The sequence below is a fragment of the Rhipicephalus microplus genome, chromosome 6, assembly GCF_043290135.1.
Source record: "Rhipicephalus microplus isolate Deutch F79 chromosome 6, USDA_Rmic, whole genome shotgun sequence".
In the NCBI taxonomy this organism is placed as follows: Eukaryota; Metazoa; Arthropoda; class Arachnida; order Ixodida; family Ixodidae; genus Rhipicephalus; species Rhipicephalus microplus.
In genome coordinates this window covers 139531978-139676156 of record NC_134705.1, presented here as the reverse complement: position 1 = coordinate 139676156, position 144179 = coordinate 139531978, and the positions used below count along the sequence as shown (strand labels likewise).

At 45.2% G+C, this 144179-nt stretch overlaps 4 protein-coding genes and 1 non-coding gene across 8 annotated transcripts in view; 1 reads left to right on the top strand and 4 right to left on the bottom strand.

The window, feature by feature from the left end:
* LOC119185858 (uncharacterized) overlaps window positions 1–32320 on the bottom strand; it is a 46253-nt gene extending 13933 nt beyond the window's left edge. Inside the window, exons 1-8 of one of the 2 annotated variants that reach the window (XM_075866729.1) lie at window positions 32073–32320; window positions 27852–27949; window positions 22704–22764; window positions 19999–20105; window positions 15290–15353; window positions 6840–6947; window positions 6364–6470; window positions 171–237 (exon numbers count right to left, since the gene is read on the bottom strand). In XM_075866729.1, the coding sequence (XP_075722844.1) occupies window positions 171–237; window positions 6364–6470; window positions 6840–6947; window positions 15290–15353; window positions 19999–20105; window positions 22704–22764; window positions 27852–27949; window positions 32073–32148 (688 nt within the window). In that variant the 5' untranslated portion in view covers window positions 32149–32320. Of the gene's footprint in view, window positions 1–170; window positions 238–6363; window positions 6471–6839; window positions 6948–15289; window positions 15354–19998; window positions 20109–22703; window positions 22765–27851; window positions 27950–32072 lie in introns of both variants that reach the window. The other variant, XM_075866728.1, reaches the window with a different exon arrangement.
* Window positions 32321–34798: 2478 nt separating this feature from the next.
* Window positions 34799–44250, bottom strand: LOC142764964 (uncharacterized). Of its 2 annotated transcripts, XR_012883989.1 has the most exons (3): window positions 42923–44250; window positions 41948–42238; window positions 34799–35454 (listed from the first exon to the last, which is right to left on the bottom strand). XR_012883989.1 is itself a non-coding variant. In XM_075865511.1 (2 exons), exons 1-2 carry the CDS (start codon window positions 43971–43973, stop codon window positions 42189–42191), a joined length of 1101 nt encoding a protein of 366 aa, XP_075721626.1. In that variant the 5' UTR covers window positions 43974–44250; the 3' UTR covers window positions 41795–42188. The 2 variants fall into 2 exon arrangements, 1 of the variants encoding a protein (XP_075721626.1); XM_075865511.1 differs by lacking the exon at window positions 34799–35454 and having other exon boundaries at window positions 41795–42238.
* Window positions 36364–36436, top strand: TRNAT-CGU (transfer RNA threonine (anticodon CGU)). Its single transcript has one exon. It is a non-coding gene; the product is annotated as a tRNA-Thr (tRNA).
* A 36421-nt stretch (window positions 44251–80671) lies between the features above and the next one.
* LOC142765561 (uncharacterized) lies at window positions 80672–125623 on the bottom strand. Of its 2 annotated transcripts, none has more exons than XM_075866732.1 (10): window positions 125395–125623; window positions 121050–121147; window positions 115663–115723; window positions 112921–113027; window positions 108360–108423; window positions 99833–99940; window positions 98826–98932; window positions 92428–92494; window positions 87706–87873; window positions 80672–81001 (listed from the first exon to the last, which is right to left on the bottom strand). In XM_075866732.1, exons 1-10 carry the CDS (start codon window positions 125468–125470, stop codon window positions 80928–80930), a joined length of 930 nt encoding a protein of 309 aa, XP_075722847.1. In that variant the 5' UTR covers window positions 125471–125623; the 3' UTR covers window positions 80672–80927. The 2 variants fall into 2 exon arrangements, with proteins under 2 accessions (XP_075722847.1, XP_075722846.1); XM_075866731.1 differs by having other exon boundaries at window positions 80677–81001; window positions 112921–113030.
* A 2959-nt stretch (window positions 125624–128582) lies between these two features.
* On the bottom strand, window positions 128583–140327 carry LOC142766036 (uncharacterized). The gene is made up of 3 exons (XM_075867848.1): window positions 139974–140327; window positions 139006–139296; window positions 128583–128757 (listed from the first exon to the last, which is right to left on the bottom strand). Exons 1-3 carry the CDS (start codon window positions 140325–140327, stop codon window positions 128623–128625), a joined length of 780 nt encoding a protein of 259 aa, XP_075723963.1. The 3' UTR covers window positions 128583–128622.
* Window positions 140328–144179: the final 3852 nt, after the last annotated feature.

Here is a 144179-nt window from a genome sequence, read left to right as displayed (position 1 = left end):
TGTGCATGATTAAAGTTGTTATCGCCTTCAACAAAGCACTTTGCCGACAGACTACTGTATCAAAGAGGTGACAGCTATAAATTTAGAGTTGCTGGTTGACCTACACAGCATTCAGCAACAAATGCATCGTTCTCACAAGCAAACTACAGAACAATGTGAAAAGCACTTGCCTTCGTCGTCGTACAAATGCATGGCTTCCATCTCCAAGTCTTCTTCATCTGAATCGGCCAGCCCATCCTGAAAAGGCAAGGGTGTGAGCGACCATCAAGTCAATGATGTCTCAAGCTAATACTTGTTAGATAGCTGCCTTCAGATATTAAGGAAAGGTATGACTTGCATTCACATATATAGCATGAAATGCAGAATAAAAACGTTAGACACTTGCAGAAACTCCATTTCAATAAGCTTGAGCTTCTCCCCCCTTTTCATCAGCATTTCCAATATGAAAGCTGAGAAATAAAAAAAAACTATGTTCAAATTACTAGCAACTATGGCTGCCGTACTCAACAATCTTCTCCTCACTTTTCGATTTATAAAAACTCATTTTCTGACAAATTTACGATCTTGCGGGAGATAATGCAGACAGAGTACTCTTAATGCTGACTATCTCAGTTCTGCGTCACCCGTTTTTTTTTTTATTCAGTTTGTTTGAAAACGAACTGCAAGCACCACAGCGGCGATAGATCACAAGGAATAATTGATCAACACACAAATTATGCAGGGGTGCAACAGCTCAATCAGCATTTGGAACAATTTTTAGAACAGCAAACTGTTGATTTTGAAGCATGAAAATCTAAATTTGGAGCAGGTTAGGAAAAAAAAAACCTGTTTTTTTTCAAAACCAAGATAGTCATTCACATTCTACAGTTAATGTGGAGCAATACGAGTCATAAAAACTTGATGGCATAAACTGTTTGTCTAAAACAAACTTCAGTCAAACCCCTTTATAACAATAGCATGCCTGACCACCTTGTCTTCGCTATGCAGGCTTTGTTCTCGATCATCCTCATATGGCCGTCCTACTTATCAAACTGGACACGGGAGCAGTGCTCACAACAGCATGTCTAACCACCTTGTCTTCGCTATGCAGGCTTTGTTCACGATCATCCTCGGATGGCCGTCCTGCTTATCAAGCATTCCTGCACCTTTCCAAGGGTTTCTACCAGCCACAAGCACATCTGCGCCGCTCAACTGCGCACCACCTATCGTGTTGGCACTTTCGCTGGATGCTTCTATCCGCCCTCCAGCCTCATCGACGCAGCCATCACCAGGAAACAAAGATTTAAGCAACATGCCAAGCGACCTGAACGTCAGTGGACACAGGAGCAGTGCTCACAACAGCATGCCTAACCACCTTGTCTTCGCTATGCAGGTGCGTACAGCCGCCCCTCTTCCCGCTAAAAAGACTGATGATCAGTGCTTGCTACTGTTCCCGTGTCCACGGGTGTTATTGGCTACCACATGCGATTGCTTTTCTGTTGCCCTTTTGTTGTTACAATCGGGTGATGTCAAGACTAACCCTGAACCTAACGCACGCTCCGAATCAATGCTTAATATAGATTCACTCCCCGCAGACCCTTCAGAACAAATGAATGTATTGTTCAAGCTGCTGAAGGATCTGCACACTCGATCCCTTGAAGACTACAAGGCGCAATCTGAGCTGGCTTCTGATGTCAAAGCTATAAAAAATGGCCAGAAGGTCATTGAGACAAAAATAAATGGTCTTCAACAACGCTTGGACTTGCTCGAAGAAAAATCATGCAAGGTCGATAAATTAACTAAAGGTATGGCATCCACACTGGCTCGGGTTGAAAAAACTGCTAGTTGTTTAGGTATGTTCAATTCACGTCTCGCTGAGCTTGAGATCGATGACGCCGTGATAATCTTATATCCCGGGGTATTCCCGACACAAAAGAATCGTGGCGACAAACCGAATCCAAGCTAATCACAGCAATAAGATCAGTTCCCGATTTATTTCCTGATGATGCAATAGAACGCGCACATGGTCTCGGTTCCTTCATTCCGAACAAGTGCCGCCCCATCATCGCAAAGTTTTCGCACTTCAAAACAAGGGAAAGCGTAATTGCTCTCCGAAACCAATTTAAACAACAAAATCTTTCAGTTGGCGAAGATTTTTCATTACCTGCCCGCACCCCCCACAGAAAAAACTGAATTCGGTACCGCCCAGCCTGGCTCTTCCAACTTCAAGCTTCGTTACAATAAATTATTTTTGAACAATAAATGCTACGTGTACGACGCTACTAATGATTCTGTCCATGAACCGATTCAGAATGCAAGAGGTGCTTGACTAAATCGTGCGAATGCACGGTTTCCGGCACAATAGCAAACATTGAGGGAAGTGGCCGATCACCTCATGCAGACACATTTTTCCTGCCCATTCTTTTTACAAATGCAAGAAGTGTTGTGAACAAATACTTTTCATTGTCATCACCAATCGACACGTGCAGCGCTGAAATTGTCGCCCTTACTGAATCCTGGCTTCCTGCACATGTGCTTGATTGTGATAAATTTCATGGCGCTTTTAATTTCACTGTCTACCGGCGTGACCGCACCGAGCGCCGAGGAGGGGGTGTTGTTCTCGCCATTTCTAAAGATGTTTCGTCGTTTCATATAGATATTAAAACCGAGCTTGAATGCACATGGGCCTGCCTAACACTCAGTCATACAAAGATAATCATTGGTGTATGCTATCGCTCGCCTTCATCATCTGCCACCTTCATTGACAATTTACATGATGCTATTAACCTTGCTTCATCTTGGTTTTCCTCATCACCCTTGTTTTTACTCGGTGACTTTAATTTTCCCAATCTGTTATGGAACACACAGCCACCTGGTATAACACCTTTTTCAACTCTGTTCAACTTTGTTCAGTGTTCAGTGTTTTTCTTGTCCCAACTCGTTACCCAGCCGACCACTTCCACCACTGCGAGCACGCTTGACTTAGTCTTAACTAATCGTCCAGATCTAGCTTCCCCTATAACTTTTCTGCCTAGTATTAGCGATCATTCTTTAATAAGTTTTGCTATTAACGGTAGCACTCCTAAAACAACTAAGGTTAAGAAAACTATTTGTGATTATAAGAAAGCTGTCGACAGTTATTTGATTAAGTTTGATACGTGTTCTGTCGAGATAAACTGGAGTATTTTTGCAGATCAGGTACGTCTGATGACAGAAAAATACATTCCTAATCGTACCATCACTTCCAACACACACGCCCCTTGGTATAACTACTACATCAAGCGCCTATCTAACAAAAAGAAACGCCTCTATCGTTCAGATAAATCATCTTCTAACCAAGCACGCTGGGAATCTTATGAAGCTGCTAATTGTACATATATATCTGCCCAAAAGGAAGCTAAAAATTATTACCTAACCCACACACTACCAGACATGATCAAAACAGATATTCGCAAGTTCTGGCGCGTCATTAACCCCCCTTGGGATAGCACTATCATTCTAAAAGACACAGAAGGCAACAAAATCCCAAGTAACGCTTGCGCGATCACTCTTAATGATGCATTTTGCAATAATTTCTCGGTTTCGAGCAACATTCACCTACCAGACGCCAGCGCTTGCAACTATCTTATCATGGATCCTGTAGCTGTACATTCATCTGGAATTGGTAAACTTATTGATAAATTACCCTTTAACTCAGCTCCAGGCTTTGACGGCATCAACAGCAAATTTTTAAAAAGCACTAGCGTCTTCAGCTCTATCATATTGACCAAAATCTTTCAACAATCCATAGACTTATCTACTCTTCCTTCGCATTGAAAAATAGAGAAGGTGGTTCCTCTGCACAAGTCCGGACGCAAAAACTCGCCCTTGAATTGCCGCCCAATCCCACTGACCAGCACCTGTTGCAAACTTCTTGAACACGTAATTTTCACCAACCTGGTTATCTTCCTCAACTCCAACTCTTTTCACCACAGCTCGACACGGTTTCCGTAAAACTTACTCATGCAAAAAACAACTAATATCATTTACTCATGGACTGAACTGTATTTTAGATCGCACCTCATCTGCTGACTGTGTGTATTTAGATTTTAGTAAAACATTTGACAAAGTTTTGCATCAACTACTTATTTTCAAACTAAGTCTTTTGAGCCTCGATAATAACATACTGAAATGGATTGAATATTTTCTTTGTAACCGCCATCAGTTTGTTACTGCTAATAATAACGACTCGCGTGTAACTGAAGTTTGTTCCGGCGTGCTTCAAGGATCAGTACTAGGACCACTTCTTTTTCTAATCTATATTAACGACTTCCCATCTACATTGACATCTTATGTTCACTTATTTGCTGATGAAAGCATAATATAGCATGAAATAATCAGTACTGACGATTCTAATGCTCTTCAATCAGATATAAACCTTATAAGTGATCGGCGTAATACCTGGCGAATGCAACTAAATATTAACAAATATAAAATTTTACATGTTCATAGAAATTTTACCACATTCTACCATATGAATAATATCCCCTTAGATCCTGTGAATTCCTATATATACTTAGGCATTCATATAACTTCAAACCTAACCTGGTCTTTTCAAATTGAATACATAACCAGTAGAGCTAACAGCATGCTAGGCTACTTACGTCACAAATTTTCTAACGCTCCGTCATCTTTGAAATTACTACTTTATCAGTCATTAGTGCGCCCGAAATTAGAATATGCCGCAGCTGTGTGGGACCCACACTACGAAAACCTCATATTCTCTCTAGAACTCATTCAAAACAATTCTGTTCGTTTCATTTATTCCAATTATAACCGCACTTTCAGCATATCTTAAATGAAAGCTAACCTATATCTTCCATCACTAGCATCACGGAGAAAAATAGCTCGCTTAACTCTGTTTCAGAAAATATACCATCACCCATTTCTTCATAATAACTTCATTGTAGACCATCGTGTAGACCTTCGTGTAGACCATCGCTTCAAAGTCGGAATTCCAGCAGGAAACACCAACACCTTTAGTCATTCATTTTTCCCTAGAACATCTCGACAATGGAACCACCTTCCCAATGACATAGTCACCATCATTAATAATAAACTTTTTCGAAAGGCTATAGCTAAATTTGTTTAACTTGGAGTTCATGGTACCTTATTATTGTTGTAAACTTACATAAACAGGAATTAATGTCATGTTACTTTGTTTTTTAATATTATTGCAAAGCATTTCCTTGCTACATTGTATGTACTGCTAGTTCTAGTCGTTTGTTTTATTGCACTGTTGTTCTTGTTCTGCTATTTACTACCCACACCCACGTTTGTACAAGTTTCCGTTCACCACTCCTCTCTGTAATGCCCTCGGGCGTTGAAGGTACAATAAATAAATAAATAAATAAATAAATAAATAAATAAATAAATAAATAAATAAATAAATAAATAAAATCGAGACTGATATAGGAGACAAATGGGTGTAAGAGACACCGTTTGCCTACACTAAAATACGGGTTGATGAGAAAATGCACATGAGATGCCCTTCCTATAAGAGACATCTCCTATAAAAAACAAGAATTGCTGCCTGGAGGATGCCTCTTATAAAGGGGGTTAACTGTATACAGTAGACTGAGTAAACAAATCTGTTACACGGAACTACTGCTTCAACGGAACTAATTCCTCTGCAATGTTGGGTTTCGGGCTTGTATTCTGCACTCATATTCACCTCTCAGTAACCTGCACACCTGTTGAATGGAACATATTTTCCTGGTCCCTTGAGGTTCCATTTACTGAGACACTACTGTACTTTGCCCGTTCTCAAGGCACAAAAGGAAAACTGCGCAATCTAATATAACGAAAAATACAGTAGACTCCTATTGATCAAAATGCAACAACTTCAACTAATATGTTTAGTTTCGTAGTTGAATATTGTACCCCTGTTGATCTCTCAGTAAACGAAACTCCTCTTAAAGAAAACCTATTTTCCTGGTCCCTTCCAATTTCATTAAAAGAAAGTTACTCTAATTACACATTTCAAATCAGCATAAAGTCTAAATATACATATATACAGCAAAAATTTCATTGCCCTAGGCTACAGGTTCATGCAACCTTTTCTTTCCGAATCGCATCTCCCCTTAACAGGTGCTGCGTATGCTATTGTTAACGACTAATCTAACAAACTAATCCACTGCTAGATTTGTTTAGGTACCCCTGACTGCTCTTACTTTGGTACCTCCGATTGTTCAATCACCATTAAAAAATGTATATATCACAATGCCGATGAACAAAACATGAAACTTCAAGTTCTTTTCAGATTCCGCAGCATACCAAACTACGCTCAAGAGTCCCACAGCACACTGATGGCGTCGTAACAGTATCTGTGCCTTGCTTGCTTACCACACTGAGTTCCACGGCTGGGACTGGCACATCAGGGACTGGTTCCAGCCATTCGGGTGCGTCACAGCGAAGCTTTACAAACTCAAGCTCGAGTTGGCTTGAAAGTTCTGGAAGAATGAAATGATGCACAGCACTCAAGCAAACTGTGCAGAATCTATTGCATGTTTAATTGTGCCTTGGTCTCCCTTCAAAGCTGCTCAAACAGGTACACCAGAATTCAAATATTTCGAATTTTACGCGACATATTTTACGCGACATTCATTGGTAACAATATTCGAATAAATATGACAGTATTATTATAAACCTCACCCCTTGTTCCCCATTGTGATGCTATCGTATTTGATCTTGCATTTACTTCCACGCCAATGCATTTTTAATCTAACAGATTTCAGCACAAAAAGGTCCTAATGTCAGGTCTAAGAATGGCATGATATAGAGATCTGAATTAAGCCAACATCAGAACCGCAAGGACGCACCTTCACCGATATGGTCCATGCCAGGCGCAGCGATTGAAGACAGCCAGCCGTCTTCCACAGCATCATCCGCCACAGCTAGAGGCTCCTCTGACAGCACACAAAGCTCATCTGCAGGCAGCCAAATGTGAAGGCGAGTGTTTAAGCAAAGTAAGGGGCATGTCGAAACGGACACGCGACATTCAAGCTTACCCTGCATCACGAAGGTTGCATGTTCGAATCGTTGAACTACGTCATCGTATCGTTTATTCAAACTACAGTAGACTGTCACTAAACGGAAATCTGTTAAAACAGAACTACTGTTAAACTGAACTATTGCCTCTGCAATACTTGGTTTTAGGCTTGTATTGTGCAGCCATGTTCCCCTTTCAGTAAACAGAACTCGTGTTAAATGGAACATATTGCCAGCATTGATGAACGAGCCGCTGTGGCTCATACCCGTTTTGGGCTACGAAGAAGAAGAGAACATTTTCCTTGCTCTGGTTTGGGTGAACTCATGGCTGCAGGTCTTGTTTTTGCGCGCGACATTATTGGTGGAGGTGCTTGGTACGTGTACTTCAACTGTGTCGGCCATCGTGGAGACAGCTACATCTCCCAGAGCAAGAAGCAGCCGCCGCCTGCGTGGGTTACCCCCTGAATTTGGTCCCTTGACATCGACACCCAGAAAGATGGCAACTCCGATGACAAGCCAGGCGGTCCAAACCAGCGATTCCCATGGTTCTCTTCTCGCCCATGTTTTTCATGCGCCACAGACACCAAAGCCGTTCCACGGAGAAATCTTCGAGGATGTTGATGACTGGCTCGACCACTTTGATCGGGTTGCCAGTATCAACGAATAGGACGATGTTCGTAAGCTGCGCCGAGTTTACTTCTACTTGGAGGATTCTGCGAAGACGTGGTACGAGAACCACAAGGGCTCCTTTGCAACCTGGCAAAAGTTTAGCCGTCAGCTCCGTGACGCCTTTCGGAACACCGAGAGAAAGGAGAGGGCTGAACAAGCCATATCTTGCAGAAACCAGCGGTCGAACGAACGAGTATTCATGTTTGTCGAGGACATGCTTCGGCTCTTCAAGCGCTCGGACCCTGCCATGCCCGAGGAAAAGAAGGTGCGGTAGTTGATGCACGGAGTAAAAGAACAGCTTTTCGCTGGGCTCGTGCGCAATCCACCAACGACAGTCGCCCAGTTCATTGAGGCGACCACTATGGAACGTACGCTGCAGCAGCGGTCATCACAATACGAACACGAGATCCCGGCCACCGTATGCTCTATCGGCTCTGACAGCGAGAGACAGGCCCTCGCAGACTTCATTCGAAGTATTGTTCGGGACGAACTGCGACAGCTTCAGGTTGTGGGATCCCATCAACCTGTGTCTGCCCTCGCGCCTGTAATCAGACAAGAAGTCCGGCAGGCCGTCACACCCCTGACCCCAATCACACCACCGATTCCCGAGGCGCCAGTCCTGACATACGCAGCGGCATTGCGATCCCCTGCGCCACCGGCTACAAATCCTGCTATGCGGCCCAGGTACCAGGCTATGCAGTCATTCCACGCCACTGTTTCGAGCCCGCCTCTCGGCTCAAGGTTCCCGAGCACACCCACCTATCTGCAGTCTACTTCAAGACAAAGTGGTAGCAAGGCAAGCATGTGGCGCACCTCGGATAACCATCCGCTCTGCTATCACTGCGGCGAAGCGGGTCACGTATACAGGAACTGTAAATACCGGCAACTAGGTCTGCGCGGCTTCCATCCTGATGCTCGATGCCCGCGCTACGATAAGCGCCCCCGCGAAATCGAAGCCTATCTCACGGGCCAGCGAACACCTTCGACTGTTCAGCAACACTAGTCGAGATCACCGTCGCCTCGCCAGTCTACGTCACCCAGTTTGCCCTCATCGTCTTCCGCTCCTTTCAGGAGCCGGTCACCAAGTCCCCGCAGAAGAAACTAGAAACGGCGACTTCTGGGGGTGAAGTCTCGGCCCGGCGAATTGTAAAAGACCCTCATTCGACGCAACGACCAGACGAGGACCATTCCGGTTTTGCAGTGTTCTCTGACAGCAGAAAGATCGTTTCTGCCGAAATCGCCGTCTTCGTCGACAATCATGCTGTCAACGACCTCGTCGAGACCGGCGCCGACTATTCCGTAATGAGCGCCGCACTGGCATCTGAACTGAGGAAGGTTACCACACCTTGGCAAGGACCCCAGTTGCGCACGGCAGGGGGCCATATGGTGATGCCTACCGGTATGTGCACGGCACGCATTCGTATACGTACGTCGACATTTGCGGGCTCTTTCCTCGTATTGCGCGTGTGCTCTCGGCCAGTCATTCTAGAAATGGACTTCCTTCATGAATAGGGTGCCATCATCGACCTCCGTGAATTACTTGTGTCGTTCGAGGATCCTTTTTGCGCTGCAACTGACAGTACACAATTCCGGAAAAGAGCGCTTCGTGTTACCGACGATTCTCTGACTCTCCCACCTCGAAGCAGCCTCTTTGTCGAAGTAGAATTGGGAGAGGACATGTCTAACGCGGTAATTGCAGAGGCCAATTTGTCTCTCCATATTTCACGACAGATCTGTGTTGCCCAAGGAATCATTCGGCCTAGCAATAGGCATGTTCACCTGCTGGTCACGAACTTTAGCGACGAATATCGCCACCTAACGAGACACACTGCCATTGCATATTGTGAAGAACTTGCCGATTCCGATGGTTCGCCCACGTTAGCTTTATTTTCATCGAATGGCCACCCTGACGAGGCCTTCGCAAGCACTCTTGACGTAAACGAGAGACTACCTTCGTCTCAACGAGAAAGCCTTTTGCGTTTACTGCTTTGCCACTACGTCAAAGGTCGAACAGACACCACTTGCTCAGCACCGTATCATCACGGAACCCACCGAGAGACCCATCTGACAACACACCCATAGGGTGTCGCAAAAAGAGCAAGACGCTATACGTGACCAAGTCAAGCAGATGCTTCAGGACAACGTCATCCAGCCATCAACCAGTCCCTGGGCTTCGCCAGTTGTGCTAGTAAAGAAGGACGGTACGTTGCGTTTTTGCGTTGATTACCGTAAACTGAACAAGGTCACCAAAAAGGACGTTTATCCTCTACCCCGGATAGACGACTTGTTGGACCGTATACGCAACACCAAAAATTTTTCTTCCATGGATTTACGTAGCGTCTACTGGCAAATCGCAGTGGATGAGTGCGACCGCGAAAACACGGCGTTTATTACCCCCGACGGCCTGTACGAGTTTAAAGTGTTGCCTTTCGGTCTATGCTCAGCGCCAGCTACTTTCCAAAGAATGATGGATACAGTTCCCAGAGGGCTCAAATGGCAATCATGTCTTGTTTACCTTGATGACGTCGTGGTCTTTGCAGACACATTTGAACGACACGTCCAACGCCTTCATGCAGTACTTCAGGCAATCAGAACAGTGGGGATTTTTCTCAAACCCGAGAAATGTCATTTTGAATAGAAAGAACTGAAGTTCCTTGGTCACGTTGTGAGCCATGCCGGCATCCGCCCAGATCCGGAGAAAACCCGTGCTGTTGCCGCTTTTCCCGTGCCCACAAATAAGCGCGATCTACGCCGATTTCTGGGGCTCTGTGCGTATTACAGGCGCTTTGTCAAAAACTTTTCGAAGATTGCTGAACCCCTCAACAAGCTTACAAAAGACGGTGTCTCGTTTGTTCGGGGTCCCGATCAGTGTCATGCGTTCGACACCCTCGAAAACCTCCTCCAGGCTCCGCCTGTACTGGGTCATTTTGACGAAAGCGCTGACACGGAATTACACACTGATGCCAGCAACGTTGGACTAGGACCGGTATTAGTTCAGTGGCATAATGGCGTAGAGCGCGTGATCGCTTATGCGAGCAGAACGTTATCCCCAGCGGAGAAAAACTATTCTGCAACCGAGAAGGAATGCCTCGCTGTTGTCTGGGCCATAACAAAGTTCTGCCCATACTTGTATGGCTGCCCATTCAGGGTAGTTAGCGACCACCATTCCCTTTGTTGGCTTGCAAATCTCAAAGATCCCTCAGGTCGTCTAGCACGATGGAGCCTTCGGCTACAAGATTTCGATGTCACTATCGTCCACAAATCTGGGCGGAAACACACCGACGCCGACTGTCTCTCACGTGCATCGGTCGAAAATGCCAACACTGACCTTGAAGACGACGACACTTTTCTTTCTGCCGTATCAGCAACCCGCTTGGCTGAGCAACAGCGTCACGACTCGGAGCTCATTCCGCTTATTGACTACCTGGAAGGACGCAATTCCCACCCTCCTCGAAGCTTTGCACGCTCGCTATCCTTCTTTTGTTTCCGCGATGGAGTGCTTTACAAAAAGAACTTTCATCCTACACAAGCTATGTATCTGCCTGTTGCGCCAACTACGCTTCGTGGTGACATTTTACGTTCGTGTCATGATGAGCCATCGTGCGGACACCTCGGCTATACTACACGCACGCTGCAACGGATTCAACGCTCCTACTACTGGCCGCATCTCGCAAAGACTGAAGCATTACATTCGCACATGTCGCGACTGTCAGCGACGTAAGGTTCCACCTTTACGACCAGCGGGACTACTACAACCAATAGGCCCACCAAAAGCGCACTTTCATCAGATTGGCATGGACTTGCTGGGATCATTCCCCACGTCTTCGTCTGGAAACCGGTGGATTGTGATCGCTACCGACTGCTTAACACGCTACTGTGAAACGAAGGCGCTTCCAAAAGCAACCGCAGCAGATGTCGCCCAATTTTTCGTGAACAGCATTCTCTTACGTCACGGTGTTCCAGCTGTCGTAATAACTGATCGTGAGACAGCTTTCACCGCAGAGATGCTGGAGGAAGTCTAGCGATTAAGTGGCACGGAAGATCGTAAAACAACGGCTTACCACCCGCAAGCAAACGGGCTGACTGAACGACTCAATAAGACAATTGCAGACATGCTGTCAATGTATGTGGACATCAATCACAAGAACTGGGACGCCATACTTCCCTACGTAACTTTTGCGTATAATACTGCTGTTCAAGAAAGTACCGGTTTCACACCTTTTCGCTTAGTCCACGGTCGAGAGGTCACGACGATGCTCGACGCCATGCTCCTGCCCGACAACTTAGGAATATACCGCACCGATGCCGCCAAATTCGTGCAGTGTGGAGAAGAGGCCCGTCGAATTGCTCGTCACCGTATTCAACATCACCAAACCGCAGACGCACATCGCTACAATCTTCGTCACCGAAAAGTTATTTTCAAGCCCGGTGATGAAGTCTGGGTGTGGACTTCTATCCGACAACGTGGCCGTTCAAAAAAGCTTCTTCGCCGCTAATTCGGCCCTTACAAGGTCGTACGACGTCTCAGCGACGTCACATACGAGGTTCTCCCAGAAGGCACCTCGAGACGTTCCCGTTTCACCCCGCGAACTGAAGTCGTTCACGTTTCACGGCTGAAACCATACTTTTCGCGCTGTGAATCGCCAGTGAGTGACTGACTTTATTCGTCTCTCCCTTACATTCTTTCCTATTTTTCTTATTTCTCATTTAACTCTTGGCTCCACAACCAACTATGTTATTCCGCCTTACGCCATTCATTTTGCTTGCATGGTAATTTTCATCTCATTTTCTTTTTTTTTTTTTTGCCTTCATGTACAGCATCGAGACGATGCTTCTTAGGAGAGGGGGTAATGCCACCATTGATGAAAGAGCCGCTGTGGCTCATACCCGTTTTGGGCTACGAAGAAGAAGAGAACATTTTCGTTGCTCTGGTTCGGGTGAACTCCTGGCTGCAGGTCTTGTTTTTGCTCGCGACAATATATTCCCCGTCCCTTCAGGTTCCATTTATTGAGTGTCTACTGTATGTCCGAAGGTTGCGGGTTTGAATCACGCAGGAGTCACCACTAGCGGGAAAACTCGAGACGTTGACTTCCCCACATGTTCTATCGATGCTTGTCTTGTGATGGAACAACCCAATGCCGTCCTTGCGGACGTCTTCTTATCTCAGGCTAGGCTTGAACGTTCAAAGCAGCTGAGGAGCAACTTTATCGTCCTCTCCTAGATGCTGACTGCTCGCTCCAGGGCCCCTTCTAGCGAGGTAGCCAGTGTACGAAGAAGCAATCCTTATTAGTACCTGGTGACTTCCGCTGCTGCGAAGCCTGTTTGAGCCTAGCACTAGAAGAAAAAGACGCTGCAGGAACAACAGTGTCTGTGGTTGCCATCAATAAAACATGTGGGAAAGCAAATGCCTCGCGCAATCCCACAAAACCCTACAGTGCATAAGCCATTTTTAAGAAGTTTATTTTGCAGAAAACATAACCAGAGCACTCCATACATGCAACGAATGAAGCACAATTTTTCGGTGCGACCAATGGAATCACAAAACGTGAAATGGGCCGATTTATCAGTGTGCAAGCCAAAGTAGCACAGACAACACATGATCCAAAGTTGATGTAAATCAAAATGTGCACATTACTTGGCCACAAACTAGCATGTTTATCAAATACATCAAAGTTGTAATGCGACTCGAACTGTAGAATTTCTACGACTGCGATGATAGAAAGCAGGTCTACAGATCGAGCCGAAAAGTGCCTATATTCATCTAAAATATGCCTGTAAGATCAAATCGCTCCGCTGAGCTGTTCAGAAGACTCGGCTAATTACTAAATAATAGCTACATAGTCCCCATGAGATCGTTAGCCTTGGCATACCATTGCTGACATTACCTTCACATGAATGAGCCATAGCTTTCAAGGTTTCACTAAATATAAGAACACAAGTATTGTCTGCTGGAACCTCTGTACACAATGTTCATGTTGAGCACAGAATTTTCACCCCATGCACATCTCATGCGATGAATTCTTTAAATGAAAAACGCATACAGCTTCCCATTTAGAGAACCCACCTAGCGAACGATTTCATTTTTCTTGCAACGGCCTTATGTGGACACCACATATTTGCAAGATGCTACCGAGGTAAAAAGCACATCAGCAGAAAAGAAGCTACGAGAAAAATGGTACAACATTTGCAAAAGCCCAAAATAAACGACAATTTGAATTTTTCTCACTGTAGGGAATATATTTATTCATAATCAAAAATTGTCACTGAAGTACGACAGACAGTTGAAAAAAGATTCCATTTTCTACAGTTAAAGTATGTGCAACTACGAATAAAAACACATATTTACCTTTTAACATTGCCTTCAAGATTCTCTCCATTTGTTTGAATGCGTGTTTGCCAGTGCATGGTTAACATTATTTGTCAATTCCCTCAACGTATATTTAACTTCAAGACTCAACTACATAAAGTGATCAAGCAAATTGCTACTGGTGATTGTGATGATCACCAAAATGACTACATATTTGCTGGGAAAATGCTCGTAAGCACGAAAAACGCAGCAGGTGGCCAAAAAATTGTACAACAGACTCTGCAACAAAAAAAAAAGAAGAAGCCCAAATCACCTTATTATAGATGAAACTGGCTCCCTTGATTAGGGCTTTTAACGAGCATTAGTGAACAATAGTACAGAGTATTTTAACTGTCTTGTTGTCAACTTATGCAAGCAATGTATGGCTGAAATGTTCGAGGCTACATCACATTGGTTCATCAAATCAGCTGGTGCCTCTACCTCGCTGAATAATCAGCTTCACACAAAAAACCAGACTTAACCCCTCTCTCTCTCTCCCCCCCTCGATGACTCTACAATAGACACTGGGTGCATATAATGGTTTGCCGACTCCATGAGACAAACTTACGGCCGTAAAGTCATGAGGTGAAAGCAGCCCAAAAAGTGCCCCGAAAAAAAAAAAAAAGCAACAGCATGCATTCAGCCACGGACGCCTTGCACAGCGAAAATGGACGTGCATGATTCTGAAGATTGATCAGGTAGCTTCTAGGTGGTCTTTATAGGCCTTAGCTATAAGCGATGCAGCTTGTAGGTTGCTTTTAAGTTGTTGCTAGGCTTTAGCTAGGTCATTTTTCCGTCGATTTTCAGCTCAAAGAAGTTCGATTTTAACCACAAACAGCGACAGACACGACAAGGGCACGTCATCATCGACATAGATCAACTGTCACTTTGGAGCCTTCTCGCAGCTGCCGATGTTTTTCCCAGTACCTAGTATTATCTCGTCCTTGGCTCACCGCCCTTGCTTCACAGCCATTTGTTATTTGGCTAAGTGTTGCCTTATGTTAGTGGACCAGTGATGAGTAGTTAGGATTTAAACTATTTCAGTGGCACACACCCGTTAAGATAGCTTTTTAGTTCATCAGACAAGGAACGATTTGCTGAACAGTTTCCCATTTGAAAAAAAAAAAAAGCCACAGGGACTACCTTAGCAGAAATTCGAAGACCTGACACGTGGACGCTTTTGTTTAGAGACCCCATCAATGTGGTCTGGATGTTTAATTTATTTGAAAGAAGTTGCACAAGGCCTTGCTACAGAAGTCAGCCTACCTGAGCAATCGAGCTTGTTGTGCATCACTTCCATGGAAAGGTCGCCAGCTTTCTCTTCAGGACTCTGCGGTAAGCAGCACAGAGGCAGTCTTGAAAACAGCAAAGTGAACTTCCAAACCAACAAACTAACTTCTACTCCAACACCACACAATAAAGACATACAAATTCTTGACTCGTGAATCCGAACTGCACATTACAAAAAAATGTCACGAGACATAATAAATTTCACTGTAACAAAACACTACAATAGCAAAATTAATTGCCAATTTAGGATTCAAACCCACTACTCTGGGCCAGCAGTCTAGCACCAAAACCACTACACCGTCGTAGTGGGAATGTTCACACACACACACACACACACACACACACACACACACACACACACACACACACACACACAAACAAACACACACACACAAACACACACACACACACACACACACACACACACACACACACACACACACACACACACACACACACACACACACACACACACACACACACACACACCGAATTAATTGATATGTCAGGTTTATAACTCAAAACCACCATATGATGAGACACGCCGTAGTGGAGGGCTCCGAAAATTTCGACCCCCTGGGGTTCCTTAACATGAACCCAAATCTGAGCACACGGGTCTACAGCATTTTCGCCTCCGTCGAAAATGCAGTCGGTGCAGTCGGGATTCGACACAGTCACCAGCAGGTCAGCAGTCGAGTACCTTAGCCACTAGACCACCACGGCGGGGCCTCACACACACAGTCATTTTGAATCCTCGTCCAATCCAATGATGAAAAGATATGGCGGTCTACGTTGATTTGGTTAATATGTGGGGTTAAACATCCCAGAAACCCCATACGATTATGAGAGACGCCGTAGTGGAGGGCTCATTCCAGCACGCATAATTTTCACCAAAGGAAGTCGTGGGTCTAGAAGTTGTAGCTAGTTCATTTAAGGGACTTCGCGAATAAAAGCGAGACCCATACTCTGCTGCCTGAATGATATCTGAATTTCATCAAGACCCTGGCAGTGAACTTCAGTATTGCCAAATATAATAATATCATCGAAGTAGCTGAAAACGACACTTCACGGATTACGAAGACGACCTTCCTGTCTGTGAAACCTTAAAACAATGTCACAGATCATGTAAGCGATGCATGGTTTTATGCACATCCCACATTTTCAGACATATGCACTCGCCGTGAAACAAAAGTACTTTCCAAGTAAAGAGACTTCTAAAGAAATACCCCAACCTTCATCATTGTCATACAACATTCAGTTTTTTACGCATTTTATAACCTGAGCATGCAGAAGGGAATATTACAGGTTTTAGGGGTGAAGCGCCTTAGGTTGTAGGTATGTCCTGGGGTTCTTTAACATGCACCCAAATCTGAGCACACGGGCCTGCAACATTTCCACCTTCATCGGAAATGAAGCCGCCGCAGCCGGGATTCGATCCGGCGGCCTCCGGGTCAGCAGCCGAGTACCTTAGCCACTAGATCACCGCCGCAGGACATGCCGGTCCGTATTGCTGCCACATTTGGCGTACAGAGGCGCTTCTTCACTATGCAAGTTTGAGGAAGCCTCGACAAGTGACCGTAGTTTTGTTATTTCATTCTCAACACAGCTGTGTCTAGAATGCATGTGCCACGCATGCATGGAGGATGAAATTTTCAATGCAATGCGCCAAACAGTGCCTGTGTCGCCAAAATTTAGGTGTCTGCGGAGTTGTCCGTAAACAAAATATCGTCAATTCCCTTTACCCGTGTAGTCGCCAATGTGTACACCGAGAAGGGATAATAATAAAGAAAACCGAGGAGAAATAAAGCATGGAGGGAAGGGTGTTTGAGCTCGACTAACACAAAACCTGGGGAGGGGTAAAGCATGCACCATTTTGAGAGATTGCTTTGACGAGGCACTAGTGGCACAAAGCCTGAAACTGGGCATGCAGGGAAGGGAGTTGCTGCTGCGCTAAAGTCATCGGCTATTTGTTGGGCTAACTGTTGCCTTCATTTTCGTCAGAACGGTCGCGAGTAGCGGAATTTAGCCAATTTTCGTGGCAAGCACCCTCTTTATGATGGACCGCGACTTGATACGCCACGACAACACTTGACGCCGACAAGAAAACACACGAAGGTGCTTGACAACCAGAAACATAAGCTGGAATTTTATGCCCCCAAAATTCAAGGACACTTTAGCTTCACCTTCAAGAGTAAGGCACAACAGTGTGGTTGGGCCTCACACCCATCTCCTCCTGAACTGTTAACCCGTTTCAATACTTGGTGCATGCCTTAGTAGTGTCGTAAAGCAATGAACAACTGTGCACATAACATTGGCAGTTTCAAGGCATCACTGAATGCCTTTTGTAAGTACACTACGTAATTAATATTTCTTTTTCAATCAGCGAAGGAGCCCCCACATGTCCATTGAGCAACACGCCACCGCTGTTCACCTTGTCTGATTCTGCTGCTGATGACGATTGAGTACATATGTCCGAGTGCTTTGCAATGAATGGGCCTTTAGAATACCCACTCTTTGCTCAATTCACATCTTCCAATGCCTCGCACAATTCCAACTTCTCCCACACAATATATGATGCGTTAAGGAATCTCTTTCCCCTATACAACATTCATAGTGCATTTTTCCAAAGCAGTTTCAACAAATCTTGTGGCTTTGTGGTAAAACACCTGCTTGCCACCCTCGTTTGATCCTCACCCAGAACCGGAAATTTGTATTACTTTATTTGCATCTTTTTTTCACTTTTTGGTCACGCACAAGATTTTTTGCTTGCCACCAACGACGCTCACACTGACGCCCGAATTTTCGCAAAATGTGCTCTTTAGCGCTATCATGTTTAAACCAGAGCAAGAATATGTGGGATGCCATAATGATGAACTCCGGAAATTTCGGCAAACATTGATTGATATGTGGGATTTAATGTCCCGAAACCATCATATGATTATGAGAGACGCCATAGTGGAGGGCTCCAGAAATTTCTGCCACCTGGGGTTCTTTAGAGTGCGCCCAAATTTGAGCACACGGGCCTACAGCATTTCCGCCTCCATTGGAAATGCAGCCGCCGCAGCCGGAATTCAATCCCGTGACCTGCGGGTCAGCAGCCGAGTACCTTAGCAACTAGACCACCGCGCCGGGGCAAATTTCGGCAAACAGGGCACCTAGTAAATGAAAGCACTTGGGCTTCAAGCGCTTTTGACTCCATCTAAAATACAGCCGCCACAGCCAGGATATGATCCCGCATCCCGGAAGTAGGCAGTCTGGCACCACGACCACTAGACCACTCGGAAATGAAGCATGGCTAGTGCACCGGCGGAAAATGTCAACGAGGCCTAGAATGCCATCTCGTTGCACTCAAACACAAAGCTTACGTATTTTGCAAGCTTTTTAACTCCAGTTAGCTACGGTTCATCAGTTTCACGGCTCAAATGAATGCTACAAGTGCATCCTAACATTTTCCTTGCACTGCCTGTCGAATCAAAAGAGAACCGAGCAATATGAGTTAGGGTAGCTCGAATGTGGCACCATGCTAGTTGACGTTTCAGTGTGAGGGAGTACAGTTTGTCTACAGAACAGACAGCAGTAAATTCTCCAGTCCCAAGAAGGAAATATTCGCTCTACTTATTTTAAACCTTTATTTTGCTCTTGACCACGCAAAAAATTGCTGAATGTTTACTTAGGATTCATAATATCGAAAAAACTGAAAAACTTATTGCCTCACTTTATTTAAATGGAGTTACAATATTTATTTCAAGCAGCTGCTAACTGCAATTTCAAACACAGATTATGTGTAAAAATTAATCACAACTTGGTTAGAGGCTCTTCAGTAGTGCTGTCACCAAGACTGAGTGAAAATAAACCATGAGAGCCTGAAGAAAGAGAATTACCAACTGTGATGACATAAAAGTTATGTCTGCTGGAAAACGGCATATTAAAACAGGTTATGCACCACAGGTGCCCAAAATGACGTTGAGCATAAAGTAATAATCTCTGCGCGAAAAATTCAGTTTGCAGATAAAAAAATATATATGTTTGTTCCACTATTAGATGTGCTCGCTTAAATCGATGACCCCAAATAGGGTCACACAGACTGAAGAAGTTAAAGTTTAAGTACCCCAAGAACTGTAGTAGGTGACCATATAAACATTTCTGGCTCGCCCTACACAGGCACGGAAGCATCCAGTGATCTCGGTGGCAGTACTTTTGATGCTAAATCCAGGACAGGAAACCTACATATTCGTAAATAATAATGAACGGATTAAGGGAACACAAGCTGAGCGGTTGTCCTAAAATAAAAGCCTTAGACACCTATTCAAACATGAAATTTGACTAGTGGCGGTGGCTGTTCTTCGGCATCTCTGACGAGTGATGCAAAAAGTATTATTATCACGTGATCACAACACCATGTGGCACAAATTCTAGCGCGACATCATTAGACGTAACGCCAGACGATGCCGCCGTAGCGCACTAGCAATTCTTTTGGCGGCAGACGATACCAGACATCGCGCAACCTCAAGCGAAGAAAATACAGAAGGCGCTTGGCAGTGGCCCATGAGGCCACAGCTCGTGCTCCCTGCCCCCTTATACATCAACCCAGCAGAAAAAAGGAGATGGCTTTCAGCAAGTCATCTTAAGTGAATACACTAAGAATCTTGCGAGTCTTTTTTAATTGCAGTAACGATACACCTCACCTGAGGAATGTCCTCTGGAACTGGCACAACAGGTTCGGGATTTGGCACAGTCAGGCATGTCCGTGCTGTGGCACTGTGAACTTCCACAGGGCGCAGCTTGGTCCCATCTGCTGCAATAGATCAACGATAAAATTTTTCTCAATGTTAGCCATGAAAAAAAAGGGCAGTTTCAATAAATGAGGAGAAAGATGCTGCAGAGATATCCCTTGTAGAGGTCAACGAACCCAGAATTTTAGTAACGACAACGACTCCTTGGCATGGCCAAGAAGAGTAGCAACTGCGGTGAACCAAATATGTTGGCTTGGGCAAATAGTGAATTTGGTCGAATAATTTCGAAGCTAATTTGAATAGTGTATATATCACATAGTATTGTAAAGAAAGAGGGGCACATTTGCCATGACCAAACTAACCTGCACGATATTTCTTAAAAATTAAACAAAGCCCGTGCAAATGCCATTTTTTTTGCATCAAAAGAAGTGGAAAGAACTTCGAATAGTAGCAGAATTTGACTTTCCATAGAATGCAAGTGATAGCCTGTAAAATATGTTAAGTTTTGAAATTTGCTAATACTTAGAGTCTGTAAGTCGGTATAACTAGCTTTTAAACTGAAAATAAAAAAAAAGGAATTGTTGTGAGGGTAATATCTTCATATAACCTCAAAGTGGGGCTTCGCGGCACTATGCATTTCTCCTGAATACGTGTTTTCACGCACCACTTCCCAACAGTGAAGCTACTTGCACAAGAAGTTACATGTGACATGGAGTTTCCCAAAATTAACTAGAGGGGACTCTGGCACTACGATCGATCAGAAACCATGGGAATGATGGGTAGTACACAGATTTGCCTAGTCTTCATACTTGTGGGCGGCGGATCGCACCTGTGGCTTCGTTTATTACTGTGTTTCGGTTTTGTTTTGCAGGACAAAACGAACGCTTTTGAGCTTTGGGATCAGATTTGAAATCTTAATCCTAAAATAATAAGGTGTTGAAGCGCAACTGCTGAACATTTGCAGATTTTTGTTTCATAGAAAAACAGCTTCAAGCCACGCAAACCTAAACAAAGCCTGATGTACGAAGATTAGACAAATCCATGTACTACCTATCATTCCAGTGCTCCCTGAAGAGCCGTGCATTACAGCTCGTATACACACTAGCGCCAGAGCTCCTTCTAGTGTATATTTAAGAAACTATACAAAAAGTGAACTAAGGTATACCTGGAAAGATGCTTTCACAGCTTTGCACCCCTCCACTGCCATGAAACCACTTCTACAAAATGTTACACGCCGATTAATATGCACCTTTTGTTTGTCTTGAATAATTTGAAATGTTCAATAATTTAGATTCAAAGTGAATTCAAATACTGCATTATTCCTTCGAATATTCAAAGCATTGAATATGCACCCAAGCCTAGAAATATGCTGAGGGTAACAATCTTGGGTTTTACATAACACTTTTTCGTAAATACAAGTGATGATGAGCAGTGATAGAATAAAAAACGTTGGGGTCTTGTCCGCTGCCTTGTTGAAGACGAAACGTTCAGTTCAGCAATGTTCCTCGTTCTATCATTGTTTATCGCTTCAAGCACACATATTCACTGCGAGCAATCTTGTTTTGGACTACCACCCATAGAGTTTCCTTAAGTTAACTAGAGAGGACTCTGGTGCAGCGCTCATTCAGCAACCATGGGGAATGATAGGTAGTACACATATTTGTCTAGCCTTCCTGCTTGCAGGTTTCAAACACATTCGTGGCTTTGTTTACAGTTGTGTTTGGTTTCCTTTTTACTATTAGAACAAAGCACTTTGAACTTTGCGACCCGATTTCTCGTGCCACTGCCAAGATCGAAACACAGGGCGCGTTTGAATCTGCTTGCCATTCTTCGAGTGACCTTCCAATTTGTTAATTTTTTGCTATCACATTCAATGCTTCGCCTTTGCGGCAAAGCTGTGACTTTTTTTGTTCTCCAATGATCAACCAACCCACTTGAATTATAGCATACTGTATTTTCACCCTTGTAACCCACATAAAATATACACTAAACTTGACGAAAGTAATCATTCACTGTTGGCAATTGCAACTCATCCTCTGGGCTTGTTCTGCGGTTTGTTGAACTCTTGGCAGGTTATGCTGTTAGCTATAAAAGAAATGATAATAAAGGTCTCCTTACTTATTTGCAGAGTCATTATCTTTGATCCGAGATGATTTTTACAGATACTGTTTACATGCATCAGGCATTCAAAACTTGACATGTTTTGAATACCCAATGACAAGCTTTAAATACCCTAAATGGCTTATTTGTGCATTTAAAAGTTTTTAGTGCATAACATGCGAAGTTGTGGCCATGAGTGCAAGCAATACTCTGTGGCTCAGTGATCACAGATATGTGTGGCTCCACTCATTCTTTAAACAATCATATGTGCGACGCTTTGCACATAAGATTGACAAATTTTTGCTGCAGAAGATTATAGAGCACAATGTAAATAAATAGTGGAGAAACATCAAATATCCTCCTTGGTTCTTTTTTTTATTATGCAACATGCTATTTTTCGGTCACAAAAACGTGAAGTGAAAAAAGCCTCCAGTTTCAACAGCAACATTATTGCAACCACAGTTTTAAGGAACTACTTATTCGGTCTACACCAATTAAATGTTTGTTTTCTCCTATTTTCTCAAACTTTCGATATCTGCTCAAAGAATTGAGCTCACCACTGGAGCAAATTGTAGGCGATGGCCCTTGGTCCACACTGCTCGTCTTTTCACTCAGGGCCTGCAGAGCAAGGTTGTCAAACACAGAATCGTTAGCCAAGAGGAGTTTCAAATCACACTGCCCTACTTAGAGAAATAACATTATGGTTGTAAATGCTTTGACGCACAGAAGTTTCCTAGGTCAATGAAGCCTGTATACTCATTGATGATTAATTGATATGTGGGGTTAATGTGCGGCCCCAAAACCACCATGTGATTATGAGAGAGGCCGTAGTGGAGGGCTCTGGATATTTCGGCCACCTGGTGTTCTTTAACGGGCACCCAAATCTGAACACACGGGCCTACAGCATTCCCGCCTCCATCGAAGATGCAGCCGCCCCAGCCAGGATTTCATCCCACCACCAGCAGGTCAGCAGCCAAGTTACCTTAGCCACAGATTACCTTAGCCACTAGATTACCGTGACGGGAGAAGCCTGTATACTCAAAATTGAAATTCTGTTGAGTTGCATCTAATAGTACAACTGACAGTTAAACATTTCTTGAGAGCTTCACAATACTCACAATCCCAATGCTTCTCCGACTTGCCAGTGGCTGCCCTGAGCTGTGATCATGTCAGCATGGGGGCGGTAGTTGAAGCCCTCAATCAAATTCCCAATTGCACTAGTTCAACAAAATCAAAATGTGTACCGTACACTGTACATCCCCCTGGCAGGTGCTCTGTCTGCAAGAGCTGCATGCGAGAAAAGCTCGGTGGATCTGAAGCACACCGCAGCGTGGAACAGAAGAGCTACTGAATCCATGTCCCAAACATTTGGTAGCATATTCAGCCTAGTTGACCAGGGAGAAGATGAGAATAGTGTTGGGAATGCATTGTGAAACAATCGCAAAAGGCAACAATTGCAAAAGTGTCACCTTTGGTGCAATTCACTATGGAGCAAAACTGAAAAAGTAAGGGTGCCATATGGCATATTTCTGTCAATCTGACTGTGTTCCACAGTGCTTTGACGTGTCTAGAATAAACAAACACCCCTTACAATCGTCGCTTGGTGGTGAAGTCTAGTATTTCAGTGACACAGACTATAGCTTCTAGGAGGCAATCCTTGGTAATTGTGCACAACAGCGAGCACTACCTTGGCGTGCATTCAAAAAATCGTTTTGCAAGAGTGTGATTTTTGTTATTTGAACATGCCAGCAGCATGAACCGGCCATTTCTTGCACGGTGCACTATCGACATGCCGAGACTACGTCATAGCTGTACTCTCCAAGTACGCCACGCTGAACTCAACAAAAATACATTTCACAGAAGGCTGCATTCTTTGAATATTATACTGTGCTTTAAACAATTACAGAAGAAACATTGAAAGCACTTTCAACTCATATTTCAAGTAGCCCAAACCGAGCCTGGCCACAGTGTGGAAGCCAGTACCTATATGCACGAAAACGCCTCGCTAGCAGTTGCCATGCGCTTGTACAGCACAGGCAAGTAGTTTACTTAATTATTGGAGACATCAGATTCGACTCGAAAAGCGACTCTCTCGCCTTCCATGGTAGTTTCAGAATACAAGCCCTTTAAGTTTCGAGATATCTGACAGCAGAGTTAAAACACGCTTGCTTGAAATACGAGCGCGTAACTTAACGAACTTGCCCAATCAGCCATTTCGACGAGTAATAAAACATCCTGTATTTAACGTAGAGCAAAGTCGAGCGAAAGAGTAGAGGAATGGTTGGCAATGACAACATCCAGCGCTCGACTACATCCCCTTCAGGTGTGAATTATGGCGAAATGGCTCAATCTGCGCAATTTGCACTAAATCCCACAGCACTTGATACCCTACAGGAAGAAAGAGAAAAGAGTACCTTGATGATTTGTACTGTTATCAGTAATCAGTCTTGATTAGGGTATAATTAGAGATGTATTTAGTCTCAAGTCAGTCGCGTTCTATTTCTGTGCAGCAATAATCAAATCTGGGCCCAAAATAGGATGACGATTTATTGCCAGTTAGTGTATTGATTTCGAGCAAACACAAGCCAGAAATGTAGCACTGATCCTGGAATGTGGCACCGCGAACATTGTGGTGACTTCAGCAAAAGCGATCCTCTGCTGCAATATGCAGCTGAATGGAGCAAAGTGAGTAAAATTTGTCCACTCAAAAATCATGCATAAATGCGCATGATGCATTTGAAGGCCAAATGATGTGTTCAACAGTGCACATAGCCAAGGCTGCGACGAGGCTGCACATGTATGCCGTCTGTTTACTTCTGGGTTAACGCCCAAAACACTTGCACGAGCCGTTCGTCCTGTCACTGTGTTTGTCACTTTGTGCGTATTCTAATTAGTGACTAAATTATGTCTTTATTTACCAACTAGGCCAGCAAACAGTCTTGCTATAAAAACAGTATAAAGTTGCCACTGAAAAGCATATGGTGGTGACTTAGAGCACAACGACTGCACTGGGGTGGCACCCCACGAAGCTTAGACAACCGATAGCTACTTTATAAAAGCATGAAAAAAATGTGGTTCACAAGTTTATCTTTAAGTACTGCAGAGTCACGTACTTCAGATTTGATCACTACAGACCAGGTTTCAAAAAAGAAAAAGAAACCAATCTAGTAATCATAGACAGTAGTAAATTGATGGGAAAATAGCATTTTAGTGGCATAACTAAGATCATTGCAGGTTGAAAGCAAGAAATAAGGCGAGCTTCTTCGTGTGAGGAGCTTCTTTGTGCGAGGAGTGCTTTCTTATTCAAATCATTTGCTTATTTGTTGCACACCTTAATTATCCTAACAAGCATTTCACTCCATGCAATTTCAGCATCATTAATTATCTGTTTGCTTCCCAGCAATGCAACTCCAATGATTAAGCCAAGTGTGCAGCAGGTTCCCACACTGCTTAAAAGCAGTCTGAATGTTTCATGTGCCGATAAGTTGGCAGCAACAAACAATTGGTGCTATGTCGAACAGCAGCCCACTTTGTTGTACTGCATGATGGCGAGCCCCTGGGAGACAATTAAATGAAGGGAAAGTACAGCTTGTTCTGATCATTGTACTAAAGAAGCGAAGCATTGAACACAGTACTATATGCGTTCATGTCAACCTTTATAGTCAATCCTTTGCTGCACTACTGCTTTTAAAACACAATCTCAGTTTGTTTTTTTTAATACAGATTACCCTGTAAATTGAGCAGCAGGGAGGCTTTATATGTAGCTCCAAAAATGACTGATTGATATGCGGGGTCTAACATCCCAAAACCAACATATGATTATGAGACACGCCGTAGTAGAAGTCTACGGAAATTTCGACGATCCGGGGTTCTTCAACGCACACGGAAATCAGAGCACATGGGCCTACAGCATTTTATAGCTCCAAAATAACTAAATTAACTATATCAAGTGAGTAATCAGGGAGACCTAAAACAGGCCTACTTTTAAGGTTTATTAATGTTCACATTAGAGAACATCTGAAGTGCTACACACTCACAAAGCTCGGCAAACTCGCTCATGAGTAGGCTCACTTCGATCGGGCCCCGAGTCTGAGTGAATGAGCTCGGGTATGTAATATTTTGCCGAGTCCAAGCGAGTTCAGTTGAAGAAAATTTTTGCGAGTCCAAGTCAGTCTGGTTGTACAAATTTTTGAAGAGTCTCCGCCCGAGCAAGTCCCGAGTGCGTAACATAGTATTTCTTTAGCGAATCAAAGCAAACTCCCCCATTTTTTGCCCACCTACAGTCCTATCTACTCATCCTCAAGATTACCATCAGCATTACATCAGCTTACTTTTACACTCGTGCCTATTCACACGTACCTCAGCTAACTAGAGTACAAGCGCCACCTCAGCATTCACCGATAGGAAGGGTCAGTTAGGAGAAGTGCCACGAGCTCTCCCTGCACACTTTTGCATGAGAAATTCTCGATAATGATAGCTTGTGCAAGTCGCAATCTTCAGTTTAAAAAAATGTTCTTACTGGATAGTGACCTCTGATAACTGATATTTGACGGTAAAAGATGAAAAGGCATATTGTATAGCAGATGATAATGGGAGATATTGGCGTTAAAGAGCGATTACACCATGACAAAAACAGCTAAATCTTAGCCAATGGACTTGCGAGTCGACTCACTCATGCGCACTCCGACTGTGATGAAGCCACGAGTCCAATTGATTGATACGTGAGGTTTAACGTCCCAAACCCACCATATGATTATGAGAAAGCCGTAGTGAAGGGCTCTGGAAATTTTGACCACCTAGGGTTCTTTAGTGTGCACCCAAATCTGAGCACACGGGCCTACAGCATTTCCACCTCCATCGAAAATTCAGCCGCCGCAGCCGGAATTCGATCCCCCAACCTGTGGGTCAGCAGCCGAGTACCTTAGCCACTAGACCACCACGGCGGGGTGAGCCGCAAGCCTAAGTGCAAGCGAGTCTGTCTGAATAATATGTTCGTGAGTGCAAGTCCATGCAAGTCAAGCATAGAAAAAGTTCTTAGAGTCTGAATGAGCCCTAGGTGCAAACTACGTTTCTTGAGTGAGTCTCAGTGAGCTCCAATTTTTCCACAGACTTATGTCCATGCCAAGCCCGGAACACATGCACTGTGAGGCAAAATGGAAAACAAACAGAAAAGGCTGGGCTCATTATTTGAAAGTGGTGTATGTGCACATCATCAGAAGACAGTACTTGGATACTATCACTGACATAAGAGGAAAGAGCATCCATTTAACAGTGAAGCATGCCTTGTGGGGGGTCGGATAACAGTGCAGCTTGCTTGCCTCTGCCTTGTCGCAAAAGAGTTCCTTTTTCAGAAATGACAGTAGACAACCTCCTAAGTCAAATACAACTTGATAAATCTGTGTCATTTCTTCCTCTATGGTTGAACCAATGGACGCACACTCCTGGCTGATGTGAGCTGGACGCTGAATGCCCCTCCCCCCTACCCTGCCCCCTTCGCAGAGCATGGCTATGTACATTAGCGGGACTGTGTGTTCAAATTGTGGGGGCTGCTACACCTTTTTCAGGTGAGCATGGCTTCTTTGGACTTCGAGTTGCAGTGCAGTCATGCACTGCAACTCGTATTGCAGTGCATGACTTGGAGTTGCAGTCATGCCTGCACAGATTCTGCAGTCTACAGCGTGACACAGATTAAAAAAATTACTCACCCCTCCAGAAAAACTGTGGTTGACCCTGTCGGAGAGTGCATGACGCCTTCCTTGGATCAGCGCAGACTTCGCCACGATAGGGTGCACCATGTCGAACTCTGCAATGACAACAGATCAAGGTGTATTATGCCGGTATCATGCAACTGCTTTTGAACACAATCGTGCCTGATCTCAATCAAATTTCACGATTACGATTGGGTCTCTGACACAAGCCGCAGGTCAGAGCGAGTCACTTGGGAAATCTGTCCTGATCAGCCTCGACCAGGATCGGCAGTGCACCGAGTGTCCCCGATATTACAATCGCCGACATTTGCCACGTATTCGTAAAGGGAAGCATGCTTTCCATAACCCTTTTCACACTTATCAGACATTGTTGTGTTAGCTACACACGACAGCGCAAAGAGACTTGGTCCCCCTTCTGTGGTGCCACACAAGCCAGTACCACTCAACACACTGCATATGTGGTGCTTGTGCAGTGTTCAAAGCCAGCAAACTGAAGTCCACAATCTGAATGTATTGCGACGAAGCTGCCTTTTATATACAGCGTCTTGCAGTCTATAACTCCACAACTTGGCTATAGGCGGTAAATTCGCATGTCTATGCTTATTTGTATCTTTTCTAGGTGAGACAACATTACTTTGGATTTGGAGAGCGAGATAAGTTATGTGGCCTCTGGCCACATAACTTGATCATTCCGCTGTTTCTGCAGCAAATAGGTTCATATCTGTGATGCCCTCCACATAATGGATGTGCCATTTTAATACGCACAGATAGCACGTATATTTGATATAAAATTCATATCACATGCCGGCATTTCTCGAACTTAAGAAAATAATTTCTTAGATATAGAATTTCTTAGAGCTATGAATCTCGAGAACCACACAGAAAGTTAACTCAAGATGTACAGTACAATCCATTGTTAAAGGGTACACTACAATAACCACTTCATATTTCAAGCCCTCTAGCAGCAAGTGGATAAAGAAACGGTGTTTGAGCATGGCACTAGCCTGTCAAGAGGAGTCAGAACTGTCAATCACTGTTAGTCTTATGCAAATCTAAGCCATTGTGATTTTGCAACAGAGCAAAATTCAAACATGCCATGCACGCAGGTGTTCCCTTTAATGGCAGACCCATATGTACATCGGCATCTGCCGCACGGCATGAGATACCACACTTTCGAAATCGTGAAGCTTTATAAAATAGTAGACAAGCTTTGTGCCACTCCAAGAAGAAAACAGTGGCAGTCCACAGCCGTGGCGGTGGCCAGAACTCCAGGTCATCATCATCATCATCAGCCTGACTACGTCCACTGCAGGACAAAGGCCTCTCCCATGTTCCGCCAGTTAACCCGGTCCTGTGCTTGCTGCTTCCAATTTATACCCGCAAACTTCTTAATCTCATCTGCCCACCTAACCTTCTGTCTCCCCCTAACCCGCTTCCCTTCTCTGGGAATCCAGTCAGTTACCCTTAATGACCAGCGGTTATCCTGTCTACGCGCTACATGCCCTGCCCATGTCCATTTCTTCTTCTTGATTTCAGCTATGATATCCTTAACCCCCGTTTGTTCCCTAATCCCCTCTGCTCTCTTCTTGTCTCTTAAGGTTACACCTACCATTTTTCTTTCCATTGCTCGCTGCGTCGTCCTCAATTTAAGCTGAACCCTCTTTGTAAGTCTCCAGGTTTCTGCTCCGTAGCTAAGTACCGGCAAGATACAGCTGTTATATACCTTCCTCTTGAGGGATAGTGGCAATCTACCTGTCATAACTTGAAAGTGCTTGCCGAATGTGCTCCACCCCATTCTTATTCTTCTAGTTACTTCAATCTCGTGGTTCGGCTCTGCGGTTATTACCTGCCCTAAGTAGACATAGTCTTTTACAACTTCAAGTGCACTATTACCTATCTCGAAGCGCTGCTCTTTGCCGAGGTTGTTGTACATTACTTTCGTTTTCTGCAGATTAATTTTAAGACCCACTTTTCTGCTCTCCTTGTCTAACTCCGTAATCATGAGTTGCAATTCGTCCCCCGAGTTACTCAGCAATGCAATGTCATCGGCGAAGCGCAGGTTACTAAGGTATTCTCCATTGACTCTTATCCCTAACTGTTCCCATTCTAGGCATTCTAGGCTTCTAGGACTTGAAGAATTACAGGCCGATCAGCTTGCTCTCTGTAGTATACAAGCTATTTACAAAGGTAATTGCTAACAGAGTAAAGAAAACATTAGAATTCAATCAACCAAAGGAACAAGCAGGATTTCGAACAGGCTACTCAACAATTGACCACATTCATACTATCAATCAGGTAATAGAGAAATGCTCAGAGTATAACCAACCACTATACATAGCCTTCATAGATTACGAGAAGGCGTTCGATTCAGTAGAAATATCAGCCGTCATGCAAACACTGCGGAATCAGGGCGTAGATGAAGTATATATAAACATTCTGGAAGAAATCTACAGGGGATCAACTGCTACCATAGTGCTTCATAGAGAAAGCAACAGAATACCAATCAAGAAGGGTGTAAGGCAGGGGGACACAATTTCCCCAATGCTATTTACCGCGTGCTTACAGGAGGTTTTCAGAAGCCTAGAATGGGAACTCCAGGTAATAGTTCATTATTAGCTGTATTAATGCACCACTAAAAGATAAAACAACAAACCACGTTTATAACTTCTGAACCAACATGAAAACGATATGCCAATTCTGAACTGCGAATATGCTTTCTACTTTGATTTTAGGTGAACACTGTCTTTGAGGCTGACAATTTCACTTTAATAGCTGGAAATCATAGTTCGAGCACAGAGCTGGAAAGCGTTCCGTACTGGAGAGCCAGCTGGAAATGTTTCCAGTTTCAGCAGGGAAACAATTTTCACAGCAGGAAATTTGGCTATTTGAGCGGGGACGTGGCATTGTAGACAAAATAAATTCCCACTCCACAAAGATTGCTTGATATACAAGCAATGACACATGAAGTGTTGACTGCATGCAGTGCATTTGAAAAGGATGCAAGATGCATGAAGACTTAAAGGCGACTGACTAGGCCGCAGCTTCTTTGAGACACGTGCGAAGCGAAAAATTTAAGCGTTCGTAGCCCATATGTCTGTCCTGGCCATGAGCCAGAACACTTTCCAAACCACACACCAGAAGCCACCAGCGCTCGTCTTTTTCTCCTGCTGGCTGGCTGCCACGAGTGCTACACTACAGTGACTTCGAAAATTGATCATGTGGTAAACAGGACACATTTCGCAGCTGTGAAACAGCCTCATCAGGCGCTGAACGCTAAGTAGAACCATTCCCAATGCAACTTGAGCTAGCATAGCTGTTTCTAAAAACAAGTAATTGCAATGTGCTCTGATACAAGCTTCTACGCACTAAACCTCTGCCGTCATAGCATACCTTGAGGTGACAAACGTTATAACGCATTTCATTATATGACAGCACCTTCGTGAAGCTGGCGTGAGGTGTGAAGCTAGTAGGCAGTTTTAGGCCTGTTTTCACACATCCATCTTATCGTAATGTGACGTGCTCCTGGGGTTCGTGTGCACTATAAGTGCGTTATAACGGCACGAAAATGTTAACAACGTAAAAAACAATTATGATTTCCATGTGAATACTGACCTACATTTTTCATCAAACGCACCAAGTTCACAAGGAAAGCGCGGGGTACGAATAAGGTTGGTCTGTGAATACGGGCCTTAGAATAAGGCACGCAAAGATGGGAGTTAGCTGCGTGCCCGCTTTTCCGTCACTTAGCGGGAGTGCATACAGAACTCCTCTACAGCACTGGAACGCGAGGCTGTGGACGCTGTTGTCTGCAGCTACTACCTCACGTTAGCTACAAGCTTCCGTTCATGCTTGAATTGCGGCACAACTACCTAGCACGCCGTATGACCATGTTCGATGAGGCGCCGTGCTTTGCGCATTTCTGCAGAAAACGGCGGCAGGAGTGGCCGGCTGGGAGCTTTAAACAAGCGCGACTCCGTCTGTACGCAAGAGGATAGCGTACGACACATGTATGTGGCGACAAACACTGTCCCAAAATAGCGTACACTATTCCAGAACTCATTAATTTCAAAAAGCCGTTAACACGCAACACTGCGGGATAAGGGGCGGCGCACTAAGCAGCGCCTCGAGCAGTGCAGTACACGATAAATGGCCACAGTAACCGCTACAATAACGTGCAATTGCACTGTTGAAACCTGCGACAACGAGACCAGCACTCACCCGTCGTCGACATGGTCCTCTGGTGCGAGGAGAGGCTGCGGATATCCGAGGCTACTGTTTGCAGAGGCGCGCTCATTTCGTGGGTAGTTTCGGGCACTGGGCTCACTCGGCGTGGTATCTGCGGTCGCTGTGGTGCCACCAGTGTCACGACAACCAAGAAGAAAAGCGCTCGTGCCTCTGTGGCTTGTGTTGTCACCTTTCCGCTTCCGTTTGAATACACCGCTCAGCGTCTTAGTGCAATGTCAAGCCTGACTTTTTTGCGCCAACTACGCAAAGTTAATAGAGGACGCTGCAAGACACTTTTGTTTTGGATAAATTCTTTTATCTATTATTTATCACCTATTATTATTACGCCATTACCTATTAGTATATTACAATTCATTACAAAACATATAATTTTGTTTCAAAAAGCTGTCTTAGAATAACTGTGGCTGCATAATTTCAAGTTACACGTTTTCACTCAACGTTTGTGCTATATACATAATGCATGCTGACAGTAGTTCCGAAGAAGTCTTCAATCTGTAGGGCCATTTTTCTCACTGCAATAACAATAGCAACACAGAAATAAAAATTTTACTTTTTTTTCTCTCTCTCTCTCGGAGGATGCCCTATCGGGCTGCTTGGTAGCTCATCTTCAGTTCATTTCCTCTGTAGCGCACGTAAAAGACCGTAATGTTGGAAGTGCATCATGAACTTGTTTACATCGCAACACCAGAAACACAGGACAGGTAAGGACCAACATCGCACACGATGAATCCCAATTAAACTTTTCGTCCTACTGCAACATGTTGGAAGCTACCACCCCTGAAATTTAGTTTGTTTTGTCCTGCCTTTTACGTGCCCTACAAAGAAAGTTTTGTTTTTCTGCTAGAATAAGTAGCTAACATCCCTCTTATCGTGGCTAGAAACCTCGTTTGTGCGCAGTGACTATAAGGATCTCGAGTCGTCGTTTCGGTATGGTGCATTGGAATGGGGCAGTGTGCCGTCTTCACGGAAAACCACTGAGCCTCTATTTATGCAGGATACCATAGAGTTCCAGGTTTGGATTGAAAATAAATTCACACCACTTTGACAATCGGCAAACAGGCTTCGCGATTTTCAAGAAAGTGATTCATCCGAAGCAGATATCCGAAGCTTGAACTTCCCATAATTCCCTATCCGTCCTAGTGCCGCTGAAGGGGCCCGCGTAGACACTAGCGCCATTCCCCTCTAGGTAATATAGTATGAGAAACTCTGTGCAGCAAATTTGAAGGATAGAATTGGGACAGCAGTGGTCGCTTTTGCGATGACGCCATCGCCAAAGCGTCATCATCAAACGGTGTGCCCAGTGCACGCAATTTAAATTTGCATTGCTGACGTTTGCGCAGTTTTTGAGTAATGTTGTCGCTTCACACGATTGCAATTAAAAGTATCGGTAAGATTAGAACACACATAACAAATATGGATGCATTCATGAGATAAATAATGCTGCTTCTGTGCGGTCTGAGCTCACACAATCCTTGTCGCAGAACAGGAACCCAGATCATCTGCTTGTTGTCTGTTTGGCTTTAAGGAAACTTAAAAGAAACACATTGTTGTCCCGGAGGATAACGTACAGTAAAATATGTCAAACAATATAACTTTTGTTGTAACCACTAGACTACGTTGTTAGATTTCATATCTTGACTTTTATTTGCACAGAGATGGTCTGGCAGCTTCTTCCAACTGTTCTTTTGGAGGAGTGTAATTGAGACAACAAAACATTATCTCATTCCCAACAAAAGATATTGCATGTTGCGTAATAATGTTTTGCGTATCGTTTGCCGACTCCCTAGACTAGATGTAAATTTACCAAATGTGCTTTCGTACAGAGCTTTGTCCCTGAGCCAGAATGACGGGAAGGTTGCCGATGCTTCGGATGGTTTTAATAAATCTTCAAATAGATTTAGATCGTTGAGCCTACTCGCGCACCTATTTTATAAATTAAATTTCAATTTCGAAATATTTCCTAAATTACCCAGCTCAGAGTTACTACCTATAATAGTACTCATTTGTATTATTCGCAATTTCGTTGCATTGCTACTTCTTTCAGCTTTACCAAAACGACATTTAATCAAATATTTAAGTTTTTTTTTCTTGAAATCTACCTGGTTATTGGCCGATCCCCCAACGTGGATGTGGGCCAGTGTCCAAGGTCTCACTACTACTACTCTTTCGGCCGCGAATGAAAACGATTGTGAAAGTGCTCTCGCCCGCGAAAGGCAAATCGGCGATGCCGAGAAGTGGCAGCTCAGCGCCTGCGCAGATTACAGGCTACACTGGAGGCGACAGCTGTGGAAGCAGCGGCAAAACTTCAACGTCGACCACAAAGCTGCTACCCCAGAGTAGAAGGCCTGGGAAGCGTTGGCTCGGCGACAAGAACATGTGGTATATACTGCACACACGTTGTCACTTATTTACATGTGCGAGTGGGCAATGCAAGAAGTGATTTACGGTAAAAATTTTCCCCAGTGCTTCGCCCACTCGTCGTATGCTTCACTTCGTGGCGATGCGTAGATGCTTTTTGGGCGATCGGAGTCACTGGCGCAGCAAGGGTGGGCGCTTTTCTCTCTCACCTTTTGAAAATCTCCAAATCCACATGTGTATATATGCACACACACCTACTTCGCACGTACACAAACCATGGTTTTATCCCCCTCGCCCCCCCACAAAAAAAAATTGGCACGCTCTTGCCTGGAATTCTTGCAGCTAATGCATCCCTGAACAAGTCGACAGATGCAACTGAGCCGAAGGAACTACCGAACACTTGTAAAATGCGTGACATCGAAAATTTCCAACAGTTCTTTCGAGGCGCGAGACAATGGTCCTCATTGCGCAACAGCCCCACGATTTGAGAGGCGGGTGGTCTCCCCACTGCGTTGTCGTGATAGCAGCTGTGCTTGCGGCGAGCGAATGTCGTGTCATCTGTTGATGAAAAAATGCTAAATGATGAAGGCAGAACACGAAAACAATAAAGGCTACGAAACATATTTTACAACTTCTTATATTTAACAAGCAACTGGCATAATGTTATAATGGCGGAAGACCGTAAAAATATGAGAGAATCGCTTCAACGTCAATAAAAGACGACGCTGTGACCTGCTAGCGTCCAGAAATCAGTTCTACTGGAAAGTTCGCGTGTAATAAAATTCGTGAAACGCGCAGCTAGGCCTCTGTGCAGGCGTCTCTGGCCTAGTCTTTTTCGTGTGACAATAGGGCTCTTAAACATTTACAAGGATTCAGCCACGGTAGGTTGTCCTGGCTCAGGCCACGTGAAGTTCTTGACAAGATGATGTCCAGCTTGGCATTTGAACGCCTTCCGGAAGAGTGGCGCAGCTGGTAAGCCAACGTTGCAGGCGGCCATCTTGAGAAGAACAAGACAAATGTGTGTGAATGATTACACAGATGAACACACGCAAGAATATTCGCAACCCAAACCAAGTTATACGAGAAATAAATTATGCTTGTATGGCAGGACTATTAGTAAGTTGCACCCTCACATGCGACATGCACGCCTTTTCGATCGGACAAAACACTGTAGCACTACAAGGAATATCGACAAAATGTGTTTCTATGGAACACATGCAGAAGACACTATGCAGGTACACATATGACATGCATGTATGCCTTTGCGATGTCGTACGGTACGGACGAAGCACTATGTCCCTGTAATAAACACCGAAAGATCGTATATATATATATATATATATATATATATATATATATATATATATATATATATATATATATATATATATATATATATATATATATATATATATATATATATATATATATATATATATATATATATATATATATATATATATATATATATATATATATATATATATATATATATATATATAGGTTCGATTCCTGCTTACAGTTGGTAATTTTTTCATCCACTTTTCTTTCTTCTTATTTACATTCCATTGGTTCTAATAACTTCCCCTGTACATTCCTTGGCATTACTGTCTGTTATATCTCATTAATATTGTGTTAAAACACGGAAAAACGAGCCCTTAGGTATACACTTCTTTCCCTTATTTCATTGAACGAGGGTCTCGTACTGGCAGACTTGGTGTGTTTAGGTTGTATAAGAGGGACAATTAATCAGCTGCCCGCTCATAATAAGTTCACGTGCTACGTGACGCCAAACATGCGCATAAGAGTGTTTTCACACTCGTTGTTTGGCTTATAGATGGCGCTGACTGTCGCTCCTACTTCTAAATTCACAGATAAACCCAAAAAAGTGGATGGAGGGAGGGCCGCTGTGATAGCTCAGTGGTTAGAGCATCGAACGCGTAATTCGAAGGTCGTAGGTTCGATTCCTGCTCACAGTTGGTAATTTTTTCATCCACTTTTCTTTCTTCTTATTTACATTCCATTGGTTCTAATAACTTCCCCTGTACATTCCTTGGCATTACTGTCTGTTATATCTCATATATATATATATATATATATATATATATATATATATATATATATATATATATATATATAAAAGATACTATGTAGACACACATGTGTCATGCGTGCATTGATCATCGTACCGACGAAGCAATTAGATCGCTATAATGAACACCATGAGAATGTGTATGTACAGGTGCGATCAAAAGTGTGCAGACCACGAGATCGCGTGGCAGAATGCATCGACGCGCCAGCTAGCGACGAGACACGACGAGACAACTGCTGCTGGGCGCATGCGCATCCCGTCTTATCACTTGGCTTTTCATGTCGCTTTGTTGGACGCGGTTACGGCGCTCGTAGCCAAAACGACAACTGGGTGTCATTTTCTTTGCTCCATCGAATCTGTGCCGTTCTTTACGTAGCGGCTGCGACGGGGCCAGTTCAAGCGCCGGCTCGTGTTATTGACACCGGTTGATTAGGATAAGTAAGCATAGCGAGCATCGTACAACCTGACAAAGCGAAACACACAAACTAAATTTTCTCAGGCCAGACTGCCTTTGTAGGGTTAATCCAAGTTGCACTTAAACGGGCTTAGTAAAGTCAAAGTAGGCGAAATAATCAAACATGAATAATTACACTGCATTCATTCATGAAATACACTGCATTACACTGCATTCATGAAATACACTGCATGCATTCGTGAGTCAAGTCTTGTACGATGATCCTTACTTCTTCCTACTGAAGTTTACTGAACCGAGTCCGACCTTGTCTTTTTGAAAAGGTACTCAATTATATTATTCAACAACACAAATTATTTTAAGCCCTGAAACAATTTATTTTAAACACACACACACACACACACACACACACACACACACACACACACACACACACACACACACACACACACACACACACACACACACACACACACGCGCGCGCAGTTGGGCCCGGAAGTTTTAAAACACTTTGATGCTGCCTGTACAGGAAGTGGTCGCACTGTGACGAGAGGTGTTCGCGCGCTATCGGTATAGTGATATAGAATACGATTTCTTCTAGTTCAATATATAGCTTCGGGTATCTTACACATGGTGCAGGCATTCTAATCAACCACGGACCTCGCCCTTACCCCCTCCCCCCTTTCACGGGAGGACTGGGAGGCAGTCCTACTGGGCTGTTAAGACCTGGTGAGCTAGAAGGACCTGGTCGACTGACCCCGAGTTGCGGTGGTCCCCATTGGGCTACTGTAATAAGGTGCCTTCAAGCGATTGTGGGGCACAACTCGTTTTGGTCCATATCAATTTGCCTGCCTGTATTATACCTGGACAAAAGTTTCTCAAGCTCACGCGAGAAACACCTTGCTGGAACCACGCTCATCATATAGCTGAGAACAAAGCACCGCGTGCTGTGCAGTGGTTGGATGGATGAATGGATGGATATGGCTGTACCCTTTAGATCGGGCGGTGGCTAGCGCCACCAAGCCGTAATACCTAATGAACAAAAAACTATATTTATTTTTTTTCCTTAAAAAAGAGTTTGAGGATTCGTACTTTGCAGTGAAGAGTTTAATTTTCACTCGTGCCTTGACTTTAGCCACCAATCAAATAACCTCCTTCTAGTTAAGTCTACCTGCTTAAAGTTTATTTTGCCCTCCCGGTCCCTAAACCCCAGTGCTTTGAAAAACTCTGCGCCATCATCCTGAACTATAGGGTGAAGCCCTTTACAGAACATTATCAAGTGTTCGGCAGTTTCTTCTTCCTCTCCACACGCACTGCATACTGTGTCTACCCCTTCGTATTTGGCCCGATATGTCTTGGTTCGCAGTACTCCCGTTCTGGCCTCAAACAGTAGAGAACTACCCCGAGTATTATCATAGATCCTTTCCTTGGCAATTTCCTGCTTAAAAGTTCGATAGATATCTAGTGCGGACTTCTTAATCATGCCCATTCTCCACATGTCAGTTTCCATTTCCTTCACTTTCTTCTTAACCGATAGTTCTTTTTGGTTTGGCCACCTGCTGTTTTCTAAGTATTTACCAGTCAACTTCCTGGTTCGCTTCCTCCATTTTGTATCGACATTCTTCATGTACAAGTACCTGAAAACCTTCCTAGCCCAACGCTCTTCCCCCATTTCTCTCAATCGCTTCTCAAATTTTATCTTGCTGCTAGCTTCTCTGCCCTCAAATGATGTCCATCCCATATCACCTTGTACTCCCTGATTTGGTGTATTCCCGTGAGCTCCTAAAGCAAGCCTACCTATTCCACGTTGCTTAATTTCTAATCTTGCTTGAACTTCTGATCTCATGCACAAGACCGCATTGCCGAACGTCAGCCCAGGAACCATGACCCCTTTCCATATTCCTCTCACAACATCATACCTATTGTAATTCCACAGTGCCCTATTTTTCATGACTGCTGCATTCCTGTTACCTTTAGTCGTCACGTATATTTCATGTTCCCTCAGATACTCGCTCCCATTGCTTATCCATACGCCCAGGTATTTGTATTTATCTGTTATCTCTAGCGTGACCTCCTGTATTCTAAGCTCACTACCTTCGTTGTCATTGAAAATCATGACTGCTGATTTTTCCTTACTGAATCTAAAATCTAACCTATCTCCCTCATTACCGCAGATGTCCATCAATCTCTGCAAATCTTCCTTGTTGTTGGCCATTAGCACTATATCGTCTGCGTACATTAATGCTGGTAGTGCCTGATCAATAAGTTTTCCTTGTTTGACTAAAGAGAGGTTGAAGCCCAGTCCACTTCCCTCTAATTTTGCCTCTAATCCTTGTAGGTACATCATGAATAATAAGGGTGACAGGGGGCACCCCTGCCTAAGCCCCCGTTTTACCTCTGCAGGCTTGGATACCTGTTTTTCCCACTTTATAACTACCTTGTTACCTTTATAGATACCCTTTAAAAGATTAGTGACTACATGTTTCACGCCTAGTGTGTCCAGTATTCCCCACAATGCCTCTTGAACCACGCTATCGTACGCTCCCTTGATATCCAAAAATGCTAGCCACAGGGGCCTGTGTTCCTTTTCTGCAATTTTGATGCACTGCGTCAGTGAGAACAGATTGTCTTCCAACCTCCTATGTTTCCGAAACCCATTCTGCAGTTCCCCCAGCACCCCCTCATCCTCTATCCACGCCTGCAGTCTTTCCTTTATAATCTGCATCGCCAGCCTGTAGACCACTGATGTCACTGTTATAGGACGGTAGTTGTTTATGTCAGCTTTGTCCCCCTTTCCTTTATAGATCATGCTCATCCTGCTAAGTTTCCATCCATCGGGAACTTCACCATCGATTATTATTGTGCTTACTGCCTCTCTCAAAGCCTGCTTAGACTTCGGACCTAATGTCTTTATCAGCCTAATTGGAATGCCGTCTGGGCCTGTTGATGTACTACTAGGAACCCTTTTCTCAGCCCTTTCCCACTCTTGTTGTGAAAATGGAGCCATTGCACCACTTGATTCGTCCTTATCTATTGTGGTGCATAAAGTACTTCTTTGTTGAAATTTTTCTGTCACTTTTGTTCTTATATATTCAATAGCTTCGTCCCCTTCTAGCCTAGCACCTTGGGCTGTAGTTATAATACTCTGCTCTAGGCTCGTCTCATTTCTTAGGGAATTTAGATGGTTCCAAAATTTCGCAGCTGCCTTTCTATCTTTTTTATGTACTTCTGCCAGCCACTGAGCTCCCTTCCTTCTAATCTTTTCATTGATCAGAAGGGATGCATCCCTTCTACAGCTTAGAAAGGTTGCCCATTTTCTTTCAACATCATCTGTCGGTTCACCCCGCTGCTTAGCATGTCTGTGTTCCCTAGAGGCTTCCTGGCGTTTTGCTATGGCTCTCTTCACTTCCTCATCCCACCAACTTTTGGGTTTGTGTCTTCTTTTCCGGGGTGACTTGTCACGCGTCTTAGCAAGCTCTAGCTCAAAGAGTCTAATTAGATTCGTGTATGTCCACACTGTCTTATTATCCTCCGTGATTACTTTCTCAATTTGTTTAGTGGCTATTTCAATTTGCCTTTCTGGATAAAAATTTTCCTGTAGTTGCTCATCTTGTCTCCTTCCCACTTTCACTGCTCTTCCAAAACTTAGCTTGATACGTTTGTGATCGCTACCCAGACTTCTGGAGCCACCTTCATCTATGTGGTGGTTTCATCGCCCAGCGCCACCTGTATTTGACCACTGCTACTGCCCAAAATTATGAGCTCCGTCTCACGGTCCCACGTCCCGGGGCCTCCCTTTCGGTGTGAGTTGTACTTTTAAACAAAGTTGTGACTTGAAACCTCCGACAGTCTATAGGCTACAGTCAGGGCGCAGCAAACCCAATACCTCCAAGCTGTTACTACGAATGTTGGTAATGTAGAATAATATAAAGCTTAGAAAGGCGTTAAGAAAGTTTGTATTCTTTCTGCATGTTCATTTAGCTTCTACACATCCATCCAGCAAAAGCCCGATTAACAAGTTATGCGTGAGTTGCACTCGTTTCGTCCCTTGATGCGTCTCGGTCTCTCTCGTATATTCATTGTGGACATGTTGATGGCAGAAAGAAGAAAGGGGACATGCCGTCACTTGGCCAGCCAGGCCGCTTTGAAACCAGCAGTCCCAACGTGACATTTTGCGCAAGATCACGCCAGCAACGAGACTTTCCGATACCTCAGAGCATGGCGCCGGTAACGTTTAATCGAAACGCGCTTGTTCGGCGCAAACCGGAAAACGAAACATCACCGAGAGTACTAAAACTTACCGCACGCTCTCAAGTTTTGATAACGTGTCGGGCCAACACGGTGGGCTTCACTCGTGCGACTTATTGCTCTCACCTTTCTTTTTCTTCATTCATGGATACGTTTACGACCTTTCGTGTAACTGCCATTGGCTCTCGTGTAACTGTTGCACTCGGTTTTCTTGAAGGGCTTGTTGGTACATTATACTGAGGGGAACAGCGCAAAAACGGGACGGAGAAAGACTGAACACATGACACAAGCGCCGACTCAAAAGCATTCTCTCTTTTTCCAGCAGGGCGTGTGAAGGCTCACTGACGCACATGTTTCCTTTCGAAATTAACGAGGCTTTTCATATCAAGACGAAAGGGAACGTGTGCGTCAGTGATGTTGTCCTCGCCCTCCTAAAAAAAGAGATGTTTTTGAGTCGGCGCTTGTGTCGTGTGTTCAATCTTTCTCCGTCCCGTTTTCGCGCTGTTCCCCTCAGTAACTGTTGCACTCGTTTCGTCCCTTCCTTCGTCTTTGTCTCTGCTGTATATCTATTATGGTTGTGTTTACTACCTCTCTTGTAACTGCGAGCTCTGCATCTTTTTTTTTTCTGCGTTTATAAAGCAGCACTACATCCTCAAACGAGAAATGCGGGTCGAATAAATGGAAGGTCGTGCAAAAAACCAGGCGTCACTCTTCCCTACCGGTGGGGCGCATACTCACTTTTCGCAGACGTTCGCGGTTCTCGGTGCCGCACTGGGCGTAGCACACGAGGTAGAAAAAAAGGCGGTCCTTTTCCAAGGAAGTGCCCTGCCATCCACCCGCCGATGTTTGCAGCCACTCGGGCCTTCGGAGCATGTAGCTGGCAACGTGTGCAGCGAAGCTCCAGTCGTACACCTCGCGAATTTCATGGTCGCTGGCATTCGGCAAAACATTTCGAGCGATCAGCACAAGACGACCCACGTCATCCAGCAACCTTCTCGCGTCTTGCCCGAGCTCCCCCCTTTGGTAGGGCTGTGTGTGAGAGAGAGAAAAAAAACTTTAGCACAGTTTAATACTTCTTTCACTGTATTGCTTTAATGCAGATATCCTCTAGAATTCAACGAAACTTTAAACAGGAAACATTGTCGTGAGGTCACAAGAAGGGCCGATTCTGGCGCCGTAGTTGTCCGCCGCCACAGTCACCGCCAGTGTCGCTCACCCATATCGGGCGAAATATAAAAAAAAAATGAAATAAATCAGGAACACTGAATGGAAATCGAACTCGGGATCTTCGCGTGACAGCCCAGAACTCTGCCACTGAGCTACGCCGGTGCCTGAAACTGTGTTCTAAACTGACTGCATGTAGTCTTCATATCGCAAGCTGTCGAAGGTATGCTACAATGCGACAAGAAAGTTGGGCAGCACCGATTGCAACAGCACAATGCGGATACTTCCGGCTGTTCGTGTGGTAACCTTGATACATTCATGTGGTATTTAGGCTATGATAATTGGTTAAACATCAAGCGAATAATTTATTATAGGTGCGTAAAAATAAAGGAACATTCAGCATAATTTTCATGACGACCTTGACGGTAACCTAGATAACAAGACGACGAGCGACCTAAAGTCGCACCAAACAAAAGATGGTAACGAACAAATTTTCCTTTACTTTGACAAATGTTCAACAGTGGTATGACTGTCCGAAATAGCACTCACCTGGAAACGGTGGTTGTAGAGTATGACAAACCGCATGTAGCTGGCGAGCTGCACAGACACCAGCGTTCCGAAAAGCGCCGCAATAATTAACTGTCATCGGTTTCCAGGTGCCGTAGAGCGGCGCGACCGTGAGAAAGTATTTGATCGACAGTTCGCGGCTCACCAAGAGACGATACTGCAGGACCTGGCTGATCCCTGGTACGTGGAAGATGCTGTGGTTCGGTCGGCGCAGGGAAAGCGCGAAGAAGGACGCGGTGGCCAGGGCGGCTCTGCGGTACAGCTCGAAAAAGGAGGACACGTTGCGGTCGCTGGGAAGGTAGGCGTACGCTCTGTTCAGCTGTCGCCAGGTGGTCGTCATGTTGAACGCATTGAGAGCAAGTTGCGCTAATACCGCGGACGCGTGATTCCGCAAAGACTCTCCGTAGCTTCCGAGACACGTGCCGAAGGCATCGACGGATAGCCGGGCGACGAGTCTCATGCGCTCGACGTTTTCGTTGGCCTCCAGGTGGAGGTGGAACCTGACGAGCGGCATAATCGCCTCGAGAGTATCGAAGCACTTGACGGAATGGTAGCTGGCTTCATCGTTCTCTTGCCCCAAGTCGGCCAGGAGGCTTGACCTCAGGTAGCCGGAAGCGATCGGCGACAGCAGCCAGACGGCGTACGCACCCAGGAACAGCTTGAAACTTTCCTGGTTCGAGCTTAGGCTTAGGTACGTGGAGTCTAGGTTCAAGAAGAAGTCGGGCTGAAGGTTGACTATTTCGTCCTCGGGCCAAAACTGCGAGTCGTCCGGGAGGTATCCGTTGAGCGCCCTCCGGAGGTCGGAGTCGGTCAGGTTGTAGAACTGCGGCGTGACGCGCGAACCACAGAGACGCGTGGTAAGGTCGTAGAGGCCTCCGTGCGCTCGCATCACGTGTTCTATCATGAAGGAGTACGATTGGCCCTCTCCCCCGATGATCTCGGCTCCGCGTCTCAGGTACTCGCTCTCCCTGCCCCGGGCGACGAGCGCGCGCACTACTCGAGCCCATTCCATGAAGTTGGGATCGAGCGTCATGTATATGGTGTTCTGCAGTGGTCGCAGCGGGTGGCGCCCGATGTAGAAGGCCCAGAAGAGGGGAATGCCGAAGTGCAACGACGCCCGCACGATGACGTCGAGAAGCTGCGGTCGTGTTGCGGGCGATTGGTGCGGCCACGGGAGTCCCAGCTCTTGGAGGAATGCCTTGAGGCTCGAGATGCCCCGATATTGAACCTGCGAAGGTATGGGCGATGTTTTTTCCTAGAGCGAGTTATCTACTTGGGCACCTAAGTGGATAAAACAAAAAGAAAAAAAATGGCGAGGTCTATATGCTCCTTTTAGGGCATTTTCGCGAGAAATTGGCTTCTTTTTTTACAAGATGACTCTGTTTTTTCGTCGCTAAACTGCAATTATTTATAATCCTATTTACGGCTCAGTCAAGTATAGATATCGTGACGCGAACAAATATTATTGATCTAAAAAAGGGACGAACATGATCACACACAGAAGCCCGAGCCCAAGATAATTGTTAAAACGTCACCAAATGGAACCACAAAAAACAAGGGACAAGCAATGGATGAACACTAACGATGTTTCTTCCAAGCTCGCTATTTTTTCATCTGCCTGAGATTGCGATATCACTGCAGCGAATAGAGACATTCTGCATATACATGGCGCGATTTTTTCATTTCTACCAGGAGCGCAAACAACATATTGGACAAAGAACTAGAGGAATGTATGCTTGATTGTTAAAAAAATATGACATTTAAACCTTTCTGGGCCAATGTCGTACTAATAAAGTAGCAAATCAGGCTAGCTGGAACATACTCATCACGATCAGCGCACAAAAAAGACAAGAAGGTGCACGACACAATCCCTTGTGTGCTTTCTTGTGTGTTTTTGTGCTTTTTTGTGCGCTGATCATGATGAGGCATACAAATACCTCCTCCGCGAACACATTCGCAATGGTGAATGGCGTACAGTATACGCATGAATTCAAGCAACACATCAAGTTTTTTTAGTCTGACGACTTCTGTGCACAATTGCTCGCAATAACCGCGTTATCTAACGACGAGTGAGGCCTTTAAAGATAGTGTTGGCTGTCATGCACGTCCCACTGCTTATTCTCTTGTACACTTTATGGGGTATACTCCATAAAGTGGATGGGGGGACGCCGTTGTAGCTAAGTTGGGCAGAGCATCAGACGCGTTACTCAGTGGTCGCAGGTTCATTCCTGCAATGGGGCAAGTCATTTTGTCGTCCGATTGTCTTTGTTCACATTCTGTATACGTTCCTTCGCATCATTGTCACTTCTCATTCATATTTTTTTCTGCACACATGCTTCTTATTCCAGATCATTGTCAACACGCAGTGAAAGCCACTGCGACAGCGTCACAGATACCCCTTCCTTGTTTATTTCTTCCTGCGAGACAGCGGTAGCTCCCGTACTGCCGCAGTCAATGTACATACATATTGGCAAAACTAAGGCAACTGATTTGACTCATTCACGTAGGCGTGCAGCCGGGGGGGAGGAAGGGGGTCTGAGGGGCAAAGAGGGCGGGGGCTCAAAGCCAGAAAGCCAGCGACATGCATCGCCATAATAGAGAGAGGGGCACCATGACTGGGAGGGGTGGGGCAAAGTTCAGCCACATAAGTCGACATAATGGGCAATGAGCACTGCGAAGAACCTTCGCCCCCGCTGAGGTCTCTTAAGGAGTGTAACAGACCTCGACGAGGTTCAATGTCCTCACCTTGCTTAGGCAGCGGAGCATGAAGCGGGCAGCTTTCGCTCTCACGTTCTTGGACAGCGCGGGAATCTTCCCCAGGAGCATGGTCTTGAGGACGCTTCGGCTGAAGGCTATGCGGTACTTGTTCAGCGAAGGATGACCCTGTTTGCTGTCCAAGCCACTGCAGACGTGACTGCGAATTCACATTAAAAGGATACTAAATAAAAAGGTAGAAGTATTGATTAAAACCTCAAAGTTCTGCTCGGAAGGCGCCACTATTTGATAATGAGAGTTTATTGCGCATACTTTTCAACAGATGGCTGTATGTTTGAAGAAACGTCGGCACGCAGAAGCTGCATGCTAGTACGAGCCGTGACGTCAAATTCACCGCGGTGAATGCAGAGTGCATGTTTTCCGGTCTTGCTACTTCCCTATTCGCACCTCTCGCTTTGTATTCCACTCCTCTCCTTCCACAAAGGTGCAAACATTTTAAGAGCTTAGCAACGGCCGGTTTGTCCCACACAAAAATGATTGTTTGAAAGAGCATGTGTGCAATTTTCAACAAGAAGCATCTTGGCGATATGTTCTTCGTGCGGCTCTCTTCCGCTCTTTATTCGCTATGAGGTCCTCTGAAGATAATGAAAACGGATTGAGCACCGGAGCGCGAGCTTGATGAAGCATTATTTCAGATCATGAAAAAAAAAACGCGTGCGTCAGCAAGCCATCAGACGTGCTTCCTATTGTCGTTTTAAATACAATTTTCAGGCTCATGGCCATGATTTATTGCATTTTCATCACTATGACCTTGCGACGAGGCGATCATAGTGCCGGTATCTCATAGCGATCCGTTTGCCGTTGCAAAAGGCTTGTGCCTTTCCAGCTTGACGAGTGGCTAGGGCGATGGTCCACTCACGTTATCAATGCTATTAGCGGTAGATGACAAGATTAACGTAAAAATGAGCATGTCGCCTCGCTACCTAATAGCTGCCCTGACTTCATCCACCATGTCTGACTCGACGGGTGCGGTGAACAGCGTCGACGAAGCTACCGCGGCTACGCCCACCACGAACGACGTGTAGCGCATCCAGCAGCCCGCGTTGGACGTGTCGTGCTTGGAGAGTCGCCACTCGTTGCCGTGGTGACTGGGCGCCATGGTACCACTGGCCTGCTGCTGCTGCCGCTGGAGTCGTTCGGCCAGCCGTATCTCGTGTTCTGCGGCCGCCAGCAGTCCGCTGCTGCGTTGGGCCCACACGAACTCCGAGGGGAACGGCAAGCGACTGGAGTCCATGACGGCTAGGAAGCGCGGATCCGAGTTTATGTCGCAAATATTCGACATGCGACCGGCCACCTCGTTCTTTGTCTTCTTCTGTGCGCGTGAGCTCGTTGTCAGTGCACACCATATTGATGGTGATGACAAAACAACGAATTTTTACTCTTCTAGCATGGGTCACTATCATCTACATAAGTATTGAAATACTGTTGAAGTTGTAAATAAAATGTAAGAAACCACGGGCCTTCCTCACCCGGCACATTCAGTGTTAAGTGCCGAACTTATTTAGGCGATGGTACATGAAGCAGCAGCAAACACAAGCAATTGTTGAAGGTTGGTTGGTTGGTTCCTCAACACCTTGGCGCAACCCACCACGGGGGATAGGCCATGAATGGAACGGTGCCTTGTTTTTTAGATTAATTGACTTCTTGAACGGGAGGGTTGGATTAATTAGGTAACATATGTAATAATATAAAGGAGTTGGATTTGTAAACAAACAAAAAAACCCTGAAAAGCCAAAAATAATAAACACACAACAAAATAAAAAAAATAAACATAAAACACCTGAAGTTATTTTTTAGCATTCCATTCTTTTAGATTCTCGTAAAAAATTATTAACAGCGGTAAAAACTCTCCTGTGGCTGAATCCAAATGCGACTGCGCCAAATGAAAGAATCACCGGAAGTATCATGTATAAGCCTAACTTTCGTAGGGGTTCTTCTAGTAGATTTTTCCTTTGACTTTTGAATTTTCGGCATGACAAAAAGAAGTGCTCGAAAAATTTCCTCTCATTACAATAATGACACAAAGGCGAAAATGCCAGACCCGACTTTTGAAGGTAAAAGTTCAATGAAGGTACTCGAGAACGCAGCCTCGTAATTACTATTTCTTTCTTTCTTGATGAACGCCACTTGTTTTTCCAAGTGAATTTAAGCTGTGGGTAGTCTGATGCAAACAAAGGAGATTTTTCAAAGTTATTGGCCGTTGTGCATTTTTCAAAGCGTGCTGCTGTGATATATTTCGAAGTAGGCAAAATAAATAAAACAGGACAATCAAGGGAAGATACAGCTAGTGCATCTGCATGCTCATTCAGGGCTAAACTTCTATGGCCTGGTACCCAAACCAGTCGAACGAGTCGCACATGTCTAGGAATGAGCGAGTAGAATGTTTCTAAGGTACGCAAAAAAGTTTGTGAGCTTGAGGCAGTACAAACCGAGAGACAGCCTGTTAGAACAATCACCGATGATAGATCTTGCGGTACTTTACGCAATGCTAGGACTATTGCCAGTAGCTCAGCTTGGTAAATAGGTGTAAAGTCGGGTAATTGAATTGAGAAAGCCCAATCTACAGAGGATGATACGAGTCCTATGCCAGCCTTTTCTTCATAAACAGAAGCGTCAGTTGCTATCACAATGGATGTTTCTAGATTGGCCAAATGATCTTTCAAAATGCCATTTATATACTGGTATGGTAATTTTTTTGCATTCTTGGGATATATATTGTCAAATTCAATCATAATTGCATCTACAGTGTTGAGCACAAGTGTTTCCCAAAGGTTACCTCTTAAGGGCTCCAAAAGTTTCCGAGTAAATATTACTTGAGGACACCTCAATTTAGGCCATTGGTGGTTGAAAAATGAGGTCTGCTGGTTAATGAACACATACTGTGACCTCCGCTGAGGTGATGCATAGATTTTAAGGAATGTACGTACTGTTAGAATATTAAATCTTTTGATAAGAGAAGGCAGGCGGGATTCTTCGTATAGGCTATTGTTCGCAACATATTTAGGTAGCCCTATATATAGACATAAGCGTAAAAAATCGCGTTTAAACAGAATCAGTGGTCAAACTTTGTAACCATCTTGCTAGGAAGCGCAGTCACTACTACCAGAACACACAACACTTGTGTTGTGTGTTCTGTGTAATAGTGGCTGCGCTTCCTATATGGATCCTTAGCAACTGGTCCGATACAATTGTTTATTGAACTTTGTAAGCCGGAGCGCCAGAAAACAAAACACAGCCGAATTCTAATATCGGTCGAATGTACATGCAATATATCATGACGACCACGTCTCTACGCAAACCGGCACAATGATTACTGAGCCTGCGCAGCATACCTTTCTGTTTGCTGCTTGCTGCCCCGTGCCGTCATGCAAGTTCTGCGCGCAGCACTGAATATGAATATCTCGCATAGCAGGCAGGACATAGTTAACATCAGGAAACATTCCATTTTCAGAGATTAAATAATGTTTTTCTGGCAATTATGTGTCATGACTGAACTCGCCCCGTCGGTCACTTGTGTCCGGCAGCAACAGTAGTGTGGCCCCTGCATAGGTGGTGAACTGTGCCCATTTTGCGACGCTACTATCCCCAATGTAACAGTGAAGCACTCGCTGTGCAGTTGGCCGTGGGCCACTGCACGGCAAGTGCTTCGCTGGCAAAACGCTATCACCCCCGATCAAGTTTTTAATGCCGTATGCTGTAGATACAAAATCTCAGCATCAATGACAGCTATTGATGGCGGTCTCACGCACTTCTCTTGTTCACTTGTTATTTCAATTCAATCATTTCGCTTCCCCTGAAATGCGGCCCCCTCGCTGCATGGTTGAACTCGTGAAGTGAGCACCAGTATGGCCATGTGAAATAGAAATACCTACCCACCAGAACGCAACAACCTCGATTTGAAAAAATAAATATAGGAATACCATTCATTAGCAGTTAGTCGATTGAGACGCCGCTAACAGCCTCGGCGGAGTTGTTCTCAAAGCGGCTCGTTTCACTTCGTGGTAGGTGACCTGTCACTAGAGTTATTCAAGCTACCACGCAGGCTGCAGAGGTGTCGTAAACTTCGCTAACGTGCTCCTTCTTCAGGGTTAAAGGAAACGCTAACTGTGCTCCCCTTGTGATTGGCTTGATCGCAAGGCTGCGTATGCGGCCAGCACACGACTATGATAGCTGTTGCACCATTCTATGAACCGACTTCACCAAGTACGAGGTACACTTTCATGTATGCGTTTCTGCTTCTGCGATGAACCGACAGCGGTCGCGGACACGGCAGGCAGAATCGACACCGCTTATGGATTTTCAGCACTTAAAATAACTCACTGTGTGCCAGTTACCCTGCACACGAGAAGCAGCTTGAGAAGCGGCAGATAACCTGGGTCTCTTTGAACGGGCCGATATTATCGAGTGTTAGCTGAAATATTTACGCGATTTCTAAAGATACAGATAAAGGACGACACGTCCTACCGATTAGACGAGCCGAGACACGTATTGCACGTGGTTTTGAAACAGCGAACAAATAGACGCATGGCGCGTTCACGCGGGAGTGAGAAACTCGTTTGGACGGAATTTAGGAAACATGAAAGGGCCCGTTCATATTCACTTCCGCAACGAGAATGGTTTTGCTGGCAGCACCACGAGGTCATTTCAATGGCACAGGTGACTATACCTCAAAGAAGCCGGCCGATACTTCGAGTGCATTCTCCGGCGAAAGTGCGGCCCCATAGGCTCTACAGGGCACAGGTAAATATTTTATACATATTTACGTGCAACTGCCAGCCCACGATGGTATCTTGTGCGAGCGTGGCTTCTTACACGCGTGTATTCACAATCAGCTGCACTCCATAGATAGCTAACATGTGGCAACGAATAGCAGGGTGTGAGAAACGCGGGGAAGAATCGAAGCACGTCGAGGACGCTTTATGGTGGTATGTCTAGGCAGTTTGGGGTACTGAATCCACTTTTTGAGGAATGGTATATTGTTTGCGTACACATATACACGCTTTAATGACAGAAAGTGAGCAGAGCGGGTCCGGGAACAAACGGGGTTAAGGAAATCATAGTTGAAATCAAGAAGACGAAATTGACGTGGGACATGCACGTATAGCGCGTAGGCAGGAAAACATCTGGTCATTGAGTATGAATAACTGCATTCCAAGAGAAGGCAAGCGCGTGAGGGTGACACAGAAAAATAATGTGGGCCGAGGAGATTATAAGACCGGAAGCAAACGACTGGATTCATTGGCATGCACAGCTTGGGACAGGCCTTTGCCCTGCAGTGGGTGACTCAGGCTGACGATGCTCGTTACGTTCGCTTATAATTCATCACGCCACGATTGAGCTGGTTTTTCACCTTTCTATCTCGTGTTTAGCCGTGATCCAACTTTACCGTTTGACACCGTCTTTCCGACAGCTGTCGACTCGACGACAGAATACGGCTACGATGTTATTACCAGAGCTCGAAAAGCACGAGAAGTTGCCCGTCAGTGCCTCTTAGCATCGCAAGATCAGCAGCGGCAGCGTTACAACTCTTATCATCGCAGAGTTTCCTTTACTCCGGGTTCTCTTGTGCTATCGTGAACTCCGACAAGGCGCGTTGGACTTTTTGAAAAACTGCTTTCCCGCTACTCGGGACCCTACCGCGTATTGCGCCAGGTGACAGATGTGACCTACGAGATAGCCCCGCTCGAGTCTTTCTCCTCCTCGCCTTCACCTTCTACAGACATTGTTCACGTATCTCGCCTTAAGCTTTACCACTCGGCAACATCATAGAAAGCACCGAGACGGTGCTTCAGCACCCGGGGGTTATGTTATGAGACAATGTCCCACAAAAGCGCACAGCTCTCGTTCTTCATCTTCGCTTGCGCGTTGGCGCTGTGTATATATATCTTCAAGCGCCTAGTTTCGCGTGTACCTTCACGTAACAATATATATATATATATATATATATATATATATATATATATATATATATATATATATATATATATATATATTGTTACGGATATAAGCTGTTACCGATGTCATGGGTTTATTTACACTGAAATAAATGTCAGCGCTCTACCGTCATTGCCGAATCACCATTGCTCGAGCGCGTCCGATCTCTTCTTCTTCCTCGCTCTTTCAGTCCGCGTTACATTTCCCTCTGGGCCAGACGAAGCTCACCGAGCAAGTAGAAGCGATCGGTTGTTGTAGGGCTTCAATCGGGTAATGTGAACAATTTGCGTCTTGCGCGAACGCCGGTTCTGAGCTGTCACTTTCGCAACAGCGTAAGTAATGTCACTTAGGCACTCAGTAATGACGAATGGTCCTGAGTACTTAGAAATGAACTTCTGGCAAAGTCCCTTCTTTCGATCGGGCGTCCACAGCCAGACCAAATCACCTGAAGCGAAAGTCACGGGCGGGTGTTTTGCGTCGTTACGGTCTTTTGCGCGAGCATGGGCGGAAAGCGTTCGAAGCCGAGCAAGTCGGCGAGCTTATTCGGCGCGACGCAAAGTCACTAGACCACCACAGCGAAGCCAGTAGCCCTTACTGTCAAACGTGCTGTTATGTATACACTTCTGATATGTAACCACTTTAAAGTACCTTGGAAGGTCTAGCGTTCACTTTAGGACCGCTTTCTTCAGACACGCTCGCTGGCAGCTTCGCTTTCATCGCAGTGCTCGACACCTGCTGCCCAGGGTTGTTCAGGCGCACCACAACGCTCTCCTGCGAGTAGATGCGGGCCTTCTTGGGCTCCTTAAACTCTTGTTCCCCTCGACTCAGCATTTTCACCGCCACCGGCGCCAGTACAACAGGAACGGCTGCTTCGACGGGGACGACAGGGACGACCACATCACAAAGGAGCAGAGGTTTCTTGCGTGAAACCGCTGTAAACAGCGGGATATTATTTTTATTTTTCAGATTTATGGAACAGTTTGCGGACGTTCGTGTTGTTGCAGGATCTGCAAAGGTTCTGTAACGACCATTATTTACGCTGTAGAAAATTGCCCGTGAGATTTGCGGTGTTGATTAATTGATTTGTGGATTTAACGTCCCAAAACCGCCATATCATTATGAGAGACGCCGTTGTAGAGGGCTCCGGAAATTTCGACCACCTGGGGTTCTTTAACGTGCTCCGAAATTGGAGTACACGGGCGTACGAAATTTCCGTCTCCATCGGAAACGCAGCCGCCACAGCCGGGATTTGATCCGGCGACCTACGGGTCAGCAGCCGAGTTCCTTAGCCACTAGACCACCATGGCGGGGCATTTTGGTGTTGATTTGATACCAATTGAAATACATGATAACAGGGCAGAAAAACGTGGTTGATCCCTCTTTTTTAGGAATCGGTATAATACGAAAGTTAAACATGTCCTCGCAGATGTGTTTGAGCATTCATAGTGCATTGTTTCGTCACAAAGCCGAATGAATGAATACTGCAGTAACAAATTGCAATGCCACGTGAAGAAAGACAGGCAGCTCGAAACTTGCAGCCCACACCTCAAGCAGAAAGCACGCATTAAATGGGCTTATACAAGATAAGCACGGACAAACAGCTGGACACTTAAATCACGCTTCTAAAACTGAAAAGAAAGACGCACAAAATGAACGCATAGTTATTCACAGGACGAGAGTGGACAAAACACTGTCACATTTATTACTTCGTGTGTCAGCAGCACGCTTTTTTTTTTGTAAACGCGGCCGCGGCAACGAGCGAAGTGACATTCGTACTCTTTATAGCTACTGTAACTTCAAAAAAAAAAGGTCTGGTGGAAATACAACAGAAAGCACCTGAATCCCGAGATAAGCGCGCGCGTGAGTGAGCTATTACGCTAGACAACATCAATACGCACTTAACCCACGCCATGTGGAGGCGCGCGCACAGCTACGCACAAGGTGATGCGGCACAACGATCTTAATAGGTAGCCTTCATGTGCACGCCATTTCCGGCACGCACGTGAAGGCTCCCTTAGAGTTACTGTAAAAGCTACATTTAAGGAGCTACTTAAAGGTAGCATAGCATCTAGGCTCTTGATCCAATCTTTAGAGCGCTCGTGCCCAACGCGCACCTGTCATGCCATCTAGCTGCAGTAGCCAAAAATGCGCTGAAGTTGCTGAGCTCCGAGGACAGCCAGTGGTACATGATATATATAAATTGCTTGCCGTTAAGATGTTCGACAAAGGTTGCGGTGTGGAATAGTGGTAGAGCACGAGGTCGCTGGTTCGATGCTATACCATGAGGGGCCTTTCCTTCTTGTTTTTTTTATTCATTAATAAATATTTCACGTCATATCCCTGACTGAAATGCGTCACGGAGCCGTGGTGGACCACGGCGTAAAACACTTTCGCGTTAAAAATAACAAGGGCAGATTATAGGATGTCGATATAAAATCAGGTTGCATATCTGAACGTACAGATCACGTACAAAAAAACAACGCCATACCGGGCCAGGACTAACCTGTACGCAGATTCGTTTTTTGTGAAAACTATTGGTGAGTTAAACGCTCCGCTGTCAGAGCAAGTGTCTAGTGATAATGAAGATGTAATTTTTTTCATGCCTGTAAACCTCCTGCCGTAACACCTCCTGGCAAAGTGGGGTTATGTATGAATAAAGAATAAAAAAATGCTACTTCCGTAAACAGAAGTTTTAACAAAACGAGTAACATGACACCATCGACTGTCAGCGTTAAAATGAAGTATATTTTAGGCGTTCGTAAGTGCGCGCAATTATTGTGTACATGAAGCACATGGCATTCTGTTTGAAAAGAGAAAGTTATACCCCATCGAGAAACTAGCCATACTTTGGGTAGAGTAATAAGTCGTTTTCCTTTTTTGGCGATGCTGCATTTCTTCGTCTTCTTCACTGGAGCCGGCTAGCCACAACACATCATGTTCATTGGCTGTGCTCGCATGCTTTCACTCTCACGTAGAAAACGACTGCTATTGCGATGTTATCAAGAAATCTCGACGTTATAAATAACATCACGGCAATAAAAAAAAAGAACACTCTGTCGGTGTCCATACACTTGTTAAAGTAATCAAACGCTTCTTCGAATTATGCTCACAGATATGTCGTCAAAGTACTACAGTGCGCTAAGCGCATGCACAACCCTTGGGCGCGTACAAGATTAAAAATCTAGCATGTGGATGTATCGACACTCTATGAAGCACGCGGCTAAAAGATTCTATGGCTGACTTCCGACTCAGCTCACCGCCATGCAGCAACGTCGAACTGATTCAGTCGTGGCACTGGTATCAAGCACAAAACAGCGCAAATCGAAGAGCGAGGAACTTGAACCCACACGCACAGTACTCATCAGTCATTCCAGAGAAGTCACACGACGAGAAAATCACGCCTAAGCCACAACCACGGCACTTACCTCTCAGTTCAAGCCCAGTACGTCCCTTCCTACTTGCTTACTCCTCCTTACGTTGCTCTTGCCCACTACGGAAGTCATGAAGCGGGAATTTAAATAGCGATGACGATGATCAATGATGGACCAATTCTTTATAGTTTTATTTAGTCTAAATATCATACCGTACGCCACTGACCTCAGCAAAGGGATTTTATATTAGGAAAATTTAGGTAACCAACACGCAAAGCAGGATGATTCAATAATTGTTGCCCGACAAGTATCAGCATGCAAAAGACTTAGGCTAACAAAGGAAAGCGAGAATAAAACTGAAAGTGACAGCGCGTAGAAACTATCATCAGAAGTAAAGCAACTGCACTGATGAAGAAACTTAGGGCTAAATGTGAATATACAATGTGTTTCAAGGAATGTGTCCAACATGTAAAAATTACAGAAAGGAGGTATCTGCGTGCTACTTGCGGGGTTGCCTTTCTTGTGGCAAAAGACATCTTTAGATGCGTGCAAACATTAATTAAGGCAGTAATTATATATTTAACATAACTTTTCACCCAGTGGTGATAGCCAGTCGAGTCAAATCGGTGAATTCAATTCTTTCCTAGGAATAGTTCATAGTCACTTAAAATGGCGTATCGGGATTGCGCAATACATGTTGTAAATAATGAAACCATAGCGAAGAAATCTCTGCGCTAACAAACATCCGACGAGGGTGTCCACTAAGCCCTCCACGTTTTGCAATATATACCTTCAGTCTTTTTGCTTGGCTGTTACCAAGAACAAAAATATTAAAAGGTTCAGACTACAAATGATCGATTTGAAGGTACTTGTGTGCGTGGACGACATAGTCGAATTCTGTGAAAATCGAGAAAGTGTCCAGGAATTTGTTCGAGCCGCAAAAGCACACTGCAATTAAGCAGTCAGGATCTGAAATAAACTGGGAATAAACCATCGGTATATTGCATGGAAACTGAGATCTAATGCCGGCTCACTGCTCTTCGGCCCGGCGGATGGAGACACCTGTAAAGTATTCAGGAGTGCCGTTGCAGCACTATAAAGACAGCACAGATTATCGGCTAGAGGAAACTGAAAAAAAAAGCCAATGCACAAATCAATGCAATATGATATAGGCAGGACAGCGCACCTTCTTGCAGCCGCAAACTATTGCTCATATCATGTATACAAGTTTCTTTATTTTTTTTTTCTTCGCTGCGCGTAAGCACGATATCATTATTTCTCTCTGAACAACATTTGAATGCGCCAACGCGAAATTCAATACTAGTTTGTTTCACTCATTGCAGAATATACTGCCAGCAAAAATGCTCCGCAGACACTTAAGCATGTTATAATAAAACGCAATTTATTAGAGCAAGGAATCTCGCACGTGAATTCTAGTTCGATTCCTTCGTCTTTAAACACGCTTATAATGTGTTTACATTTTTTTCAGCGCGTGACTTGTCCATAAAATTTTTAAACATTCTGTAGTTGTAACACTTCTGTGCAGTCTTGTATCAACGACCCAATCAAACCGCGATGGTAATAAAAATCACAGCACTTTATAAGTTGTCCTTCGTTGAATAACTATTAATGCAGTGTTCCAGCTCAGATCCCTCACGATAGCATGTTTTGACCACATGTATCGGTATGCAACAACTCGTATGCTGCTCATCCCCTACACCCATCCAGTGATACATACACTGACTGCGTTATTCATTTCGCATTTCATGCGTAGATATAAATGCAGGTGCGTTCGGACCCTATTCAACAAGCGGCGGCATGTTTCTTTCGTATTGTGCTCTCACGGCGCCAACAAGCAGCAGGCGGAGGACGGGCCGGTTCTCTCGACGTACCAACTTTTCCCATCGTGCTCCGCGCCCCCGCGGGGCAATGTGGGATTGCTTGAAAAATGTCTAGCATCCAACGCGTCAATCTTAACTTGATAAGCGGCATCACGCTATCTCGAACTTGATTTCATACCTGCGTTCTAACGGCGCTCCTTCAACAGATACAACGGACATTATGTTGCAATCCGAAAGGTGCTGCAAAGTGTTGTTTAGTGCTCTAGCTGATGACCATGGTGACGAAGGCAAAGGCAATTTTGTTTCTCTCTTAAGCCCATTGACAGAATATGATTGCGCATTCATTAGCCCCGTAACGTTGGAAGAAATGAAGTAGCCCATTCATCAACCAGCTTGTCAAAATCCCCTGGCCCTGATGGGATTCCTGCTGATTTTTAAAAATCCTATAAAATGACTCAAAGTTCCATTTTGCTGGATATAATTAGGAAAAGTTACGACATCAAGACTATCATGTGGTCCCTTTGCAAAAGTCATACTCTTCTCATTCCGAAAAGTTCTGAAAAAGAATAGCTTCGTCCTGTTGAAGGCTATACTAGGCCAATAGTATTGTCAAACGCTGACTACATTTTTTCGCTAAAGTATTATCAAATCGATTACAGTTGGTGATGCCAATACTAATTGTTCCTTACCATACGACGAATTATGGGTCACTCCATACAAACAAACAAACACATACATCGCTCGAACACTTCTTCAGTATTGCTAGAGTCATCAAGGACCGCTTGCTATGCTGAAAGTAGACCTTGCCAAAGCTTTTAAGCAAACCAATCATTCCTTTCTCTTTTCCCATCTGGAGCACTCTAATGTAGGCTCTGTTGTGTTGGAAGGTGCTAAACTTTGTTAAAATGACTGTTCAGCGCAGCTAATAGGCCTCTTCCTAGTCCGAACAGCACTTCAAGTGGAGGTTGCCGAAATCAAAACTGGTAACTGTTGGACTCCAGGTCAATTTGGGATGGCTTCTTATAGGTCCTATATATATAAATGTAAAATCGAAGGCCTAATATCACATCGGCATGTATAATGATAACCAAACATTCTGATCATAATAACAATCTTCCTACATGGATTGACTTAGAATTGCACAAGCATTTGGATTATCGACTATTCTAATAGGGTGGGAAAACGAAAAATATCTATCAAGAGTCTTGGACCTATTATTTCCAATTGAACTTTCCCAATAAAGTTCAGGGTCCCAATTGGTTTTAGCCGATTCCATTGGGGCCAATTGATATGGTCAATTCAACCAAGTGACTTTTTCTTACTGTGTCGGTCTACCAAGAAGAGCAAATGGGCTAGCGTTCCAATTGAACGCTTTAGGGCACCCCCACTGACACCTATTAGATAATGGGTCACACCAACTGGAGCCAGTTAAGGCCAATTAGATTTCCCAATTAGTAATAACCTTTTTTTTACAGGGGGAGAACTGGGGAAAATCTCTTGGGCTGTTGCACGGAAGGTGGCCTTCAACACCAGGCCATTTTGCAAATGCGCGCTGGACGAAAGCGCCGACAAGGTGCCTCTCTGTTACCCTAAAATGTTGCAGAAACAGCGACGACTATTGGCCGAGGCAAACCAAATAAACAAAATAAAACAGGCAAGTGGAAAAGCGCCAAGTTGTCTGTTTTTTGCTACAGCATTCAAAATGCTTTTCATCAATAAGCTGTGGTAAGTGATGCAGGTATCCAGAATGAACGTGCAGAGGCTGCACAAAGTGTTCGCGGTATTTATATTAGGCTCAGATTGGGAAAGGTGCAGCCGGACCAATTTGTTTAGGCGCGGAAGGACGGGGGCCTATAGGCTTAGCACACCTTTTTGTAAGACAGTTGGTAAATCAATTCTTGTTCTTCCGAGATGTCAGTGATCCTTTTCTCCGTACAGTACGCCAACTCAGGTTGGGCAACACTTTACCACATTTCGTTGTCAATACAGATAATGGTATGCCAGGTAAATTGCGTGGCTAACTCAAGGAAGTGTTAAATAGTGTACGTTTCCTGCTGTTTCGTTTCACTATTGATTACTTATCAAGAGTGAGAACAAAAGAACTGTACAAAGATGTATGTGACGTGGTTTTTGCAATGCCATTGTAGAGTTTAATATACAGCGGAATACCGGGACAAAGGGTACTGAAGCGAGTGAAATACATGCAGGTACCTACAGGGGTGAAACCACCAGAACACTATCAGTACATACATTCACAGAACGAGGCTGTTAAACATCATAGAGATCACTGATCACAGTGCTTGATATGCAAGAAGCCTGAAACAATAGATCATGTTTTTCTACACTGTTGGGAAGGGGTATATTTTTGGGACGCTTTAAAAAAACATAAAAGAAGAAGTTTCCACTGGATTCACGCGGGATCAGGTATCTGGCGATACAGAATGACGATGGAATTCCATTTTATCTCGCGATGTTGACTGACTTCCACTGTATATGGCGTGCACGAATGGCTGGATACCACTACAACCCGTATGCTAAGCCAGCAAGGATATATTTCAGGCAAAATCATGTTTGCTTTCATTTAGATGGCAAAAATACAGGAGTGCGTGCCAGAATGGCTGCCGAGTTAGAACGTCTGGCAGCCTTGAAGGAATTTTAGGTAGACAATACCAGTCCAAGTGGAACTGATCGCATTTTTTTTGTGTGTAAAAAATATATTTATATATTTTGTAACATGTGCTTGTGTACATTGTCTCAGATCATCAACAAAAAAGTAACAGTGGCTGAGAGTTTACGCCTTCGTTTCATAGCTGGGAGGTCGGTGGTTCGAATCCAGCTCCATATTTGAACTTATACATAGTTACAGTCCTTAAAATAATTTTTTCTCAAAATTTCTTCCCGCTCCACCTGATGGTGATTTGCCGACTCACCTGGGTTCGCATATCGTCATGTCGTCGCCAGGTGGAGCACGACAGGGCTTCAATACAAAACTTTATCGGGAAAAAGGCCAAGTGTGAGATTTGAACCTCCGACCTCCTGCTTTAAAATGAACACTTCACCTCTCACCTACTGCTACATTCTGCCAGTAAAGCTATAAAGTTAGGCTTAACCTTCACCTTGTAGATCTTTCGAATCTGATAACCACATATGACCTTCAATAAAACGCATCGATTTACCCATCTATGTGGCGTTTCTTTTCAATTTTATTGAAGGTTATTCGTCGTTATCAGTTTCAAAAGATGTTAAAGGCAAAGGCTCAAAGTAACTTTATAGCTTGTGTGCCAGTGTGTGAAAGTGGCTGAGAGACAACGTCTTCGTTGCATAACCGGGAAGTCAGTGGTTCGAATCCAGCTGTCATGCACAGTTCTATTTATATTTTGTAAAAGTCTTTATTATGTTATTTTTCTCAAGTATCGTCACGCCGCGCTCCACCTGGTGGCAACTTGGCAACTCACGTGGGCTCCCATTTCACCAAGTCGCCACCAGGTGCACTGCGACAGCTTCAAAACTTAAAATTTTATTGATAAAAAAGCCGACAGTGAGATTCAAACCACCGACCTTCCAGCTTTAAAACAAACACTTGACCTCTCAGCTACTGCTACGTGCTGACAGCGGAGCTATAAAGTTAGGCGGAACCTTCGCCTTATAGATCTTTGGAAACTGATAACCACACATGGCCTTCAATAACACGCATCAATTTACCCATACAAGTGGCCTTTCTTTTCAATTTTATTGAATGTCATTCGTGGTTATCAGTTTCAGAAGATCAAAAAGGCGAAGGCTCAGAGTAACACTGTAGCTTCATTGCCAGTAGGTGACAGTGGCTGAGAGGCTACGTCTTTGTTTCATAACTGGGAGGTCAATTGTTCGAATCCAGCAGTCGTGAACATATGAATTTATATTTTGTGAAAGTCCTTACTATATTTCTCAAGTATTGTTGCGCTAAACTTGGTGGTGACTTGGCGACTCACCTGGGTTCTCATTTAACCACGTCGCCCTCAGGTGGAGCGCGACAGAGCTTCAGAAGACTAAACTTTATTAGTAAAAAAGCCGACAGCGAGATTCTAACCACCAACCTCCCGGCTTGAAAACAAACACTGAACTTCTCGCCTACTGCTACATGCTGCCAGCGGAGCTATAAAGTTAGGCTGAACTTTTGCCTTGTAGATCTTTCGGAACTAATAACCACATATTGTAACGGGTGCAAGAGAAGAAAAGTCAAAAACTAGTTTATTATGGGCGAACTTGTGGCCTGAAAATTATGTGCGAAAAGATGGAAGAGTCCGCTAGAGCGTTCCAAAACAAAAACTGTTCATCTGCCAACGCACCTTCTTCTTCTTCGCCGCTCCAACTCACACTGACTCGTGCCCGTGAACAAGAGGCATGAGTCGTGCAGCCCCAAGCAAGAGTGCGGACAAGACTGTGGACGCTGATTCTTCATAATGTCGGATATTGTAAACAGTCTCTGTGGCATTAGTCCCTCTTTGAAATACGCATCGTCCCGATGCGCGATGGAGGGAGGCAAACAGAGAAAGGGAGCGTTTTCATTCCCTCTCATAATAGGGCTTCATACGAACTACGTGCACGACTTCTGCTCTGTTTTGCCGCTTTGAACAGATTTTCCATCGGCGATGATTTCGTAGTTGAGGTCACTAATTCGTCGGAGAACCTTATAGGGGCCAAAGTATCGACAAAGAACATTTTCTGATAGGCCTCGGCGTCGGAGTGGTGTCCATATTGACACTCGCTTGCCTAGGTTGTACTGAACTTTTCTGCGGCGCAGGTTGTAGAGGCTTGCGTCCTTGTTTTGCTGTTGATGTATTCGATGTCGTGCAAACTGGCGCGCTTCTTCAGCCTTTTGCAGAAAGTCAGGTTCAGATGGCTCGTAATTGTCGTTGTCTACTGGCAACATGGCATCGAGTGTCGTAGTGACAGTGCTACCTTAGACCAGCTGAAATGGTGTGACGCGGATGGTCTCCTGCACTGCCGTATTGTAGGCGAAAGTTGCGTATGGCAAGATTTCGTCCAACAATTTATGCTCAATGTCAACGTACATCGACAGCATGTCAGCGATGGTGCGATTCAGGCGTTCTGTCAACCCGTTGGTTTGGGGATGGTATGCAGTGGTCTTCCTATAGCTGGTGTTAGTCATTGTCATTAAGGACTGCATCAAATCAGCCTTGAACGCTGCTTTTCGATCGGTAATCACGACGAGTGAGGCTCCATGGCGAAGAACAATATTCTGAACGAAAAACTTCGCGACTTCCGTTGCCATTCCTCTCTCAAGGCAGCCAGTTTCAGCGTATCGTGTCAAATAGTCAGTCGCAACTATTATCCACCTTTTTCCTGATGCCGACATTGGAAACGGTCCGAGGAGGTCTATTCCAACCTGTTGTAATGGAGACGCAGGTTGCTCTACAGGCTTGAGAAGGCCGGCCGTCTTGAGGGGTGGTGTTTTTCGCCTTTGACACTCGCGACATGTCTTGACGTAATGCTTTACGGACGCTAGCAACTTGGGTCAGTAGTATTTCTGATGAATTTTGGCGAAAGTTCGACTCGCGCCCAAGTGACCCGCAGACCGTTCATCATGACAGGCTTCTAAGACTTCATGCTTCATGGCTGATGGTACAACGAGTAAGCACTTCTCCTTGTTGTGTTCAAAATTCCTCTTGTAAAGTGCATTATCTCACAGGCAGAATGAGGATAACCCTCTCTTAAATACGCGAAGAACTTGTTCGTCATGCCCTTCGAGATACTTTATAAATGGGAGCTGTTCCATGTCAGCCCGTTGATGTTCGGCGATTTTTGAGGTTTTTATCACAAAAAGGAGTGGGAAGTCCTCTTCTTCTGAAAGAGTCGAGTGAACTGGTGAACGTGATAAGCAGTCAGCATCATCCTGCTTTCTGCCAGACCTATATACGACCGTAATGTCATACTCTTGGAGCCTGAGACTCCATCTCGCAAGCCGTCCCGATGGGTCTTTTAAGCTCGCCAGCCAATAAAGTGAGTGGTGATCGCTGACGGCACGGGACGGCCTGCCATAGAGGTATGGCCTGAAATTGCTGGTTGCACATATGACTGCCAAGCACTTTTTTTTTTGGTTGCAGAGTAGTTTCTTTCCGCTTTTATGAGGGTGCGGCTAGCATATGCAATCACTTTCTCTTCTCTATTTTGCCATTGCACCAGAACCACACCTAGGCCAAGATTGCTGGCATCTGTATGAATTACCGTATCTGTGGTTTCGTCAAAGTGGGCCAGGATAGGTGGAGCTTGCAAACATTTCTTTAGTTCGTTGAACGCACTGTCTTGTTCAGTGCACCAAATAAATGGCACGTCCTGTTTTGTGAGTCTTGTTAGAGGTTCGGCAATTTTCGTGAAATTTTTCACAAACCACCTATAATAAGCACATAAACCCAAAAATCGGCGTACCTCCTTCTTGTTTTTTGGCTTGGAAAACAGCCCCACGGCCACAGTCTTCTCCGGGTCCGGGCCAACACCTTGAGTGCTGATTACATGATCAAAGAAACGAAGCTTCTCGAATCCAAACTGGCATTTTTCCGGTTTAATCGTCAAGTCAGCTGACTGGATAGCCTGAAGTACGGAACGTAGTTGCTCTACATGCTGTTCAAACGTTGCTGAAAACACCACAACGTCGTCCAGGTAGACTAAGCACGACTGCCGTTTGAGGCCTGAAAGGACGCTGTCCATCATGCGCTGGAATGTTGCAGGCGCACAACAGAGGCCGAATGGGAGTGCTTTAAACTCATATAGACCATCCGGGGTTACGAAAGCAGTCTTTTCACGGTCCCTTTCGTCCACTTCAATTTGCCAATAACCGTTTTTTAAATCCAATGAAGAGAAATACCTTGCGTGGCGTGGCCGATCCAACGTATCATCAATACGCGGCAAAGGGTACACATCCCGCTTAGTGACGCTGTTCAGCTTTCTGTAATCAACGCAGAATCTCAGCATGTTGTCCTTTTTCCTCACAAGGACTACAGGCGACGCCCATGGACTAATAAATGGCTGTATGACATCATCCTCTAGCATCTCTTTCACTTGGCTCGTTATGATCTCCCGTTCCTTCGGCGATACTCTGTACGGATTTCGGTGTACCGGCCTTGTAGCTTCATCTGTTATTATTCTGTGTTTAACAACCTGGGTCTGCCGTACTTTTGACGAGGCAGAGAAACATCCAGTGAAGTCTCTTAGGAGGTCTTGAATGATTTTCTTCTCGGCTGGGGATAGATTTTGGCTGATTGCAGCTCTTGCCACGACATCGGGCGCAGGTTCCGAAGTAGGTGGCCCTGACACCAGACCACAAAAGTCCGTCACTGTTTGAAAACCGTGCAGAAGGGCGATAGCAGTGTCCTTTGCAACGTGCTGAATTTCGTTTCCGAAGTTCGTGAGCAATACATCAGCACATCCACCACGTAATTGAATAATGCCTCGAGCTACACAAATGCCTTTCTTGAGAAGTAGTTTGATGTTTGCATCCGCTATACCTTCAGAATCAACGAATGTTTCATTTCTTACACCGACTATTACGCTGCATCGTGGCGGCCTGTAACATCACAATCTATAACACGTAATGCAGTGTATTCTGGCTCATTTGTGCCTATGGCCAGTTTGGTCGAAAAAGAGACACTAGAATTCTGCAAGTCGATATAAGCTCCGTTTGCTAGCAGAAAATTCATTCCGAATATTAAATCTTTAGAGCATTCCGGAAGTACGACAAAGTCAGCAACGTAAGTAGCGCCTTGAATTCCGATTCGTGCGGTACATCTTCCCACAAGTGTGATGAGATGACCCCCAGCCGTGCGTATCTGGGGTCCACTCAGAGGTGTCAGGACTTTCTTTAAATCCTCTGCGGCAGCGTAACTGACAACCGAATAAACAGCACCTGTGTCAACTAAAACGGTAAATTCACACCCGTCTACGGTAACGCGTAAGTCTGAAGAAATTTTGTCTTTACCTAACTTAGTTGTAGTGTTCCGCTCGTCGTTGCTGCACTGGGACCTTGACGGAGGATCTTCAGTTGGTCGGACATCAGCGGCCTTGCCTCCATAGGTCGCTGGCTTCAGTTTTCCTGATGGGGACTGCTTGAACGACGGTGTGTTGAGGTTGAAGGTGGAGAAGGTGAACTAAGTCATCGAGGGCTTGGCGATCGATAGCGAACAGGCGCTGGTGGTCTAGGCTGATGCTGGAAACCGGCAGTTGGAAACAGATGGCCAGACAAGTTTTATTCAATTTCAACGGGTCTTTCGCCAGTTCAGCGGCATGGCGCGTTCGGAGAAAACCCACGGAGACCAACTCGTCGATATGGGCACATTCTGTGCAGGTGTGCAGCTTCGCCGCAGTGAAAACAGAGAGGCGCCCTGTCGGGTGTGCGCCACGCGTCGCTTTTTCGTGGCCTCGAATTAGCTGGATAGTTTGAGCCACGTGAAGCAGGTCGGTAGCCACTGGGAGCTGCAAACGAAGCAGTATGCACGGCAGGCTGGCGTACGGCATCGGCGTAAGTCGGTACGGGGCGTTCCTGCAATTGCTGTTCAAGTCGAACAGGTTGCGCCTCGGGTTCGGCTTGAAGAATGGCGTGGCGAACTTCATCTCTGATCATGGTAGTCAGAGACGAAACTGGCGTTGCGACTTGTCGGGGCAGCAGCTTCTGGAGCTCTTTCTTCACAATGGATCGCACCATTTTCCTCAATGCTTCGCTGCTGCTTCCCAGGTTTGCTGAGATGACATTCACAGGAACACTACTCGTGTCATGATTGTAGTGACGGGAGCGCTGCTGCAATGCCCGCTCAATGGGGGTGGCTTCGTTGCGGAATTCAGCAACGGTACGAGGTGGGTTGCGTACCAAACCAGCAAATAACTCCTGTTTGACACCTCGCATCAAGTGACGCAGCTTTTTCTCTTCGTTCATGTTCGGGTCAGCATGTTTAAAAAGGCGGGGCTTGTCCTCAATATACATGCCAACGCTTACGTTCGTGCGCTGGTTTCTGGACTGTAGAGCGTTCTCCGCCTTCTCCCGACGATCAGTGCTGGCATATGTAGCTCCTATTTGTCGTCGGAATTCTTCCCATGTCGGTATGAACGCTTCGTGGTTTTCATACCACGTCCTCGCTGCATCCTCCAATGCGAAGTACACGCGACGCAGTTTCCTTGCTTCATCCCAGCCATTGGTTTTCGCAACCCGCTCGAGGTGTTCTAACCAATCCTTCACATCCTCGAACGTGTCGCCGTGGAAGGGCTCAGGCAAGCATGGTGGGGACAGAATAAGTTCCAATGATGTCACCTGGTAAGCCATCGTTCCGTTGTCTGTGGACGCTGCTTGTGTTGCTGGAGCACTGGGGAGGAGTGCGAATTCAGGCGTTTCTCCTCGGAGGCGGCGGCTTGAACGCTGGTGTACCGGAGCCAGTTCGCCAGGTTCCAATCGTTGAGGATCGGGGCTTCGCTCTCTTGCGCCAAGGGGGCTTCCAATCATACCCAGCACCGTCCACCAGAATGTAACGGCTGCAAGAGAGGAAAAGTCAAAAACTAGTTTATTATGGGTGAACTTGTGCCCTGAAAACTATGCGCGAAAAGATGGAAGAGTCCGCTAGAGCGTTCCAAAACAAAAACTGTCTTGTCTTGTTTCCTAGGAAATCTTGGCTCATACTGTTTATCTGCCAACGCACCTTCTTCTTCTTCGCCGCTCCAACTCACACTGACTCGTGCCTGTGAACAAGAGGCATGATTCGTGCGGCCCCAAGCAAGAGTGCGGACAAGACTGAGGACGCTGATTCTTCATTATGTCGGATATTGTAAACAGTCTCTTTGGCAATATGACCTTCAATAAAACGCATTGATTTACCCATTTATGTGGCGTTTCTTTTCATTTTTATTGACAGTCATTCGTGGTTATCAGATCCAGAAGAACTAAAAGGCGAAATCTCAGAGTAACACTTTAGCTTGATTGCCAGTATGTGACAGTGGCTGAGAGGCTACGTCTTCGTTCGATGACCGGGACATGGGTGGTTCAAATTGAGCTGTCATGGACATTTGAACTTTTATCTCGTAGGAGTCCTTAAAATATTATTTTTCTCGAGTTTTGTCACGCTTCACACTGTGGCAACTTGGCGACTCACTTGGGTTCTCATTTTTTAAATTCACCACCAGGTGTTGCGCGACAGATCTTCAAAACATAAAACTTCTTTAGTAATAGGCCGACAGCGAGATTCGAACCACTGACCTCCCGGTATTAGAAACGAACACCTGACCCCTCAGCTACTGTCACATGCTGACAGTTAAGCTGCAATGTTAGGCTGTACCTTCGCCTTGCAGATCTTTCGAAAGCCACACCTACGTATCATAATCGTCATCATCATCATCATCATCATCATCACCAGTGTAACTACGCGCAATGCAGGAAAAAATCCTCTCTCATGATCTGCCAATCAACCCGGTCTTGTGCTTGCCGTTGCCACGTTAAATCCGCGCACTTTTTAATATCATCGGCCCCTAACTTTCTGTCTCCCCTTTGTTCGTTTGCCTTCTATGGCAATACAGTCAGTTACCCTTAATGACCTGTGGTTATTCTGCTTACGTGTGTGTCCAGCCCATGTCCATTTGTTTTTCTTGATTTCAATTATGATATTTTTAACACCGGGTTGTTCTCTTCTCTCTTCAGATTACACCTATCTTAACTCCTAAAGGCTAAGTTTTGTAGGGTCCTCTCATTTTTCCTTACTGACTCGCTTCATTGGGCTCTGCGTGCATGCTTGTTTTCTTGTTTTCTCACAGGCAGTTCGCAGGTTTTCTAACTAATTAGCAGAGTGTGTGGATCAAGCCTCCACTTCATAACAGGCGTCAGACCGCAATGTACATCACGGGCTTCGGGACTTCGTCCTGTTTGAAACTTCTTGTTGCAGAACTGCTGACGCGTATGCGCAGCACTCGGCCCTTTCCTGTCTCTCATTGTTTCCTGGTTTGCCGCAGTGCACGTTCACAGAAGCCGTCCTCTATATCACCATGATGAAATAACTGTGCAAAACGTATCAGTGTCCATACTCACCACAGATAGTGCAGCGAAATTTTTTTGAGTGCTTCCAGTCAACAGCTTTTATTTGATAGCCTCAGCTCGTGTTTTTCGAACTATTTTTTTTTAAATCCTACTAGATGTTATGGCATTAAGTATAGGTTGTTAGTAATGAAACCTTGTCTAGGCTACTAAATAAACCATGCAAAAGAATGGCAAATTGGGCGAGTTGGTAAAGATCTATCATGTTACTGCGCAAAAACTAGCAGAAACAACAAATAATAGAAAGCAGAAACAGGCGCAGACTATCAACTGAAGCTTTATTGCAAGAACAAGGCAACATGAAGGATAGCGTAAAAAGTAAGGGAGGACAAAGTTAAAGGGAAAAAAAGCAAGAGGAACCCATTCCAACAATAAAACCCGGGCTACATCAACCGTAGCACGCCCGTAATACAAGACAGAAGTAACTTAGCTCTTTTCCATGTCAAGCGACCGAGAGAACACTGACGCAAGGCTCGGATTACTTCCGAATGCGCACAGCCTCAATTAGTCCACGCAGTTTGAATATTTTAACGGAATAATGCAGAAGTATCCCTAAGTAGCACAGCCACATCTTACAGTGGCCTTTCAGATAATTATAATGTTGCCTAAGTCTATCGTTCAGACAACGTCCAGTTTGGCCCACGTACACACGATTTTAAGACAGTGGAACTGAGTGAGCAACACTGGTGATACCCCGTGGCAAAGTAGACACGTCGGCCTTCGCCGATCAATTGTATAACTTGTCCCTAGAATAAAATAATACTTAGACGTCATATCATGATGCAATCTTTTTTTAAGTGGAGTGTGAGCCAAGCACATTTAGCAAAATAGCAAATTTATTGCGCTGCACTTTCTCTGCCGTGTGGCATCCATAACTGGCACCTTTTTTTTAATTTTCCTAACCAGCGTCCTGCACCTTTTAACATAACATCCCGTGGGAAGCCTCCTTCTTTCAGTTTTCCCTTTAATGGGCCGAAAAAACTGGTTTCAAGTAAATGAGTGCAGGGTTTCTGATGCGCAGATCTGAAACAACAGAGAGTAATGGGATCACTTTTTATTAGTTTTGGTATCGCCCGATTCGTACTTCCCGCCACAATGGTCTAGAAGCTAAGGCACTCGGCTGTTGACCTGCAGGTTACGGGATAGGATCACGGCTGCGGCGGCTGCATTTTCAATGAAGCCGAAATCGCTCGAGGCCCATGTACGTAGATTTAGGTGCACGTTAAAGAACACCAAGGGGTCGAACTTTCTGGAGCCCTCCAACTACGCTGCCTCTGAAAACCTTAGGGTACATTTGGGACGTTTAACCCCAACACTTTAATCCCCAATCAAGGTTACCGACACTTGGTACATTCTACTCGGGTGTATTTCATCACGCAACCTAGCCAGTCACAAACACACTTCACCTGGAAAATAAGAAAATCTTGTGCAACGCAAAACATTTATTAGATCAAATTAGGAACAGACTATTAATATCCAGCTCATATTATACAACTACCCCGACAACGGTCATAACTGAGCATCTTGTCCTTCAAGGGCATCTCTCCCGCGTCACGCGAAGCACCGCTGGCCATTCCTCTTCTTGGCTTCAACGCCCCGCAGGTTCTTGTAGTCGTCATTCCACATGCATTTCATCAAGCAACATTGACAGCGAGCAGAGCGATCCATTTTCGTACTGCGCTTCCGCAAAGTCTCACCCTTTTGAATACTTGCGCGCCAAGATGCTATCGTGCACGCGTCGTATAGCAGCACAAAACGACATTGTCCTTCTACCCTAAACTTGCAAGTGTAAAAGTGTTGTGGCGATCGAACACCGCCGATGAAAATGGCTAGCTTGGCGTGTGTACGCAGACAGCCGACGCGCTCACGATCGGGGTGTACTTTCCGGTCGTGGTCTAAGCAGACAAGAGCCTCGGCATCTTCCTATGTTCCAGCGTTCTCACTGCACGAGAGCAATCGGAATTGTCTTCTTGGGAACTGTCTGATAACCTCGTTGTCGGGCAAGGTGGTGGCCGGTCCGGGGTTTGCGACACGCGCAGCGTGTAGCGTCTTGATCGACGGTAGTCGTTTGCAGGTGGTGTCCGTTCTCTCTCGCCTTGACATCAACGGCCCATGAAAGCAACAGTGATCCCGCGATGAGTTGGTCGTCTGCGCAGGAGTCTTAAGGATGCCGGGTCTAATGCCTGGTCGTAGAGACCAAAAAGGCACGCCTTTCAGCGAGATTGTCTCTCTCAGTCCACCTTGTCGTAGAGTGCACAGACAAGGAGATAAGCTGCCGTGGACAGTGACGTGCTTGATCTGAGACAGCCAGTCGACAGCGCGAATATCCTGTACGGTGTCAAAGGCGCGTGCTACAGACCGGCCCTGCATTTATAAAGGAAGCGAAGGAGCTCAAAAAACTGGTCCTTTACCCTAGCCTTGTTCCGTAGCAACTATAACGGTTCTTGCCTTCAGTTGGCAAGTACTACGCCAGACGCTATGGTAGTAAGTCCCCGCACTTAGCTGGTTGGAACCGACGCGGCACTGGGTCATTGGTCGGCAGCATCCAAGGAGCCTGGGACGTTGCGGGAGTCGTCCATCGCGTGCACCCATCTTTGAGTTGCATTATTCAATGCGCGCGATGGAGACAAAAATGAAACTTGCAGGCGGGGAATGGCTCTTGCTTGGCTGCTTGAGCGGAGCGCGAGTATTTCGTAAGACGACGGTTTTGAGCAGCTCTTACAACGTCCTTTGAACTTCTCCTTGCAGCTGGAAGTGTGGACTGAACACGAACGCGGGCTTCGGCAACCTCCCGTCGTACTGCGACAAGTACAACGCAGTCCCAATAGGCGACAGCGAGTGAATATAAAAACTTCAAGCATTGATCCTTTTGTCGGGACTGCAATAGAAAAGCCCTTGAGATTTTATAAATGACGTATTGAACAACTGGGGGCCATTTCAAGAAAATGTAAACCGCACAGCCTTTCGCTAGATTTTTTTCAAGTGTGGAAATTTTGACGTTGATGTGCGAGTTCCGTATTATAGAAGCGTATTCAAGCTTAGCCCTGATCCGGTGTTGATAAGCTGAAACCGTTTTTTTCAAGAGCCTCAAACGAGCTTTATATAACGGACCGCAGTGAGAAAATTTATACCCGCAGAGCTATGTGAAGAAGTGGGAAAATGTCAGTTGACGTTGCGGTTTGAAACGCTCTCTTTTATTATATATCTCCTATTTGGGCCATTTCGAAAGGCTATTCGGCGTCAGGTTTTCTGAAGCATATCGATACCGATCTGCACAATGACTCAAATCTGGATGCCGATTCTCAAGTATGGAGATTTCGCTCCGCAGTAATTATTCAAGGCAAGGTGACCGCGTCGAGTGCACCACAATAAAAGAAAGCTTAACACCAGTCCAGTCGGTGTAGCTTATTCTCACAAAGAGTTCCTTATTCTAATGGGCGAGAAAATAATTCGACGACCATTCAAAGGTGTCACGAACAGTCACAATGTCTTCAGAATTCGTTCGACTCGCGCGTCCTTTATAGAATATCTCTTTAGCGGCAGTCATCCATATCTATTATAAATAGCTGCATCACGTTTCTTTTTTTAACGGAGCTGTCCCCATCACCATGGGCATCAGCTGGTCCTCGTGGTGCACGCGAATGCGTGCCACGAGGCGTTCCATTTCACTTCGCCGTCATCTTGCATATTGACGTACGATCCACCTGCTTTAGGTCATCGATGACTTCAAGCTAGCCACTTACGTAGAGCCCTTACGTCGAGGCCTCCAGAAGACACTTGAAAACCCTGGTGAGCGCCACGAGCCAGCCGTATTCTTTATGCCATCGTTCTGGCCAGGCCTACGTGGAAGACGCCATTCTCCCCCGGCAAGTTTCATTCGCCAATTACGTATCCAGTGCCCATGCCGAGATTATCGTCGAGTAATAATTCGCCATGAAGATTAGCAACCATAAAGGAATAATGCTGCCGGATTCTAGGCTTCTGAGATGTTCGCACCTATGTATACGACGCCACATAATTTGTGATGCAGTCGGAGCTCCCTTCCGGCGTGTCGCACAGTGCTTCTATGAACGACCAGCCTCTACTGTGGCTGCGAGGGCGATGTGTCAGGCAGTTTTAGAAATCGACCAAGATACTGGACGCCGCTCAATTTGTCAACCGTCTCGAGCCGTCGCCGTCGTGCCAAAAGAGGTAAAGAAACTGAACGGAAGACTAACCAGACTGCACGTCCAGGGTACCCGGATTATTCAACGTGGAAGAATGCCAGGGACATTGTATTCCGACTCCACACACACCTCTAAGGGATCAGTGTGTCCAAGCGTACGAAGACTTCCAACAGGCCGTTCCGATCCAAGCCTCTGGTGCAGCAAGGGAGAGCGTCGCTTTCACCTGCTACAACGCGCGCGTCGTGGAATTCGCAACCTGCACGTCTTCGAGACGGCGGAACAGAACGCGAGCCACCAGACATACCCAAAATCCCTCCTCCTTGCCTGGCAACTGTTGTCGGATGAAGCTAAGGTGGCATTTTATACTGGTAATCTGCGGCTGTTCAGGGAGGAGAGAAATGTGGAATGACGCGCGTGCACGCTGACAGGCTACACGCCCGCTCCGCAATGAGTCGGTCACCAGAAGAAGGACGTCCAAGCCATGGGTACTCGGCAGACAAGACGATGACCTCTTGAGGACTTTATCCTGGCTTGCTTCCGATGTCATTGGGAAATTCATTTCTGGACTGTATTGACGTAGTTCAGCGGCGTTCAGTGGTCCAACACGAACCACGACCGGTCGGGACGTTTTACGCATTTATTGTGATGGACGTAGCTATGATTGTGACAGTGCGATTTATCGCTGGCGTTCTTTCGTCATTTCGTAGATGTATTAAATGTATTGTGAGGCGTACAAGTCTTTAATTTTGCCAGTCGCATGCACAATTTTAGGTGTCGCTTACACAAAAGGCCAAGTGCAGTTGTTAATATATAACAATGTACATCTGGCAATCTGTGCCGCGAAGATAAGAGCAAAGCAAACGCCTACACTTGTAAAGGAGAAAAAAGCGCGGAACCACCACCTTAAAAGGGTTTGAGAAGCTGGTTTAAAGAGCGTGAGCTGCAAAGTGTAAACAAGCCACATTCTTGTGCAACAAAATATAGTTCTGTTTGATGCTGGAATTCAATTGAATGTTAAGAAAACTGCGCTTCTTTGAGAAGTGCTAAGTTGCAGCAATACGCGATACGCAAATCACGACTCGCACGTAGATCATGAGCATGTCTTTGAGTCAGTAAATGTTAATTATTGTGATGATCCCACTTCGATCCGAACTCGGGCCAACCTCGGGCGTGCCACTTGTCCAGGCCTATAAACGGTGAAATTCCAATCAATATCGCCTTAGTCATCTGACTTTAAAGAGAAGGTGTGAGCTATATCTTGTCCCTACTATTCAGATTAGCCGCTTGTTCAGCGATGCGTGCTAAGCCTTGTTACAAAAAAATCTGAATATGCTTGAAAAAAAAAATGCAAGACAGACACCTACACCTTACTGTCGAAACATGAGGACGCAAATATAACGCAAAGACAAGCGTTGGTTTAAAACTTGGCAGCCACACGGCTCACGACGGCGACATTGTAATTCAGAGGAGCCAGGAGCCAGAGTCGATGTGTGCTGCCATGTTGTTTCTTTTTTTGTTGTTTTTGGGTGCTGTCGTTTCTGCTCAAATGGTAAGAGCGCTGGCTGCAACCATATGTACTCACAATACTCGGTAAACGTGCGTCGTTATTTTTCTTCGCGGCTCTGCTGTTGCTGCCCAACGCTAATAGCGTTGGTTGCTGCCGTGGACTGGTGTGGCTTCGCGAATAACACAGTGAGGCGCATTCACTCTTCCCATTGGAGAAGCAGATCCATAGTTTACACTGTGCTACAACAAGCTTTTGTGATGGAGTGTACTTGTACGCGTCATCGGCCGCATCTTCAGAAGGTTAAAAGAGTGTCACTCAACTGGATTTCGTGCCAGGTGTGCGGTTGTCTCGTCCGCGATGTCCACTTTTCGGGGACCCGTCCACGGACATCTCTAACCGGCTCCCAATATTTTACTTTCGTATCAATCTTTACTTCTCTCTCCCTCTTAGTACTCCTACTTCCTCGTGAGTTACGTACTGCTGAGCTGTCGCGCATTGATTTAGACAGTTTCAGAGCTCGCTATTCTTTTTAATATTTCTATAAAAGAATCACGATCGGCCGAACCAAGATTAGACGAGCTTATGCACGGCGTTTCGATTTCCAGCCACGGCAGCCGCATTACTGCAAGGATAAAAAGCAAACACGCCAAAGTGTGGTTTGGTTTAGATGCACGTCAGAGCCGCCGCTGTTCCAAGTTGTTTCGGAGACTGACGGCTGCTCCACGCGTTGCCTATATATATAAAAAAGGTCTCTTCGACTCACAGTAAACATCTTCCAAGCTATGAACTGTTGCCTCTGACTCATGCCCGCGATGGGGATTGACCACACACAGGCTTGCCATTGAGGAAGACTTCGAAAAGATCCAGAATTCGAACTAAATGTAGTCAAAGTAGCCATGACATTTAATTTTGTCGCCAGATGTGTAGCAAACATGAACAAAAGCAGTATTATGAGTAGGCATAAAGTTTCAATGTTAATAAATAAATAATGTTATTTATAGAGAATAGCGTAGATAAAAACAGTACATTTTTTTCCGCTAGTTAGATCTCTTCAGGTCACAGATAACTGCAAATAAATAAGTTGATAATAATAAATTCAGTGCGCTATGCTGACAGTTTTGGTAGAGCAGATAGAGTTCTTGCCAGATATAGTAATTTTGAATACTTAGAGCCAACAAGTCAGCGTGAACTATAACTGTTCAGCCGTTCTTCCACGATGCCATAAGTCGTATTTTATTAGCAGAGGTCACATAACATTAGGCTTGAGGGTCTTTCCTGTACCTTTTGTTTTGTGACCTTATGTTGCATTATTTTTAGTACCTAATACCAGTCCAGATTTGAATAGCGAAGTGTTCATTTTTCTCTTCTGCTCCTTTATTTCCCCCTCTCATTGCTCACACCAAATCAGGGCATTGACCAAGTAGTACATGAAATTTTTTAAGTACATTACTCGCATATGTTACTACTAAGAAAGTAATGAATTTAAGTACAAAATATTAGTAATGAACTATTTAAAGAATGAAGAATTTAGCTAGATATTCTTTTATAGATACTAATGAATTTCTCAATGGCAAATAAAACATCTCTGTTACTGTAGCTGTTACAAGCTGCCACTCTAGCGTCGCCAGCGCGAAGTCGGCGACGGGAATGACAGCAGGTTGGTTCGTTCCGTACGCAAGGAGAGACAGTGAAGAGATCAGAGACGTGAGAAAACAAAACAACTTTACTCTAGTGATATTGCAGCACACGGGATCTAATACAACACTTCAATACAGCTAACAAAATACATCAACACTTGATACAACTAAAAAATATATAAAACCAAAACAATAAACCAGCTTACGAGAGAGAACTATTACAAGCTACACAAACTAACAACAATAGAACTACGGAGTAGAAAGTTCGAAGATATAAACAGGTGAAGGCATACGTGTGATGACCGGCCGCGTTGCGTCCCCGACGATCGGATGCGAGAAGTCGAAGAGAGTTCTGGCACGACTGCGATGTCGGCGGTGTTGCAACGCTGGTGGCTCCGGGAGGCTAGTGCTTGCAGGTGACTTCGAGCAGGTTGAGCTAACTCGAGGCGAAGTCCCGATGTCTACGTTGCAGACGTTAATATCGTGTCACAACTAGACGAACGGCTAAGTTTAGGTGGCCAGCCGATACAGAGCCACACTAAAAAAATTGCCCGCAGCTTCCCTCGGGGGAACACTGAGGAGGATGCGGACCATATAATTGGTTAACGGGGTGTTAAAGTGCGACTTACTTGGGTTGATGGCTAAATTGGTTAACGTGGTTGTGAAATGGGGTGTTAAATTGCGACTTACTTGGGTCAATGGCTAAATTGGTTAACGTGGTTGTAGGAGGGGGTGTTAAATGAGTGAACACGTACACACGTATGCGAAAGGGCGGCGCTGGTCGAAGGGACGTCGATCATTGTGTTTGTGGATTCGTTGGAATTCATTTCACCGCGACCTTGGACGTCGACGCGCCGTACAAACCAACCGACGAGCGGCAACTGAGCGAGCGAGCGCCGACCTTGAGTATATATACAGCACGACGGCGCATGCACTGTCAGCTGTTCTCGAAGCGCGACGCCACATGCGCGTCCACTGGAGAATCAGGAGAATTGTAGATGTCGAACGCGGTGTGTAGAGGAGGAAGGGTGCACAGATGGTGGAGGAGTGAAGCGCGCGCGGTGTGTAGAGGAGGAAGGGATGCACAGATGGTGGAAGAGTGGGCGACGGCGCGACGGCGCATGCGCGCGCGTCAGCTGTCGAATGTTCGAGAAGCGGTGCGGACGGCGCGGACGGCGCACTACAAGGCGCGAGTATAAGATGCTCCGCATCTAAAACTTCTAGAAGAGATGCTTGTTGATCTGTTTCTACACCATGTTGGTCAGCGACTAGTCTGCCTAGCAGGGCAAAATCCTGCGCTTAAATCCCCCTCGTGTCTCCTCGCTCTCTTCCTTGGGGACAAGAGACCTCTACATGTGTCCAATCATGTGCGTTTAATTGATGGAAACTCCGCTCCAAAAATATTTTGACCCCACCCCTTTTTAATTGGGAGAGGGCCCTCAACTAGTGAGAGTGACAACCAGGGGCGGCGCCAGGGGGGGGGGCAAGGGGGGGCTGGAGCCCCCCCAAAATTCTCGCCTGCCCCCCCTATGCCCACCCAAGTGCCCGGAAGCATATATTGAAAACCTAGTAGGAGCAGAGCTAGCTTGCCCCCCCGGAGGAACTCACTTTTCGTGGTTGCCCCCCCAGTAAAAACATCCTGGCGCCGCCCCTGGTGACAACCTGCCGGGTTGTTGTCATACGGCTTGGCCACCAGAGCGTTTCCCACGCTTTTCCCCGTGGGAACGGTCAACCGTTTGGCTCTCAGCCGGTGCGTCTCGTAGTCGGGGTATACCGCGGCCTTCTACGACCGTGCAGGCGTCGCCGCAGTTACAAAAGGATTAACCGTCGGCGGCGACGTTCTAAGAAGAGCACTCCATTCTGCACTTCTCGGCTCCCTTTCATGCGCCCGCCGCTCTTACGGTCAGTGGGAGAGTACGGCGCCCGTTAATTGCCGTGACGCGGTGTCGCCAAAAATGGCCGTCCGTGACAGTAGCCCAGAGTAAAGGAGCCAAAACGAAGAATAAGTTATTCTGATACTTTCGGACCCACAGAATTCGAAGAGGTGGTCTTTTCGTCAATGCCGTGAACCAACGAGAAGATAGGATGAAGAGGTGCCTCTATTCTTGACAAACTGTCAATGCAGGGTCTGATAAGCTTTTTCTGAATGTCAGTGTAGGCTGTAAGCGGAAAACCAAAATGATTACGCTAAATGCGTCTAAAGAATCGGCTTTTTCATTCAACAACAAACCTTCGTGGCTCGATGCTCAAATTAAATGAATACATTGAAGGTCTCCAAGAACTAGTATTTTAAAGAGCTTTAGTCGAAGCATTCCACCTGATGTGTTAAGAGAAGAAAGTGCACAGAAGTAATGAGTCAGTGATAATTGCAATTACTGTAATTGAACTACTTATCTTTTGTATATTCAATATTAGGGCTATAAATTTCGCTATAACGCTTATCTCTTTCCTCATTGCCTAATTGGCTTTGGGCCAGGCCTATCTACGCAGGATGCTATGAAAATCATTAAGACTCAAACTTTAGATAATCATACCAGATACACCAGGGAAATCCTAGGCTTGGATATAAAATAAGCGTTTGATAATGTCCCTCATGATTCTATTTTGGATGCGATCTCTAGTTTCAACCTAAGTTCCTCATTTCATGCGTCTGTCAGATCCTTCCTGAGTGGTCGAAAAGCCATACTTAAAGTTCGAGATCTAGAATTGTATGCGCAAGTGCTGGGGAATAGGGGCACCCTGCAGGGATCTGTTCTATCACTTTTACTTTTTAACATCGTCATGGCTGATCTCTTGAGGCAGCTTTCTGGAATTTCAGATGTTGGTCACACAATTTATGCCAATGATATCACAATTTGGTGTAGAGGAGGAAGTTATGGCACTGTAGAGGCTGCCCTGCAAGAGGCCATCGACACTACCGAGAGTTTTCTGGAGGACACAGGCCTTTCCTGCTCTCCCGAAACGTCTGAGCTTCCCCTTTATAACCCGGTCAGGAAGGGCCGTTCACCGCGAGGCTGGGTGCCGCCCCTAAGGACAGACATCCACCTGCGTACCAAAAGTGGACGATCAATCCCCAAAGTCGCTTCCATTCAGATCTTAGGTATGATGCTAGAAGCAACGGGCACCAACATCACAATTCAAAGGTTAGCAAAAAAGACAGTGTTATTATGCTCATAAGGCGGGTGGATAATCGAAGGGCAGGACTATCAGAGGACAACTGGGTCAGGCTTATACATGCTTTTCTGCTGTGTCATTTTGCATATGTGGCGGCAATGCATGTTTGGAAGAGACTGGAAAAGAACAAGCTTAATGCAATGATAAGGAGAGTGGAAAATAATGCCTTGGGCTCCCCAGCTACACCCACACCGATCGTTTCCTGCAGTTTAGAATTCATAATGCATTGGAAGAAATTGCGGAAGCACGAGAAAGAGCACAGGTAATTAGGCTGTCTGTCTCAAAAGCGGGGAAGATGATTCTCCCAGATATGGGTATTCCACCAGCTCGGATTGAGACTCTGTACCAAGGTTGATGAGGGATCAGAAGCGGAACATGATTGTCGCGCCTGCTCCGCGGAACATGCATCCACATTGAAATGTTGGGAGGAGAGCACGCGCTCGGGCCCTTCTCCGCCAAGTAGCGGATCTCGACGGGGTGCCTGTTTCGTAGACGTGGTGCAATATCATGACCAGAGCGACCAATTCACAGTAAAGGCAATCAACTACAAAGGGGTGACAACTGATGCGGCGTCGGTATGCATCAAAACTGCCTACGCAGCTGAGTAGGTTGCCATTGCGTTGGCTCTTTTAGATCATCGTCATGAACATATATGTAGCGATTTTAGAGCTGCCATTCATGCCTTCAGTGTTGGAGCTGTGTGCGAAAAGGCCACAAACATACTCACTAGGTCTCTGCCTTATGTCCCATTGTAGGAGCTGCCCGCCGTGTGCTAGGCCTAGGGCACAGGCCTTTGCACTTTCCCAATAAAGTTTTCCCAAACGAAACCAAACAGGAATAAAATCAAGGCCACTCAAGATCAGGGCGAAATATTCCTCTGCCAGCTCTTTCCTCACATTGCGATGGGTCTGTTGCAGTAACCGCATTCTTAGGATTATTTAGGCGTTCTTGTAACAGTGCATTTGAAATGCCTCGTGGTAACAATTATGCAAGAATGAATTGATGGGTGGATGGATGAAAAACTTTATTGACGTTCTGAAGGACTCCACCCCCACTTTATAGAGGGAGCTTGAACTCAAACTGAAGGTTCACCAGTGTCTCGTGCATGAACTATGGTCTCGTGGTTGAGAGATTTTAGGCAGTATGCGGTTAGGTGCAAGCAATGATTGACAGTTTACATCTACCCAGAAATGGGGAGTACAGCCATGGGTAATTTTAACGCGCGAGCATCAAGAAAAATTGTTTCGCTCTAATAACCTCGAAAACCCGGGGGACCCATGGGCAGACCGTTGACAGGAGCACATCACTACATTATTTTAAATTTTTGCGAACCTTGCAATCTTGAGGGCTCAACCCAAGAAGAAGGGCGAAAAGGGAGTTGACATTGTGGTTGGGTGCCTTGACGACTGCTTTTGCACGCATTGGGGACACTGCACTGCAGCAATACTTCACCCTCTTGATCTCCCCTATTGTACACCCAGCATTATACAAGATAGGGCACGCTTGTGGTGGCAAAGATGAAATCACATAACACATCATGGTGCCAAAGCGCATATTACAAGAATAGTCAGTATTTCCATGTGTTGCACGAAACTTATAAAACTACCTCATCTACGATCGCACAATTGCTGTGCCCAGATTTCAGCCTTGGCCCAGATTTCAGAAGCACTCTACATTTCAGACTGTTTTACAGAAAGTGTATTGTCCTTGACAGTCAAGAAATTGAATTGCGACCCTTGGAAGATAAATATCAAAGGGGACACTTGCAAAGGGTGTCTCCCTTAGCCTAAAATCAAGGAGAGTCATGGTAGAAAGCTACCATGACTCCCCATGAGGAACAAGGCAGAAAGCTGGATGCCACTAATGCCACAGAAGCTTAATTGAATAAACATTCTATCAAATCGCATGACTATTATGATATAGAATCTAAAGTTATTTAGTAGAGCGACCCACAAATGATGAGAATCTTTTTCTAAGCTTTACAGGTTTAGAAGCTCAAGGAGTGCTTCATTATGATAGAATGAATATGCAAGTCAGTAACGGTAAATTTCTCAATCTGACGAACACTGGGATTACGCAGACGTTGCATAAACTTTTATTGCATTATTAACCATGCAAATCAGAAAAGGAGATTTCCCTCAAAGTAAGGTTGACAGATCTTCTAGAAAGGGAAAAGACTTTGGACATATCCGCATAGGTGATCTTCCATTTAGACAGAGTACGCTGCTTAGTTTTGAACACTTTATTTACACTCTGTATTGGTATGTTCTTACAGCTAAAGTTCACACCAAAGTGTTCGTCAGAGGGACTTAAAAGGTAAGGAGGCAGACACAGCACACAATCCAAGCTGCCAGATTATATTTTCTTTGGTGCAGAATGCTTGGAGCCCCGATTATGTGCTGCCTCTCACATAAAAGATAAAAAACGACTTGAAAGCAGTGCACTCTGAACATAGCTCAGTTGACCAGGCACAGACGTGGGCAGACAGTCGCAGATTGAAGGCACCGACGTGGAACTTGCTCAGTCCAGAGGCACACACTGAAGTACACTTTGTGGGACAGGCTTGTCGATTGCCTCCAGGTCCACAAAGCCATCTGTGGAAATGGTGGATGAGAATGAACACATACCTAGAACATTTTACACGTAGCTTTGAATCGAGGCTACATTAGAGTTTAGTCATCTCGGGGTGACATGATTTATAATGAGGTGTCCCATAAAGTCAGCTGCATCATTTTCTCCTTCAGGCACACAGTCTACCTTTCAGAACAAGACATTTCCATGAAAGAGCAATAAAAACAGATTTGGGCTCATTTAACCCTCACCATATTCAGAGAGAGATTTCACTTCTCTTCATTACGCACATATTTTTGCAGAATGTAACCTTTGCTGAAGACATACCCATCATTGCCGAGTGGCTCAACGTGTTATATTCTGGAATCGACATCAAAATAGTGTATAATTCGTTGCCTCGCAGTTAATACCACTAATAGCAAATTGTACATGTACTATTTAAAGTCCGACTACTAGTAAATAAACATATCTTGTTACGCCATAATTCCATGTACTTACTAAAAAAATGCCTGTTAACATAGAACCAGATTTTACGGTGTGCCTCGCAATATGATGTGCCTCACAATTAAAGCACACAAGTTTGACAAGACAACGCATTACAATTCACACCTTGTGGTGACAATGCATGAGGGACAACTTACACCCACGTTATTGCCACCGTAAGCTTTTATTCAGGCGTTTCAGCACTGTAACACACAATGTGACACTTTCTATCGTATCACACCCCTATATGATGTCACTGACCTCGTGACCAGAGTAATCATGTCATTCTGTTGGAATGCGAATGCATTCATCTGGCTTCAAAGACACAGTTGCAGAGGACCAGATTCTAGTACAGCCGACTCCCGGTAATTCGAAGTCGCTTAAGGGGAGACGCGGGTAGAAAAGTCTCGGTTTTCCAGAAAATTTTCGCTTTTTTTTTCCGGCTGTATTGGCATCCTTGGACTATAATCTATTACTTCTGAAAATATCAAGCTGAAATTCGCACGAGAAATTATCAAAAAATGCTTCCAAGTGGGCAGCGGTGATGCGAGAAATGCGCGAAAGTCGCGAAAAACGGCGAAGTTCGCGTCGTCCTGTCGCGAAAACGACGCGTTGGCCGCCATTTGCAATCGTGCACACATGCTGCGAAGGCCGTATCCTTCATAATCCACTAGTAGCCAGTCTCGTGCCTTCACGCAGAATAAACAAAAAACGAGAAAAACAACGCGTACGTCACGCGTTTTGAATATCGCGGCACACAGCGCGAGGCCGCCATTGGACGGCGGTGCGCTCCACGCTCCTCCCCCTTTTATCTCTCCAGCAAAAGAGCGAAGCCTCGGACGTCGCGATAGAGTTTTTCTGCGTTTCTCTGCATTTTTGCGTCATGGCAAGCCCGAAGAAGTGCAGTTCAGATAATCGAAAGTTCAGAACTCGCCACAAGTATCGAGGGAAACGGCGTCGGACGCTTCGCAAAGCGACAGCGAACGACGATGTCGCCCCCGACCAACGCCCCGACGCTCCGACTTCGGATAGGCCTAACACCGTCACCGAACCCTGCGACAGTGGTTGTGAAATAGCCGCTGCCGTGGAATTCGTCAGTGCATCCCAAAGAAAGATTGGATTCTTCGAGAGTGAACGTAGACCAGTAGATGCTGCTACTGCGAACATGCTGCTTTGCGAAATCGATGCGCTGACGGCACTTGTGGCGGGTGCGCAATGCCCAACCTGCCGCGAACGGAAGCTCGGCGTGCAAGAGGCAGCTGGAAAGCACAAAGGACTTTCGGCATTCCTCGAACTGTGCTGTCAAAATTCTGATTGCCCTGAATCTGCACTTTCGTTCACGCACACGTCGAGACGTACTGCTTCGGCCGGGGACCAAGGAACGAGCGCTCGTTTTGACAGCGGCAGCTCGCGTGACAGCTTTGCTGTAAACCTGAAGGCAGTTCTGGCAGCACGCGCTATAGGCGCAGGCCACGACCAACTTTCACGATTTTGTGCGATTCTCGGTCTTCCGAGCCTGATGCACCACAAGACATTCAACGGCATTTGCAAGAAGCTCCATGGTGCGGCGATGACGGCAGTGAGCAAAAACTTGCACCAGGCACGAAACATCACGAAGGACGCAGTCGGCGGCAGAGATGTGCCAGTCATGTTTGATGGCACCTGGCAGAAAAGAGGTCATAAAAGCCACAATGGAGTGGGCACAGTCGTGTCCCTGGACACGGGGCTCTGCCTCGATTTTGAAGTTCTTTCGAACTACTGCCATGCTTGCAGTATACACAGGGACCTTGGGGAGGATGAAGAGATATGGCGAGCTTTTCATCTTCCAGTTTGCCAAAAAAAACACTGACTGCTCATCCCATGCAATGGAACCTGCGGCAGCTGTCAATATATGGCAGAGGACCTTGTCTTATGAAACTCCACTGCGATTCACCAGCTTCCTAAGTGATGGTGACAGCAAGGCCTACACTGCAGTCTGCGAGGCAAATGTATACTGTGACACCCCCATTGACAAAGAAGAGTGCACGAACCACGTTGCAAAGTGCTTGGGAACTGCCCTACGGAAATTGGAAACGCCACTGCCACGAGGCGAAAAACTGAAAGATGCGACAATAATAAAACTACAAACATATTACAAGATCGCCATCACGAGCAACAAGGACAGTGTCCGAAATATGTACACTGCCATATGGGCATCGTATTTTCATTGCTGCTCCAGTGATGGTGCCAGTAGCCACAACTTTTGCCCCGCGGGACCAAATTCGTGGTGCAAGCACAAGCGTGCGGAAGCACTGGGGGAGCCTGCACCACGCCACACCCCACTGTTGACGAAGGCTCAAGGATTGGCAATTATGCCTATCTACAAGCGCCTTACAGAGGAGAAACTCCTTATTCGGTGCCTTCATGGCAAGACACAGAATGCAGCCGAATCGCTGAACAGCAAGATATGGCTGCTATGTCCAAAAACAAAGCTCGCCTCCAGAACAACTGTGGAGACAGCCACCGCTCTTGCTGTACTCTGGTACAACAAAGGCCACAGGGGCTTTGAAGAAGTGCTCGAAGGCATTGGAATTTTCCCCTTACAAGATCTGGCCACACATGGTGACCACGGTGACGTCATGCGCATCAGGAAGATGAACCTGAAGCAAACTGCAGAAGCGAGGGCACACCGTCGCAACACAGCGAAGAGAGCTCGTGTTGAGGACACTGACCGCAAGAGCCGTGAAGGACCAAGCTATGGTGCAGGGGACTTCTAGACACTTGCAGTGCATTCAAGGCAAGGTACTTTTCATTGTGCCCCAATTTGATGCAAAAAGAATGATTTCCTAATAAATGCCAACTTTGCGAACTTTCAAACTTGTTTTTCTCATTTTCATTTTTTCTGACAGTTTCACGTTTTCCGGGCAGCCTTTCAGAAACTTATATTCATTGTATAGTAACGAAACTTGGCACACATATTCTTCAACACATGCAAAATGCAAATATCTACTCTAAATTGCAATGCCTACCAGCATTAGTTGTGAAAATATTAGCTTATTGTTTTAAGGGAGATTGAAAATAATAAGTCATTCAATGCAATTTTTTTTTCTTGGTTCCAATATTTCTGTGACATATCTATATAGATATTTGCACTTTTCAATCTACCAAGAGTCAAATAAGATCAGACACAGTGCTTTTACTGAAAGTTTAGTACATAAAAGAGTGCCCGCAAAAAATGTAACTTTTTGCTATTGTTTATGGCATAACTCAATAATTATAGCAGCTACACAAAAAATGATTGCATATTTGAAATCTGCATAAAAAACTATACTAATAACAAGCTTTTCAAGTCTCTATTACTAGAAATAAAAAAAAAAATTTCGAGGAGCGTCTCCCCTTAATTGGAAGTTTCGGTTAATTAGAAATGAGCAAGTGGTTCCATCAGTTTTGCATACAATCGTATAGAAAAAAATGCTCGATAATTCGAAGTTAAAAACCCATAATATTGGTTGATTAGAAGTATTTTCAATCGACAGTCTCGTCGCGACCGTAATTTTACAGTAAAATGGGGAACTTTTCATATGCCAAAACATCTGCCGGACCGCGCTGGTGTCTTCGCCATCACTACTGTCCGCAGCGCCACAGATCTTGAAGCGGCAATCTTTTTAAAGCTGGCGAATCGCATCGGCGGCATCGACTGACTCTTTAGTTGACTTTTGTCGAGACTCGAGTGTGTCACCGCGTCACCCGCGCGTTGGGTTGATTCCACACGTGTTTCCACGCTTCTGATTTTGAGTGTTGTGGTGGTGGTGACGTACGTTTGATAATGGCAACTCGTGGCCCTTACCGAACGCTAGACCTAGCGACGAAAGTCGAAGTCTTGAAGGAAGTTGACCAGGGAGGCACCGCCAAACAAGACATTGCAAGAAAGTACGGCATTAAGCCTAACACGCTGTCGACTTTCATAAAGAATAAGCGCTCAATATTGGATGCGTTTGAAAGTGAAAAATTCAAGACATCGCGGAAGCGGATGCGCACCGGCGCCTACCCCGAGTTGGAGGAAGCACTGCTGATTTGGATCAGAGAGGCACGAAACAACAAACTTCCTCTCAGTGGTGAAGTCGTCACGGCAAAAGCGTCATCGCTTGCTGAAATGTTGGGCATAACGACTTCGCTGCTTCGGATGGGTGGCTCATGCGTTTCAAACATCGCCACGACTTGATTTTTAAAAGCGTGTGTGGGGAGAAGGCGTCAGTCGATGAGAAAACGTGCCTGACATGGAAAGCGGGCAAGCTTCGCGAGCACCTCGAAGAATACCAGCCGGCAGACACTTTTAATGCAGACGAGACTGCACTTTTTTATCGGCTGCTACCGGACAAGACCCTGACATTTAAAGACGACGACTGTTCTGGAGGCAAAAGAAGCAAAGAGAGAGTGTCGGTGCTAGTCGCGGCGAACATGACCGGCACAGAACGGTGTCGCCTGCTTGTGATCGGGAAGGCTGCCAAGCCTAGGTGCTTTAAAGGCGTGAAGACGCTTCCTGTGGATTATGCCTCGAACAGAAAGGAACAGAACAGAAGAACTTCTACACGTGTATTCCTTACAAAACTTTCTAGCCGCAGCCAGATTTGGCAAGCAGAAGATGACAGACTATTTTTCCTCAAAACTGTCGCGCTTTTAAACTAATAAAAGTGCCGTTTTTAGCGCTTTTTGCGGTTCCCGTGAACTTCGTATTAACGGGAGTCGACTGTACTAGATGCCTTTGATCTCATGGGAGTACAATGAACAGGATGCATATTGTGATAAAAACAGAGACATGAACATGTAGGTATAAGTTTGTGACAAATGTTTTCAATGGGGGACAAATAAAGTGTACTACCAAGGAATAGCTGGAGATGGTCATGATAATAATAAGAATCATCTTGAACGTCTGTGCCAAAATCGAGATATGACATTGAAGCATCACGTAGTGGAGTGCTGCGGAAATTTCAACCACCAGCCTCAACCATTTCATCTCCGTTGAAATGTGACCGCCACGACCGGGTTCAAAACTGCGACCCTTTGGGTCAACTGCCAAGCACTGAAACCACTGTTCTACCGATGTGGACAACTAGGGGTGGTCAGGTGAAACCCTTGCGCATGTTATATCACTAATATATCATCCTCGTCTTTCGACATTTCAGAAGACTGCACTAATACATATTTACATCAAGTGATAAACTTCAAGGAAGAAAAATGATAGGAGCTCCTAGGTATCTTACTTCCCCTGGTGTCGTAACATAGGCAAAGTGAAAGCAACTGTCTGATGCGATGTACTAAACTTTCACAAAAGTACACCATGAAATCTGACATAGAGCTTGCCAGATTTGTGGCAGGAGTATAGAAAGCCTCACTATGGGCCACATGAACGTGTTAACTAAAAGACAAATCTGCAACAGCAGCGCTGTCTGCGAGATGCCATTTCGCAGATAACAATTTTCAGCGTCCCGTTTTTACTGGTAATGAGAGAGCAAACAACAGAAAATGAAACAATGAGAGACACTTGCGACACGCTACGTGTCCAGTAAGTGCGAGTCTGTTCTCCAAAAGGTTGTGCTGCCTCGATTCTGCACCAACTCGACAAGGGTTACGGGAATTTTCGCATCGCTATTGGTGTCCAGTAAAATTCTGGCAGCAAAAGTAGCTTTGGGTGAGCATACTCGGTCGATGTACACGCACGCACGTTTTCCGTCCCGTCGAGCCGTGTTCCACGGTAGCTCCAGCAGCAAATTTCGCCTACAATGATGCATCATCACCGCGCCGTCTGCCAGCGCGCATGGGCCGGTGGAATTGCACCACGCTCCATGGTGGACCTCCGCAGTACCGCGGTGGCTTGCACTCATGTCATGGCCAGTCCAGCCAAACATACGGCACTGCACACGTGGGGCCCAGCTGAACGTATGGATCCGCAAGAGTACACAGAAAACACCATTGATGCCGCCAGCCGAAGATCCCATGAGATTCCACAGTAGTTTTGCCATTCCAGGTTGCCATATGCAGAAACATTTTTATGACACAGGTAGTTTTTAGGAACATGCACCAGCGTCAGCATCACCCAGAGTGAGTGTGCCACGACAACACAAGCAAGCACGGCCGTCCACACGCATTAGCACAGTGAACAATATTTCTGGAGTGAGCTTACGCTTGCTGTGACACTAAATACAATGTCTCCATTCTGAAACAGCCTCAGCACTCAGCCTAGAAAAGCGATTTTTCGAGTGCTCACCTTCCATGTAGCCCAAGTCCAGCACGGGCGGGGGTGGAATCACCGGGGGCATCGGTGAAACAACTGCCACGCTGCGCATAAGATGCAGCCTCACGCCACGCAGGTCTCTAAACACCTCGAAGTGCTTGTCCTCCAGTTTGAACTCCTCTGGCAAGTCGAAGAAGCCCTCTGCAGAGAAAGCGGAAAAGTGGGAGAACACGAAAGGTATAGCTTACCACAAGCAATTTATATTTATGCAATTCGCTCAAGAAAGGGACATAGAAGTATAGTACTTCTTCGTCAGGCCTGTGCGAATACTCGCACACTTCGAATATTTGAACAAATATGACAGTATCAGAATTCACATAAACGCAAAGTTATTCAAGATAAATAGACCAGACCTGCACTTGTTACAGAAACAGGCTCCATACTTGTTTACATGACAAAAATTCAAGGGTTTTCAAAGACTTTCAAAGCTATGTGTGAAAAATTTCAAGGACCACATTGTCCGTTAAAAATGCAATTAACACGTTTTCAGTGTAAGATAAAGGCTTGAAATAACTAGAATTGATCAAAAAGGGGTAACATCACTGGAGCAGATGTTGGAAACATGGCTCCAATAATGTTTTCTTACCAGAATACTTTCAATCATAGTTTTTCAAACTTGAATAGGTAATCACTTTCAGTATGACAGAAGTTTCAAACTTTTACTCGGATAGAAAAAACTATGCAACAAATTACACGCCTTGTCGCTTTTTCCGAATGTTCGTATCAATATCCACTATTTCCTGCTGCTTGCTCTTGACAGTCTTCCTAAGGAGGTTTGGCATGATGATGCACATCAAGTCCTTAATTGTCTCTGCATTTTTCGCATACAAGTCTGCTGTAGCGGCGAATTCCTGAACAGCAGCTTCAAGTTTCCTTTTTTTTTTTTGTAAGTATTTCGCACCTCCTCCTGAATGCAAGATTATTTTTCTGTTTCTTTTTCTCCTGCTCCTGTCTTTCTGAGTTGACAAAAATCCATGATGTCTGTTCCTTGAGGGAGCTACTGATCTTAATTCTTTTATGATGGACAAATTAGATATTTCACCTGGTACATTTACGCCATCACAAATATTGCGCTGTCAAATGTGTGACAATAATCATTAAAAAATATTCAAGGATTTTAAGAAATTTTTGAAACTTCCACGACTTTCAATGCCTTAAAACGAGCTTCTCAAATTCAGGGGTTCTAATTATTTGAAGGACCCGTGTGAGCCCTGAAGAAAATAGTAACAGATCAGAATTACTTTAAAATTCAGCTGATTACAGAGGTCAAGTACAGCCCCAAAAAAGTACGGTCATTACAGAAGCCTAATCAATTACTGTTGCATTACTTTCCTTCAAAATTTTATTTGCATAACATGAAAACACAAGTTGAACATTGCGGCTTGAATGGTCGAGAGGTCTGGAGGCTTGCGTGAAGGCTGGGTGGCTTACCATGGCTGCTGTGATGTAGTGTTACAGCTTTTTTAAACGAGAGTTGTTTATCGAAGTTGTGGTCACAGATTCTTCCATGTTTCTGCATAAAAGGTAATCTGCTACACCAAACACTATCTCAATGCATGCGCTAGAGGGAAGGGTGATATCGCGTATGAACACCATGCACACCAGCCTGTGGTTGAGCACTGCTTCGATGCTAGTGTCCATGTCCTCTATGAAGCGTCACGCTTTGCTGTTGTTGATGCTCGGGTAATGTGTTGCAGGTAAGACCAATGAAAAAGTGAAAAAAAGAAGAAACTGATAGGGAGCCTCTACAAAGAAGTTGCATAAGTATCAGGACAAAAGCTACTGTAGAAAGCTACTTACACAAGTTTATTTTGAAAAAAAAAAAAAAAAGTCACTACCTGTAATCAATTACAAGAATGTCATTGAATTTTCCAGCATATTACAGTTTCTGAAAAGTAACTGATTATATTATAAAATTATAAAATGTAACTGATTACAAGCAATCCAACATTACCGAGTTACCGTATTTACTCGATTCTACCGCGCCCTCGATTGTAACGCACACCCGATTTCCACCGCGAAAAAAAAAAAAAGAAAGTAAGACGTCGATTGCAACGCGCACCCATTTTTCTCGCTGGCCCGCACAATCACACCACTCGAAAAAACGACTCCTTTCAGGAGCGTCTTCCATTTAAATATGAGGTACGGGCGAAGCTTGTGCCCATCTGACATGTAACAGAGGCATGACGATAGTTATAGCGCGAGAACAAAATGACGACACAGAGACAAGAAAGACACGAAAGACACGAGCATTGCCGTCACTGTAGTTTTACCGTGGACCGATGCCAGCACGCGAACTTGCTTTGCCCCCTTCTCGACGGTTGTGGTGCCAGGCATGTCGAAGTAAAGAGGCGTCTGATCGGCATTCCCGATTTGCCCAAGCAGGTAGCCGTTGTTGCGCCGCAAGTTTAGGACGAACCTCTGAAAACTGAATCTTTTCATTGTACTCTTCCGCAAAACTTTTCGCATATGCATGTTCCCCTTCGGAGGGAAAAGCCTTTCCTCTTCATAAAGTTAGTTAGCCAGCACCTGCTCGCTTTAAACTGGCTCCGCATTAGACCTTTTTCTAAAACTAATTGCATAGCCCGCACTTGGAGCAGTTCTGTCGTCACGGGCCGCTAGCTGCTCAAGCACATACTCGCCGAGCAGCTCTTTAATTTGCGGAAACCGACCCTGCTATGGTCCACTGAAGCCTTTGCGTGAAGCTTTGCCGTCAACAATCTTCTACTTTTGTTTCCGCCGGTCCCGCACCCACGCTTCAGGAACTCCGTACGACCACGATGCGGCCCGATTTCCGTCCGTTTCTGCACACGCGATGACTTTTCTTTTAAAAGCGGCATCGTGGTGCACTCGAGTTTTTGGAGTCTGCCTTTCCACGCCGCCGATGCTAATGCACTACTAGATGACAAACTCTTCAGCACACGTACGAAGTGCCGCACATGGGAAACACATAGGCAGAAATGGCCGACGCGCCATGCCGAAGCACACAGAGGAAGGAAAGGTGCCGACGCACGTAGGGGGCGGCCTATTTGGATTTGCCGATGGCAATAGATTGACCGTAATTTTTTTGTTCGTACTCGATTCTAACGCGCATGCGATTTATGAACTCGCTTAACCGGAAAAAAGGTGCGCGTTAGATTAGAGTAATTACGGTATTACAACTCTGGAATGTAACCACATGTGACCCTCCTTGTAAAGATGGCTTCACTGCAGCAAGAGCTGCTGTTCTGTGAATCTATAACGAAATATGCAACTCCAAACAAAGCAGGCAGCGCAGCAGTGCAAACAAAGTCATGAAAATGTGGACTACATTACATCAAAGGACTGGCAAACGACTTCCTTGGCTTTCCCATTGCCTGCCGTTGACTGAGCTGGTGCATACTCCAAGACTTCACTTTGAGAGCTGTCACCACACCCTAATTATCAAGGGAGGCACTCCATGCCTTTACTTAGTTGGAAATGCATATACAGTCGTTCCACAGAGGTTTTCCACAGTAATGGCTGCCGAGGACTTACTGTACTGCATTCCGAGAACTGCCTACTTCCCCCACCTTTACTCCCAACAAGCTGGAGACCAAAAGGAAGCAGTTCTGAAAAGCAGTACATCGCTTTGTTATCAGTTTTACATCTGTTGTGAGGCTTATCCAGGATTGACCAAACAAAATGAGGGGGGGGGGGGGGGTAGCACTGCAAATTTCTTTCTCCCTCCAATGGACAACCATGTACACATCTATGCACATGTAAGTGTTTCTCAGAGAAGTGTGTGCCATGCACTTTGCCTGCGATAAGGGCCAGTGCAGGCACAACTTTGCCACTGTTACAAGGAATTTCACATATAGGAGCAATCCATGCGTGGCGGGCTGCTGGCACACCCCTTCCCATTCGTGGACATCTAGTCTTGAATTTTTCGCCTTCCAAGTTTTTCTTGCAAAATTTGTGTAGTTGACTGCGCTTGTTAGCAATAGGACGTGACCGGCTTCGCTTCTGTTTTTCAATTTTCGAGAAGGTCATCTTATTTGAAAAACCCAGGATGTGCTGGTGGAACCAGCTAAATAAAAAAATGCAGCTTTCAAACTTTCCAATACAAAAGCTACAAAACACGCCTTTGCGTAGCAGGCTCATGTTACTAATGTATCCTTTTCGGTGCACTTGGTGCTCGGCATGATTAAAAAGTCTTCCGAATGCCAACTCCGGGTACACCCAAACATGCTCGAAATAGCAAGAGATTCCTGCCCTTTGACATTGCTTATGCCAGCCAGTGCCAGAAGGCAAGCCAGAGCTATTCGATTTTCGGACTTGCAAGCTCTTTATGAAAATTCAATATGTTTTGTGTAATGTTAACATTACCTTAATTAGGCTAGCTGCTGCATTCCTAAACACAATAATAAATCTAGGAACAATAAAATAAAATATTTAGTTTTTTTTTCCCTCAATTGTGACCACTTATGAACAAGGCTATGGCAACCTTGAGTGAAATGTGTATGCTCTGCCATCTGTCTACTAAGGCACACGTAAGAAGCTCCCATGTGCATGATTAAAGTTGTTATCGCCTTCAACAAAGCACTTTGCCGACAGACTACTGTATCAAAGTGGTGACAGCTATAAATTTAGAGTTGCTGGTTGACCTACACAGCATTCAGCAACAAATGCATCGTTCTCACATGCAAACTACAGAACAATGTGAAAAGCACTTGCCTTCGTCGTCGTACAAATGCATGGCTTCCATCTCCAAGTCTTCTTCATCTGAATCGGCCAGCCCATCCTGAAAAGGCAAGGGTGTGCACGACCATCAAGTCAATGATCTCTCAAGCTAATACTTCTTAGATAGCTGCCTTCAGATACTAAGGAAAGGTATGACTTGCATTCACATAAATAGCATGAAATGCAGAATAAAAACATTGCACACTTGCAGAAACTCCATTTCAATAAGCTTGAGCTTCTCCCCCCTTTTCATCAGCATTTCCAATATGAAAGCTGGGAAATAAAAAAAGCTATGTTCAAATTACTAGCAACTATGGCTGCCGTACTCAACAATCCTCTCCTCACTTTTCGATTTATAAAAACTCACTTTCTGACAAAATTACGATCTTGCGGGACATAATGCACACAGAGTACTCTTAATGCTGACTATCTCAGTTCTGCATCACACGTTTTTTTTTTTTTTGTTCAGTTTGTATGAAAACTAACTGCAAGCAGCACAGCGACGATAGATCACATGGAATAATTGATCAACACACAAATTATGCAGGGGTGCAACAGCTCAATCAGCATTTGGAACAATTTTTAGAACAGCAAAATGTTGCTTTTGAAGCATGAAAATCTAAATTTGGAGCAGGTTAGGAAAAAAAAACCTGTTTTTTTCAAAACCAAGATAGTCATTCACATTCTACAGTTAATGTGGAGCAATACGAGCCATAAAAATTTGATGGCATAAACTGTTTGTCTAAAACAAACTACAGTCAAACGCCTTTATAACAACAGCATGCCTGACCACCTTGTCTTCGCTATGCAGGCTTTGTTCACGATCATCCTTATATGGCCGTCCTGCTTACCAAGCATTCCTGCACCTTTCCAAGGGTTTCTACCAGCCACAAGCACATCTGCGCCGCTCGACTGCGCACCACCTATCGTGTTGGCACTTTCGCTGGATGCTCCCATCAGCCCCCCAGCCTCATCGACGCAGCCATCACCAGGAAACGAAGATTTAAGCAACATGCCAAGCGACCTGAACGTCAGTGGACACAGGAGCAGTGCTCACAACAGCATGCCTAACCACCTTGTCTTCGCTATGCAGGCTTTGTTCACGATCATCCTCGGATGGCCGTCCTGCTTATCAAGCATTCCTGCACCTTTCCAAGGGTTTCTACCAGCCACAAGCACATCTGCGCCGCTCGACTGCGCACCACCTATCGTGTTGGCACTTTCGCTGGATGCTCCCATCAGCTCCCCAGCCTCATCAACGCAGCCATCACCAGGAAACGAAGATTTAAGCAACATGCCAAGCGACCTGAACGTCAGTGGACACAGGAGCAGTGCTCACAACAGCATGCCTAACCACCTTGTCTTCGCTATGCAGGTGCGTACAGCCGCCCCTCTTCACGCTAAAAAGACTGACGATCAGTGCTTGCTACTGTTCACGTGTCCACGGGTGTTATTGGCTACCATATGCGATTGCTTTTCTGTTGCCCTTTTGTTGTTACAATTGGGTGATGTCAAGACTAACCCTGAACCTAACGCACGCTCCGAATCAATGCTTAATATAGATTCACTCCCCGCAGACCCTTCAGAACAAATGAATGCATTGTTCAAGCTGCTGAAGGATCTGCACACTCGATCCCTTGAAGATTACAAGGCGCAATCTGAGCTGGCTTCTGATGTCAAAGCTATAAAAAATTGCCAGAAGGTCATTGAGACAAAAATAAATGGTCTTCAACAACGCTTGGACTTGCTCGAAGAAAAATCATGCAAGGTCGATAAATTAACTAAAGGTATGGCATCCACGCTGGCTCAGGTTGAAAAAACTGCTAGTTGTTTAGGTACGTTCAATTCACGTCTCGTTGAACTTGAGATCGATGACGCCGTGATAATCTTATATTCCGGGGTATTCCCGACACAAAAGAATCGTGGCGAGAAACCAAATCCAAGCTAATCACAGCAATAAGATCAGTTTCCGATTCATTTCCTGATGGTGCAATAGAATGCGCACATGGTCTCGGTTCCTTCATTCCGAACAAGTGCCGCCCCATCATCGCAAAGTTTTCGCACTTCAAAACAAGGGAAAGCGTAATTGCTCTGCGAAACCAATTTAAACAACAAAATCTTTCAGTTGGCGAAGACTTCATTACCTACCCGCACCCCCCACAAAAAACTCTTTGAATTCGGTACCGCCCAGCCTGGCTCTTCCAACTTCAAGCTTCATTATAATAAATTATTTTTGAACAATAAATGCTACGTGTACGACGCTACTAATGATTCTGTCCATGAACCGATTCAGAATGCAAGAGGTGCTTGACTAAATCGTGCGAATGCACGGTTTCCGGCACAATAGCAAACATTGAGGGAAGTGGCCGATCACCTCATGCAGACACATTTTTCCTGCCCATTCTTTTTACAAATGCAAGAAGTGTTGTGAACAAATACTTTTCATTGTCATCAGCAATCGACACGTGCAGCGCTGAAATTGTCGCCCTTACTGAATCCTGGCTTCCTGCACATGTGCTTGATTGTGATAAATTTCATGGCGCTTTTAATTTCACTGTCTACCGGTGTGACGGCACTGAGCACCGAGGAGGTGGTGTTGTTCTCACCTTTTCTAAAGATGTTTCGTCGTTTCATATAGATATTAAAACCGAGCTTGAATGCACATGGGCCTGCCTAACACTCAGTCATACAAAGATAATCATTGGTGTATGCTATCGCTCGCCTTCATCATCTGCCACCTTCATTGACAATTTACATGATGCTATTAACCTTGCTTCATCTTGGTTTTCCTCATCACCCTTGTTTTTACTCGGTGACTTTAATTTTCCCAATCTGTTATGGAACACACAGCCACCTGGTATAACACCTTTTTCAACTCTGTTCAACTTTGTTCAGTGTTTTTCCTATCCCAACTCGTTACCCAGCCGACCACTTCCACCACTGCGAGCACGCTTGACTTAGTCTTGACTAATCGTCCAGATCTAGCTTCCCCTATAACTTTTCTGCCTAGTATTAGCGATCATTCTTTAATAAGTTTTGCTATTACCGGTAGCACTCCTAAAACAACTCAGGTTAAGAAAACTATTCGTGATTATAAAAAAAGCTCTCAACAGTTATTTGATTAACTTTGATACGTGTTCTGCCGAGATAAACTGGAGTATTTTTGCAGATCAGGTACGCCTGATGACAGAAAAATACATTCCTAATCGTACCATCACTTCCAACACACACGCCCCTTGGTATAACTAGTACATCAAGCGCCTATCTAACAAAAAGCAACGGCTCTATCATTCAGATAAATCATCTTCTAACCAAGCACGCTGGGAATCTTATGAAACTGCTAATTGTACATATATATCTGCCCAAAAGGAAGCTAAAAATTATTACCTAACCCACACACTACCAGACATGATCAAAACAGACATTCACAAGTTCTGGCGCGTCATTAACCCCCCTTGCGATAGCACTATCATTCTAAAAGACACAGAAGGCAACAAAATCCCAAGTAACGCTTGCGCGATCACTCTTAATGACGCATTTTGCAATTATTTCTTCGTTTCAAGCAACATTCACCTACCAGACACCAGCGCATGCAACTATCTTATCATGGATCCTGTAACTGTACATTCATCTGGAATCGCAAAATTTATTGATAAATTACCTTTTAACTCAGCTCCTGGCTTTGACGGCATCAACAGCAAATTTTTAAAAAGCACTAGCGTCTTCAGCTCTATCATATTGACCAAAATCTTTCAACAATCCATAGACTTATCTACTCTTCCTTCGCATTGGAAAATAGGGAAGGGGGTTCCTCTGCACAAGTCCGGCAGCAAAAACTCGCCCTTGAATTGCGGCCCAATCTCACTGACCAGCACCTGTTACCTGTTGCAAACTTCTTGAACACGTAAATTTCACTAACCTGGTTAACTTCCTCAACTCCAACTCATTTTTCACCACAGCTCAACACACGGTTTCCGTAAAACTTACTCATGCGAAACGCAACTAATATCATTTACTCATGGACTGAACTGTATTTTAGATCGCACCTCATCTGCTGACTGTGTGTATTTAGATTTTAGTAAAGCATTTGACAAAGCATTTGACAAAGTTTAGTAAAGCATTTGACAAAGTAAGCATTTGACAAGTAAAGCATTTGACAAAGCATCAACTACTTCTTTTCAAACTAAGTCTTTTGAGCCTCGATAATAACATACTGAAATGGATTGAATATTTTCTTTGTAACCGCCATCAGTTTGTTACTGCTAATAATAACGACTCGCGTGTAACTGAAGTTCGTTCCGGCGTGCTTCAAGGATCAGTACTAGGACCACTTCTTTTTCTAATCTATATTAACGACTTCCCATCTACATTGACATCTTATGTTCCCTTATTTGCTGATGATTGCATAATTTAGCATGAAATAATCAGTACTGACGATTCTAATGCTCTTCAATCAGATCTAAACCTTATAAGTGATCGGTGTAATACCTGGCGAATGCAACTAAATATTAACAAATATAAAATTTTATGTGTTCATAGAAATTTTACCACATTCTACCATATGAATAATATCCCCTTAGATCCTGTGAATTCCTATATATACTTAGGCATTCATATAACTTTAAACCTAACCTGGTCCTTTCAAATTGAATACATAACCAGTAGAGCTAACAGCATGCTAGGCTACTTACGACACAAATTTTCTAACGCCCGGTCATCTTTGAAATTACTACTTTATCAGTCATTAGTGCGCCTGAAACTAGAATACGCCGCAGCTGTGTGGGACCCACACAACGAAAACCTCATATTCTCTCTAGAACTCATTCAAAACAATTCTGTTCGTTTCATTCATTCCAATTATAACCGCACTTCCAGCATATCTTAAATGAAAGCTAACCTATATCTTCCATCACTAGCATCACGGAGAAAAATAGCTCGCTTAACTCTGTTTCAGAACATATACCATCACCCATTTCTTCATAATAACTTCATTGTAGACCATCGTGTAGACCTTCGTGTAGACCATCGCTTCAAAGTCGGAATTCCAGCAGGAAACACCACCACCTTTAGTCATTCATTTTTCCCTAGAACATCTGGACAATGGAACCACCTTCCCAATGACATAGTCACTATCATCAATAATAAACTTTTTCGAAAGGCTATAGCTTAATTTGTTTAAATTGGAGTTCATGGTACCTTATTATTGTTGTAAACTTACATAAACAGGAATTATTGTCATGTTACTTTGTTTGTTTTTAATTATTATTGCAAAGCATTTCCTTGCTACACTGTATGTACTGCTAGTTCTAGTCGTTTGTTTTATTGCACTGTTGTTCTTGCTCTGCTATTTACTACCCACACCCACGTTTGTACAAGTTTCCGTTCACCACTCTCCTCTGTAATGTCCTCGGGCCTTGAAGGTACAATAAATAAATAAATAAATAAATACGAGACTGATATAAGAGACAAATGGGTGTAAGAGACACCGTTTGCCTACAGTAAAATACGGGTTGATGAGAAAATGCACATGAGATGCCCTTCCTATAAGAGACATCTCCTATAAAAAACAAGAATTGCTGCTTGGAGGATGCCTCTTATAAAGGGGGTTAACTGTATACAGTAGACTGAGTAAACAAATCTGTTACACGGAACTACTGCTTAAACGGAACTAATTCCTCTGCAATGTTGGGTTTCGGGCTTGTATTCTGCACTCATATTCACCTCTCAGTAACCTGCACACCTGTTGAATGGAACATATTTTCCTGGTCCCTTGAGGTTCCATTTACTGAGACACTACTGTACTTTGCCCGTTCTCAAGGCACAAAAGGAAAACTGTGCAACCTACTATAAAGAAAAATACAGTACACTCCTATTGATCAAAATGCAACAACTTCAACTAATATGTTTAGTTTCGTAGTTTAATATTGTACCCCTGTAGATCTCTCAGTAAACGAAACTCCTCTTAAAGGAAACCTATTTTCCTGGTCCCTTCCAATTTCGTTTAAAGGAAGTTACTCTAATTACACATTTCAAATCAGCATAAAAGTCTAAATATACATATATACAGCAAAAATTTCATTGCCCTAGGCTACAGGTTCATGCAACCTTTTCTTTCCGAATCGCATCTCCCCTTAACAGGTGCTGCGTATGCTATTGTTAACGACTAATCTAACAAACTAATCCATTGCTAGATTTGTTTAGGTACCCCTGACTGCTCTTACTTTGGTACCCCCATTGTTCAATCACCATTAAAAAATGTAGATATCAAAATGCCGATGAACAAAGCATGAAACTTCAAGTTCTTTTCAGATTCCGCAGTGTACCAAACTACGCTCAAGAGTCCCAAAGCACACTGATGGCGTCGTAACAGTATCTGTGCCCTGCTTGCTTACCACACTGAGTTCCACGGCTGGGACTGGCACATCAGGGACTGGTTCCAGCCATTCGGGTGCGTCACAGCGAAGCTTTACAAACTCAAGCTCGAGTTGGCTTGAAAGTTCTGTAAGAATGAAATGATGCACAGCACTCAAGCACACCCGATGAAGGAGGACTGGCATGTGTTTTCAAAACTGTGCGGAATCTATTGCATGCTTAATTGTGCCTTGGTCTCCCTTCAAAGCTGCTCAAACAGGTACACCAGAATTCAAATAATTCAAATCGAGGGGTAACTTGAGCTGCACGGCCAAGTCAACGCAAGGTGGCACTTACCAATAGACAGCTGCGGATCAGGTTCAAGAAAAGTGGCAGTGTTGGTGAAGTGGCATTTCTAATTATTAAATGAACTTAAAATATGTTCAGGTGCCTGAATTTTACCTGTGCTCCTTTAGTACCAAAGCCCGATGGTCTCACGATCATCATGCACTTCTTGCATGTAGAATAAATGCGTGCACAATATTCAGATCCGTCCATAAGTTGACAACAATCTATTTTTCCATACAAAACAAACGTGAAAACATGAGAATAAACAATGTCGCAAGTGCGGTCGGTGTGGCAAGCACAAAGATTAGGCAATTATTCGTATAGCACCCATCACTGCCATGACGCCTCAACAATCGCAGCGCCAGAGGATGCTATGCTTGCGTAACTTGAATGCACTATACTACATTTGCGTAATTTGAACAGACCTTATATAAACTTCACCATTGTCCCCTGTTGTAATGCCAACATATTTTACGCGACATTTATTAGTAACAATATTCGAATGAATATGACAGTATTATTATAAACCTCACCCCTTGTTCCCCATTGTAATGCTATCATATTTGATCTTGCATTTACTTCCACGCCAATGCATTTTTAATCTAACAGATTTCAGCACAAAAAGGCCGTAATGTCAGGTCTAAGAATGGCATGATATAGAGATCTGAATTAAGCCAACACCAGAACCGCAAGGACGCACCTTCACCGATATGGTCCATGCCAGGCGCAGCGATTGAAGACAGCCAGCTGTCTTCCACAGCATCATCCGCCACAGCTAGAGGCTCCTCTGACAGCACACAAAGCTCATCTGCAGGCAGCCAAATGTGAAGGCGAGTGTTTAAGCAAAGTAAGGGGAATGTCGAAACGAACACGCGACATTCAAGCTTACCCTGCATCACGAAGGTTGCATGTTCGAATCGTTGAACTACGTCATCGTATCGTTTATTCAAACTACAGTAGACTCTCATTAAACTGAAATCTGTTAAACAGAACTACTGTTAAACTGAACTATTGCCTCTGCAATACTTGGTTTTAGGCTTGTATTCTGCAGCCATGTTCCCCTTTCAGTAAACAGAACTCGTGTTAAATGGAACATATTGCCAGCATTGATGAACGAGCCGCTGTGGCTCATACCCGTTTTGGGCTACGAAGAAGAAGAGAACATTTTCGTTGCTCTGGTTCGGGTGAACTCCTGGCTGTAGGTCTTGTTTTTGCTCGCGACATTACTGGTGGAGGTGCTTGGTACGTGTACTTCAACTGTGTCGGCCATCGTGGAGACAGCTACATCTCCCAGAGCAAGAAGCAGCCGCCGCCTGCGTGGGTTACCCCCTGAATTTGGTCCCTTGACATCGACACCCAGAAAGATGGCAACTTCGATGACAAGCCAGGCGGTCCAAACCAGCGATTCCCATGGTTTTCTTTTCGCCCATGTTTTTCATGCGCCACAGACACCAAAGCCGTTCCATGGAGATATCTTCGAGGATGTTGATGACTGGCTCGACCACTTTGATCGGGTTGCCAGTATCAACGAATGGGACAATGTTCGCAAGCTGCGCCGAGTTTACTTCTACTTGGAGGATTCTGCGAAGACGTGGTACGAGAACCACGAGGGCTCCTTTGCAACCTGGCAAGAGTTTAGCCGTCAGCTCCGTGACGCCTTTCGGAACACCGAGAGGAAGGAGAGGGCTGAACAAGCCATATCCTGCAGAAACCAGCGGCTGAACGAACGAGTATCCATGTTTGTCTCGGCTCTTCAAGCGCTCGGCTCTTCAAGGCATGCTTCGGCTCTTCAAGCGCACGGACCCTGCCATGCCCGAGGAAAAGAAGGTGCGGCAGTTGATGCACGGAGTAAAAGAACAGCTTTTCGCTGGGCTCGTGCGCAATCCACCAACGACAGTCGCCCAGTTCATCAGTGAGGCGACCACTATGGAACGTACGCTGCAGCAGCGGTCATCACAATACGAACGTGAGATCCCGGCCACCGCATGCTCTATCGGCTCTGACAGCGAGAGACAGGCCCTCGCAGACTTCATTCGAAGTATTGTTCGGGACGAGCTGCGACAGCTTCAGGTTTGGGGATCCCATCAACCTGTGTCTGCCCTCGCGCCTGTAATCAGACAAGAAGTCCGGCAGGCCGTCACACCCCTGACCCCAATCACACCACCGATTCCTGAGGCGCCAGTCCTGACATACGCAGCGGCATTGCGATCCCCTGCGCCACCGGCTACAGATCCTGCTATGCGGCCCAGGTACCAGGCTATGCAGTCATTCCACGCCGCTGCTTCGAGCCCGCCTCTCGGCTCAAGGTTCCCGAGCACACCCACCTATCTGCAGTCTACCTCAAGACAAAGTGGTAGCAAGGCAAGCATGTGGCGCACCTCGGATAACCATCCGCTCTGCTATCACTGCGGCAAAGCAGGTCACGTATACAGGAACTGTCAATACCGGCAACTAGGTCTGCGCGGCTTCCATCCTGATGCTCGATGCCTGCGCTACGATGAGCGCCCCCGCGAAATCGAAGCCTATCTCACGGGCCAGCGAACACCTTCGACTGTTCAACACCACTAGTCGAGATCACCGTCGCCTCGCCGGTCTACGTCACCCAGTTTGCCCTCATCGTCTTCCGCTCCTTTCAGGAGCCGGTCACCAAGTCCCCGCAGAAGAAACTAGGAACGGCGACTTCTGGGGGTGAAGTCTCGGCCCGGCGAACTGTAAAAGACCCTCATTCGACGCAACGACCAGACGAGGACCATTCCGGTTTTGCAGTGTTCTCTGACAGTAGAAAGATCGTTTCTGCCGAAATTGCCGTCTTCGTCGACAATCATGCTGTCAACGACCTCGTCAACACCGGCGCCGACTATTCCGTAATGAGCGCCGCACTGGCATCTGAACTGAGGAAGGTTACCACACCATGGCAAGGTGTATGGCAAGGTGTATGGCACCATGCCAAGGAGTTGCGCACGGCAGGGGGCCATCTGGTGATGCCTACCGGTATGTGCACGGCACGCATTCGTATACGTACGTCGACATTTGCGGGCTCTTTCCTCGTATTGCGCATGTGCTCTCGGCCAGTCATTCTAGAAATGGACTTCCTTCGTGAATACGGTGCCGTCATCGACCTCCGTGAATTACTTGTGTCGTTCGAGGATCCTTTTTGCGCTGCAACTGACAGTACACAATTCCGGAAAAGAGCGCTTCGTGTTACCGACGATTCTCTGACTCTCCCACCTGGAAGCAGCCTCTTTGTCGAAGTAGAATTGGGACAGGACATGTCTGACGCAGTAATTGCAGAGGCCAATTTGTCTCTCCTTATTTCACGACAGATCTGTGTTGCCCGAGGAATCATTCAGCCTAGCAATAGGCTTGTTCACCTGCTGGTCACGAACTTCAGCGACGAATATCGCCACCTAACGAGACACACTGCCATTGCATATTGTGAAGAACTTGCCGATGCCGATGGTTCGCCCACGTTAGCTTTATTTTCATCGAATGGCCACCCTGACGAGGCCTTCGCGAGCACTCTTGACGTAAACGAGAGACTACCTTCGTCTCAACGAGAAAGCCTTTTGCGTTTACTCGGCTCATTTCAAGACTGCTTTGCCACTACGTCAAAGGTCGAACAGACACCACTTGCTCAGCACCGTATCATCACGGAACCCACCGAGAGACCCATCTGACAACAAGCCTATAGGGTGTCGCAAAAAGAGCAAGACGCTATACGTGATCAAGTCAAGCAGATGCTTCAGGACGACGTCATCCAGCCATCAACCAGTCCCTGGGCTTCGCCAGTTGTGCTAGTAAAGAAGAAGGACGGTACGTTGCGTTTTTGAATTGATTACCGTAAACTGAACAAGGTCACCAAAAAGGATGTTTATCCTCTACCCCGGATAGATGACTCGTTGGACCGTATACGCAACACTAAATATTTTTCTTCCATGGATTTACGTAGCGTCTACTGGCAAATCGCAGTGGATGAGCGCGACCGCGAAAAGACGGCGTTTATTACTCCCGACGGCCTGTAAGAGTTTAAAGTGTTGCCTTTCGGTCTATGCGCAGCGCCAGCTACTTTCCAAAGAATGATGGATACAGTTCCCACAGGGCTCAAATGGCAATCATGTCTTGTTTACCTTGATGACGTCGTGGTCTTTGCAGACACGTTTGAACAACACGTCCAACGCCTTCATGCAGTACTTCAGGCAATCAGAACAGTGGGGCTTTTTCTCAAACCCGAGAAATGTCATTTTGAATATGAAGAACTGAAGTTCCTTGGTCACGTTGTGAGCCATGCCGGCATCCGCTCAGATCCGGAGAAAACCCGTGCTGTTGCCGCCTTTCCCGTGCCCACAAATAAGCGCGACCTACGCCGATTTCTGGGGCTCTGTGCGTATTACAGGCGCTTTGTCAAAAACTTTTAGAAGATTGCTGAACCCCTCAACAAGCTTACAAAAGACGGTGTCTCGTTTGTTCGGGGTCCCGATCAGTGTCATGCGTTCGACACCCTCCAAAACCTCCTCCAGGCTCCGCCTGTACTGGGTCATTTTGACGAAAGCGCTGACACGGAATTACACACTGATGCCAGCAACGTTGGACTAGGACCGGTATTAGTTCAGTGGCATAATGACGTAGAGCGCGTGATCGCTTATGCGAGCAGAACGTTATCCCCAGCGGAGAAAAACTATTCTGCAACCAAGAAGGAATGCCTCGCTGTTGTCTGGGCCATAACAAAGTTCTGCCCATACTTGTATGGCTGTCCATTCAGGGTAGTTAGCGACCACCATTCCCTTTGTTGGCTCGCAAATCTCAAAGATCCCTCAGGTCGTCTAGCACGATGGAGCCTTCGGCTACAAGATTTCGATGTCACCATCGTCCACAAAGCTGGGCGGAAACACACCGACGCCGACTGTCTCTCACGTTCACCGGTCGAAAACGCCAACACTGACCTTGAAGACGACGACACTTTTCTTTCTGCCGTATCAGCAACCCGCTTGGCTGAGCAACAGCGTAACGACTCGGAGCTCATTCCGCTCATCGACCACCTGGAAGGACGCAATTCCCACCCTCCTCGAAGCTTTGCACGCTCGCTATCCTCCTTTTGTTTCCGCGATGGAGTGCTTTACAAAAAGAACTTTCATTTTACACAAGCTATGTGTCTGCTTGTTGCGCCAACTACGCTTCATGGTGACATTTTACGTGCATGTCATGATGAGCCATCGTCCGGACACCTCGGCTATACGCGCACGCTGCAACGGATTCAACGCTCCTACTACTGGCCACGTCTCGCAAAGACTGTGAAGCATTACATTCGCACATGTCGCGACTGTCAGCGACGTAAGGTTCCACCTTTACGACCAGCGGGACTACTACAATCAATAGGCCCACCAAAGGCGCACTTTCATCAGATTGGCATGGACTTGCTGGGGTCATTCCCCTCGTCTTCGTCTGGAAACCGGTGGATTGTGATCGCTACCGACTGCTTAGCACGCTACTGTGAAACGAAGGCGCTTTCAAAAGCAACCACAGCAGATGTCGCCCAATTTTTCGTGAACAGCATCGTCTTACATCACGGTGTTCCAGCTGTCGTAATAACCGATCGTGGGACAGCTTTCACCGCAGAGATGCTGCAGGAAGTCTTGCGATTAAGTGGCACGGAACATCGTAAAACAACGGCTTACCACCCGCAAGCAAACGGGCTGACTGAACGACTCAATAAGACAATTGCAGACATGCTGTCAATGTATGTGGACATCAATCACAAGAAATGGGACGCCATACTTCCCTACGTAACTTTTGCGTATAATACTGTTGTTCAAGAAAGTACCGGTTTCACACCTTTTCACTTAGTCCACGGTCGCGAGGTCACGACGATGCTCGACGCCATGCTCCTGCCCGACAACTTGGGAATATACCGCACCGATGCCGCCAAATTCATGCAGTGTGGAGAAGAGGCCCGTCAAATTGCTCGTCACCGTATTCAACATCACCAAACCGCAGACGCACATCGCTACAATCTTCGTCACCGTGAAGTTATTTTCAAGCTCGGTGATGAAGTCCGGGTGTGGAGCCCTATCCGACAACGTGGCCGTTCAAAAAAGCTTCTTCGCCGCTAATTCGGCCCTTACAAGGTCGTACGACGTCTCAGCGACGTCACATACGAGGTTCTCCCAGAAGGCACCTCGAGACGTTCCCGTTTCACCCCGCGAACTGAAGTCGTTCACGTTTCACGGCTGAAACCATACTTTTCGCGCTGTGAATCGCCAGTGAGTGACTGACTTTATTCGTCTCTCCCTTACATTCTTTCCTATTTTTCTTATTTCTCATTTAACTCTTGGCTTCACAACCAACTATGTTATTCCGCCTTACGCCATTCATTTTGCTTGCATGGTAACTTTCATCTCATTTTGTTTTTTTTTTGTTTGCCTTCATGTACAGCATCGAGACGTTGCTTCTTAGGAGAGGGGGTAATGCTACCATTGATGAACGAGCCGCTGTGGCTCATACCCGTTTTGGGCTACGAAGAAGAAGAGAACATTTTCTTGCTCTGGTTCGGATGAACTCCTGGCTGCAGGTCTTGTTTTTGCTCGCGACAATATATTCTCGGTCCCTTCAGGTTCCATCTACTGAGTGTCTACTGTATGTCCGAAGGTTGCGGGTTTGAATCACGCACGAGTCACCACTAGCGGGAAAACTCGAGACGTTGGCTTCCCCACATGTTCTATCGATGCTTGTCTTGTGATGGAACAACCCAATGCCGTCCTTGCGGACATCATCTTATCTCAGGCTAGGCTTGAACGTTCGGAGCAGTTGAGGAGCAACTTTATCGTCCTCTCCTAGATGCTGACTGCTCGCTGCAGGGCCCCTTCTAGCGAGGTAGCCAGTGCACGAAGAAGCAATCCTTATTAGTACCTGGTGACTTCCGCTGCTGCGAAGCCTGTTTGAGCCTAGCACTAGAAGAAGAAGACGCTACAGGAACAACAGCGTCTGTGGTTGCCATTAATAAAACATGTGGGAAAGCAAATGCCTCACGCAATCCCACAAAACCCTACAATGCATAAGCCATTTTTAAGAAGTTTATTTTGCAGAAAACATAACCAGAGCACTCCATACATGCAACGAATGAAGCACAATTTTTTGGTGCGACCAATGGAATCACAAAACGTGAAATGGGCCGATTTATCAGTGTGCAAGCCAAAGTAGCACAGACAACACATGATCCAAAGTTGATGTAAATGAAAATGTGCACATTACTTGGCCACAAACTAGCATGTTTATCAAATACAAAGTTGTAATGTGACTCGAACTGTAGAATTTCTACGACTGCGATGATAGAAAGCAGGTGTACAGATCGAACCGAAAAGTGCCTATATTCATCTAAAATATGCCTGTAAGATCAAATGGCTCCGCTGAGCTGTTCGGAAGGCTCGGATAATTACTAAATAATAGCTACATAGTCCCCATAAGATCGTTAGCCTTGGCATACCATTGCTGACATTACCTTCACATGAATGAGCCATAGCTTTCAAGGTTTCACTAAATATAAGAACACAAGTATTGTATGCTGGAACCTCTGTACACAATGTTCATGTTGAGCACAGAATTTTCACCGCATGCACATCTCATGCGATGAATTCTTTAAATGAAAAACGCATACAGCTTCCCATTTGGAAAACCCACCTAGCGAATGATTGCATTTTTCTTGCAACGGCCTTATGTGGACACCACATATTTGCAAGATGCTACCGAGGTAAAAAGCACATCAGCACGCAAGAAGCTACGAGAAAAATGGTACAACATTTGCAAAGAAGCCCAAAATAAATGACAATTTTAATTTTTCTCACTGTAGGGAACATATTTATTCATAATAAAAAATTGTCACTGAAGTACCACAGACAGTTGAAAAAAAAATTCCAGTTTCTACAGTTAAAATATGTGCAACTACGAATAAAAACGCGTATTTACCTTTTAACATTGCCTTCAAGATTCTCTCCATTTGTTTGAACGCAAGTTTGCCAGTGCATGGTTAACATTATTTGTCGATTCCCTCAACGTATGTTTAACTTCAAGACTCAACTACATAAAGTGATCAAGCAAATTGCTACTGGTGATTGTGATGATCACCAAAATGACTACATATTTGCTGGGAAAATGCTCGTAAGCACGAAAAACGCAGCAGGTGGCCAAAAAACTGTACAAAAGACTCTGCAACAAAAAAAAAGAAGAAGCCCAAATCACCTTATTATAGATGAAACTGGCTCCCTTGATTAGGGCTTTTAACGAGCATTAGTGAACAATAGTACAGTGTATTTTAACTGTCTTGTTGTCAACTTATGCAAGCAACGTATGGCTGAAATGTTCGAGGCTACATCACATTGGTTCATCGAATCAGCTGGTGCCTCTACCTCACTGAATAATCAGCTTCACACAAAAAACCAGACTTAACCCCTCTCTCCCCCCCCCCCCCTCGATGACTCTACATTAGACACTGGGTGCATATAATGGTTTGCCGACTCCATGAGACAAACTTACGGCCGTAAAGTCATAAGGTCAAAGCAGGCCAAAAAGTGCCCCGAAAAAAAAAAAAAAAGCAACAGCATGCATTCAGCCACGGACGCCTTGCACAGCGAAACTGGACGTGCATGATTCTGAAGATTGATCAGGTAGCTTCTAGGTCGTCATTGCAGGCCTTAGCTATAAGTGATGCAGCTTATAGGTTGCTTTTAAGTTGTTGCTAGGCTCTAGCTAGGTCATTTTTTCGTCGATTTTCAGCTCAAAGAAGTTCGATTTAAACTGCAGACAGCGACAGACACGACACGGGCACGTCATCATCGACATAGATAAACTGTCACTTTGGAGCCTTCTCGCAGCTGCCGATGTTTTTCCCAGTACCTAGCATTACCTCCTCCTTGGCTCACCGCCCTTGCTTCACAGCCATTTGTTGTTTGGCTAAGTATTGCCTTATGTTAGTGGACCAGTGGTGAGTAGTTAGGATTTACACTATTTCTGTGGCACATACCTCTCTAAGATAGCTCTTTAGTTCATCGGACGAGGAACGATTTGCTGAACAGTTTCCCATTTGAAAAAAAAAAAAAAAAAGCCACAGGGACTACCTTAGCGGAAATTCGAAGGCCTGACACGTGGATGCTTTTGTTTAGAGACCCCATCAATGTGGTCTGGATGTCTAATTTATTTGAAAAAAGTTGCACAAGGCCTTGCTACAGAAGTCTGCCTACCTGAGCAATCGAGCTTGTTGTGCATCACTTCCATGGAAAGGTCGCCAGCCTTCTCTTCAGGACTCTGCGGTAAGCAGCACAGAGGCAGTCTTGAAAACAGCAAAGTGGATTTCCAAACCAACAAACTAACTTCTACTCCAACACCACACAATAAAGACATATCGATTCTTAACTCGTGAATCCGAACTGCACATTACAAAAAAATGTCATGAGACATAATAAATTTCACTGTAACAAAACACTACAATAGCAAAATTAATTGCCAATTTAGGATTCAAACACACTACTCTGGGCCAGCAGTCTAGCACCAAAACCACTACACCGCCGTAGTGGGAATGTTTACACACACGCACACACATCACACCGAATTAATTGATATGTCAGGTTTATATCTCAAAACCACCATATTATGAGACACACCGTAGTGGAGGGCTCCGAAAATTTCGACCCCCTGGGGTTCCTTAACATGAACCCAAATCTGAGCACACGGGTCTACAGCATTTTCGCCTCCGTCGAAAATGCAGTCGCTGCAGCCGGGATTCGACACCGTCACCAGCAGGTCAGCAGTCGAGTACCTTAGCCACTAGACCACCACGGCGGGGCCTCACACACAGTCATTTTGAATCCTCGTCCAATCCAATGATGAAAAGATATGGCGGTCTACGTTGATTTGGTTAATATGTGGCGTTTAACATCCCAAAAACCCCATACGATTATGAGAGACGCCGTAGTGGAGGGCTCATTCCAGCATGCATAATTTTCACCAAAGGAAGTCGTGGGTCTAGAAGCTGTAGCTAGTTCATTTAAGGGACTTCGCGAATAAAAGCGAGACCCATACTCTGCTGCCTGAATGATATCTGAATTTCATCAAGACCCTGGCGGTGAACTTCAGTATTGCCAAATATAATAATATCATCAAAGTAGCTGAAAACGGCACTTCACGGATTACGAAGATGGCCTTCCTGTCTGTGAAACCTTAAAACAATGTCACAGATCATGTAAGCGATTCATGGTTTTATGCACATCCTACATTTTCAGACATATGCACTCGGCGTGAAACAAAAGTACTTTCCAAGTAAAGAGACTTCTAAAGAAATACCCCAACCTTCATCGTTGTCATACAACATTCAGTTTTTTACGCATTTTATAACCTGAGCATGCAGAAGGGAATATTACAGGTTTTAGGGGTGAAGCGCCTTAGGTTGTGGGTCTGTCCTGGGGTTCTTTAACATGCACCCAAATCTGAGCACACGGGCCTGCAACATTTCCACCTTCATCGGAAATGAAGTCGCCGCAGCCGGGATTCGATACGGCGGCCTCCGGGTCAGCAGCCGAGTACCTCAGCCACTAGATCACCGCCGCAGGACGTGCCGGTCTGTGCTGCTGCCACATTTGGCGTACAGAGGCGCTTCTTCACTATGAAAGTTTGAGGAAGCCTCGACAAGTGGCCGTAGTTTTGTTATTTCATTCTGAACAGAGCTGTGTCTAGAATGCATGTGCCACGCATGCATGGAGGAGGAAATTTTCAATGCAATGCGCCAAACAGTGCCTGTGTCGCCAAAATTTAGGTGTCTGCGGAGTTGTCCGTAAACAAAATATCGTCAATTCCCTTTACCCGTGTAGTGGCCGATGTGTAAACCGTGAAGGGATAATAATGAAGAAAACCGAGGAGAAACAAAGCATGGAGGGAAGGGTGTTTGAGCTCGACTAACACAAAACCTGGGGAGGGGTAAAGCATGCACGATTTTGAGAGATTGCTTTGACGAGGCACTAGTGGCACAAAGCCTGAAACTGGGCATGCAGGGAAGGGATTTGCTGCTGCGCTAAAGTCATCGGCTATTTGTTGGGCTAACTGTTGCCTTCATTTTCGTCGGACCGGTCGCGAGTAGCGGAATTCAGCCAATTTTCGTGGCAAGCACCCTCTTTATGATGGACCGCGACTTGATACGCCACGACAACACTTGACGCCGACAAGCAGACACACGAAGGTGCTTGACAACCAGTAACATCAGCTGGAATTTTATGCCCCCAAAATTCAAGGACACTTTAGCTTCACCTTCAAGAGTAAGGAACAACAGTGTGGTTGGGCCTCACATCCATCTCCTCCTGAACTGTTAGCCCGTTTCAATACTTGGTGCATGCCTTAGTAGTGTTGTAAGGCACTGAACAACTGTGCGCGTAACATTGGCGGTTTCAAAGCATCACTGAATGCCTTTTGCAAGTACACTACGTAATGAATATTTCTTTTTCAATCAGCGAAGGAGCCCCCACATGTCCATAGAGTAACACGCCGCAGCTGTTCACCTTGTCTATGGTTCTGGTGCTGATGACGATTGAGTAAATATGTGAGTGCATTGCAATGAATGGGCCTTTAGAATACCCAGTTTTTGCTCAATTCATATCTTTCAATGCCTGCCACAATTCCAACTTCTCCCACACAATATATGATGTGTTAAGGAATCTCTTTCCCCTACACAACATACATAGTGCCTTTTTCCAAAGCAGTTTCAACAAATCTTGTGGCTTTGTGGTAGAACACCTGCTTGCCACCCTCGCTTGATCCTCAGTCAGATCCGGAAACATGTATTACTTATTTTATTTGCATCTTCTTTCATTTTTTGGTCACGCACAATATTTTTTGCTTGCCACGAACGTTGCTCACACTGACGCCCGAATTTTCGCGAAACATGCTCTTTAGCACTATCATGTTTAAACCACAGCAAGAATATGTGGGATGCCATAATGATGAACTCCGGAAATTTCGGCAAACATTAATTGATATGTGGGGTTTAATGTCCCGGAAACACCATATGATTAAGAGAGACGCTGTAGTGGAGGACTCCGGAAATTTCGACCACCTGGGGTTCTTTAACGTACGCCCAAATCTGAGCACACGGGCCTACAGCATTTCCGCCTCCATTGGAAATGCAGCCGCCACAGCCGGAATTGAGTCCCGCGACCTGCGGGTCAGCAGCCGAGTACCTTAGCCACTAGAACACCGCGCCGAGGCAAATTTCGACAAACAGGGCACCTAGTAAATGAAAGCGCTTGGGCTTCAAGCATTCTCGCCTCCATCTAAAATGCAGCCGCCACAGCCAGGATAGGATCCCGCATCCCGGAAGTTGGCAGTCTGGCACCACTACCACTAGACCACTCAGAAATGAAGCATGGCTAGTGCACCGGCAGAAAATGTCAACGAGGCCCAGAATGCCATCTCATTGCACTCAAACACAAAGGTTACGTATTTTGCAAGCTTTTTAACTCCAGTTAGTCACGGTTTATCAGTTTCACGGCTCAAAAGAATGCTACAAGTGCATCCTAACATTTTCCGTGCACTGCCTGTCGAATCAAAAGAGAACCGAGCAATACGAGTTAGGGTAGCTCGAATGCGGCACCATGCTAGTTGACGTTTCAGTGTGAGGGAGTACAGTTTGTCTACAGAAGAGACAGCAGTAAATTCTCCAGTCCCAAAAAGGAAATATTAGCTCTACTTATTTTAAACCTTTATTTTGCTCTTGACCACACAAAAAATTGCTGAATGTTTACTTAGGATTCACAATATCTAAAAAACTGAAAAACTTATTGCCTCACTTTATTTAAATGGAGTTACATTATTTATTTCAAGCAGCTGCTAACTGCAATTTCAAACACAAATTATGTGTAAAAATTAATCACAACTTGGTTAGAGGCTCTTCAGTAGTGCTGTCACCAAGACAGAGTAAAATAAACCATGAGAGCCTGAAGAAAGAGAATTACTAACTGTGATGACATAAAAGTTATGTCTGCTGGAAAATCGCATATTGAAACCGGTTATGCACCACAGGTGACCAAAATGACGTTGAGCATAAAGTAATAATCTCTGCGCGAAAAATTCACTTTGCAGATTGAAAAATATATATGTTTGCTCCACTATTAGATGTGCTCGCTCAAATCGATGACCCCAAATAGGGTCACACAGACTGAAGAAGTTAAAATTTAAGTACTCCAAAAACTGTAGTAGGCGACCATATAAACATCATTTCTGGCTTGCCCTACACAGGCACGGAAGCCTCCAGTGATATCGGTGGCAGTACTTTTGATGCTACATCCAGGACAGAAAAGCTACATATGCGTAAATAATAATGAACGGATTAAGGGAACACAAGCTGAGCGGTTGTCCTAAAATAAAAACTTAGACACCTATTCAAACATGAAATTTGACTAGTGGCGGTGGCTGTTCTTCAGCATCTCTGACGAGTGATGCAAAAAGTATCATTATCACATGATCACAACACCATGTGGCACAATTCTGGCGCGACATCATTAGACGTAACGCCAGACGATGCCGCCGAAGCGCAATAGCAATTCTTTTGGCGGCAGACAATACCAGACATTGCGCAACCTGAAGCGAAGAAAATACAGAAGGCGCTTCGCAGTGGCCCATGAGGCCACAGCTCGTGCTCCCTGCCCCCTTATACATCAACCCAGCAGAAAAAAGGAGATGGCTTTCAGCAAGTCATCTTAAGTGAATACACTAAGAATCTTGAGAGTCTTTTTTAATTGCGGTAACGATACACCTCACCTGAGGAATGTCCTCTGGAACTGGCACAACAGGTTCGGGATTTGGCACAGTCAGGCATGTTCGTGCTGTGGCACTGTGAACTTCCACAGGGCGCAGCTTGGTTCCATCTGCTGCAATAGATGAACGATAAAATTTTTCTCAAAGTTAGCCATGAAAAAAAAAAAGGGCAGTTTCAATAAATGAGGAGAAAGCTGCTGCAGAGATATTTCTTGTAGAGGTCAACAAACCCAGAATTTAGTAACGACTCCTTGGCATGGCCTTCAAGAATAGTAGCAACTGTGGTGGACCAAATATTTGGCTTGGGCAAATAGTGAATTTGTTCGCATAATTTTGAAGTTAATTTGAATAGTGTATATATCACATAGTATTGTATAGAAAGAGGGGCACATTTGCCATGACCAAACTAACCTGCACGATATTTCTTGAAAATTTAAACAAAGCCCGTGCAAATGCCATTTTTTTTGCATCAAAGGAAGTGGAAAGAACTTCGAATAGTAGTAGAATTTGACTTTCCATAGCGAATAGTAGCAGAATTTGACTTTCCATAGAATGCAAGTGATAGCCTGTAATATATGTTAAGTTTTGAAATTTGCTATACTTAGAGTCTATAAGCCGGTATAATGAGGTTTTAAACTGAAAATGAAAAAAAAATGAATAAATGTGAAGGAAATATTTTCATATAACCTTGAGGTGGGGCTTCGCGCCAGTATGCAGTTCTCCTGAATACGCATTTTCACGCACCACTTCACAGCAGTGAAGCTACATTTACAAAAAGTTACATGTGACATGAAGTTTCCCAAATTTAACTAGACGGGACTCTGGCACTAAGATCGATCGGAAACGATTGGAATGATGGGTAGTACAGAGATTTGCCTAGTCTTTATACTTGCGGGCGTCGAATCGGACTTGTGGCTTCGTTTATTACTGTGTTTCGGTTTTGTTTTGAAGGACAAAACGAACGCTTTTGAGCTTTGGGACCAGATTTGAAATCTTAATCCTAAAATAATAAGGTGTTGAAGCGCAACTGCTGAACATTTGCAGATTTTTTTTTCATAGAAAAACAGCTTCAAGCCACGCAAACCTAAACAAAGCCTGATGTACGAAGATTAGACAAATCCGTGTACTACCTATCATTCCCGTGCTCCCTGAAGAGCCGTGCATTACAGCTCGTATACACACTAGCGTCAGAGCTCCTAGTGTATATTTAAGAAACTATACAAAATGTGAACGAAGGTATACCTGGAAGGATGCTTTCACAGCTTAGCACCCCTCCTCTGCCATGAAACCACTTCTACAAAATGTTACACGCGGATTAATATGCACCTTTTGTTCGTCTTGAATAATTTTAAATTTTCAATAATTTAGATTCAAAGTGAATTCAAATACTGTATTATTCCTTCGAATATTCAAAGCATTGAATATGCATCCAAGCCTAGAAATATGCTGAGGGTAACAATCTTGGGTTTTACATAACACTTTTCGTAAATACAAGTAATGATGAGCAGTGGTTGAACAAAAAACGTTGGGGTCTTGTCCGCTGCCTTGTTGAAGACAAAATGTTCAGTTCAGCAATGTTCCTCGTTCTATCATTGTTTATCCCTTCAAGCACACACATTCGCACACATATCGCTTCAAGCACACATATCGCTTCAAGCACCCATAGAGTTTCCTTAAGTTAACAAGAGAGGACTCTGGTGCAGCGCTCATTCAGCGACCATGGGGAATGATAGGTAGTACACATATTTGTCTAGCCTTCCTGCTTGCAGGTTTCAAACACATTCGTGGCTTTGTTTACAGTTGTGTTTGGTTTCCTTTTTACTATTAGAATAAAGCACTTTGAACTTTGCGACCCGATTTCTCCTGCCACTGCCAAGATCGAAACACAGGGCGCGTTTGAATTTGCTTGTCATTCTTCGAGTGACCTTCCAATTTGTTAATTTTTTTGCTATCACATTCGATGCTTCGCCTTTGCGGCAAAGCTGTGACTTTTTTTGTTCTCCAATGATCAACCAACCCACTTGAATTATAGCATACTGTATTTTCACCCTTGTAACCCACATAAAATATACACTAAACTTGACGAAAGTAATCATTCACTGTTGGCAACTGCAACTCGTCCTCTGGGCTCGTTCTGCGGTTTGTTGAACTCTTGGCAGGTTATGCTGTTAGCTATAAAAGAAATGATAATAAAGGTCTCCTTAAGCATTTTGCAGAGTCATTATCTTTGATCTGAGATGATTTCTACAGATACTGTTTACATGCATCAGGCATTCAAAACTTGACATGTTTTGAATACCCAATGACAAGCTTTGAATACCCTAAATGGCTTATTTGTGCATTTCAAAGTTTTTAGTGCATAACATGCGAAGTTGTGGCCATAAGTGCAAGCAATACTCTGTGGCTCAGTGATCACAGATATGTGTCGCTCCACTCATTCTTTAAACAATCATATGTGTGACGCTTTGCACATAAGATTGACAAATTTTTGCTCCAGAAGAGTATAGAACCCAATGTAAAGAAATAGTGGAGAAACATCAAATATCCTCCATGGTTCTTCTTTTTATTATGAAACATGCTATTTTTCGGTCACAAAAGCATGAAGTGAAAAAAGCCTCCAGCTTCAACAGCAACATTATTGCAGCCACAGTTTTAAGGTACTACTTATTCGGTCTACACCAATTTAACGTTTGTTTTCTCCTATTTTCTCAAACTTTCCATATCTGCTCAAAGAATTGAGCTCACCACTGGAGCAAACTGTAGGCGATGGCCCTTGGTCCACGCTGCTCGTCTTTTCACCGAGGGCCTGCAGAGCAAGGTTGTCAAACACAGAATCGTCAGCCAACAGGAGTTCCAAATCACGCTGCCCTACTTAGAGAAATAACTTTATGGTTGTAAATGCTTTGACGCACTGGAGTTTCCTAGGTCAATGAAGCCTGTATACTCATTGATGATTAATTGATATGTGGGGTTTAATGTGCGGCCCCAAAACCACCATGTGATTATAAGAGAGGCCGTAGTGGAGGGCTCTGGAAATTTCGGTCACCTGGCGTTCTTTAACATGCACCCAAATCTGAACACACGGGCCTACAGCATTCCCACCTCCATCGAAAATGCAGCCGCAACAGCCGGGATTTGATCCCACCACCTGCGGGTCAGCAGCCAAGTACCTTAGCCACTAGATTACCGTGACGGGACAAGCCTGTATACTCAAAATTTAAATTCTGTTGAGTTGCATCTAATAGCACAACTGACAGTTACACATTTCTTGAGAGCTTCACAATACTCACAATCCCAATGCTTCTCAGACTTGCCAGTGGCTGCCTTGAGCTGTGATCATGTCAACATGGGGGCGGTAGTTGAAGCCCTCAATCAAATTCCCGATTGCACTAGTTCAACATACTCAAAATGTGTACTGCACACTGTACATCCCCCTGGCAGGTGCTCTGTCTGCAAGAGCTCCTGCATGCGAGAAAAGCTGGGTGGATCTGAAGGACACCGCGGCGTGAAACAGAAGAGCTACTGAATCTAATCCGTGTCCCGAACATTTGGTAGCATATTCAGACTAGTTGACCAGGGAGAAGATGAGAATAGTGCTGGTTCTGCATTGTAAAACGATCGCAAAAAGCAACAATTGCAAAAGTGTCGCCTTTGGAGCGATTCACTATGGAGCAAAACTGAAAAAGTAAGGGCGCCATATGGTATATTTCTGTCAATTTGAATGTGTTCCACAGTGCTTTGACATGTCTAGAATAAACAAACACCCCTTACAACCATCGCTTGGTGGTGAAGTCTAGCATTTCAGTGACACAGACTATAGCTTCTAGAAGGCAATCCTTGGTTAATGTGCACAACAGCGAGCACTACCTTGGCGTGCATTTAAAAAATCGTTTTGCAAGATTGTGATTTTTGTTATTTGAACATGCCAGCAGCATGAACCGGCCATTCCTCGCACGGTGCACTAGCAACATGCTGAGACTACATCATAGCTGAACTCTCCAAGTACGCCATGCTGAAGTCATTTCAAAAATACATTTCACAGAAGGCTGCATCCTTTGAATATTATACTGTGCTTTAAACAACTACAGAAGAAACATTGAAAGCACTTTCAACTCATATTTCAAGTAGCCCAAACCGAACCTGGCCACAGTGTGGAAGCCAGTACCTATATGCACGAAAACGCCTCGCTAGCAGTTGCTAAGCGCTTGTACAGCACAGGCAAGTAGTTTACTTAGTTATTGGAGACATCAGATTCGACGCAAAAAGTGACTCTCGCCTTCCAAGGTAGTTTCAGAATACAAGCCCTTTATGTTTAGAGTTATCTGACAGCAGAGTTAAAACATGCTTGCTTGAAATACGAGCGTGTAACTTAACCAACTCGCCCAATCAGCCATTTCGATGAGTAGTAAAACATCCTGTATTTAACGTAGAGCAAAGCCGAGCGAAAGAGTACAGGAATGGTTGCCCATGACAACATCCAGCGCTCGACTACATCCCCTTCAGGTGTGAATTATGGCGAAATGGCTCAATCTGCACAATTTGCACTACATCCCACAGCACTTGATACTCTACAGAAAGAAAGAGAAAATAGTACCTTGATGATTTGTAGTTATCATTCCTAATTAGGGTATAATTAGAGATGTATCTAGTCTCAAGTCCGTCGCATTCTATTTTTGTGCAGCAATAATCAAATCTGGGCCCAAAATAGGATGATGATTTATTGCCAGTTAGTGTATTAATTTCGAGCAAGCACAAGCCAGAAATGTAGCACTGATCCTGGAATGTGGCACCGTGAACATTGTGGTGACTTCAGCAAAAGTGATCCTGTGCAGCAATATGCAGCTGAATGGAGCAAAGTGAGTAAAAGTTGTCCACTCAAGAATCGTGCATAAATGCGCATGATGCATTTGAAGGCCAAATGGTGTGTTCAACAGTGCACATAGCCCAGGCTGCGACGAGGCTGCACATGTATGCTGTGTTTACTTCTGGGTTAACACCCAAAACACTTGCACGAGCCGTTCATCCTGTCACTGTGTTCGTCACTTTGTGTGTGTTCTAATCAGTCACTAAATTATGTATTTAATTACCAACTAGGCCAGCAAACAGTCTTGCTATAAAAACAGTATAAGGTTGCCACTGAGGAGCATATGGTGATGACTTTGAGCACAACGACGGCACTGGGGCGGCATGCCACGAAGCTTAGACAACCGGTAGCTACCTTGAAAAGCATGAAAAAAATGTGGTTCACAAGTTTATCTTTAAGTACTGTAGAGTCATGTACTTCAGATTTGATCACTACTGACCAGGTTTAAAAAAAAAGAACTGAAATATATTAATCGTAAACAGTAGTGAATTGATTGGAAAATAGCATTTTAGTAGCATAACTAAGATCATTGCAGGTTAAAAGCAAGGAATAGGTCGAGCTTCTTCGTGTGAGGAGCTTCTTTGTGCGAGGAGTGCTTTCTTATTCAAATCATTTGCTTATTTGTTGCCCACTTAAATTATCCTAACAAGCATTTCACTCCATGCAATTTCAGCATCATTAATTATCTGTTTGCTTCCCAGCAATGCGACTCCAACGATTAAGCCAAGTGTGCAGCAGGTTCCCACACTGCTTAAAAGCAGTCCGAATGTTTCATGTGCCGATAAGTTGGCAGCAACAAACAATTAGTGCTATGTTTAACAGCAGCCCACTTTGTTGTACTGCATGATGGCAAGGCACTGGGAGACAACTAAATGAAAACAAAGTACAGCTTGTTCTGATCATTGTACTAAAGAAGTGAAGCATTGAACGCAGTACCATATGCGTTCGTGTCAATTTTTATAGTCAATCCTTTGCTGCACTACTGCTTTTGAAACACACTCTCAGTTTTTTTTTTTTTTTAATACAGATTAACCTGTACATTGAGCAGCAGGGAGGCTTTATATGTAGCTCCAAAAATGACTGATTGATTTGCGGGTTCTAACATCCCAAAACCACCATATGATTATGAGACACGCCGTAATAGAAGTCTACGGAAATTTCGACCATCCGGGGTTCTTGAACACACACGGAATTCGGAGCACATGGGCCTACAGCAATTCATAGCTCTAAAATAACTAAATTAACTATATCAGGTGAGTAATCAGGAAGACCTAAAACAGGCCTACTTTTAAGGTTTATTAATGTTCACATTAGAGAACATCTAAAGTGCTACACACTCACAAAGCTCGGCAAACTCGCTCATGAGTAGGCTCACTTCAATCGGGCCCCGAGTCTGAGTGAATGAGCTCGAGTATGTAATATTTTGCCGAGTCCAAGAGAGTTCAGTTGAAGAAAATTTTTGCGAGTCCAAGTCAGTCTGGTTGTACAAGTCTTTGGAGAGTCTCCGCCCGAGTAAGTCCCGAGTGCGTAATATAGTATTTCTTTAGCGAATCAAAGCAAGCTCCCCTATTTTTTGCCCACCTACAGTCCTATCTACTCATCCTCGAGATTACCATCAGCATTACATCAGCTTACTTTTACACTCGTGCCTATTCGCACGTACCTCAGCTAACTAGAGTACAAGCGCTACCTCAGCATTCACTGATAGGAAGGGTCAGTTAGGAGAAGAAGTGCCACGAGCTCTCCCTGCACACTTTTGCATGAGAAATTCTTGATAATGATAGCTTGTGCAAGTTGCAATTTTCAGTTGAAAAAAATGTCCGCACTGGATAGTGACCTCTGATAACTGATATTTGACGGTAAAAGATGAAAAGGCATATTGTATAGCAGATGATAATGGGAGATATTGGCATTAAACAGCAATTACACCATGACAAAAACAGCTAATTCTTAGCCAATGGACTTGCGAGTCGACTCACTCATGCGCACTCCAACTGTGATGAAGCCACGAGTCCAATTGATTTATCCGTGAGGTTTAACGTCCTAAACCCACCATATGATTATGAGAAAGCCGTAGTGAAGGGCTCTGGAAATTTCGACCACCTAGGGTTCTTTAGTGTGCACCCAAATGTGAGCACACGGGCCTACAGCATTTCCGCCTCTATCGAAAATTCAGCCGCCGCAGCCGGAATTCGATCCCGCAACCTGTGGGTCAGCAGCCGAGTACCTTAGCCACTAGACCACCACTGCGGGGCGAGCCACCAGCCTAAGTGCAAGCGAATCTGTCTGAATAATACGTTCGCGAGTGCGATTGATTGATTGATTTGTAGGGTTTAACGCCCCAAAACCACCATATGATTATGAGAGACGCGGTAGTGGAGGACTCCAGAAATTTTGACCACCTAGCGTTCTTTAACGTGCACCCAAATTTGAGTACACGGGCCTACAACATTTCCCCCTCTATCGGAAATGCAGCCGCCACAGCCGGGATTTGATCCCGCGACCTGCGGGTCAGCAGCCGAGTACCTTAGCCACTAGACCACCGTGGCGGGGCTACGTTCGTGAGTGCGAGTCCGAGCAAGTCAAGCATAGAAAAAGTTCACAGAGTCTTAGTGAGCCCTAGGTGCAAACTACGCTTCTTGAGCGAGTCTCAGTGAGCTCCAATTTTTCCACCGACTTATGTCAATGCCAAGCCGTGAACACATGCGCTGTGAGGCAAAATGGAAAACAAACAGAAAAGGCGGGGCTCATTATTTGAAAGTGGTGTATGTGCACATCATCAGAAGAGAGTACTTGGATACTATCACTGACATAAGAGGAAAGAGCATCCATTTAACAGTGAAGCATGCCTTGTGGGGGGTCGGATAACAGTGCAGTTTGCTTGCCTCTGCCTTGTCGCAAAACAGTTCCTTTTTCAGAAATGACAGTAGACAACCTCCCCAAGTCAAATACAACTTGATAAGTCTGTGGCATTTCTTCCTCTATGGTTGAACCAATGGACGCACACTCCTGGCTGATGTGAGCTGAACGCTGAACGCCACTTCCCCCTACCCCCTTCGCAGAACATGGCTATGTACATTAGCGGGCCTGTGTGTTCAAATTGTGGGGGCTGCTACACCTTTTTCAGGTGAGCATGGCTTCTTTGGACTTCGAGTTGCAGTGCAGTCATACACTGCAACTCGAATTGCAGTGCATGACTTCGAGTTGCAGTCATGCCTGCACAGATTCTGCAGTCTACAGCGTGACACAGATTAAAAAAATTACTCACCTCTCCAGAGAAACTGTGGTTGACCCTGTCGGAGAGTGCATGACGCCTTCCTTGGATCAGCGCAGACTTTGCCGCGATAGGGTGCACCATGTCGAACTCTGCAATGACAACAGATCAAGGTGTATTATGCCGGTATCATGCGACCGCTTTTGAACACAATTGTGCCCAATCTCAATCAAATTTCATGCTTTGATTGGGTCTCTGACACAAGCCGCAGGTCAGAGCCAGTCACTTGGGAAATCTGTCCTGAACAGCCTCGACCAGGATCGGCAGTGCACCGAGTGTCCCCGATATTACAATCGCCGACATTTGCCACGTAGTCGTACAGGGACGCATGCTTTCCATAACCCCTTTCACACTTATCAGGCATTGTGTTAGCTACACACGACAGCGCAAAGAGACTTGGTCCCCCTTCTGTGGTGCCACACAAGCCAGTACCACTCAACACACTGCATATGTGGTGCTTGTGCAGTGTTCAAAGCAAGCAAACTGAAGTCCACAATCTGAATGTATTGCGACGAAGCTGCCTTTCATATACAGCGCCTTGCAGTCTGTAACTCCACAACTTGGCTATAAACGGTCAATTCGCATGTCTATGCTTATTTGTACCTTTTGTAGGCGAGACAACATTGCTTTGGATTTGGAGAACAAGATAAGTTATGTGGCCTCTGGCCACATAACTTGATCATTCCGCTGTTTCTGCGGCGGATAGGTTCATATCTGTGATTCCCTCCACATAATGGATGTTCCATTTTAATACGTACCGATAGCATGTATATTCGATGTGAAATTCATATCACATGCCAGTACTTCTCGAACTTAAGAAAATAATTTCTTAGAGCTATGAATCTCGAGAACCACACAGAAAGTTAACTCAAGATGTACCATACAATCCAGTGTTAAAGGGTACACTACAATAACCACTTCATATTTCAAGCCCTCTAGCAGCAAGTGGATAAAGAAACGGTGCTTGAGCATGGCACTAGCCTGTCAAGAAGAGTCTGAATTGTCAATCACTGTTAGTCTTAGGCAAATCTAAGCCATTGTGGTTTTGCAACAGAGCAAAATTCAAACATGCCATGCACGCAGGTGTTCCCTTTAATGGCAGACCCATATGCAGTGGCGTAACTAGATAGGACGGCGCCCAGGGCAAATATATTTCCGCGCCCCTCATTATGCCCGTGATAATGTTTGTTATTATTATTATTATTATTAATAATAATAATAATATTATTATTATTATTATTATTAATAATAATAATATTATTATTAATAATAATTATTACTACAGCTCCTATTAATAATAATATTATTATTATTAATAATAATAATATTATTATTAATAATAATTATTACTACAGCCCCCCCCCCCATTAAAAGCGCTAATGTAGGCTTCCGCGATTGCCTACTGGCGCGCGGCGGGCCATTTCGGAGGCCAAGGGCCACCAGTTCTGATTTCGATGAGCTACGCCCGCGTTTTTGTATAGTATTTTTCTTTTTTTATTCAAACTTCCGGAAGTCCCTTACCCGTCATTGTTCTCTTCCAGTCCACACTGCAAAAATCTTGACGGCACGGGCGCTTCCCAGGCCCAAGTTTCTCGTACCTAAGCTTTCGCGCTATTTGTGCATCCCAAGGAATGCAGGGTGAGTACAAAACAAAGCAACCAGCTAGACACCGCGCCCTCGGGTCTGGTATGGGGGTTAAACTGGTCGGAGTGTTCTGCCGTTTCGCTCCGTTCGCTGTTCCATTGATGGAGGTCATCCTTGTGCGGCCGCATTCTTTCAGGGAAGTTCTTGGTTTCTCCAACGTACGAAGCGGGGCAGTCGGCACATGCTGTCGGGTACACTACGCTCTGCGCTTTTTTCGCAGGTGCGTGTTCTTTGGGCCAAAGGATGAACCTGCCCATGGCGGTGGATGGCATGTGGGAAACGTTGACCCCCGCCCTTCTATTGCTTTGCTGGCGCCCGCGATGCAGGGAATCAACAAACGTCGCCGTCGTGTCACGCTTTCTCCGTCTTTCCTCCAGAGAACTCTGCGAATAAACGCCTTTGTTTAGCCTTTGGTGCCGAGGTCACGGATTATATTCGCCCTTCCTTCCGCCGCTGCGTGGACGATTAGTCGTTGGACGATCGGCTATTTCGTTGGAGTTTTCTGTTCTTACTCAAAAAAGGTGCATTCGAACTTTTTTATTTTATTTTGTTTACGTACGTGGTTGGTTTCAGGGAAGCTTTCAGTAAGTGGTTTGGGAGGCTGGTGGGGTTCGCTGAAACTCATCTAACCCAGTGCTGCGGAGCACAAAACAAAGCTTAGCCGAGGGTCATGGGAAGGCACGGAGGTAGCGCAGCAAAATGAAAATAGAGGATCCTTTTCCCGATGCAAAAGCCATTGCGGCAACCCTTTCCTTCACCACCATCCCCACTTCCAGTCGTACATTACAACCTCGCCCCTCCCCCCTTCCAGGCGGTTTTACGGAAAAAAACATTGACAACCTTTCCAGGGGGCGCCAACCCGAGGACTCGGCTTGGCGCCCCCTCCCTAGTGGCGCCCGGGGCACTTGTACCCCCTTGCCCCCCCCTAGTTACGCCACTGCCCATATGTACGTCGGCATCTGCCGCACGGCATGCGATACCACACTTTCGAAATTCTGAAGCCTTATAAAATAGTAGACAAGCTTTGTGCCACTCCAAAAACAAAACAGTGGCAGTTCACAGCCATGGGGGTGGCCAGAACTCCAGGTAGTATTAGTTCAATATTAGCTGTGTTAGTGCACTGCTAAAAGATAAAACGACGAACCATGTTTATAACTTTTGAACCAACATGAAAATGGGATGCAAATTCTCAGCTGCGAATATGCTTTCTAGCCTGGTTTTAGGTGAACACTGTCTTTGAGGCTGACAATTTCACTTTAATAGCTGGAAATGATAGCGAGCACAGAGCTGAAAATCCATACTGGAAAGCCAGCTGGAAATGTTTCCAGTTTCAGCAGGGAAATAATTTTCACAGCAGGAAATTTGGCTATTTGAGCGAGGACGTGGAATTGTAGACAAAATAAATTCCCTCTGCACAAAGATTGCTTGATATACAAGCAATGACACATGAAGTGTTGACTGCATGCAGTGCATTTGAAAAGGATGCAAGAGAACTTAAAGGCGGCTGACTAGGCCGCAGCTCCATTGAGACACGTGCGAAGCGAAAAATTTAAGCGTTCGTAGCCCATATGTCTGTCCTGGCCATGAGCCAGAACACTTTCCAAACCACACACCAGAAGCCACCAGCGCTCGTCTTTTTCTCCTGCTGGCTGGCTGCCACGAGTGCTACACTACAGTGACTTCGAAAATTGATCATGTGATAAACAGGACACATTTCGCAGCTGTGAAACAGCCTCATCAGGCGCTGAACGCTAAGTAGAACCATTCCCAATGCAACTTGAGCTAGCATAGCTGTTCCTAAAAACAAGTAATTGCAATGTGCTCTGATACAAGCTTCTACGCACTAAACCTCTGCCGTCATAGCATACCTTGAGGTGATAAACGTTATAACGCATTTCATTATATGACAGCACCTTCGTGAAGCTGGCGTGTGGTGTGAAGCTAGTAGGCAGTTTTAGGCCTGTTTTCACACATCCATCTTATCGTAATGTGACGTGCTCCTGGGGTTCGTGTGCACTATAAGTGCGTTATAACGGCACGAAAATGTTAACAACGTAAAAAACAATTATGATTTCCATGTGAATACTGACCTACATTTTTCATCAAACGCACCAAGTTCACAAGGAAAGCGCGGGGTACGAATAAGGTTGGTCTGTGAATACGGGCCTTAGAATAAGGCACGCAAAGATGGGAGTTAGCTGCGTGCCCGCTTTTCCGTCACTTAGCGGGAGTGAATACAGAACTCCTCTACATCAGTGGAACGCGAGGCTGAGAACGCTGTTGTCTGCAGCTACTACCTCACGTTAGCTACAAGCTTCCGTTCATGCTTGAATTGCGGCACAACTATCTAGCACGCCGTATGACCATGTTCGATAAGGCGTCGTGCTTTGCGCATGTCTATAGAAAACGGCGGCAGGAGTGGCCGGCTGGGAGCTTTAAACAAGCGCGACTCCGTCTGTACGCAGGAGGATAGCGTATGACACATGTATGTGGCGACAAACAATAACGCAAATTAGCGTACACTATTCCAGAACTCATTATTTCAAAAAGCCGTTAACACGCAACACTGCGGGATAAGGGGCGGCGCACTAAGCAGCGCCTCGAGCAGTGCAGTACACGATAAATGGCCACAGTAACCACTACAATAACGAGCAATTGCACTGTTGAAACCTGCGACAACGAGACCAGCACTCACCCGTCGTCGACATGGTCCTCTGGTGCGAGGAGAGGCTGCGGATATCCGAGGCTGCTGTGTGCAGAGGCGCGCTCATTTCGTGGGTGGTTTTGGGCACTGGGCTCACTCGGCGTGTTATCTTCGGTCGCTGTGGTGCCACCAGTGTCACGACCACCAAGACGAAACGCGCTCGTGCCTCTGTGGCTTGTGTTGTCACCTTTCCGCTTCCGTTTGAATACACCGCTCAGGGTCTTAGTGCAGTGTCTAGCCTGGCTTTTTTGCGCCAACTACGCAAAGTTAATAAAGGGCGCTGAGAGACGCTTTTGTTTTGGATAAATTCTTTTATATAATATTTATCACCTATATTATTACGCCATTACCTCTTAGTATATTACAATTCATTACAAAACATATAATTTTGTTTCAAAAAGCTGTCTTAGATTAACTGTGGCTGCATAATTTCAAGTTACACCTTTTCACTCAACGTTTGTGCTATATACATAATGCATGCTGACAGTAGTTCCGAAGAAGTCTTCAATCTGTAGGGCCATTTTTGTCACTGCAATAACAATAGCAAAACAGAAATAAAAATTTTACTTCTTTTTTCTCTCTCTCTCGGAGGATGCCTTATCGGGCTGCTTGGTAGCTCATCTTCAGTTCATTTCCTCTGTAGCGCAGGTAAAAGACCGTAATGTTGGAAGTGCATCATGAACTTGTTTACATCGCAACACCAGAAACACAGGACAGGTAAGGACCAACATCGCACACAATGAATCCCAATTAAACTTTTCGTCCTACTGCAACATGTTGGAAGCTACCACCCCTGCAATTTAGTTTGTTTTGTCCTGCCGTTTACGTGCCCTACAAAGAAAGTTTTGTTTTTCTGCTAAAATAAGTAGCTAACATCCCTCTTATCGTGGCTAGAGACCTCGTTTGTGCGCAGTGACTATAAGGATCTCGAGTCGTCGTTTCGGTATGGTGCATTGGAATGGGGCAGTGTGCCGTCTTCACAGCAAACCACTGAGCTTCTATTTATGCAGCATACCATAGAGTTCCAGGTTTGGATTGAAAATAACTTCACACCACTTTGACAATCGGCAAACAGGCTTCGCGATTTTCGAGAACGTGATTCATCCGAAGCAGATATCCGAAGCTTGTACTTCCCATAATTCTCTTTACGTCCTAGTGCCGCTGAAGGGGCCCGCGTAGACACTAGCGCCATTCCCCTCTAGGTTATATAGTATGAGAAACTCTGTGCAGAAAATTTGAAGGATAGAATTGGGACAGCAGTGGTCGCTTTTGCGATGGCGCCACCGGCATAGCGTCACCATCAAACGTTGTGCCCAGTGCACGTTATTTAAATTGGCGTTGCTGACGTTTGTGCAGTTTTTGAGTAAAGTTGTCACATCACACGATTGCAATTGAAAGTGTCGGTAAGATTAAAACACACATAACAAATATGAATGCATTCATGAGATAAATAATGCTGCTTCTGCGTGGTCTGAACTCACACAATTCTTGTCGCAGAACAGGAACCCAGATCATCTGTCTTTGTCTGTTTAGCTTTCAAGAAGCTAAAAAAACAGATTGTTATCCTGGAGGATAACGTACAGTAAAACATGTGAAACAAAAGAACTTTTGTTGCAATCACTGGACTACGTTGTCAGACTCCATATCTTTACTTTTATTTGCACAGAGATGGTCTGGAAGCTTCTCCCGACCCTTCTTTAGGAGGAGTACACATGAAACAACAAAACATTACCTCATTCCCTACAAAGGATATTCCACGTTGCAGAATAATGTTTTGCGTATCGTTTGGTGAATCCTTAGACTAGTCGTAAATGTAGCAAATGCGCTTTCGTACGGGACTTTGTCCCTGGGCCAGAATGACGGAAAGGTTGCCTTTGCTTGGGATGGTTTTATTAAATATTCGAATAGATTTAGATCGTAGTGCCTACTCACGCACCTATTTTATAAATTGCATTTAAATTCCGAAATATTTCCTAAATTACCCAGCTCAGAGTTACTACCTATGATAGCACTCATTTGTAGTATTCGCAATTTTGTTGCATTACTACTTCTTTCAGTTTTACCAAAACAACATTAATTAAAATATTTAAGTTTTTTTTTTGAAGACTACCAAGTTATTAGCCGATCCCGCAGCGTGGGTGTGTGCCACAGTCCAAGGTCTCACTACTACTACTCTTTCAGCCACGAATGAAAGCGATTGTGAAAGTGCACTCGCCCGCAAAAGGCAAATCGGCGCCGCCGAGAAGTGGCAGCTCATCGCCTGTGCAGATTACAGGCTACACCGGAGGCGAGAGCTGTGGAAGCAGCGGCAAAACTCCAACGTCGACCACAAAGCTGCTACCCCGGAGTAGAAAGCAAGGGAAGCGTTGGCTCGGCGGCAAGAACATGTGGTATATACTGCGCACACGTGGTAACCTGTTTAAGTGTGCGAGTGGGCAATGCAACGGGTGATTTATAATAAGAATTATTCCCAGTGCATCACCCACTTGTCATGCTTCACCTCATGGCAATGCGTAGATGCTTTTTGGGCGCTCGGAGTCACTGGCGCAGCAATGGTGGGCGCTTTCCCCCCCTGAACCCCTGAAAATCTTCAAATCCACGTTTGTATACATGCACACACACTTACTTTGCACGTACACAAACTGTGGTTTTATCCCCCTCCCCCCCTCCCCCAATTTCGGCACGCTTTTGTCTGGAATTCTTGCAGCTAATACATCCCTGAACACTTGGACTGATGAAACTGAACTGAACGCACAGCCGAACACTTGTGAAATGCGCTACATCGAAAATTTACATCTCTCTTTCGAGGCAATGGTCCTCATTGCGCAACAGCCCCACGATTTGAGAGGCGGCTGGTCTCCCTACTGCGATGGCCTGACAGCAGCAGTGCTTGCGGTGAGCGAAAGTCGTGTTATCTGCAGACGAAATAATGCTAAATGATAAAGGCAACACACGAAAAGAACAAAGGCTACGAAACATATTTTACAACTTATTATATTTAACAAACGCCTGGCATAATGTTATAATAGCTTAAGACAGTAAAAATATGGGAGAATCGCTTCAACGACGATGAAAAAAGACACTGTGGCTTGCCAGCGTCCAGAAATCAGTTCCACTGGAAAGTTTGCGTTTAATAATATTCGTGAAATACACAGCTAGGCCTCTGTGCAGGCGTCTCTGGCCCAGTCTTTTTCGTGTGACTATAGGGCTCTTAAACATTTACAAGGATTCAGTCACGGTAGGTTGTCCTGGCTCAGGCCACGTGAAATTCTTGACAAGATGATGTCCAGCTTGGCATTTGAATGCCTCCCGGAAGAGTGGCGCAGCTGGTAAGGCAACATTGCAGGTGGCCATCTTGAGAAGAAGAACAAAACAAATGCGTGTGAATGATTACACAAATGAACACATGCAACAATATTCGCAACGCAAAGCAAGTTCTACGAGACATAAATTATGTCTGTATGGCAGGACTATCAGGAAGTTGCACCCTAACATGCGACATGCACGCCTTTACGATCGTAGGACGAAACACTGTAGCACTACAAGGAATATCGACAAAATGTAATTCTATGGAACACATGCAGAAGACACTATGGAGGCACACATATGACATGCATGCCATGCGTGCCTTTGCAATGTCGTACGGTACGGACGATGCACTATGTCCCTGTAATAAACACCGAGAGAACGTATATATATATATATATATCATCATCATCGTCATCATCAGCCTGGCTACGTCCACTGCAGGACAAAGGCCTCTCCCATATTCCGCCAGTTAACCAGGACCTGTGCCTGCTGCTGCCAATTTACACCCGCAAACTTCTTAATCTCATCTGCCCACCTAACCTTCTGTCTCCCCCTAACCCGCTTTCCTTCTCTGGGAATCCAGTTAGTTACCCTTAATGACCAGTGGTTATCCTGTCTACGCGCTACATGCCCGGCCCATGTCCATTTCCTCTTCTTTATTTCAACTATGATACCCTTAACCCCCGTTTGTCCCCTAATCCACTCTGCTCTCTTCTTGTCTCTTAAGGGTGCACCTACTATTTTTCTTTCCATTGCTCGCTGCGTCGTCCTCAATTTAAGCTGAACCCTCTTTGTGAGTCTCCAGGTTTCTGCTCCGTAGCTAAGTACCGGCAAGATACAGCTGTTATATACCTTCCTCTTAAGGGATAATGACAATCTACCTGTCATAATTTGAGAGTGCACGCTTGCCGAATGTGCTCCACCCCATTCTTATTCTTCTATTTACTTCAATCTCGTGGTTAGGCTCTGAGGTTATTACCTGCCCTAAGTAGACATAGTCTTTTACAACTTCAAGTGCACTATTACCTATCTCGAAGCGCTGTTCTTTTCTGAGGTTGTTGTACATTACTTTCGTTTTCTGCAGATTAATTTTAAGACCCACCTTTCTGCTCTCCTTGTGTCACTCCGTAATCATGAGTTGCGATTCGTCCCCTGAGTTACTCAGCAATGCAATGTCATCGGCGAAGCGCCGGTTACTAAGGTATTCTCCATGAACTCTTATGCCTAACTGTTCCCATTCTTGGCTTCTGAAAACCTCCTGTAAACACGCGGTAAGTAGCTTTGGGGAGATTGTGTCCCCCTGCCTTACACCCTTCTTGATTGGTATTCTGTTGCTTTCTTTATGAAGCACTATGGTAGCAGTTGATCCCCTGTAGATTTCTTCCAGGATGTTTATATATACTTCATCTACGCCCTGATTCCGCAGAGTCTGCATGATGGCTGATATTTCTACTGAATCAAACGCCTTGTCGTAATCTATGAAGGCTATGTATAGTGGTTGGTTATACTCTGAGCATTTCTCTTTTACCTGAGTGATAGTATGAATTTGGTCAATTGTTGAGTAGCCTGTTCAAAATCCTGCTTGTTCCTTTGGTTGATTGAATTCTAATGTTTTCTTTACTCTGTTAGCAAATACCTTTGTAAATAGCTTGTACACTACAGAGAGACAGCTGATCGGCCTGTGATTCTTCAAGTCCTTGTCATCTCCTTTCTTATGTGTTAGCGTTCTTCCAAGACTATGGTATTCTTCCCGTCAGGAGACACCTCGTAAACAGGGTGGCTAGTTTTTCTAACACAATTTGTCCTCCATCTTTCAGCAGAACTGATGTTACCTGATCCTTACCAGCAGCTTTGCCTCTTTGAATGCTCTCCAAAGCTTTTCTGACTTCTTTTATCATTACTGGTGGGGTGTCATCTGGGTTACTGCTGGTTCTTATAGTATTAAGGTCGTGGTTGTCTCGACTACTCTACAGATCTATGTAAAACTACTCCGCTATTTTAACTATCCTATCCATATTGGTAGTTATTTTGCCTTCTTTGTCCCTTAGTGCATACATCCGACTTTTGCCCATCCCAAGTTTCCTCTTCACTGCTTTGAAGCTTCCTCCATTTTTCAGAGCGTGTTCAATTCTCTCCATGTTATACCTTCTTACATCGCCCACTTTACGTCTATTAATCAACTTCGAAAGCTCTGCCAGTTCTATTTCGTCTGTTGTACTTGACACTTTCATGATTTGACGCTTCTTAGTTAGGTTCTTCGTTTCCTGGGAAAGCTTGCCAGTGTCCTGTCTAACTACCCTGCCTCCAACTTCCACTGCACACTCCGTAATGATACTCGTCAGATTATCATTCATTGTATCGACGCTAAGGTTGGTTTCCTCACTAACAGCCGAGTACCTGTTCGGCAGCGACACTCTGAATTCCTGTACTTTCCCACTCAGTGCTAGCTCATTGATTGGCTTCTTGCGTATCAGTTTCTGTCGTTCCTTCTTCAAGTCTAGGCGAATTCAAGACCGTACCATTCTATGGTCACTGCATCGTACCTTGCCAACCACTTCCACATCCTGCGCGATTCCTGGGTGTGCAGTCATTATAAAGTCTATTTCGTTCTTATTTTTGCCATTAGGGCTCCTCCATGTCCACTTGCGGTTTTCTCGTTTTCGGTAGAAGGTATTCAAAATCCGCAAATTATTGCGTTCTGCGAATTCTACTAGTAGCTCTCCTCTGGCGTTTCTAGTGCCGATGCCATAATCTCCTACTGCGTGGTCTCCAGCCTGATTTTTCTCTACCTTTGCATTAAAGTCGCCCATCACTATAGTATTCTGTGTTTTTACCTTACTCATTGCCGATTCCACGTCTTCATAGAAGCTTTCAACTGAAGCGTCATTATGGCTGGATGTAGGCGCGTAAGCCTGTACTACCTTCATCTTGTATATTTTATTCAATTTAAATACAATACCTACCACCCTTTCATTATTGCTATAATATTCCTCTATGTTGCCAGCTATGTTTCTGTGAATTAGGAACCCCACTCCCAGTTCTCTTCTGTCTGCCAAGCTCCGATAGCAAAGAACGTGCCCATTCTGTAGCACCGTACAGGCCTCATCTGTCCTCCTAACCTCACTGAGCCCTATTATATACCATTTAACACCCTCTAGCTCCTCGAATAGCACAGCTAGACTTCCCTCACTAGATAAGGTTCTAGCGTTAAACGTTGCCAAGTTCAGGTTCCAATAGCAGCCTGTAGTCCAGAGATTCTTAGCACCCTCTGCTGCGTCGCAGATCTGACCGCCGCCGTAGTCAGTTTCTTCGCAGCTGCTGAGGACTGAGGGCCGTGAGTTATTTGGCGTATGCATGTGAGAGGTAGTGGCCAGATACTGCACCAGGGTGGCCAATCCTTCTCTGGTGAGGGAGTGCGTTCCCGGCGGTGGTTACCGGTGAGGCCGCACCTCAGGCCTCTTAATGCAGTTCCATCAACACGCGGTTTTTTTTTTCCTTTTTTTTCCGGTTGGGAACTGCGCGGCACCGGTCGCGTGGTCCGACTGTTGTTGTTTTCACAGATTCACACTGTTTTCACAATATTAATGTGAAAACACAATAATAATGAGATTTTACACAATATTAATGACATCTAACAGGCAATAATGCCAAAGAAGGTATAGGGTAAGTTATTAGGCCAATTATAATGTAAATGAGAAGAAAGAAACGTGGGTGAAAAGATAACTTGCCGTTGGCAGGATCTGAACCTGCGACCTTCGAATAACTATATATATATAGTTATTCTAAGGTCGCAGGTTCGGATCCTGCCCACGGCAAGTTATCTTTTCACCCACGTCATATATAGTTATTCGAAGGTCGCAGGTTCAGATCCTGCCAACGGCAAGTTATCTTTTCACCCACGTTCCTTTCTTCTCATTTACATTACAATTGGCCTAATAACTTCCCCTATACCTTCCTTGGCATTATTGTCTGTTAGATCTCATTAATATTGTGTAAAACACGAAAAACGAGCCCTTAAGTATACACTTGTTTCCCTTATTCATTAACGAGGGTCTCGTACTGGCAGACTTTGTGCCTTTAGGTTGTATACGGGGGACTATTAATCAGCTGCCAGTTGGTAATAAGTTCACGTGCTACGTGACGCCAAACAGGCTCATGAAGAGTGTGCCACACTCGCCGCCATGACTACTAGTGGCGCTGACTGACACTCCCACTTTTAAATTGACATAGATACCCAATAAAGTGGCTGGGGGGATAGCTGTCATGGTAGCTCAGTGGTAGGGCATCGAACGTGTCATTCGAAGGTCGCAGGTTCAGATCCTGCCCACGGCAAGTTATCTATTCACCCACTTTTCTTGCTTCTCATTTTCATTACAATTGGCCAAATGACTTCCCCTATACCTTCCTTGGCATTATTGTCTGTTAGATCTCATTATTATTGTGTAAAACACGAAAAACGAGCCCTTAAGTATACACTTGTTTCCCTTTATATATATATATATATATATATATATATATATATATATATATATATATATATATATATATATATATATATATATATATATATATATATATATATATATATATATATATATGGGAACCTATAAGCGAACTTGTTGCAATGGCGCATGCGCGTCCCGTCTTATCACTTGGCTTCTCATGTCGCTCTGTTGGACGCGGCTACGGCGCTCGTAGCCAAAACGACACTGGGTGTCGCTTTCTTTGCTCCATCGAATCTGTGCCGTTCTTTTACGTAGCGGCTGTGACGGCTCCGGTTCAAGCGCCGGCTCGTGTTGTTATTCACGCCGGTTGATTAGGATAAGTAAGCATAACGAGCATCGTACAACCTGACGAAGCCAAAGCACAAAATAAGTTTTCTCTGGCCAGACTGCCTTTGTAGGGTTAATCCAAGTCGCACTTAATGAGCTTAGTTAAGTCAAAGTTAATGTAGCCGAAATCAAAATGTAGTCGAGCACTTTATGAGTTAACTAAACCTACTTACCCCGGACTTATTTAAGTTCAGTCCAGCTTCGCGTTTCCATGTTAAGCGGAGTTAGGCTTAGATGAGCCCAGAGGAGTCGAAATACGTACAACCAAATCTAATTAGGCAAAGTTGATCATGCTAATGCTTAACCTGATATGTAGGGTTTAACGTCTCAAAAACATCATATGATTACGAGAGACGCCGCAGTGGAGGATCCGGAAATTTCGACCGCCTGGGGTTCTTTAACGTGCACCCAAATATGAGCACATGGGCCTACAACAGTTCCGCCTCTATCGAAAATGCAGCCGCTGCAGCCGGGATTCGATCGCGCGACCTGCGGGTCAGCAGCCGAGTATTTTAGCCACTATAGACAATCACGGGGAGGGGGGCATGCTTGTCCTTAAATTTGCCGTGCGAAATTAGCCAATACAAGGCAAACCTTATCAAGGTTAATTAATCTATGTAGACTTCCCCATGAGCTTATAGAAGTCAAGGTCTGGAAAATATAAATTAATATTTACCGATTCTATGCTAATTGAGATAATTAGGTCCAATTATTGCTAAATATATGACAATATTTTGACGGAGCATTTTCCTGAAATCCAACTAAAATACCCTCTATACTGTATTTCCACGTGGCATAATACGGCTAAATTTGAATAACTAAGCTAATTAGGCATACACTAACGATAAAATCTGATTGAGCTTGGTTGGTCATAGTATCATCAAACCGATTAGATTATAATAAGTTTTAATGGAGCAACATCTTATGAAAACACAAATAATTAACGTAATTGAATTAGAATTATCATGACCTCAGAGAATCTAAGCTCAGCAAGGTGCTGATTACTCTTGACCAAGTGGAGTCGCATTCACCTAAATATATATTGAATTAGCCTTAACTATATTTATAAATATTACTGAAGAATGTGCGTGACATTGAAGCCCACCCGAAGAACTCGAGTTTTATGTCGCAAAGTTATGCAAATAGTGCCTCGATCCGCCTAATGTAGACATCTGTAGCTGCATAGGACGATTTTGAGAGTAGGTGTTCAATGCATTGTAATTATTTATGTTTGATTATTTCACCTACTTTGACTTTACTAAGCCCGTTTAAGTGCAACTTGAATTAGCCCGACAAAGGCAATTTGGCTTGGAAAAATTTAATTTTGTGCGTTTGGCTTCGTCAGGTTGTGCGATGCTCGCTATGCTTACTTATACTAATCAAGCGGGGTCAACAACAACACGAGCCGGCGCTTGAACCGGCCCCGTCGCAGCCGCTATGTAAAAGAACGGCACAGATTCGATGTAGCAATGACAGAGACTCCCAGTTGTCGTTTTGGCTACGAGCACCTTAACTGCGTCCAACAGAGTGACATGAGAAGCCAAGTGAAAAGACGGGATGCGTATGTGCCCTGCAGCAGGTGTCTCGTCGTGTCTCGTCGCTAGCTGGCGCGTCGATGCATTCTGCCACGCGACCCCGTGGTCTGCACACTTTTGATCGCACCTGTACATAGCACATATAGAAGGCACGGTATAGTAATAACATCTCCATACCGTACGTTACTAGAAGCGTCTAACAGAAAAATAGAAGGCTTGGGTGACGCAAATGAAGGTTTGGCCTAAAGGGGGCCAGTGCCCCTATCGCACCATCCTGGCGACGCCCATGGTGCTATCATTATACAGCTTCGCATATAACAATTTTTTCCCAATGTGTGCTCGTTTCGCGGTTGTATTTGCATTGTTGTCTAACGATTCACATCACATGCATGGGGGTCAGCATCTGAGGTTCACGACACCTACGTACAAGATCACGTGATGGTTTAACGAACAAGCGAGCTTCGGCAATTGTGCGAGTAATTAGTAGCCCAGAAAGGAATACACTCTAAAAAATATCGAGTAAAAAGGGTGTCTTTTTGTCCCAAAACAATAATCGTCATCAGGCTTGCGTGCGCTTCCTTTCTTGAAAACTAGAAGCTGGCCACTTTCTTACCGAGAATGCAATGTAACCCTGATAATGGGCATGTCGATCGTGACCGGGATGTACCGGATGTAAGGCGATAGAGCAAGGATAGAACGCAATATAGATTATGATTATTGTTGTGGGACAAAAAGACACCCTTTTTACTCGCTCTTTTTTTAGAGTGTAGCTAACTCCGCGTTCCAAAACAAAGGTGTTGCATTATCCCTGACCAACTGGAATTCTCCAACGCACGTCTAAGTCTCAGTACGGTATACAGTAAAGCAGAATAAGCTGCAGTCACCGACTCGTAAACAAAGAATCTCACAATGGAGGAACACGAAGCAAAGATTAGAGGAATACCTATAAGACATTTTTAGAGAAAAAAAGAAAACAATTTTGAGGACGCACGTAGGTTGGATGTGGAATCCTGACCAGAAGCATCGTTCACAGAGCATGGATTACGACGGGCGTTACAGCTGCTACCTTCAGGTCCAGTAGTAGTGAACCGAAAAAGTTCGTTGAAATCGTTAAGATACCTGTGTCAAAATAAAGAAAGCAGTCACTAAACTATGTCAACAAATGTGGAAGCAAGCGGGATGATCAATCTGTGGTCTATATTATAGTGGGCGTTCATCAATGGGCGTTCCGTGCCGCGCGCTGAGGAGCGATAGGGCAAAGGTTCGACGCCTGGCGACGGAACTTTTTCTTCTTTGCAGTCTGTGAGTGTATATTTTACGTCATATCCGTGACTAAAATACGTCAGTGGAGCGATAGTGGGCAACCGCATGAAACACTTTCATGTTCGAAATTCTCGAGAAGTTTGCACTGCCACACAAAGCTTGGCACAGCGAAGCACTGGCCCTTCACCGCTCGTACTCCCGTCGACCAACGCCTCTCGCTTCGATATGCGCGAGTTTCTCCTAGGCAGAACGCACTTTCTTAGGACTCCCCATAGCTGTCTTTGCTCAATCGAGCGCATCGCGTATACCTTTAGCTGCACAGTGGAAGTCGTCTCCGTCGGAGGGTGCTGCTTAGCTTCCGCACATGCTCGGCTTGGAGAAGTGGTGTAGTGGCTGTTCGCGATGCTTGCTTCCTCTCTCCACCTTATTTTCTATTGTTTTGAGCCCACTTATTCAATTACCTACCATCTACCATGTGATGGTGGTGGTTGTGAAGGACATTCAATCTATATATGTACAAGCGTGAGGTAAGGGTGGCCTAAAAGCCGACCCTGTACAAACTCTGCACAGCAGATCTGCTCTATGGGTCGGTTGGCTTTAGACTCGCTATGCATGTCTCCATCGTCACTAATCGCGGCTGCCTACATCGCGGAACACGTACTGGGCTCGGGTATCGCCACGGAACGGCAAGAAGAGTTTTCTTTTTTGCAACACCACGCACTGCTTCTTTCATGGTTTGTCTAGTCAGTAGCATAGACGCTAAAAGCCGTTGTCAACTACAGTAAAACTGTTGGCTCACTTGGACGCTACCTTTCATGCACTCCTCAAAATGCGATTTCCTCGAGACCTCATAATGTGCGCAAGATTCGTGCACCACTGCCCGATACACGAACATGACGAGATTCGCGCGGTTGCTTTCTTGATCCGCACACAGAAAAAACCGCAAGGCCTGCGCGGAAGGCGCAACACAGTCACAGCGAAAGCTGGAAGAGCGGTATTTCAGAGCCTTTTTAAAACACACACACACACAGACACACACACACACACACACACACGCACACGCACACGCACACGCACACGCACACACACACACACACACACACACACACACACACACACACACACACACACACACACACACAGTTGGGCCCGGAAGTTTTAAAACACTTTAATGCTGCCTGTACAGGAAGTGGTCGCGCTGTGAAGAGAGGTGTTCGCAAGCTTTCGGTATAGTCATATAGAAGACTACATTTTTTCTAGTTCACTATAGCTTCGGGAATCTTACACATGGTGTAGGTATTCTAATCAGCCCCGGACCTCACTCTAACTCCGCCTCCCCCCCCCCTTCACGGGAAGACAGGGAGGCAGTCCTACTGGGCTGTTGAGACCTTGTGAGCTAGAAGGACCTGGTCAACGGACCCGAGTTGTGGTGGTTCCCAATGGGCTCCTGTAATCAGGTGCCCGCCTAGCGTTTGTGGGGCACAACTCGTTTCAGCCCATATAAATTTGCCTGCCTGTATTATACCCGGACGAAAGTTTCCCAAGCTCACGCGAGAAACACCTTGTTGGAACCACGCACATCGTCTTGCTCGAGAACAAAGCACCGCATGCTGTCCAGTTATGGTGGCTAGAGGGGGAAGTGTGATAAGCGAGGGTGGTGGTATGGTAGCTAGAAGGAGCCACCACAGAGCAGTGTCGGCCCAACACGTGACCTTTTGCAAAAGATCACGCTAGCGACGAGACTTTCCGATACTTCGGAGCATGGCACCGGTAACTTTTCATTGAAACTCGCTTGTTCGGCGCATAGAGTTTCTCAATTTACACTAGAGGGAACTCTGGCGCTAGTGTCTATGGGAGCTGCAACACACGGCGCTTCAGCGAGCATGGGAATGATGGGTAGTACACACATTTGTCTAATATTCCTACTTGTGGCCTGCTTCTGGCTCCGCGTGTGTATCGTGTGGCTTGAAGTTGTTTTCTCACGAAAAGAATATTAGCGAATGTTCAGTGGTTGCGCTTCACCATCCTAATTTTTTAGACTTATCTTTTGAAATCGGGTCATGAAGCTCAAAAGGGTTGAATCTTTCTCTCAAAACAAAACCGAAACGCAGCAATAAACGAAGCCGCAAGTACGATTCGCAGTGCGCAAGTACGAAGACTAGGCGAATGTGTCTACTACCCATCATTCTCATGGTGGCTGAACGATCGCAGCGCCAGAGTGCCCTCTAGTTTATTTTGGGAAACTCTATGGTTCGGCGCATACCGGAAAACGGAACACCACCGAGAGTACTAAAACCTACCGCACGCTCTCAGGTTGATCCCGTGTCGGGCCAAAACGGTGGGCTTCACTCGTGTGACTTATTGCTCTCACCTTTCTTTTTCTTCCTTCATGAATACAATTACGACCTTTCGTTTACCTACCATTGGCTCTCGTGTAACTTTTACACTTGTTCCGTGCCTTCCTTCATCCTTGTCTCTGTTGTATATCTATTATGGATGTGTTTACCACCTTTCGTGTAACTGCGAGTTCTGCATCTTTTTTTTCGTTTATAAAGCAGAACTGCATCTTCAAACGAGAAATGCGGGTTGAATAAAGGGAAGATCGTGCAAAAAACCAGCCGTAAGCGCAATCGCTCTTCCCTACCGGTGGGACGCATACTCACTTTTCGCAGACGCTCGCGGTTCTTGGTGCCGCAATGTGCGTAGCACACCAGGTAGAAAAAAAGGCGGTCCTTCTCCAAGGAAGTGTCCTGTCGTCCACTCGTCGATGTTTGCAGCCACTCGGGCCTTCGGAGCATGTAGCTGGCAATGTGCGCAGCGAAGCTCCAGTCGTACACCTCGCGGATTTCATGGTCGCTGGCGTTCGGCAAAACGTTTCGAGCGATCAGCACGAGACGACCCACGTCATCCAGCAACCTTCTCGCGTCTTGCCCGAGCTCCCCCCTTGAGTAAGGCTGTGTGAGAAAAAAAACAACTTTGGGACACTGTAATACTTCATTTCACTGTATGTTTTAATGCAGACAGCCTCTAGAATTCAACGAGATTTTAAACAGGGAACATCGTCATGAGGTCACAACAAGGGCCGATTCTGGCGCCGTAGTTGTCCGCCGCCACGGTCACCGCCAGTGTCGCTCACCCATATCGGGCAAAATAACAAAAAAAAAATGAAATATATCAGGAACACCGAATGGAAATTGAACGCGGGACCTTCGCGTGGCAGCCCAGAACTCTACCACTAAGCTACGCCGGTGCTTGAAACAGTTTTAAACTGACTACATGCAGTCTTCATGTCGCAAGCTGTCGATGGTATCCTATAATGCGACAAGAAAGTTGGGCAGCACCGATTGCAACAGCACAATGTGGACAATTCTGGCTGTTCGTGCGATAACTTTGATATCTTCATGTGGCATTTCGGCTATGATAATTGGCTAAGCATCTAGCGAACAATTTATTATAAGTGCGTAAAAATAAAAGAACATTCAGCATATTTTCATGACCACCTCTACGATAACCTAGTTAACACGACGACGAGCGACATAAAGCCACACCAAACACAAGATGGTAACGAACAAGTTTTCCTTTACTTTGACAAATGTTCAACAGTGCGCTGACTGTTCAAAATAGCACTCACCTGGAAACGGTGTTTGTAGAGTATGAGAAACCGCATGTAGCTGGTGAGCTGCACGGACACCAGCGTTCCAAAAAGCGCCGCAATAACTGTCGTCGGTTCCCAGGTGCCGTAGAGCGGCGCGACCGTGAGAAAGTATTTGATCGACAGTTCGCGGCTCACCAAGAGACGATACTGCAGGACTTGGCTGATCCCCGGTATGTGGAAGATGCTGTGGTTCGGTCGGCGCAGGGAAAGCGCGAAGAAGGACGCGGTGGCCAGAGCGGCTCTGCGGTACAGCTCGAAAAAGAAGAACACGTTGCGGTCGCTAGGAAGGTAGGCGTACGCTCTGTTCAGCTGTTGCCAGGTGGACGTCATGTTGAACGCATTGAGAGCAAGTTGCGCTAATACCGCGGACGCGTGATTCCGCAAAGACTCTCCGTAGCTTCCGAGACACGTGCCGAAGGCATCGACGGATAGCCGGGCGATGCGTCTCATGCGCTCGACGTTTTCGTTGGCCTCCAGGTGGAGATGTACCTTACCAGTGGCATGATCGCCTCGAGAGTTTCGAAGCACTTGACGGAATGGTAGCTGGCTTCATCGATCTCTTGCCCCAAGTCGGCCAGGAGGCTTGACCTCAGGTAGCCGGAAGCGATCGGCGATAGAAGCCAGACGGCGTACGCACCCAGGAACAGCTTGAAACTTTCCTGGTTCGAGCTTAGAGGTACGTGGAGTCTAGGTTCAAGAAGAAGTCAGGCTGAAGGTTGACTATTTCGTCCTCGGGCCAAAACTGCGAGTCGTCCGGGAGGTATCCGTTGAGGGCCCTCCGGAGGTCGGAGTCGGTCAGGTTGTAGAACTGCGGCGTGACGCGCGAACCACAGAGACGCGTCGTTAGGTCGTAGAGACCACCGTGCGCTTGCATCACGTGTTGTATCATGAAGGAGTACGATTGGCCCTCTCCCCCGATGATCTCGGCTCCGCGTCTCAGGTACTCGCTCTCCCTGCCCCGGGCGATGAGCGCGTGCACTACCCGAGCCCATTCCATAAAACTGGGATCGAGCGTCATGTATATGGTGTTCTGCAGTGGTCGCAGCGGGTGGCGGCCGATGTAGAAGGCCCAGAAGAGAGGAATGCCGAAGTGCAACGACGCCCGCACGATGACGTCGAGAAGCTGTGGTCGTGTTGCGGGGGATTGGTGCGGCCACGGGAGTCCCAGCTCTTGGAGAAATGCCTTGAGGCTCGAGATGCCCTGATATTGAACCTGCGAAGGTATAGGCGATGCCTTTTTCTAAAGCGAGTGATTTACTTGGGCAATTTAGTGAATAAAACGAAAAGAAAAAAATGCGAGGTCGATATGCTGCTTTTAGTGAATTTTCCCGAGCAATTGGCTTTTTTTAGAAGCAAATGACTCTGCTTTTTCGTGAGTAAACTGCATTTAGTTATAATTTTAATTATGGCTATGTAAAAACAGGTTTCATGGAGCGAACAAATAATATTGGTCTAAAAAAGGAACGAACATGATAATACACAGAAGCCCGAGTCCAAGATATTTGTCAAAACGCCAACAAAATGAACCACACACACAAAACAAAAATAAGAGACAAGCAAGAGACGAACACAAACGATGTTCTCTCCAAGCTCGCTATTTTCTCATCTGCCTGAGATTGCGATATCATTGCAGTGAATAAAGGCATTCTGGCACGATTTTCACGTTTCTACCAGGAGCCCAAACGACAAATTGGACAAAGAACTAGAAGATGGTATGCTTGGTTGTTAAGAAAATATGAGATTTAAACCTTTCTGGGCCAATGTCGTACTAATAAAGCAGCAAATCGGGCTAGTTGGAACATACTCATCACAAAAGCACAAAAACACAAGGAAGTGCATGACACAAGAGCTTGTGTATGCTTTGTTGTGTTTTTTGTGCTTTTTTGTGCGCTGATCGTGATGAGGCATACAAGTACCTCCACCGCAAACACAGTCGCAGTGGTGAATGGCGTACAGTATACTCAAATTCAAGCAAGACACCAAGTTTCTTTAGTCTGACGACATATGTGCATAATTGCTCGCAATAACCGCGTTATCTAACGACGAGTGAGGTCTTTAAAGATAGTGTTGGCCGTCATGCACGTCCCACTGCTCATTCTCTTCTGCAATTTATGGGGTAAACTCCATAAAGTGGATGGGGGGACGCCGTTGTAGCTAAGTTTGGCAGAGTATCAGACGTGTTACTCGGCAGTCGCAGGTTCAGTTCCTGCAAGGGGAGAGTCATTTTGTCGTCCGATTGTCTTTCTTCACATTCTGTATACGTTCCTTCGCATCATTGTCACTTCTCATTTATATTCTTTTTCTGCACACATGCTTCTTATTCCAGATCATTGTCAACACGCAGTGAAAGCCACTCTGACAGCGCCGCAAATACTCCTTCCTTGTTTATTTCTCACTGCGCGACAGCGGTAGCTCCCGTGCGGCCACAGTCAATGTATATATTGGCAAAATGAAGCAACTAATTTCACTCATTCGCATAGGTGTGCGGTGGGGGCTCCAAGGGGCAGAGAGGGCGGGGGCGAAAAGCCAGAAATCCAGAGACATGCATTGACATATTAACGAGAGGGGCACCATGACTTGGAGGGGTGGCGCAAGGTTCACCCACATAAGTCGACATAGTAGGCAAGGAGCACTGTGAAGAACCTTCGCCCCCGCTGAGGGAAGACGGAGGTCCCTTACGGAGTGTAGCAGACCTCGACGAGGTTCAATGTCCTCACCTTGCTGAGGCAGCGGAGCATGAAGCGGGCAGCTTTTGCTCTCACGTTCTTGGACAGCGCGGGAATCTTCGCCAGGAGCATGGTCTTGAGGACACTTCGGCTGAAGGCTATGCTGTACTTCTTCAGTGAAGGATGGCCCTGTTTGCTGTCCAAGCCACTGCAGACGTGGCTGCAAATTCACATTAAAATGATAATGAAGAAAAAGGCGGAAGTAATGATAAAAACCTCGAAATTCTGCTCGAAAGGCGCCACTATATTTGATTATGAGAGTTTATTGCGCATACTTTTGAACAGATGGCTGTATGTTTGAAGGAACGTCGGCTCGCGGAAGCTGCATGACAGTACGAGCCGTGGCGTCAAATTAATCGAGGTGGATGCAGAGTGCTTGTTTTCCGGTCTTGCTGATTCCCCATTCCCACCTTTCGCTTTGTATCCCACTCCTCTCCTTCTACAAAGGCGCTAACATTTTAAGGGCTTAGAAAGGGCCAGTTTGTCCCATAGAAGAATCATTGTCTTAGAGAGCATGTGTGCAATATCAGGTCTTCAACAATGAGCATCTTGGCAATATATTCTCGCTGTGACTGTCCCCCGCTTTTTATTCGCTATGAGGTCCTCTCAAGATATCGAAATCGGATCGAGCACGAGCTTAATGAAGCATCATTTCAGATCACGAAAACAAAAAACACGCGCGTCAGCGAGCCATCAAACGGGCTTCATAGAAGGGAGAATGTGTTTTTGTCTTGTTAAACACGCTTTTCAGGTTCATGGCCCTGATTCATGTATTTTCATCACTATATGGCCTCGCGACGAGGCGGTCATAGTACCAGTATTTTGTAGCGATGCATTTGCCGTTGCAAACGCCTTCAGCTTTTTCTGCTTGACGAGTGGCTAGGGCGATGGCCCGCTCACGCTATTAATGATATTAGCGGTAGATGACAAGATTAACGTACAAATGACCATAGCGCTTCGCTACCTGATAGCGGCCCTGACTCATGCCACAGTGACGCCCCGTCACAGCTTAAGGTCACATTTCCTTACCTGTAAAAGTCGTCACACGGATGAATGTGGTGGTTCAGAGATGCCTTAAGGTCATGTTCGAGGGACAAGCAGCCGTGATGGCAGGAATTGATGCTCGCCATGAAGACGACGGGTGCGGAGAACAGCGTCGACGAAGCTACCGTGGCTACGCCCACGACGAACGACGCGTAGCGCATCCAGCTCCCCGCGTTGGATGTGTCGTGCTTGGAGAGTCGCCACTCGTTGCCGTGGTGACTGGGCACCATGGTACCACTGGCCTGCTCCTGCTGCTGCCGCTGGAGTCGTTTGGCAAGCCGTATCTCGTGTTCTGCGGCCGCCAGCAGTCCGCTGCTGCGTTGGGCCCACATGGTCTCCGAAGTGAACGGCAAGCGACTGGAGTCTATGAGGGCTAGGAAGCGCGGATCTGACTTTACGCGGCGAATATTCG

Coding starts and splice junctions, on each gene's coding strand:
- LOC142764964 (XM_075865511.1), bottom strand. CDS start 43,973: ATGACGCTCGATCCCAACTTCATGGAATGGGCTCGAGTAGTGCGCGCG. Junction 42,239..42,922: donor TCTACAACCACCGTTTCCAG/GTGAGTGCTATT, acceptor TCTCACACACAG/CCCTACCAAAGGGGGGAGCT.
- LOC142765561 (XM_075866731.1), bottom strand. CDS start 125,470: ATGAGCGCGCCTCTGCACACAGCAGCCTCGGATATCCGCAGCCTCTCC. Junction 121,148..125,394: donor GAGGACCATGTCGACGACGG/GTGAGTGCTGGT, acceptor TTGTCATTGCAG/AGTTCGACATGGTGCACCCT. Junction 108,424..112,920: donor TTCCAGAGGACATTCCTCAG/GTGAGGTGTATC, acceptor TGCTTACCGCAG/AGTCCTGAAGAGAAGGCTGG.
- LOC142766036 (XM_075867848.1), bottom strand. CDS start 140,327: ATGACGTCCACCTGGCAACAGCTGAACAGAGCGTACGCCTACCTTCCT. Junction 139,297..139,973: donor TCTACAAACACCGTTTCCAG/GTGAGTGCTATT, acceptor TTTCTCACACAG/CCTTACTCAAGGGGGGAGCT. Junction 128,758..139,005: donor ACCGCGAGCGTCTGCGAAAA/GTGAGTATGCGT, acceptor CTTCTTCTCAAG/ATGGCCACCTGCAATGTTGC.